This window comes from Vanessa tameamea, chromosome 14 (assembly GCF_037043105.1).
Source record: "Vanessa tameamea isolate UH-Manoa-2023 chromosome 14, ilVanTame1 primary haplotype, whole genome shotgun sequence".
Lineage (NCBI taxonomy): Eukaryota > Metazoa > Arthropoda > Insecta > Lepidoptera > Nymphalidae > Vanessa > Vanessa tameamea.
In genome coordinates, this window is record NC_087322.1 from 10,266,497 (window position 1) to 10,410,675 (window position 144,179).

General features: G+C 31.9%; 9 protein-coding genes across 13 annotated transcripts; 5 read left to right on the top strand and 4 right to left on the bottom strand.

Moving 5' to 3' along the window:
* Positions 1 to 13,449: 13,449 nt before the first annotated feature.
* LOC113398711 (organic cation transporter protein-like) lies at positions 13,450 to 34,384 on the top strand. The gene is made up of 6 exons (XM_064216959.1): positions 13,450 to 13,753; positions 17,208 to 17,427; positions 23,914 to 24,169; positions 31,453 to 32,085; positions 32,661 to 32,839; positions 33,393 to 34,384. The coding sequence occupies exons 1-6, from the start codon at positions 13,581 to 13,583 to the stop codon at positions 33,606 to 33,608; spliced, it is 1,677 nt and encodes a 558-aa protein (XP_064073029.1). The 5' UTR covers positions 13,450 to 13,580; the 3' UTR covers positions 33,609 to 34,384.
* A 6,944-nt stretch (positions 34,385 to 41,328) lies between these two features.
* LOC113398662 (protein starmaker) lies at positions 41,329 to 43,527 on the bottom strand. The gene is made up of 3 exons (XM_064216931.1): positions 43,369 to 43,527; positions 43,102 to 43,263; positions 41,329 to 42,588 (listed from the first exon to the last, which is right to left on the bottom strand). The coding sequence occupies exons 1-3, from the start codon at positions 43,405 to 43,407 to the stop codon at positions 41,353 to 41,355; spliced, it is 1,437 nt and encodes a 478-aa protein (XP_064073001.1). The 5' UTR covers positions 43,408 to 43,527; the 3' UTR covers positions 41,329 to 41,352.
* Positions 43,528 to 44,175: 648 nt separating this feature from the next.
* LOC113398685 (large ribosomal subunit protein eL36) lies at positions 44,176 to 46,942 on the top strand. The gene is made up of 4 exons (XM_026637549.2): positions 44,176 to 44,291; positions 44,439 to 44,562; positions 44,918 to 45,010; positions 46,760 to 46,942. The coding sequence occupies exons 2-4, from the start codon at positions 44,440 to 44,442 to the stop codon at positions 46,910 to 46,912; spliced, it is 369 nt and encodes a 122-aa protein (XP_026493334.1). The 5' UTR covers positions 44,176 to 44,291; position 44,439; the 3' UTR covers positions 46,913 to 46,942.
* A 6,399-nt stretch (positions 46,943 to 53,341) lies between these two features.
* On the bottom strand, positions 53,342 to 55,451 carry LOC113398563 (ribose-phosphate pyrophosphokinase 2). Its single transcript, XM_026637353.2, has one exon. The coding sequence runs from the start codon at positions 55,245 to 55,247 to the stop codon at positions 54,219 to 54,221; it is 1,029 nt and encodes a 342-aa protein (XP_026493138.1). The 5' UTR covers positions 55,248 to 55,451; the 3' UTR covers positions 53,342 to 54,218.
* Positions 55,452 to 56,206: 755 nt separating this feature from the next.
* Positions 56,207 to 60,628, top strand: LOC113398519 (histone H4 transcription factor). The gene is made up of 7 exons (XM_026637287.2): positions 56,207 to 56,558; positions 56,839 to 56,983; positions 57,888 to 58,129; positions 58,523 to 58,726; positions 59,018 to 59,235; positions 59,571 to 59,837; positions 60,162 to 60,628. Exons 1-7 carry the CDS (start codon positions 56,328 to 56,330, stop codon positions 60,505 to 60,507), a joined length of 1,653 nt encoding a protein of 550 aa, XP_026493072.1. The 5' UTR covers positions 56,207 to 56,327; the 3' UTR covers positions 60,508 to 60,628.
* Positions 60,629 to 60,753: 125 nt separating this feature from the next.
* Positions 60,754 to 95,193, bottom strand: LOC113398520 (spermine oxidase-like). Of its 2 annotated transcripts, none has more exons than XM_026637289.2 (7): positions 95,043 to 95,193; positions 64,657 to 64,827; positions 63,969 to 64,181; positions 62,709 to 62,916; positions 62,365 to 62,561; positions 61,644 to 62,018; positions 60,754 to 61,054 (listed from the first exon to the last, which is right to left on the bottom strand). In XM_026637289.2, exons 2-7 carry the CDS (start codon positions 64,818 to 64,820, stop codon positions 60,817 to 60,819), a joined length of 1,395 nt encoding a protein of 464 aa, XP_026493074.2. In that variant the 5' UTR covers positions 64,821 to 64,827; positions 95,043 to 95,193; the 3' UTR covers positions 60,754 to 60,816. The 2 variants fall into 2 exon arrangements, with proteins under 2 accessions (XP_026493074.2, XP_026493073.2); XM_026637288.2 differs by lacking the exon at positions 95,043 to 95,193 and adding an exon at positions 65,206 to 65,476.
* Positions 73,258 to 106,335, top strand: LOC113398523 (uncharacterized). The gene is made up of 4 exons (XM_026637292.2): positions 73,258 to 73,946; positions 102,137 to 102,222; positions 104,023 to 104,341; positions 104,761 to 106,335. Exons 1-4 carry the CDS (start codon positions 73,390 to 73,392, stop codon positions 104,867 to 104,869), a joined length of 1,071 nt encoding a protein of 356 aa, XP_026493077.1. The 5' UTR covers positions 73,258 to 73,389; the 3' UTR covers positions 104,870 to 106,335.
* On the bottom strand, positions 106,189 to 111,562 carry LOC113398521 (survival motor neuron protein). Of its 2 annotated transcripts, none has more exons than XM_026637291.2 (7): positions 111,376 to 111,559; positions 111,045 to 111,192; positions 110,395 to 110,577; positions 109,989 to 110,168; positions 109,449 to 109,558; positions 108,470 to 108,618; positions 106,189 to 106,367 (listed from the first exon to the last, which is right to left on the bottom strand). In XM_026637291.2, the coding sequence occupies exons 1-7, from the start codon at positions 111,415 to 111,417 to the stop codon at positions 106,340 to 106,342; spliced, it is 840 nt and encodes a 279-aa protein (XP_026493076.2). In that variant the 5' UTR covers positions 111,418 to 111,559; the 3' UTR covers positions 106,189 to 106,339. The 2 variants fall into 2 exon arrangements, with proteins under 2 accessions (XP_026493076.2, XP_064072971.1); XM_064216901.1 differs by lacking the exon at positions 106,189 to 106,367 and adding an exon at positions 107,057 to 107,132 and having other exon boundaries at positions 111,376 to 111,562.
* A 2,796-nt stretch (positions 111,563 to 114,358) lies between these two features.
* LOC113398518 (uncharacterized) lies at positions 114,359 to 122,005 on the top strand. Of its 3 annotated transcripts, XM_026637285.2 has the most exons (11): positions 114,359 to 114,505; positions 114,599 to 114,862; positions 114,980 to 115,072; positions 115,904 to 116,063; positions 116,996 to 117,056; positions 117,428 to 117,575; positions 117,777 to 117,905; positions 117,980 to 118,969; positions 120,183 to 120,318; positions 120,670 to 120,722; positions 121,651 to 122,005. In XM_026637285.2, the coding sequence occupies exons 2-10, from the start codon at positions 114,620 to 114,622 to the stop codon at positions 120,693 to 120,695; spliced, it is 1,986 nt and encodes a 661-aa protein (XP_026493070.2). In that variant the 5' UTR covers positions 114,359 to 114,505; positions 114,599 to 114,619; the 3' UTR covers positions 120,696 to 120,722; positions 121,651 to 122,005. The 3 variants fall into 3 exon arrangements, with proteins under 3 accessions (XP_026493070.2, XP_064072969.1, XP_026493071.2); XM_064216899.1 differs by having other exon boundaries at positions 114,599 to 115,072; positions 121,651 to 122,002; XM_026637286.2 differs by lacking the exon at positions 114,359 to 114,505 and having other exon boundaries at positions 114,754 to 114,862; positions 114,973 to 115,072; positions 121,651 to 122,003.
* Positions 122,006 to 144,179: the final 22,174 nt, after the last annotated feature.

Consider the following 144,179-nt stretch of genomic DNA (forward strand, 5'->3'; position numbering starts at 1 on the left):
TTAAGTTTGTAAGAAAAACAATAAATATAACATAAATAAATTACGATATAAATAATGCATTACCCAGATACACATTTGGTTTTGAATTCCAAAAGAACAAAGTTTTTACGTTACTCGATATAAAACAACAAAAAATATCAGCTAGTATTAAACCAAAGAGATCACACTGTAAACGATACCACGTCATAATGAAGAAATATTTTTGATTCAAAGCTAAAATGGAATCCTCATTCATCGTCCCTTACAGGTACACAGCTCAGCGACATTAGGTTAGGAAAGTTTGCCGACTAACCGACGCTGATACTGATCGATTTCTATATTTCGGTTATTTTCGTAGTAACATATCTTTTGTTATATTATTTTAAGGATAACAGGCACCAAAATGATATTCGTACTTCAAAAACAAGTTCTTCCGGCTATTTGTAATTTTAAAACTAGCGACACCCGGAGTGGTTTTTAGTAGAAATACTTACACAATACACAATACTTGTTACAATATATTTACAAAAATATCATGTATATATAACAAAATCTATTATTTTTATAGAAACAGAGACGAACATTACATAAACACGAGAAATAAAGATGAACTTGTAACACGATTTTCAACTTCATAGAGTAGAGAACCTAATACGTAGAGCGTAGAGGGATGATGCGAAAGATGATGAACTAAGAAGACATGGATGTAGTGCGTGAGGAGATTGATGATATGAGAGAGATTGATGTGAACGATCAGATTACGAATAATAGAAGAGAATGTAAGGAAAAGATATGCTGCGGTGACCCTAAGTAGTTTGGGATACAGGCAGGGAATAGAAAGGAGAAGACAACCTAAAACATTCTTCTTGAGTCCCTTACTTTGCCAATGCGCCACCAACCTTGGGAACTAAGATGTTATGTCCCTTGTACCTGTAGTTACACTGGCTGGTGGTACCTACCCAAACGGGTTTGCACAAAGCAATAGTAAATGATTCTGACTAATTGATGAGTTACTTATTAATTTCAATAAATCAGAAATACATTCTTATTGATTGAAATGAGCAACTGATGAGTTTCATTCCTATTCTTCTCCGTGTAATCTAAACAACCCGTTTTTTTTCCAGTCTCGTTTGTGTATCGTTTTAAAATATTTAAGGTATAATAAAGTCATTATTTTAAAATAAATTATCACTATAATATTGTACTTGTAAAGTTGCGGCTTCACCGACGAAAGTTAAAAAAGTATTTGTAATATAATGTTATTATATAATTATATTCTTTGTATGAACGTTTCGTGTTCGTCACACATGACGTAACTACCTCAAAATTTTACATTTCGTTATTTTTTACCTTAGCTTAAAAAGAACGATACTTTTAAAAAGGGAGATTTTATTAATTTTCCTGAAAGAGTGGACCCCTCAAATTTAATTAAAACTCACAGAATAGTTCTTAATACGCCTAGAAATTTCGAAACGCAGATTGCCTTCTTACATCTTTATTTATTATCGTTTTGGCTGAGTGTTAACTATCAGTGACCGCTTCATATATAAAAGCAGCTATACTAACATTTCCACACGGAATTATCCCTAAAAAATAATTTGAATACTATATACATTGATTATATTATATTTAATAAGATTCAAGAAAATCTGTGATTATTATTTATTACTTTTAAAACATTCATTAAGAACAATCAATTATCCGTTGACAGTAATGATAAAAATCTAACTAATGCTGATACTAATATTAATATTTTATTCTCTATCTTAAAGCTAATCTATGGCACGTACAGATTTATTCACCGCCTGGGGGACAGGCATTAAGGGAAATACGCGTTTTCTTATTAATGTACACCACCTTCATTAATATTTCATTAGTTCTAAATTAAAATGAAGAGGAATCGCAAAAATGAATGACGCGAGCAAAAAATTTAACTGTAAAAAATCTTTACAGATTTTCATTAATAAAGACGTGATGGAAAAACAACAGCCTGTATAATTATGGTCGGTTGAATAAAAGCATTCAATTACATTTTATAAAGAAGGATTGAAATTATAATTTTTCAATTTTTAAATCGTATTAACGCAATCGAAATTCAATTCAATTGATTTTAAGTCGTGAGACATAATATCTCGAAAGAACTTAGAACGACGTTTCATTAAAACAAAATGGCTTCGAATGTTTGAAAGAGATAAAAATATTAAATCGTTGTAATTATATGGTTTAAAAAATGATTTTAATTTCTAACAATGTATGTAGGAAACATTGACTGTTTATCATAACAGACCTTCTTATATACTTACCATAACTTGGGAACCTTCAAGAAAATAGCCTCAGATGAGCCTCCTGCTAGTTTGCAACCTATTCCTAAAAAAAAATAAAAAATAATAAGACTATTTGCTCATACGCCTTCGTGCGAAATAAAAAAAAAGTAATTGATATAAAATTTCACGTCATTATAATGTATGTTGTATATTTTACCAGTTAGTATATATAATTGTACTTTGACTTTTCTGACGAACGGTAGCAAAACTATAATTGGCATACCAAAACTTTATTATATGAGAGATTTGAAAATCTCGAAAATGTTTGCAAAGAAGTTCAGGACGGAATATATACACAAAGTATATTTTATAGCGAACCATCGACTCGACCCTTCTACTAATTAATAAATTAACTATTTAAGAAAATATTTAATACTTATATTAATCTTACACCATTATATATTTATAAGTATATATGAGAATGTCATGTCAAATATGAATACTATTTATTTGTGAAACAGAGATCAAAATGTGTCCACAACTTATCCATATAATTCGGATAATGTTTAACTATCATCATAAAGTTGTCTTTTTAACTAATAATTACACTTTAATTAAGAATAAAAATTGGTTTAATTATATATTCTGTTACAGTTTGAGTACATGTAAAAGATTTTTCTTTAATCATTCACATATGTATTAAACGATTGTTTTGTTTTTTTTGCTTTTATTCGTGGCGAGAGGGCACAGATTATTTCGCCAATTTTGCTCGATTATCATATTACAAAATAAAAAACGAATAAATGTATGCGAGAAGTCATAAATAAGGCAATTAAATAAGATAGGGCAGTTTACATATATTAAAGTTAACATTTACGCAACCCTTATCAGTTACGTTCTAAGGCAACTGTCAAAATGTGAATAATTGGGTTGGGCCGTGTATAATTGTTATATTCCTGACTGATAATTTTAACTATCAGGTTGTTTTTTTTATTGTTACAGCCAGTTTCGTAGCGAACGTTTTTTTTTTCGTTGCAGCAGTACTGAACTCTGGCGAAAAGGGATCATGATTACACGAGAGAGTGATTTATGGAATAGGGACAAATAAGCTGGATTCTAACATGATGGAAACTACCATTGGCCGTGAACATCAGCTGTAACATCGGCTGGATTATAGGAGATTGGTATATGTTGTTAACCTTTACGGTTTACGAATACCTATAGGTATTACTACTTTATTATCTTACCAAGAAACCCACCAATTGAAGTTTCACATCTCTAGATTCGTGTTTACGTCTATTTTAACATGTTAGAATATTTGTTATCTAATTTGTATAGGACAGTTATATGTTAGTTTAATCTGGAAAGTTTTCGGGGAGTTTTGATAATTCGTAATTTTTAAAATTTTTACATTGACACTTCGTCGCTCGGACCGCCATATTTGAAAAATGGCGTCTCAAACACCGGTTTTTTGACAAAAACTCATTTCCAACACTTTTTACAATATGACGAAGTAGAGAAAATTTCCTGCAATTTATTCATTCAATTTTCTTGTAGAATCCAATAGTTTAATTGTACAACAAAGTCAACCTCAACTCGCGTTGTATGTGAAGACATTTTTGTAACATTATAACCTTCTTACAAAGCCGTGCAATCGAATATTTATACTACCCAAAAAAAAATCATGACAAACGTTTAATGTGTTATTAAAATAATAATTCCCGTCTGAGTCATTAGAGCGTGCTTGATATAATTTTCAACAATTTACATGATATATATTTACGTAACAAATAAATGGCAGGTAATGCTAATTCCTCGATCCTTAATAGGTACCTAACACGAATTTTAATACGAAACAAATTAAATTGCAAATATTTATTGCAGATAGTAGGCCATGCTAATTATATCCCTGCTTTAAAAAACAGATTCAATAAATCACTTGGAGGTTGAGAGTGACGCTATATCTTACATCATTCGAAGGTCAACAGATAACAGAAGCAATTTTGTAAATTATATTTTCTTAATCCGTAGAGTACGTACTTCTATTTAGCTACTGGCGAGTTTAGTGATTTTATCATAGAAATACTGCTATTATTTGGCAAAGTAAAACCGCGGACTGACCACGTACGCAACTCGTACATCCGAGGTAGTCTCGGGGTCCGTGACGTGACGTGAGGGGACAAGCTCCAAGAGCTCGACTGAGGTGGTATGGAGATATCGCGTATCGACCTAAGGACTATGTCGGGAGAAAGTGCCCGGATATATTTGTACCTCGATCTAGGGGTCACGGACGCCCAAAGAAACAATGGCTGGTTGTCGTGAAGCAGGACATGAGAGCCAATGGACTTACACAGAATGACGCTAAAGACCGTGCAAAGTGGACTAGACGGTAGTCGGAAGGCAGACCCTGGCAATAGCTGGTAGGCTAGGCAGGGGAAGAAGAAGAAGACAGACTCGTACACCGTAACGGCAAACGACATTACGCTCTCTTATGCCTTCGTGTCCCCGTTTCTTCACTTCCTTGTGTACATGAGTGTATTACATACTTTTTCGCTTGTATGTTATATATATGCAAAAAAATGATTACTAAACGACATATCGTTTACAATTCCATTCCATTCCGTTCCATTTTCAAAAAATAAAATATGTTTTATTTTGTATGATGTGGAAGAAAAAAGACGTAAGAGTAAGTCCAAACAAAATGCTACCAAATTGCAAAATTCAATTTCTAATAATTAAAAAGCCCACTTTAAAATAAGGACGGTATACAGGCTCACGTATCTAAAATATTAAGACACTTTTATTCCGGGCCGCACTTTACCTATTTGGGAGTGCATACGTTAGATGTTAGATAGTACTCCCAGATAACAATCCCTCAGAGTCAAAAAGTTTCAATCCCACAAAGAGCTTTACTTGGAAACACTAAAACTAGCGACGATCGTACGTCGATGTTTTTAATGTCGATATTTTTAGAGATAAACTTTAGTGGTCATTCTTGTAACCACTTTCGGCACTACGCTGAAAAATGACTCGTCTTTTTGCTAAGTAATTTACTTGGAATATTTTGACTAGCTGGAAACCAATGTTTCTCAAAATCAAAGTATAATAACATTAAACTGAACTGAGTAAATTAACAGAAAACTGAAAATATATCGACTAAAACTCCATGTTCATCGAAACTGTTTTTTTTATATGAGATTTTATTTTTGATAGATCAAATTTTGACGAAGTTTATAATACAATGTATCTAGCATACTTTGTTTCAATAATTATAATAGCCATTTTAATCGAAAATTATGTCAATGAATTGTAGACTAAGTATTTTCATAATATAATCTGAAAAATGTTATCTTCCAAAGAAAATAAATCGCATATAAGTAAATAGTAATTTGCCATATTTAATTTACATACATTTAAATCAAGAAAAACACAAAAAAAAGTAAACAGTTTCACAAAAAAAAAATTAAAACAACCACTTTAAAAGTACACAAAAACGTGACTAACTTCGATTATTATATTAACACTTTAATCATGAAATTTGAACACGATTAGATTGAGTCAAGGAATACCACTTATTATCCCCATCAAACATACATTACATTCACATACTAGTGCAAATATATTTTTTAAATAAAACCGATAATTCAAGTCACATTGTACGTATCATAAAATTATCGATGAGGTCAATGAATTAAATATAATCAATTATCGATACATTGAATTGAAATCACTATAATCTCAGACGGAAGTGCAATATCGGGTACAGGGTTCACAACAACGGAATAAATACGGAAATCTTAACACAATACTGTCCGGAATGAAAATTGTACCATTTATTCAAGTTTGTTGTCAAAGGACTTGTAATATGATTTAAAATAGTACTCGGTTCCTATACTAAGAAATGTGTTGTATTTTTTTTTAATTCGCTATTTACTAGCATAAGCTCGTCGTATATTCGTCCTTAGAAAGTTACACACTATTTTAATCTAAAGTTATTAAATCCTCTTCGAAAACACAAAGTAGTTTATAACCATCCGTGAAATAGTTTAAGTTAAATACTATAGTTTATTTTTTTATTGATTGGTCAAAATAACTTCATAATAACAACAACATCTCCATTTACATCAATATCAAACATATATTACATCAAAGCATGATGAGGATATATTGGTATGACCAAAATTAAACTTTGTCATTTCAACTCCGAGAACCGAATAATTTGGTTTCAAACATAGGCAAGTGCCAACAGTCACAGGGGTGACTATTTTCACGTGCTTAATTTTTCATTAAAGTCACTTCACAATCTTCAATCTGATACATACAGGTTTTATCACAGGATTGTTTTAGTGCTTGGCTAGGTTTGAGCCCTCAATCATCAGTTAAGCGAGCGCTCTAACCTCGGCTCATTAATCTATATTTAATATACATGATATTCATTTGTCAATAATCAATTAGATTCCCTCTGCGCTCCACAAGTTTTGCTGTGGTCCCGATCGTTAACTAACTGCTAAACAATACTCCTGGTAGAAAACTTTTCCTAATACAATATATTAAATATTTCCGTACGTGACTCGATTAGTTAATGTTCACGCAGTACATATGTGTATAATCTCTACGTAATATACGTCACTGTATCGCAATCGAATCGAAACATAGTCGTATCACAACGATCCAGTTGCGATTCGGTCGAAGTTGGATCGGAGTATAAACGGGATCGTATGATTGCTGATATAAATAAATAAAACTGGCCCTCAGTTAAGATTGTAACCTTTCGCACACAAGCGTTCCTTAACATTTTTTTAAAATTTGGCAACAGAAGCATTTTGAACGCTTTCTGGGATCCTGTTGTAGAAGCGTATACATTGCCCCACAAAAGAGTTACTGACTCTATGCAGTCGAGTAACAGGAGTAACAAGATTGTGTTTGTTCCTTGTACCAATGTTATGAGAATCATATTTTCTCATAAAAACATTATTATTTTCCGTACATACAAAACATTACAGAATATATATTGAGAAGCAACAGTTAATATCTTAATTTCTTTGAATTTATACCTTAATGATTCCTTGGCTCCTAAGTTATAGATTGCGCGAATAGCCCTCCTCTGTAAAGTAACCACCACGCTGCTCCAATGCGGGTTGGTGGATTCACATGTTGCAGAATTTCGATGAAATTAGACACATGCAGGTTTCCTCACGATGTTTTCTTTCACCGCCGAGCACGAGATGAATTATAAACACAAATTAAGCACATGATAATTCAGTGGTGCTTGCCTGGGTTTGAACCCGCAATCATCGGTTCTAACCACTGGGCCATCTCGGCAACACGAGACGTACGTGACGACCACACATATTTATATTTATGTGTGTATGGTGCATTATTGTATTCTAGTTATATGTAATATATTATTTGTTCGCAATTTAAAATAATTGTACCCACATGTATTTTACAATGAATCCTTTGCCCAAAAATCGCTGCTTTAGCGATAAGGCCGCCTTATGTGACTTTGGTTAATCCAAACGTCAAATTTAGTTTAAGTATTGGTGTGCAGGAAAACAAACTCTATACTCACTACAGAACATAATCGTGAAATATCAGATATTAATATTGGACTATAAAATTATAACATTTAAAGGATACGTGTACGTTGTGTGTGTATTCGTCGATGTGAACATTCCACGAATTTGATACTACGAAGTGAACTTTTACAAAATAGCATTGCAATTTTTTTTTTTTACCTTAATTAATGACTTAAAACGTAAACGTACTTAACGACTTATTAATAACTTATTAATAACTATTAATTGGGTTTTTTTAGATTACAACTGTATGTCATTAAAAAAAACATTAAATAATTGAATGGGTTGACTATTGATACATCTTTACATAGTATAAAACAAAGTCGCTTTCTCTGTCCCTATGTCCCTTTGTATGCTTAAATCTTTAAAACTACGCAACAGATTTTGATGCGGTTTTTAATAGATAGAGTGATTCGAGAGGTTTTTGTATATAATACATAGACTATATAGTTAAGTAACACTGATAATTTTAAAAGTTTCTAATGTGATATCGTAAATTTATACATTTTTTGCGCTTACATTGTAAACGCTGGCTGAACCTTACTGGATAGATCAAAATAATGTACTACAGATTTGTACACCTCAAAAATGTCTACAAAAAAGTCCGGGATGGTATATGTCTATCTCTTAATGATAATCCACAATAAACACTTTTTTATCGTTTACTTTGCACGAGAAATAATCGCTTATTTTCGAAGCGATTTTAAGCAATATAGCATTAATCCTTATCCAATGAAATACCTTAAATACATTGTTGATTTAATATTGATCTATATGGCCCTTTACAGCATATGATTTAAATGTATATTTTCGAAGATATTACAGATTTAAAAATTGCGGAACGTAGTGTTTGCGGTTGTACCGGCCGGCCGGGGCGGCGGGAGCGTGCTATAGGCGCGTTGGAGGCCGCGATTCTCCCTGTAGCACTTTGAATTTAGCGGCGATCGCGCGATCGGACGCGGTTATTATCGCAGCTCTCTAGCGAGGGAAATAACAATCCATACTTCCATACTAATATTATAAATGCGAAAGTAACTCTGTCTGTCTGTCTGTCTCGCTTTCACGCCAAAACTACTGGACCGATTTAAATGAAATTTGGTACACGAATAGTCTAGAGTTTTTTTTTTTTTAAGTTACTTTTTATTTGGAAAAAAGTGCTGTAAAGGGTTGAAAAGGGAAAAGAAACATGAAACTTTATTTATGGGCTACTGATTAAAAATGAGTAGATACGTATTTAAGCGTTTCTTGATATTTCACGCCTAAAGGGAAAAAGTAGGGGTTGACATTTCGTATACAGGTTAGTCTGGAAGTCCGTTATTTTTAAGTTAGAAACATGAAATTTTATTTTTGGGCTACCGATTAAAAATGAGTTGAATTGCATTTAAGTGTTTTTGGATATTTTACGCCTAAGGAAAGAAATTGGGTTGACATTTCGTATATAGGATAGCCTGGAAGTCCATCATTTTTGAAGTTAGAAGCATGAAACTTTATTTTTGAGCTACTTATTAAAAATGAGTAGATACGTATTTAAGCGTTTCTTGATATTTTAGACCTAAAGGGAAAAATAGGTGTTAACATTTCGTATTCAGGTTAGTCTGGAAGTCTGTTATTTTGAAGTTAGAAGGTCGAAATTTTATTTTCGGGCTACCGATTAAAAATGAGTTGATTCGCATTTAAGCGTTTCTGGATATTCTACCCTAAGGGCTCAAATACACACCAATGTGGTATACAAAGAGGTATTACATTAACGTAACATTTTAAGTTAATTTTGTAAATATATTCATATTCTACGCGGACAAAGCCGCGGGTAACAGCTAGTTTGATATAAAATAATTGTTATTAGACGAACGATAATAAGATATTCATCTAGTTAATTACCCGTAATTTCGTTTATTAGGTTTTTTCAATACGTACTCAATAATAATTTGTTGGTGTGTATACGAAATTAATATTCTTGACAGAAGACCACCATATCTTTACAACTCCCTGGTTGTATTGCTTTGCTTATTCATGGTTCATCTCGGTTTCATCTTGGGTACTTACCGATAACAAGTTTGGGGCTTGTCTGGCAAGATCTACAGCCAAGAATTACAGCCAAAAACTTTTGACGTAGGCAATTGTCATCTATTTTAACTCTCTCATTTGGTATCGGATAGTCGGAATATCAGTTTATGACATTCAAGGAATATAAAGTACACCTGTGTTTGAGCACACACTCGAGCACTATAAAATCTATTTATATATCACATACCTACATTCCGTACCCTTTGTAAACTCAGTATGTTTTCATCATCATCATAATCACAAACGACTTGTGTTAATTTTACAAAGGGGAGGCAGAATGCCTTAGAAATTATCATACATATATCAATATCATTATTTGACAAAATTATAATGTCTAATATTTCTATGTATGTACACACTACTAAATATACATAACATGTATAATCGTTATCTTTAATTTATTTACAAATAGCCGTAATTAGTTTGTTAACATAATACTAAATATAAATGAGATGATAGAGTATTATGTAATACTAGATGTTCCCTAAAAGTCCATCTGTGTCAATTTTTTTTTTTAGTAATATAAAAAGATCGAAGAAGAAATAATAGATCTCTAGACACGTCCATGTTTAATTTCGATACCATTCATTCTACTAAGTTCTGACGAAGTAAAACACGAATAGACAACTGTTACAAAATGTTTAGTTATAATAGTCTGATTTGTTTTTGAACGAGTAATTGCTTAACGATGTTTACGAAATGAAAATTCGACTCGAGTCAATATTACACTCTGATTATTAAAGATCACTAATCGTCTCGCGTATTTGGGTAAAAGTTAATCGATTTTTCCTCTACTTAACAATGACGCCTAATTCATATATATTTATAGATTTCTCGAAACGTGATTTACATTTAGTTATAATGATTTAGCAGTGCGATTCTGTACGAATTCACTTTGTATCTCACTTACGATATTACTTATCACGGTCATGTTCAGCGGTATGTATAGAGTTTTTTCTTACCGAATACCTCTACTGGTGTGCTCGAACATGGATGTTTTCTTGACCTTGTGCGCTTCGAAGGATGACTGAGCGAGTGTAACTACCACGAGGGACATCTTAGTTCCCAAGTTTGTTGGCGTGTTTATGATGTAGTCTTGCTATGGCAATGTCTATGGACGGTGGTGACCTCTCATTATCAGGTGGTTAATTTGCTAGTCTATCTATCAATTCCTCTCCTCTATGAGATCACTTAGCATACCTACCACCGTCTCTTTATCTCGGCAACTACTCGCAATATGTTCGTCGAGACTTTTAAAAATGAGTAGTTTATCTCAATCTTTTGATTGTACTTGCTTTATTTGAAAAATCGTATTGAGCCTCTTAATTCTGAGTAATATAAAAATGCATAAAGCAAATGTGTCTGGTTATCAACATTTGTTATAAACACAATTCTGGTTCCGAGAAGCTTATTGGGAATACGACAGTGATGTATATGGAAGAATTTTTTAGTCAGTTTTTGGTTCTGTGGTCAAACACCTTTTTATAATTTGATGATGTTACCTGTCAATCAAAAATGTTGAGAGTTTTTTTTTTTCTTTATTTTTGTACGATAAGACTGTTTAACAGTTTCAAAGTATAATGCGTATACATATAAATAGTTTCTATATAAAGCGTCAACAGCGCAATGGTTTACGGGCCGCCTCGCGATGTGAAAATTCGCAGGATCGATCCTGACTTGGGCTATTGTCGTCACCACTCCTAACGCAAGTGATAAGTTTAAAAAGTGGGGTAAATAGGAATCTACTAATTCCTTAAATTATTTGAGACATTGCTAATATTATTTTGAAAAAAAAATAATATTAGCAATATATAACCGTTTGTAGATCTGATAATTTTCCAAAATGAAGTCCAAATAAGTTGATAGAATTTCAACGTATTCCGTGATGACTTACTTTTGACATGAGAAACGCAAATTTCAAATAAAGTGATTACTTGCCGTGATATGTGATCCCGTGAAGTGGACGCCAACTATAAGACTAGACCACAAACACAAGATCTCCTAGCGTGCTATAGAGCGCTGGGCTTAGAGAATAGAAAGATAAAAAATGAAATAAAATTATCCGGAGAAAAACCGACATAGATTACAAAATCAGCTGACTATAATGGTAGCGGGCTGCCTGGCCATGGTTTTGGCTTTTGGCACAAGCAATTCCTAGAATGAAGACTAAGCGGAGCGGGTGACCAGGTGGATCGATGACGGAGGATGATGAAGCACCTAACTAAACGCGGAAGGCAAAGATACAAGAACCGGGATCTTTGTCGAATGTTGGTATTTGCCAACAGATGGTTTCCGGCTGATGATGACAATACATAAACTAGAGGAAATTATTCAATTTAATTTTAAATTGTGAAATTATTTTAAGAAATCAATATGAACTTGTCAATTACGGCAATTATTATTTTAATTTAATGTTACGTACTGTTTTAATATTTATTATGATATATATATGTACACACGTATATATAAGGAAGTACTAAACCTTATTCACAATAATTTACGTCGCTAACCATAAATAAAAACATGATGATGACTTAAATGTACTGCAACTGAACATAGACAATAATTCATAGACAATAAATAAAGCATTGCTAAATCATTTATTATAATAGTGAACATAATAATTATCTAAAAATTTCATAGATAATTCATATAGGTACTAAATATATTAATCATTCACATCAGTCTATTTCCAATTTATAATATTGTTATCAACTAGACTGCATATGGAATACAATAATAATTCATTTATTTTTAATTAAGTCTCGTGAGCAATTTCGTTATATATATCGTTATAATTACTAGTATTTATTAATAAGCTTTCTGCTATTTGACATGTTACTGAGACAAATCTTGCTACTACATTTTGCCCCACCTAATTAAACTGTGCTTTTTTTCGACAATCTGGTTAATTTTATTCTTTTTTTTTTTAATTTTAAAAATAACACTATATCGTTTCTTTATTTTGTTTTTTCACTATAACCAAAAAAAAAACAAACATTTTAATCGACCGTTTTGCTAATGGACCTAAATAAAAAAAATATTTTTAAATTTAGCCATAGTACAGAAAACAAAATATTCTTTGTCACGACTACAACTATTCAACGACTTCAACTTTTACGAAATTTCATTAAAATCCGTCCAGTTTTTATTTTGTGATTTAGTAACGAACATACAAACTATCGCATTATTAGAAAAGATTTATTGTATAAATATAATTATTATTGTTTAAATTATATAATAGGTGTTTAATGCACATATTAGTATTAATGATTGTGATAAGTTTAATGAGAAATTATTAATTTGAATATTTTGTTTTCTTTTTTTAATTTGTGCTAAAGGTTTTAGTGTGGACGTGAATTTTGGCAGAGTAACATTATCCCTTTTTTTTTAATATATTTTTTTTATTTTTAACGTTTAATACATGTCAAAAGTTTTGTGTATGCATTAAATACTCGCTCTACCTTCAATTAATTGCCAAACAAACATTTAATAGTTAAAGAAATTGTTCGTTGCTTCGATAAGCGAATGCAATGAAAAAAACTAACTACAATAAAAGTCATGAATCGATCGAATCTCGCGCACTATAACCCCGACGATTGAAGAACCGCGTCGCGTCAGAAATACGAATAAAATATATTAAATTACATAAATAGTGATGTGCTAAACCAATCATTCGATTAATTCGATTAAAATGGATCCAGAGAAGAGTAAGGATAGCGAAGTGACAGTGGACGACATTTTGCAAATACTAGGACCATTCGGAAAGTTCAATATATACAATTATGTCTTGATTTTGTTCCCTGTATTGTTGGCAGGAATGTACTCGTCTGTGTATAACTTTGAAGCTATGGATCTCAGATACAAGTAAGATTACCAACCCTGTATATTCATTTATATTTAAAATTATTAATGAACGAAAAAGCAGGTTTTATGTACCGAGAAAAACGGTCATTTTAATATTATTGTGTTCAAAAACAGTGTAGGTTTATATGAAATAAAATGTGTTACTTGTGTAATTATGTATCTGTGAAAGGTTCAGTAATTTAAAATATTAGTAATATTTTTATTTAATAATTTCATAAATTTTAAAATTAGAATTGCGTAATTTTCAACTATAGATAATAAATTTTATTTAAAAATATCTTACATTCAAAAATAGAACGTGAAGAAATGTATTAGATAAACTATTGTAGATAATGTGCGTACACTTATGTAAGAGAAAAAGTTACAAAACAAAGTAACTGTTCAAATAAAGTAACTATGGACTAAACTTTATGGCTATTATTAAAAGACATTTTAGATTTTGTGACGTCATATAGTAGTAACAATGATTCTTTATGTCAAACTAACGTTGCTCGCTCCCTCCTACACTTCGCTTTAAACTTTTTTTTTTTATAAAATTAGACACTAACTAAATCTAAGAATGACCTTCAAAATGCTTTAACGTATTAGGTGCTGTATCTGCCAATATAATGTCAACTGTAACACTTGAATTATTACGAGGTCTAATATCGAGAATTACGCTGGACTGCGTACCAATAGAACGTTGCTAGGAAGTCCTACCACGATTTCGCAATGCAAATATTGAGTCGATCACTACTAAACTTGCAACGAACAGTATAATCACATAAAACCAAATACGAAATATTCGGATAGAGTTCTGATCGGATAGATTTGTTTGAAAAGTTGTCCCGTGATTGGATCGTAAGTAACGGTTTTATAATTATGTGTTTAATAATCGTTTTATTTATACTTGATTTGTGGTTTTGATTATTATAACGAAAGTCATTATACAAATTTTATATTACATTAAATACTAAAACAGCGTGTCTTGAAAGATATTTAAGTTTCGGTAAGAAGAAATAGAAAGACCTAGTACACCAAATATTGCGCGCAAATTCCTTTTAAATATTAAGAGATAAATATTCGTTTATAAGGATTAGTTTCCTAATAAATCCAATTGAATAATACTAAAGAAATCAACAACAATCGAATATTTGCTGTAAATATATTTAATCGATTAAATTAAATTTGGAATTGTAAATTAATTGCGAAAAAAAAAAAATATAATAAAATTTTTTAAAATATTTTTATGTATATTTTAATATTCTTTCACATCTTCTTAATTGAAGTGAAGACGTTAAAGCTACAGTCGTATGTTTACCGTCTGGAAACTATTAAAAAATAAATTTAATTCATAAACGAAATGTACATTATACAGTGTTGATGAAAGCATTAAATGCCTGTGTCATAAAATTCTGCTCGTCTAAGTTTATATTTCACTAGCTGTGCCCGCGACTTCGTGCGCGTTGTTTGAATTTTAGTTATTTGGTTATTGTAGCGTGATTTTCTTTTTATTATATATATAATTCTAAAATAAAAGTAGCCTAAGTTACTCCTTATTACATCCGCTAACTGCCGGTGAAAGTCCCGTCGAAATCGGTTCAGCCGTTCCAGAGATTAGCAGCGGAAAAAAGGAACAGACAGACAGACAAAAATTGTAAAAAAAAATATTTTGGTATATGTACCGTGTACACATACATATGCATTTAGTAAAAGTGGGTTATTTTAATATAACAAACAGACACTCCAATTTTATAATATGTATAGATTTAACTTATTATTATGAAATAACAAAAAAGTGTAAAACATAGTAAACGACTAAAACAAATTTTACAGATAAATAGAAAAAAGGAACCATACAGATTTTTAATTTACTAAGTAACGTAGATGCGTTTGTATATTACATACAAGCATGCATACACACAAATGGGAAAATCAGATAGACAGGTATATCTGCCGAGGACAATAACGTTACAAACACCAAAAAACGCAAGATACATTATTATTTAAAAAAAAAAACTAAATCTTTTTATTATTTTAAACTGGGATACGAACCCAGGACTTTGTAATCTACAATCTTAAAAGATAGCCACTAAACAAAATAGTCAAATTTAAATTGTATATCTACACTACTAATTCAATTTGAAGAGTATTAGTTTTACTCAGCTAATCTTAATATTTATCAGTACCTATGTCTAGCGCCTATTCCAAACACTCTTCGTAAAGACAAACATTGTCATCGAACAGACGCGATACATAGATCGAGATAAGCCTGTGATATTCACAATCAGTGGAATTATTTACATAGTAAGTAATTTTGTGGAATATTGTTGTACTATAAATAAAGATAAATGCATCAAGAACTGTTTCTAGTTCATAATATAACCGAGCTATTAGCAAACCACATTGAATATGTAAATCAAATGTTTGTCAAACAAATATTTTAGCCCTTTTACGATTGGCATAAAGTATACTAATAATATCTGACTAACACATGGAGCAACTTTAAATATAAAATCTATACTATAAAACGTAAAGTGAATGTCTCACTGCTCAGTCAAAACCTCCTCTTGGGGTCTTTGAGCTTATGTCACCGCTGTTCCAATATCGGTTGGTGGATAGACATATTTTTATTCGGCATATACAGATTTCCTCAATATGTTTTGATTCAACGTCATTAATATTTTTAACGCATAGATTTATACATAAAATTGAAATAAGTAAATGATATACATACGTATTTTGCAACCATCAAGAGGCGATTCGACGAACTGTTAAATGATTTCGTATTATAAATTCTCTGAATGATCGTATATCCCGTCGCAGGAATGTAATGATTGCGAGAAATTCAGATAAAAGTGTAAAGAATCCCGTCCTCTTCGACGATGATACGCACTATATAATTCAGAAAGACTATAAATGATACGAAAGTATTCCAAATAATCTATTTTTGATTCTATTTAAAAGTCTTATACTTTTCAATGATAGTCAAATCCTATCAATGGTTCTAAAAAATAAATAACGTCATACTTCAGAAGAAACACGACGAGTTTTTTTGTCAAGCTGTCTAGAAATCGTTCTTACAAAAAGCTTAAGGCGATCATTTTATTTTCAAGAACGTTTGAGAGTATTTGAATATGATCTTTGAATAATGAAAACTTTGGAGTGATTTCGGGGAACCTGTTATAAAAAATATCACAAAACAAAGCGATTCGTACAGTTATTTTATGTTTGCTTCTAGTACTATTGAAAGTGTTTCGTATTACGTTTTTCTAACTATCATTGCAAATGGTCTATATATGCAGTGCTTTGTTAATTGTTTTACAGCTTAAACACTTTTTAATATCCTAAAACTAATTATGCAGAAATATAATACAATTAGTGAATACGAAATAATATTACAAAAAATTGGGAGAGTATTTGCCCAAATTTAACAATACTTTTATATTGTTCCTCTAAATATCTCTTATTACAGATGCTCGACGCCAGAATGCGAAGACCCGGAGGTAAATTTCACGATACCGCATCTAGAAGATGGATCTCCGTCAAAATGCCTTCGATACGCATTTTTCAACGTCACCGACACAAACTCCACCCAAGGCAACGATACGTGTTCTCCGCACTATTTCGACACATCCTCGGAGATCGAGTGCGACTCGTACGTGTATTTCGAAGAACATTCTATTGTGAAAGAGGTAAGTTGTGATATTTATAAATTATTGGGTAACTATTTTGATGCTTCTGAGGCTATACCGCCATTTGATTGTGAAAGGATATCTCTTTCTCTACTTACGGCTTTGTCATGAAAATAAAATAAAAGAACAAATATTACTTCGCTTAAGATGTCTTTATCGATTTTAGCACGTTGGAAATAACATTGTTTTTATTTGTTAAATCTCGTATCGCCAGTGTAAGTGCAATAAAGTCTAAAATTTATGTACGAATTAAGTGAAATCGTATTACTGAATGATACGGAAGAATATGAATATTTTAATAAAAAACTTGAAAGAATAATCAGTTTTTATGCTCTCTTGTAAATAACATAATTGAATATAAATACGTCCTTTTTAAATTGCGATATATATTTAAATTAAGTAAAGTATTCCCGCCAACGTTATACATATCTAAATAAATTAAAAATATTATTTATTTATTTATGATTATCAATCATATGTGGTGTGAATATTGTAAAAGTCGTATCTACATTCAACCCGATACAAAAAAAACAATTATATCTATATTAAGAGGTACTAGGTAGAGGTAGAGTTCTATGATCTTATCTTATATACCTTCTGTCGGCTTAGGTCAAGTTATTTTTTCCGAACCCGTGATAGTTTTTACTTTGACAATCAATAATTAAGTGTTTAGTGTGTGAGCCGAGATGGCCCAGTGGTTAGAACGCGTGCATCTTAAGCGATGATTTCGGGTTCAAACCCAGGCAGGCACCACTGAATTTTCATGTGCTTAATTTGTGTTTATAATTCATCTCGTGCTCGGCGGTGAAGGAAAACATCGTGAGAAAACCTGCATGTGTCTAATTTCAACGAAATTCTGCCACATGTGTATTCCACCAACCCGCATTGGAGCAGCGTGGTGGAATATGCTCCATACCTTCTCCTCAAACGGGAGAGGAGGCCTTAGCCCAGCAGTGGGAAATTTATAGGCTGATTACGTTTATGTTATGTAATTAAGTGTTATATAATAAACAATATTGTATCGTGAATTCAAACTAGAATATGATTACGAGAAGCCGGCCAATCGTACCCAGGAGATGTTATGAAGAAAATAAATTCCTCGGTAGACCACAGCCTCACGATTTAAAAGCGATGATTATAAAATCTCTTTACGTGACAAATTTTAATAAAATGCTATAATTGTTCTATGTAACTATAGACAACAAGTTGCTCAATATTTAAAGAAGGCAAGTTGATAAATCTTAGGTCATTATTAATTTTAAAAACTCAATAATTTATACGATGGAAGGGGTTTGTGCCAGGCTGTCAGGGTAAGTAACACCAACTGATCATATAGTCTACCGTCAAACAGGACTTTGTATTGTGTTTGTGAGCCAATGTAGCTACAGGCACAAAGAACATAACATCTTAGTTCCCAACGTTGGCCACGCATTGGGGTTTTAAGGAAGGGTTAAATACATACGAGTATACATATTTGGAACATCACCAATGTCTATGGGCTAAAGAAATTTGTGCAAATTTATATTTATAAATTTTCAATACGACTCGGTAATTATTGCTATCTGCTTTACACGTATTAAAATATATACCATCAATCATACGAAAACATTGCTCTAGAGGAACCTCTTAAACCTCACTCATCGGAGCTTTTAATTCATTTGTAAAAGGGATCATTTATGTGGTCCCTCCAAACATTTCTCTTCATCCTTGCGATACGATATTCTATACATATCTACATCTCAATGAACTTCTGTTTATAATAATATAATTACGATTTCTATATTGTTATCAACAGCCTTAAACCTGTGTTAGTGGTTTTAGAAATTTTGTTACAAGCCAAAATAAATCCAATATTATTATTGATTGTCAAATTAAATACGAACTGTTCTGGCCTGATCATTCAGGTTATCTTGAAAAGACACAGCGGGTTTTTATTTTGTTTTTGTAAATTTTTATTTTTTGAATATATGTTATATTCAATATAACAAAAAATATATATACAAATGGCATCCATAACGTATAAGCCTAACAGCCTTATTCAAATCTCAAGCGACTAATAATGTCAAGTTTTATTATAATTAATTCAATTATTTAGTACCTATACTTATATATATAGCTTTAGTATATATACTTTCCCTTTTTTAATATTAATCAATATAGATTGTACGGTGTTTTACAATATTTTTATGCTCGTGTATCATACGAGAAGGACCTCACTTTGATAGGTAGCAGTAAACAGTTCTTATTATTTTTTGTCCCAAGTTCATATCATTTACCTAGTCAACAAATTTGTTGTTTAAACGAATGAAATATCTTAGTATTTTTGCCTGCCCTAAGCGAGGATTAAAGTATGAAGGGGGATTGGATCATGCTTGTTAATCAAAGGAAGCCTGCTACCCTGTTAACCCGTGGCGGCATTTGGACGTAGGTAAACTACCGCGCGATAACTAAATGTACCTACATACCTCTTTTGTGTCGACAGCGCAACTAGGGTGTCCACACGACGCGTAATCAATTACATAGTTTTTGGTTAACTTTACTTAGAAGTTTATTAATATTTATGTTATATGTATTTTTTTGTCATATATGATCGTCAAATATCACGTCCTTAAATATCGATAGTATTCAAACAATCATGCTGTATAATTGTATTGAAATGTTGGAAAAGAGTAAGAGGTCCTTCTCGGTAGAATCTACATTTCAGATCAATCTGTGAATAATCCACTGCTGGGTTAAGTTTTCCTTTTTCTAAGAAGAAGATTTGAAAATGTAGGTGGATAGATATTTGGCGTATCTTCATCCAACACATGCAAGTTTCCAGTTGATGTTTGCCATCATCGCTGGACATGAAATGAATCTATATAAATAAAAATGAAAGTATTTATATGCCGTAAGATGTAGGCCATTTATCTGATTGTGATGAATCTTCAGTGAATTTTTCTGCTATCGCCCGAACCAAAATGAGTAGCTGAATCTCTTCATACAATTTCACCAAATGAAAATTCAGTGATGCCTACCCGGGTTTGAAACCTTCTTTCTTGCCTTCAACCCACATGACAACGATGTTGTCCCTCGTGCCTGTAATTACACTGGCTCACTGACCCTTCAATCTGGAACACAAAAATACTAGGCATTGCTATTTGGCGGTAAAATATATGAGTCAGTGGTATCTGCCCAGACGGCCCTGCACAAAGTGCTGCAACCAACTAAAGACCCTTAGATTATTCATATATAGCACTACAAAAGAACTAAAACAAACTAGCCGACTTTATCACTTTGACGTACATGGTAGCGGCGCTTGACACGCGTCAAATGTACTAGTTTATTAGTGTGTTATTTATTTCCAAGTTTTCTTAAGTTTGATAGTCCATTTAGACATATTAATAATCAAAGTAAAGATTATTTGTTACGTGTATGTAACAGAGTTTATAATTTTTAACCTTCATTCAATAATGGAACGTATCAACAGGTGTCGGTGACGATTATTTATTTTGAGTATTTATTTATCTTTTTCGATGTCAGTGTTGTGTGAACGCCGTACGTGTTTACATTTTAAATTCGTATTATGATTCACATTCACGTGATGGCAGGACTATGGTTAATATTACTGGGGCAACGTTGGTCGTGATCTCAACACATCAGATAGCCAATTTATCAGTCTACCTACATTTCAAATTAAAAAAAAATACATTTCAATTAACATTGAAAATAGCATTTTTAGTTGACAGAAGGGTATTGAATGACATCACCGTTTATAATCAGTCGTCAAAGTCCTGATGATGCTTACGAAATTGACACAACTCTGACAGGTTCTGTTCCCTGAATCAAAAGGTTTCGCGGTTTTTTTTTACGTTGTCCGTTCACCTGCCTAAAACTGAACTTAGCCTATTTAATTCATATTTGAAAATGAAATTCCAAAAGTTCTGGTATAACTAACTTTTATTTACAAACAAAAGCCGAAACCTCAATTTTCGTATCAACTTCAAAAATTACGAACTTCGATACAAAATTAACCTCCACAGAGGACGAATTTACACACGGAACTCATTTGTGAAATTTAATGATAGTTGTATCTGTCAATCAGTATGTCAGTTCATCGATCGGCCAATCAGTCAGTCAAAATTATATTATTATATCATATAATTTTATTTTATAATATCAGATTTATAGCACATGATAAAAAATAAACTTAACAAATTGACTTTTTATTCAATTATTATTATTAATAAAAGACTCATAAGTCTGTCTAATCGATTTATACGGAATTTATAATTATGCTCTTATCGAACAATGAATTTTCGCGAAAGTAGTGAAAGATTAGCGCTGTATATTCTTGTATAATTACTAATACCTACATCGAAAATTTAGGTACATTGTTTTATTGTTTATACTTGGTAGTACTAGGCTTTGTTAAAGTCTGGGTAGGTACAATTGGTGGTAGATTGACGATGTAAGGGATGACGAATGTTTGCTACCGTGTTTGTGGGTGGGGATGACCACTTATCATCAGGTAGCCTATTAACAAACCTACCTACCAATTTCATTTTTTAAAAAATCATGTCAAGATATACAAATTGTATAAAACTGATCTGGATTTATCCAGACATGCTTTACCCTAATAGATATCTTAGGAGATACAGATTCCTGCTTGAAATATATTTACGTAATAAAATTTAAACTAGACAAATACTAGATTACGAGATGGTTATCGTCATCAAACATGCCTCGAGAAAGCTACAACTGCACGATAGCGAACCCATGCAGTAGTTGCAACATCACGTCATACGAAAAACTTCGTATTCTACACCGACAACAGCGAAAACGCGTTAGGGAGACACGTGAAGAGGGCACAAATTGCAACCACTAAGGAGATTCTAGATTACAATCTCAAAATGGCGATCCTTAATTGATATGACCCGACAAACTGGCCAAATGCCAATCAGACCAGCTGAGGAATTCAGAATCCCACAAAGACGACTCGACTAGTCGCCACAGTACAAAATGCAGATGCAATCTGTCATCAATATGCAATCCAAAAACTTATATTATGATGTTATCTGACAGTCAAACCATGCAAGCGCATTAAAATAACATCAATCGAATCTTATACATACATACATCTATATAATACTACTCGCGAGAAATAACATAAAAAAAACATAGAACCTAGTTTATTACGTACAAGCTGGATTGTGTCTATACCAATACAATTTAAATAAATGCACTTGAAAATCTAACTCGTATTTTTCATATTTATGAAGCATAATTTAGTCATAGTACTAACAACATAGTTATCATTGTCACATCGAAAAACAAAATTGTTTGCGAAATTGCTTCATACTGAACGATTACTGCGTTTAAACTGCCGTTACGACATTATGCTCGAACAAGTAAGTTTATAAATTCCTGCAAATGTTTAAAGTTAATTGAAATTTACTTTTTAAATGACCAATTTAGTTACAATATTCGTTAGTAATTTTAATTGTAATGGAAACATTCCATATCCGAATACTCATAAAAGCACTCATTATGATATTAAAATAAAAAATATTTTGGTAAATCTTCCGTGTTAAGACCGCAACGGTATAATTCTAGAACAGGGATTTTTAATTTGCTTTGCATATTATAGAAATAAATAATTATATCGATAGTCAATTAATTCAGCTTTGACATGGTAGTTAATAGCGTCCGATAAAAATACAGAATTTTAAAGGAGATTTTAAATTAAAAACATGTTCTAACAAAATAACTACAAAACGTAATTGAACGATAATTTCATACAAAATTACAGTGCTTGTTTGATTCGTATAAAACACTTGCTTTGGTGTTAAACAAAATACGATTGTTATTACAGATAAAGATAATTGACTCATTTGTACATCTAATTTAGAATTCCTCGTGTGTTAAAGCTGTTGGAAAAGATTAGTGTTCATTGCTGCATTATTATAATATTTATTTGTTTATTTTACAAATACGTAGAAGATGGATGATAACCATCAATTAATCTTACATATTACTTGGTTGCCTTTGTCTTATGGAAGCCTGAGTATGTAACACTCATCACATAACACGGTAGGATTACCGCTAAATAGCAATACTCATTGTTGAGTTCCAGTTTGAAGGATGAATGAGCCAGTGTAACTACAGGCACAAGCGGCATAAGAGATAGGGTGGTGATTGGACGATGTATGGGTGATTTCTTTGACAATACTAATGTTCATAGGCTTTGGTGACTACTTACCATGAAAATGCCCATTTGTCAGTCTGCTAAACTTACCATCTAAAAAAAAGGATCTTAGCCCATAGACACTATAACTGCAAGAAGAACTAATCAAGACCATGGGGCCAAGGGGGAACAGAAAATGACGTTGGTAACTTAACATCTGACCCCCCACTACCACACGCGGGCAAAGTCGCAGATAGAAAATAGTTTTTTAAGTTGTAAATTTAAAAATCGAAACTGTATAAAATATTTTTCTTTTTCAGTTTAATCTCGGCTGCCAAGATTGGAAGCGATCGCTAGTCGGAACAGTTCATAATGCTGGATTCTTCATATCTATACCTCTGACCGGGTTGATCTCGGACAGGTTCGGACGACGTCTTGCGCTCGTGTTTGCAAGCGTCGCAAACGGAGTCTTCGGGGTCATTCGGGCGTTTTCGTTGAATTACGAAATGTTTATTGTTCTGGAATTCTTGGAACCGGCGCTTGGTGGTGGAGTGTATACAGCGTGTTTCGTTCTTGGTAAGTTTTATTATTCAACTAGGGACCCGCCCCGGCTTCGCACGGGTTCAATGATTATACTAAATATAGTGCAGAATGTCTTACAATGTTCACAGTTTTTCAGTCGTAAGACAATACAAACCGCTTTGTCCCTGCCATTTAAATCTGTAGTATCTTCGAATAAACTTTTTACGAGAAATAAGCCATCATTTCTCGTAAAAAGTAAAGAATAATAAATTGATATTGTGGGTTGTCCCTAAGAGATAAACATATGCCATGATGGACTTTTTTGTAGACCTTTTTAAGGTGTACAATACTGAAGTACATTATATTGATCTACCTCGTAGAGTTCAGCCAACGTTTGCAATGTAAGCGCAAAAAATGTGTTTATTCACGACATCACTTTAGAAACCTTTAGAAATATCACTGTTTCTCTGCAATATTGTGCATGCATTATACATATAAACCATCATCCTGAATCACTATATCTATTAAAAAACACACAGATAGACAGCGGTAAGCGACTTTGTTTTATACTATGTAATGATATCAAAATATTCTTTATTCAAGTAGGCTCATAAAAGCAATTTTGAATCGTCATTTTACAGTGTTGAATTATCACCGGTTCGGAAAACATGTAAAGTTAATTAGGTGCTAGTAAATTCAAAGTGCATACAATATGTAACAACAACTTTTTTTTTAAATATTTATTGAATTATAAATTAATTATAATTCATTTGACTAAGCAAATGACTCCATAAGAAACATTAATATAGGCCCAAAAATATATGCAACCATAGATTAAAGTTTGAAAAAGATTAAAAGCATACTCTACTGAATAGTAGGTAAACATTAATTTTGCATTTCTTTAAGTACATCTAATATTTAGCAATTTTTTTAATTATAAGAATCGAATTCCTGACCAAGTAACACACAGAACATTGTCAGTGCGTCGAATGAAATATTTACAAGTTTTTTTTATGCTATCGACAAATAACAAATGCGGAACCATTACAGTCGTGGTCTAGTATAAATATTTCCTAGATCGAGAATGCGCAACTTAATTAAAAACAAATCAATACTCTTGTGTATTTTTCTCATAAACCATATAGATATAGGAAATAAAACGCCAATAGCTGTTAATGCAAATTAGGTACTTATTTACCTGCTGAAACTGCGTTTGATATATATAATTATTTATACATTTTATACATACTGGATTTTTTTAAACATGGTCCAGCATGTTGGCCGTCTAATGGTAAGTGGTCAACACTTTGACACGACCGCCGTGGTCGAGTAGTGTGTGCACCGGTTTTCATGGGTACGCCACTCCGAGGTCACGGATTCGATTCCCGGCCGAGTCGATGTAGAAAAATTTCATTAGTTTTCTATATTGTCTCGGGTCTGGGTGTTTGTGGTACCGTCGCTACTTCTGATTTTCCATAACACAAGTGCTTAGCTACTTACATTGGGATCAGAGTGACGTATGTGATGTTGTCCAATATTATTTAACACAGCCTATAGACTTTGGCGCCGCAAAAACTTTTAACCAACCTTGGGAACTAAGATGTTATGTCCCTTGTGCCTGTAGTTACATTAATACACTGACCCTTTAAATATACACAACATTACTACAATAATTAGTATTGCTGCGTGGCGGTAGATTATATGATGAGTGGGTGGTATTTATCCAGACGGGCTTGAACAAAGCCCTACCACCTACGACAACTGTATTAACATGGATGAAATTATTTTCATTAAACATTTTATAAATATAATATCGGACATCTGACATAGTGTGGCGACATCTTTATCAAGGTCACAGATTTTCTCTCGTGGTATTTATTTTTGATCTAGAATGTTATTTAAGGGAATCCGTATTAATTTGATGTCGCGTATCCTCTTAATATTTTACTGAGTAAATCACCAGATAAAAACAAAGTATGTGAATCCAATAAGATTTTAGATAGATATTAAGACATAAGACAGAACTGGCAATATCGCTCTATAGGATTAGATGTGATTGTATGCTCTTAATCTAATTCAATGATTCGGCCAGAGATTAGTACGATAACGTTCACGTAACTAAACCCGTATCAGCAACTAATCAGACTTAAAAAAGCAATAATTGCAAGGGTTGAGAAATTCAAGTAAACCATCAAGTAAACAAATATTTGAATATATTCCTGTCCCATATTTAGTGCATTCGTCTAAATATATCTGTGTCCAATGTTCAGTTCAAAATTATTCTGTAAACAGTTTTTCTGTAATAAGTTATAATTCTTGAATATACCCAAAAATAACCTGAAAAATAACGCCTCAACGATATATTCAAAGGATTAAATGAACACATTAAAACTACAAGATAAAGATATAATTGCCATAAAATTCTTAGAGAAAACATTGTTACCGTGGACAATAATTCATGTTCCTGAGGTCATAAAAATATATCACCCGTACTTGTGCTCCCGGGATGCGAGCCATTATTAAGCTATGATAATGTTCCTATTGTTAACACTATTATCATTAATTACATCTTATGAACAATATCCTGTAGATTGGACAAGTTTTATGGATAGACTAAGCAAAAGATCAAGTCTTTTTTTTATAATATACGTAGGCGGACGAGCAAATGAGCGACCTGACGGTAAATAGTCGTTAACGCCCATAGACATTGGAACTGTAAAAAATGTTAACCATTCCTTACATCGCCGAAGCGCCACCTTGGGAGCTAAGATTCAGCTCACTCACACTTCAATCCGTAATACAACAAAACTAAGTATTGCTGTTTAGCGGTAGAATGTCGAATGAATGGGTGGTCTAAATAATATGAATATCTAAAATTTTATATGGTTATCACGCAGCATCACGACTATACACAATATAATACCGCTTTAGGTCGTATCTGTAAGATATTGCCCTCACCAACTATTAAGCTACCTAATTAAAACAAAAACAGTTTTTCAAATCAGACTAGTACTTGTTTAAGTTCAACGCGTTCAAATATTAACTCAACTCGATCAATTGTGCTCTGATATAATTTATACTAAATTTTCTTTCTAAAGTACTATATACATACAAATATAATATACATAATATCATTTGAAACACTTGACCCTTGAAGTAATAGTGTACAAACCTTCTTTTAAAGTATATCACCTCGCCTTATTGCCTCCGCTGGAGACAGGAGGGCGTGTTTTATTTTTTTGCCCAAAGGATCGGAATTGCGATTCAACGGCGAAATGATGCTGGCATTCTTGCCCCCATTTCACGCATGATTTGTACAATTACTTTGTTTAACTTTTATTTGTATATAATTAAAACCTTAATGCCAAAAAATCTCATGTGAACAAATCCGGAATTTCAAAATCAATGTTAATATGTGGGTCCAACAACTGTGACGTAATTCGCCCAAGTACTAGCGGTTGCATATTGCATTCTTTCCCGTCATCAAAACGAGCAGAAACTTCTAGAATATTTCGTATAGTTCCATATATATATTTTTCGTATAGCTTGATCTTCAGAAAAGCGGTTTTGAAAGTAAATGGAAAGAGATAAACGCTTGCAACATGCGGGGCAAATGTAATCACTCTGAGAGCTAGAGAGAGGATCTACTAAGCGTTTCAAAAGATGTGCTGTATAACAGTACTTAATAAGTTAGTAACGGTAGAACGGAAATAACCATAGGAGATGATACAAGTCGATAAAAAAGTACTAGAACTGAAGTTTACATTGAGAGAACAGAATAATATTCATTGTACTGTATTATGTGGACTGTACTTATAATAGTGACATTATTGGTGGGTTCAATGATCGAATATGCAGTAAGAACTCCCAAGGTGGAAGCGGTTATGGATAGAGTGGCGATGCGGAGGATTACGAGATGAGGGATTTTGTTAAAGGCCGACTGAGTAGGTATCATGAATTCTACCGCTAAACTACTACATACAATAGTTTGCAGCATATTAATTATGCTGATGGTGTCAGTATAATTTCTGGTACAAGAGATAAAACTTAACCATCAGTTGGCATATTTACAAAACTACCAACTATTATAAAAAAAGTAATCACTGCAAAAATTTTATATACGAATATTTGGAATTTATTTGAACGAATGTAAAGAAGACTCTACATTTCAATCTAAACTCCGAATTAAATCTACAAATTCCAGACTTTTACCTCACGTACAACCAAAATATTCCTACATTAAAATATTTTTAACGAAACAAAAAGAACACACAAAATCACAAGGACGATTCTATCACAATAACAACTCATAACTGAATACCCTCAAAAACATTTCCTCGTACAATTTCCTATGGTCTCGTTCACGTTTAGACTTGTGAGAGGAAGTCGGTGAGGTCAACGATTTACGACTGGACAGACGACAATAGTGCTTTATATGATGATACCATTCTCTGTCTAGATAATAATTCAAATAAATATGGTTACTGTTTTAGAAATATATATTAAAAACTATTTACAAATAAATTACTAAAATTTCTATAAATTGACAACGAAATAATTACTGTCAATTACATTGATATCGGTTTATTAATAATTCTGTTTTTATTTTTATTTTTTTTTGGGTGATACCTACCCAGACGGACTCGCACAAAGCCCTACCACCTCGTAAGTCATTAAGCAATAGCCACAAATGGCTTACTCATCTCTTCGAGTAGTATTATTATTTGTTTACAGTCTGTTATGATGGGATTAACTAAATTAATTAATAATTAACTAAAAATAAATTGAAAGCTTGTACGGATAAAGCAGGTTGTTAAACTAAATAAAAGGTTTTATTTATAGTCTGTAATTTTGTTTATAAAATTACGGGGCAACGATTGACTTTCTACGGTAAACTCATTTCTGGCAAAAAAGGCAAAAACAAATTAGCTTAAAATGTACCTACGAAATTTTGGATAAAAAATTTACGGTTGAGTGGGCAGTAGTAAATAAAGAAGTTATAAATACTAATACTTCCTTGAATTGTGATTATGGAACGAATATTTTTTATTGCTGTTCGCTGTTTTTTTTTCATAAATTATAAATCGAGGTTACTGTAAATTAATTTTAAATATTACGTTAAATTCGTTTTGAATTGGACGTCATAGTCTCTGATCTAAGAAAAACAGATTTTTCAACTTCAATTAGAATTTCAAATTATTTAATCTTCGGACAACTCGAAATTAAAATTGATATAAAGTAATATTTAATTAATTACGTGTTTTTTATGATACATGTAGGTGGACGGTCACCACCGCCCATAGACAATTGCGCTGTAAGAAATACTAACCATTCCTTATATCTCCAAAGCGCCACTGACCTTGGCAACTAAGTTATATGTCCCTTATGCCTGTAGTTATACTGACTCTCTCATCCTTTAAAGTATTACTACTTGGCGGTAGAATATCTGATGAGTGGGTAGTACCAACCCAGACAAGCCACTGGGTAGCACAAAGCCTTACCACAAAGTAATTATTAAAAACAGGAACGTTACGAAAAAAGTATAAAAATAGCGTATCACCGAAAGTCGATTGTCAACATTTCACGAGTGAGATACGAAGTGGACTCTTATAGAGCTGCACTGCTTAATCGTGCTTTCTAAATGATAGTAGTTTTTTAAATCCTTGATCCTCCTTGTCTAATTCCCATCTTACCGAAGAATTCAAAGGGCACGCGTAAAAGAAATAAAGATTTAACTGCAAACATCACAAATTATGAAAATATATAAGGACAGAAACAAAATCTAAATGTATATAAAAAAAAAACTATTACTTATTATTAATTATTCCAAATCTTTGATACTCGGCAGGAAAATTATTTTGTTATATAATATAATTTTCCTAAAAAGATAACTTAACATATGATCTCCAATCTTCTTATAAAGTTATAAAATCGTTTGTCCTGACTGATTACTGCTCAGCCAAAACTACTGAGTCTAGACTGCTGAAATTTGTACAAATTTTACCCGAACGAATTCGCGATCAGATGATATCATTAAGCAATCTGATTTTACCATTACATTTTTAGTTAACGTTTTTAATTATAATATGTAGAGAAGAATAAAACTAACATTTCTGGTATGTCAATACCAGTACCAATACCAGTATAGTGATCTAACATATCTGACGAGCCTAGATGGCCAAGTATTACCACTTGCATCTTAACCATGATTTCGGATTCAAACCCAGGCAAGCACCACTGAATTTTCATGTGCTTTATTTTTGTTTATAATTCATATCGTGCTCGGCAGTAAATGAAAACATCGTGAGAAAACCTGCATGTGTCTAATTTCAATGAAATTCTGCTACATGTGTATTCCATCAACCCGCATTGGAGCAGCGTGATGGAATATGCTCCAAATCTCCTTCTCAAACGGGAAGTAGCCTTAGCCCAGCAGTGGGAAATTTACAGGCTGTTAATGTATATCTGAAGTAACGGATTCGACCTCAATTTTAGTTTGCTATGGTATGTCAATTACCATAATTCAACACAGTTGTATTTTGGGATGTCAGAGGCGTTCAACCGTCTCCTTAACGGCTCGTCAGTTATGTGACTAATTACAGTTTTTGTTCACCCAATATTTCCGGTGATCTTTGTTCAGCTTTCATACTCGTGTCCCTGACTAACTCGATAACGCATGACTTGCTAATTGATTACCAAAAAAGGGTGCTGTTCATTTACGGATTAAGTTTCTTTTGCTGGTATCTTAAATAATAGTATACCAAACAGTTCCTGAAAATTCTGATGGGCATTTTGTATAATTTTTTTAACCATTGTACCTTCTTTGTGTCTGTTGTGTGTGTAAACTTTGCTTAATTACAAATACAGTCAAAGACAGACGCAAACAAGGTACCATCGAGCGAGGTGAGATTGTGCACCAACGCTGACCCAGAAGAAATTTACAAAACACTCTTCTTGATTATTCGTATAAAAGTGTAATAGCCACTACCTATGTATATTAAGAAAATACACATTTAATATAATTAATAATACACTACTCAACGAAGATCATCTTTAAGTCAATAAAGAAATCATTGAGAGAGTTTGAGACGTAGAATTCAATGCAAACTTTTTAACATCAATTTGCAGTCATAAAATAGATTACGATGCCCCTTGGCAATAAAATGAATTATAAATATGATATAACAACGCCACGGACGGCATGTTTTGCAGAAATTATAATGCATAAATAATAATAATAAATCTTAAATAATAATCTTAGAAAAATTTTAAGATACGGACGGTTCATGATATAAATTTCCCAATTCTTTTTAATAACTTTTCTTATCTCTTTACAGCGTTAGAACTGGTGGGACCAAAAGGAAGAGTGTTCGTCAGCTTATTGTTCAACACGATGTTTATTCTTGGAGGAGTTACTGTTACTCTTCTCTCCTGGTGGCTGCAAAGCTGGCGATACTTGCTCCTGGTTATATACATACCAGCTATTCTTGTTTTCTTCTACTTATGGACTCTAACTGAGAGTTTCCGATGGTTATTCAGCAAAGGACTATACGAAGAAGGTCTAAACGTCCTTAGTAGATGTGAGAAGGTCAACAAAGCTACCGTGCCGAAAGATCATTACGATCAAGTAGAAAAGAACGCGATGAAACAACGCGATGCTAGAAAGTGTGAGGTTCTGGCGACTAATCAGTCCACATTCAAACAACTCCTATTATCTCCAATGATATGGAAACGACTATTTACCTGTTCTTTCCTATGGACGACGTCTACTCTCGTCTACTATGGTCTTTCTATCAACGCAATCGAATTATCGGGAAATAGCTACTTGAATTATATCGTCGTCATAATAATTGAGGCTCCGGCGAATGTCTGCAAATTGATTTGCTTAGACAGATTCGGTAGAAAGCGAGTTATAGCAACTGCTTTTATGATGACTGGTATTATACTTATTGCTTATGGATTTTTACCAGGTAATTTATTTTAGTATCTTTATTCAATATAGATGCATTACACTTAATTACACCTGATAAGTTCTGGGGAAAGAAACTAAGTTGGTCATTTTATATGCCATCTCCCAAAAATATATGTATTTTGAAATCAATACTACGATCTCATAACTTTATATTAGATTTATATCTTTATATCTTAACTAGCTTGAGCGTATCCTTACTATTTGATACGGATTTGATTTCCGCTTGAGGCTGATGACCAAATATTTGTTTTTGCACCCTTGTACTTCTTTTGTCATTATTTGCAACAAGGGCAGATTACAATCGTTCCATTTTATTTGAATTCCCGGATCACAGCAAAATAATCGTTAAATTTAAATAAGAAAATTATTCTAATCTGAAGTGTTACAGATTTGCAAAATTGGGTTTGAGAATATTAGATGACAATCGATATTTTAAAAATGGATAACGTCTGATATAGCTCTTATAATAGTAGAAAACAAATCCGTACAAATATCGATACACAAAACAACTGCCATCACGAACTAAATTCTTAATGTTTCATCTTTTAATTAAGTATTTTCTTTTCTTTCTAGGTGGTAACTGGTCTACAGCCTTTTATTTGGGCGGTAAATTCTTCATTACATTAGCTTACAACTCGTTATACATATTTGCGGCTGAGGTTTTCCCAACCAATTACAGGACCACATTGTTAGCGATTTGTTCCACTATTGGAAGAATTGGTTCTGCAGTCGCCCCTCAAACTCCTTTATTGGTAAGTATTGTTATTAAGTCGTTTTCCTTAAATTATTTGATTTGCCCAATCATGTTCAGGTAGGCGAGTGATTCAGAGAATCCTAATAGGTTAACGACACGGCTATCTTTTTTTTTGTTTTGTTTTTAATTTTTTGAGTGTGTAATGTAATAGAAGAATTCTCAAGCTAAAATATATTATTTGTCTTATTTCTTCTAAAGGAAACTAAATTGTTTAATTTAAATAATAAATTATTGAATTGATTAAATTCTGATCAGGCGGTTATTAAAATATTTTTATTGTGGTTAACTATTTCGGTTTAACTTACGTTATATATAGAGCAATACTCGTAATTACTAACTCTACGACGTAATTGCATATAACTACGAAATCCATCGTGGCGCGACTTGGAGCGTCTAAATTATGTCCACGTCGTGATAATGACGATAATAATTTCAAGCATTTCTTGATAAATAAGAGAAGTTAAACTGGGCGTTGAAATATTACTAACAGTTGCAATTGCAACGGTAGATGTTGTAATTGTTTTTAACAAAAGAATTATTTTTCATTTCAGTCACGATTCTACGAATTCCTTCCGACACTTGTTTTTGGTGTCATGTCTGCATTATCAGGAATACTGGTTCTCACACTGCCAGAGACTAATAATCAAAAGTTACCAGACTCCTTGAAGGAGGCTCAAGAACAGGACAAACATAGAGATAGAGAAGACATCGGAGATAGACAACCAGGAGAAACAGAACGGAGAGTAGATACAAAGACCAAACTATGAGTAGTGAAATTATCTGGTTAATTTGAAAGACTGAATAAATAATAAACAATTGTTCTATGGTGATTAGTGTAAAAGAATCTTTGACTATACTTTTTACATATTTATCATACGTATTATATCTGTACATAATTTATAAGCAACACCAGTAGGCAGGCCTGTCTTAAGAACAAGCGCCCGCGCAATCAGCAGTAGTGTTCTGGCGAATTTCTCTATAGAACGAAAACAGATTTCAATGGTCCAAGACTTAACCATCATCAGAGTTTTTGCACTCCGTGCACCCAGACGGCCAAATCTACTAAGTTATTATATATATGTTACTAATGGTATGTTCCCTATTCTATGCAGATCCTACTTCGACTATTCCTCACAATAATTAACCTCAGCTTATTCTTAACTTGGGACAAATTCTACTAATTTATATCGGCTACGATACGATACAACTTTGACCGAGCTGCAACTGGATCGTTGTGCTTGTAGAATAAGTAGTCAGCTGAACAGCAACGATTACGTATCTTTCGATTGACTGTCTATCAACTGTCAGTTTGTTAGTAGAATTTAGACGTGCCTGCCAGTAAGTATAATATGTAAAAAAAATGTCTCATTTATTTATACTTCTTTAATGTACAAAACTATAGTGTTAACGCGAAACAAAATAATATTTCACATATAATTATGTGCATTTTAGACATTCTGTGATTTAAATGTATAAACTGTATAAAAACCATGAAAATATTAAGTAAAATAAATTATTTCTTTACAAAATTTTTTACGCCAAATTAACTTTTATTTCTTTATTCAAGTACACCTTATATAGGTACATAAGGTATATGTAACTTAAATAATAAATGTGACAATAGGTACATACATGAATATCTATATTTATGGCGTACTAAAAATGTATTGTTTTCATTGTGTGTTCGATATTTTTGCATATTTTGGATGCTTCGAAGCCAGTCGCTGTTCCATTATATTTGGGAGAAGTGGATGATTTAAATAATTAGATGACTTGGTGTACGGTTGTATATATATTATAGATCACTTTAAAATCGATATTTCTATGTATGTGGTAATCTTATTGTTATTTTATACTTGGATGAAGCTGACTATTCACTGTACCATTAACGCACTTGTATATAAGACTTGTATATAATAAATGTTTATAAAAAAAAATAAACAATCATGCATGCCGGGTATTTGCTAGTTAACAATAACAATATAAATTTCTTAACTCTTTTCCAAAACAAGATGTCACACGTAACAAATTACATTTTATAATTAGATTACAACGATATATTTAGTTATTTTTTTTATTAACTGGCGTTTTCGCGATCATAATTATTCGTTTAGCACGTGATCCCATTCCATGCTACGTGACCGAGTGGACTTTGAATTAAAAATAAAAAAGTGCAAACGTAAAGATTAGTGCAGATAGATAAAAGTCAGTTTTATATGAATACTAATTCAACACTAATCTGTGATTCTCATTTCAATTAAAATTATTGTTTAATCCGCTGTCTAGGTACAGTTGCAATTAAAAATATATATTTAATCGCCTGTTATACGTTACGTACTCTTTAATGTAATTTAAGTATCAACCTGTAAAGATCTCACTATTGGGCTAAGGCCTCTTCTTTTTAAAATAAGTTAGGAGCTTATTGCAACCCGCTTTGATAGATATTTATCCAACACAAGAATGTTTTCCTTCAAGATCGAGCATGAGAAACCAAAATCGATAGATGGACCAGGATGAATATTCAGTTAGGATTCAACTGCTCTAGCTACTGAGGCATTTCTACTTGTACCACTGGCTTTCAACTTCGATTTTCGATGGTACCTTTACTAATTTTCAAAATCGGTGGTAGGCAACGAACTGTGAAAATATATCCCTATTACGAAGTGAGATGAATAAACGTAATACAATAATATTAATTTTAAGATCATCTAGAAATTTAAAGACCGAATAAATACAATATTGATAATAATGTTTAGGTACCTGTCTAAAAATATTAATCAAATTGTGATTAATAAAATTAGTTCTAATAATTAATTTTAAAGGAAAACCGCAGAAACAGGCTCTGTCGGGATGATATTGTAGTTTGGGCAAGAGATTCTGTGACAGGGTTCAGTGAAAGAAAGGGAACCACAGGTTTTTGAGGACACACTTAATATTTGTTTATTTTTAAAATCTATTTTCGCCTTTAGCAACGGACACATGACAGAAACACTTCAGTGTCGGCGCGCGGTAGAGCAACGGTCTAGGGTGCCAAATTTGGGAGGATCTGAAGTTCCCCGAGCTGCATACCATAAAAAAATCTTCCACGATTTTTTCAGGCCAAAATTCGTCCTGAAACTGGACCCTTTTGGACCCAGTCCTACCCTGGTCGAATATAACAGGGCAATGTCCAGCTCGGGACGTCTAGATCGTTGACGCCGGCCCTGAGTGTAACTTTTTAAAGATATAATGTCATGTAACGAAATAGAAATGTATAAACGTGTCGCGTTAAAATTTTACATTTAAATCTCGTCCACCTATCAACTATCGAAACGCCGTCTAAGTTCCAAAATATGTAAATCAAAACCCTACAATAGCATATATGACATATATGAGTATTTATAGCAGGATTCGGACGAATTCGTGTCAAAGTATTACCGAGCTACACATATCGAATGTTACGTAAACAACGTGTAATAATTAAGCACAGGTGGAATTCGTAATTTCTCATACGACACGATGCGGCGACCCGCTATTAATTTTCATGGTTGACTACATAACTACATGCCATCCACGCATATGTTACCGACTACAATTGTTGACGTAACATTACTATTAACTTACTTGACTGCCTGGTATAGTGGCTAGTTTATGAAGGTGCAATTCCCGAGATCCTTGTTCAAACCACGATTCTGGCCAATTAAAACTTATTAGGTGTCCCATCGAGAAATTCTCAGAAGCGTCCCGAAATTTTAAACTCGGCAGTGTTTTGGTAAGGAAGTAAAACTGTTGGTCCTGTTTTGAACTCTTTTCGGCCTTGTCAGATGGCAAGAAGAATAATGAAGTGTTTGTGTTATAAGACTAGAATTGTGTTCTGGCACAAAATTTGTGCATTAAATATGTCGTTTGCAGTTGGCTAGACTAGTTTTTGACTAGCCGCCGTGGCCAAAATTGTTCAGGACGACATCATACTTAACTAACAGATGAATTTAACACTATTAATTGAAACAATATACATACAGACCTCCAGCACACCAGCACACCAGCCAGGATGGGTGGACTCTGTAGTGAAATTTGATCGGACTCATACATTCTCTCTACATTTTCTTTCACTGTTGCATGAGATCAATTATAAACATAAGTTAATTAAGTAAAAACCTGTACTTGTTCGGACTTTTTTTACGTGCGGATGTTAACTTTCAGGTATTTTGTCCACCGATTCATGTTAGTTTGGAAATTCAATGTGAATTCAAAATTTAAAGTTTCATCACAGAATCCTAATGTAATTTGGAAGAGCAAAAAAACAGAACAGTGCAGTGAGTGAACTCTGAACACGTAGGTGTGTTCGTTTTAATAGGAATTGCATTTTACAGCATGTTAATTTCAAATTTTCATTATAAGCTACAATTGCTTACACGTTTTATAATTAAAACGCATAACTTTGAAAAAAATATTTATAACAATAAACGGTGCTGAGGACGCACGGTGTAGATTTGCAGATTCCAAATCTTAGCAACCTACTTATCCTTTTTATCATCTTAACTACATGCTTTTACGTTTTATTCTACGTGCAGACTAAATCTCTCAGACATCTCGGATTATGTAGAAAATCGGTCATAATCTTGAAACTATTGGCCGGCTTCGTACTCTCTACCACCTCTAAGGTAGTTCGAAGTACTCCTACTGACCTTCTTAATACAATCAACGACTTTCGACTTGAACAATTTAAAATGCGCGCTAGACACAGCACCAAAAGTGCTTTACTCATTAACGGTAGCTTCGAACAAGAAGGAAAAATAATATCTACACCAATTTTATTATAAACCATAAATTTGTTAGAGTGTGATGGAGTAACAAGACTTTTATGTTTGTTAAATTAATGAGATAAATTTTATTATTCACCTAAAACCATAGAAAACTATCATTATGCATGTCACTATCCAGAACATGCCAGTACATGTATTATTGAACTGTCAGCATTTCGTGACTTCACAGGATCGCTGACACGAACGCTTAACGCCTAATGTAATACCTGCAAGTTATACGCTACGTGAACACGATATGATTTGTACTATGATGCATTCTATGCATCTAGTTAAAGTCAAGCTTATATTGAACCAATTACAGACGTCAGAACATGTTTCGGACTCCATCATACTGTATAAATATATATACATGCATATAGTTAGCCAGTTGTTTCGTTTACAGAGACTAAAATACTTATTGAATTAATTATTTAATAAAATGAGTATGGAAGCCACCTAATGTTAAAAGAATAAATGGATGTCAAAAAAATTGGAGACGACTGAAATTGAAACAGAAATACCATTTTATTGTTAAAATAAGATTTAAAACATATTTTACTGTTTTAAAAATCAAACTAGCCAGCAAGAATAAAATGGCTTCAAAACAAAGAGCGAATAAGACAAATAGAGAGGAGAATACTTAAGTCGGCACTAACGAGACTAATAGTTTAGTAACAATATATACTGACCGGATTTATACAATATAAATGGTCCCCCAAAACTTATCAGCATCAAATCACAATGAATTATTTTGGGTGATCAGTTTTTAAAAAAGCTTTACTAACCTTGCAACCATTTCTATGTATCTAACTTTCGAAAATTACGAACGTCTATACAAATACAAATTTTCATTCTAAATTTCGCCCACTTAGGGGATACATTTTCAAAAAATCTTTAATAGTTGTCTTTATCTCATCAATAGAAGCCTAAATACTAACTTCCATATCTCTAACATCAGAAATGTCAAATTCCATACAAACTTTCATGCCCCATTTATCCCCTCACCACATTAAGAATTTCTACACAAAATTTCATCCTGACAACCAACGATTTAGGCTGTACCTACGATATGTATGTTCTCAATCAGACATTTTTATATTTATGTAGATTGTAGTCGTTAGTTGGTATCATAATAAATGAAACAACTGTGGTAAGAAAGGCAAATATTTGCGCTGTGACTGACAAACCGAATAGTAATAACATTTGAAAAAGAAAAAAAAAGGAGGCAGCTATTCGTACAATTATAGACAATTTACTTTATTTTACTAGTATAACCTAAACACAACGCTAAATAAGTTAACATTATATTTCATTGCTGACCATACATGCATAAGTGCCTTTCGTATAAAACAACATGAATAGCAATATGTATACAACAATGCTATAACCATAATCAACGATGTTTATGTTCAAACAAACCATTGGAATGTACTGATTTACAGAGCAATAACAATTAAGATATTACAAACGTTTGTTAGGTCAAATCTTAGGTATAAAGCAGGTATAACGTCCATGAAATTCACACGTCGGTTATGCAAGTGGCATTCGCAATTTAGCTGTGACGATAAATCGCGCCACACGTGAGGAATGCTACATTACGCCCTGCTATATTGTACCCCGCGCCCAAATGGCGATAACTACGGATTTGGACATAATATATTTCGGTGAGATGACATTCTAGGTGTCACTTTGTCTTGGTGTTAATCTTGTAAAGCCTGACGCCTTACAAGATTAACCTATGTGCCGAAATGTATGGTAAATTTTAATAGAAATCACTTACAATGACTTTGTATAACTATACAGCACGGCGCTTCCTTGCACTTGAGTACCTTAATAAAATAGCGATGGTGACTTCATAGCTTAAGAAAGTAAGTGTGAATGATCGGATTTATATTCAACTTATTTAACACTTCTCATTAAATAATTTTATACCTGAGTTTATTTTTCTTTTCTAATTCAAATTGAGTAATAACCAAATGAACGAAAACTGGGAACGAGAACTGTTTGTGTTACAAATCATACAATCTGGTAACGACGTATCATATTTGAGAATAATACAAAAAGTAACGTAGCTGAAGAGTTTCTGAATGCCTAAAAACATTTTTTCTCCCTATCATACCTAATAGTCTAAGATCCGGCTGCAGAATCAGTATACCCATCGAGTGTTTGCTAAAAACCAATTTTTTACACATATTTATGATCAGGAGAATTTATATCTACCAGGTTGCCTATCAAAATGTGGCCGCTAGTATTTTTAATTATATTATTAATAATTCTTATTCCGTCAAAAATTCCATTGACTTGTTTTTTCAATAAAATGTCGTCCACTTTACGGCAACACCTATAAAGACTCTAAAAGTCATAGTTGCCGTTGCGCATCTGGCCGCACCTCTTCGCAGCCAGGTTTACACAGGTATGATTTAGTTACGTTTATACACTCACAGCGTACATTCAGAATTTATATATCAAATTAAAGCTATTTTTTTTCTGTTTATTATGATATACGGTTGCCTAATTGAATCTGGCCGCAAATAAGGGTTGCTGGCTGGGCTATATGGGATATACATATTTCTTCTATTAAGACGGTACCTACATCTACTGAATTAGTATACTCGCTGAGCTTTTCCATTGCGAATAAAAACATTAATAATCTGACACAATATTCGAGACCCAGGGATGTGCAGCCATGAAAACTGGGTAGGTGATAGCTTAACCAGCTTGGCATTTTATTATCCATACATATATATACTAGCTACCAGATCCGGCTTCGCACCGGCAGAATAAGGTCTAAAACGTTTATATCACAATTTAAATAACTATTGGTTGACATATTTTGTTCCATCGCCTTCAACAATTATATTATTCAGCCAATATACCAATAAAAAACAATTAATTATACACCTATCCCTTACTCATGAATCACTCCGTCCATTAGTAAAAACCGTATAAAAATAAATTTGGTACTGATGAGTTTAGCGTATACATAAGCGGTAAGGCAATTATTATTCATTCAATATTTTTGTTACTAGTTTTATTTTTTTATTGTGTAAATACATTCCTTACTATATCTTTAACGAGTTTGCTTGTCAATATTACGAAACATTATTTGCATGTAAAGTAATCGGGCAAAGTATTAAAGGTTTCCAACAACTTAACAGTTAGATTAATAGATACGAATAATGTCTAAGACATTTTGACATTAAACACTAAAATTAAATTACACATACTTACACACATACATAGGATACACACGTCAAAAAAGCTTATCCCCGATGATCTTGGCGTGAGACGTTGCGAGTATTAAAAGAAAATAATCATTGGCCTCACAGATATAGTTGGAACGAGTGTCTTATGCTTTAGAAACCATATAAATTTAATCCTAAAATGCCGATCGGTGTAATTGTTCGTTTTTTTTTTCAAATCCATATTAAAAAATTATCCAAATATCAGATATATATCAAATAGTTAAGATTTACATTCTATCAATCTGCAATTTTATATACATATAATCCCTTTGTTAGGCCCTCCACATATTTTGTCTTTTGTTTATTATTCTTAAAGTTTCTGGTAGCACCGATTTGGTTTACAGGTTACATCAATATGCAATTATTTATAGTAGAGTTTCACCATTTTTAACATTTTTTTTTGGATATGCCTTTAAATAATAAGCAAAAGTTTAAAATAATTTGTATTAAAGTTTTTTATTTAAGATAATAAATTATTTATTTTAATCAAATACAATTTTTTTACCCGTAAAAGGTAATAGACCTGACTGCTTTTTCTTAGCTTCCCATGAAGGATGTAATTTTTCCGGGACTTCTTCTTTCTTATCGTGTCCTCTATCTTCATGCAGTTTTAAATTATTTTGTCTATTTCCGAATTCTTTGTTTTTGTTGCTAGATTTGTTGTTTTCATAATTGTCATATTTGTTAGAACTATTATTAGATTGATAATTGTTTTTCCTAGGTTTTATTTTTGGTACATGCCCAAACATTACTGCTCTTCTGTATTTCCTGTTACCTTCTTTATGAACTTCTTTAACTTCATCAGGATTCCTTGGTTCTACAAGTGACATATAATTTTCACCAGTGGAAGTTACAAAAAATGGATCTACAATTTTCGTTACTTTTTCAGAGAAATCATCAGATTCTTTATTGAATTTTCTTTTATGTAATTTCTCATTTAAATTCTTATTCTTATTATCCTTGATTCTTTTATCTACCTTTTTATTTTTGTCTTCAGATATCTTTTTACTTCCATTGATTTTTAATTCAAAAGTTTCTTTATTAGGTTTAAATGAGTCTATTTTATTCTTATTATCATTTTTCATAACTTTCTTTGATATTTTCTTATCTTTAGTGTCATCAGAGTCACTATCTTTGTCTTCAACATTAAACTCTTTATTTGAGTCCACTTCCTCATCAGATGGATCACCTGCATCAGAGTGGTCACCTCCTTCAGAGTGGTCACCTGCATCAGAGTGGTCATCCGCATCAGAGTGGTTGCCTGTATCAGATTGATTACTTAATGTACTACTATTTTCACTTGTCCTTCCATCATTTTCAGATTTTTCATCATCCTCAGAAATTGCTTCATCATATTCTGATTTATCACCTTTAAGTGTTCCTTTTTTGAATGCCTCTTTACTTTTGTCTGTGTTTTCTACATCCCATTCACCTTCAATATGAACAGTATTCGATTTATTTTTTCCTTTCTTTTTATTCTTCTGTTTCTCTCTTTCCTCTTTTTTAAGATTTTTTCTTTCTTGCCTCGACATAAATAGGTCCTTTATTGATATATTTATGAACTTTTCCCTGATATGTTTGTATTTCTCTTGCAATGATTTGTGTAGAAGTAACCGAGCACATGCTTTATTTTCATCTACAACTGGTTTGTTTAAATATTCATTTAGATTTCCAGTATGAGTCACAATGAATCTTGCTATATCTCTTGCTTTAATTTTCTGTAAGATTAAATATTTTGATTTTAGATACCATAATATAATGTGTAGTAATTGCCAATAGCCTATTTTAATTGTAATATACAACTTAGACATAGAATTTACATGATATATTTGGTCAAGATCTTGAAAAATCAACAGCTTTTAGAGTACAACATAATAGAGAAATTAGCAATTTACATATATAGATCGGAATATACAATTCTAAGGTTTGTTAATATCTGTTCCTTGGATTGGAATAGAATAGATTATACTAGAATTTATTGCCAGTAGCGCTAAAAGGATGTGCAAAATGTCAGCACAATCAGTCCAATTTAAAATACAGATACAAGCTATCGGATTCGGAATATAGATACTGACAAGAAGAAATGGCAAATATTCCTCAATAGTTACTCACTTCCAACATTTGAAATACAAAGTTACATCAATAAAATTAAATTTATAAAATATATCCTGCCTGAAAATCGATAATTACTAACTCAAAGCTTTTTTATATCTATATAACTAAATTTTTACCTTGATAATGAGCACTTCTCTTACTGCAGACTCCGCTTTTCTTTTCTGTTTATCTTTAAGAGCCTCTGGGCCTTTTTTATCAGTTAAAGTCTTTGCCTTCCTCGTCAGCTTATGTATTGTTTGTATTTTTGCTTGGTTCAAATTCTTTTTGAGCAGAATAATCTGGAAAACCATACAATATCATGAAACTATAAGCATGTATGAGTGTTTTACATTATGTATAAAGTAAATAATTGACATATTTTATAATAAGTATTTCCCACTTACCTCGTTGTTAAAAGCTTGTTTAACAGCCCCAACCTCCATGTTTCAGTATTGTTTTTATATATTACTAAATCAAAATAAATGCAAAATATAACCTCAAACACAGACACAGTAAAACGTCATTATCATATGGATTATGGAATTTTGAAACAAATTATAAATAAAGATGTCAGGGCTGCCAACATCCAAATAGACTTAACCGTAGCGGAGGCAAACAAAAACCCTATTAATATTTAAATTAATAATAATAATATAAAAGTTATGTAGTTACTACATAATAGTAGAACTAACGAGGGTAGTTAGAATTCTATAATAATTAGGTATAAATAATATTTTTTATGTGTTATCGAATGCAGCAGCTATTTATCGCACGACCCTGGACCAATAAATAAAGATATTTTCAAATTATAGTGCGGAAACATTGCAGTGTTAATAATATTGAGCTTCAATCAATTTTGTATAAAATATACAATTTGTAATAATTTAAGTAAAATTAAAATTTATACATATTTTGATACCATTTTCCTTAAAATAAAATAGAAGTGACTTTAAATTCAAATAATTAAATATGCTAATGATTGGTTCTACTAAAATTAAATTATAATACTAAAATAAATATTTTTTTTAAATATAATTTACAGAAGAACTAACAAAAACTTAAAATATAACCAAATTCCAATATTTAGATTAAGAACATAATCGCTATTTATAAAGAAATAAAAATAAATTATTTTTATGATGTATAGATTCTATAGTTAAGGCTTATAGTATATCGATTAATTATTATACAATTATTAATAAATACATGTTTAAGATTTCGCAGTTAAACATTTGGTTTAGCCTGTATATATTTTTTTTATTTATTATCTGTTCAATTCAACTGTCAAATTCCTAATCCTTTTTGGTACAAACTGTCAATCCGGAAAGTACGTGAAATAATTTTTTACCTGATATTATCAATATAATCGTAAAATTTCACTGAGTTATTAAGTGATTTTTTGTGTTTTATTATAATAAGTGATTGTTGTGACAACATATTTTGTTCCTATCCGTTACCTATTTGATTATTTCAGCATGGCACCCCGGTTTGAGATCGCAGTTGGTCTGCGAAAAGGCCACAAAACAACTAAAATATCCGCTGGTAAAAAGGGGATTACAGACAAAGCAATCAAGATCAGACCTGCTAGGCTAAAGGGTGTAAGTTTGTGATTTTTTTACTTCGGTTCTAGATATTAAGATATATTTATTTATCTCGTGTTTTGCGATACTCGTAAACATTAATTAATTACGGTAATAGGTAATCATATTATACTATATCATATCGTAGGTGAATTGTATTTAACAAACTATTGTCTTGCAATTTGAAAACAATGTATACTAAATACTTTTAATAATAACCTCTAAAAGTTTTGTATCCAACTCCATATAGTTACCAAAGCAATCGCTAAATCATGTTAATATTTCGCTATATACATACAAAAATACATACAAAACTTTGTTATTACGATATATACTTCATTCAAATATTAATGTATTGTGTTTATTTTTTCAGTTACAAACTAAGCACTCAAAATTCGTACGTGACTTAGTCCGTGAAGTCGTTGGACATGCTCCTTATGAGAAGAGAGCTATGGAGTTGCTTAAGGTAATTTTTTATTCACTATAAAGTATATGTTAAAAGTGACTAATTAAACTATCTACCTATGTGCATATTAATATTTATTAACTTCTTTTGAAATTAAACACTCATATTTAAATGTATATAATATAGTGGAAAGTTAAAATTTCCAAATATTTATATATTCTATGCATTTTACCAATAGCTGACATCAATTGTAAACTACTTACAGTTCTTTATTAATATATATTTACTTATATCCAAAATGAATATCATAGATAGTTAAAGCCAATGATATTGCATCAATTTAATAACAAATGTTGTGTATTTGGCTCACATCCTCTCGTGGTTGGAAAAGGCTTTATATTTTTGAAATAAAAGAAGCAAGGACAAAATTAATTTTCAATACAAAAGTAATAACTATAAATTTCTCAAAATTTAATGTGAACTCTTACTTAACCAATTAAAAAACTACAACAATTTTATCCCAAAATTAATTTATTGAGTTATAACTCAGTCAATCCTAACATTAGTGGTTTGCATAAGAACAAACAATTCTATTATTTTGTATATATATATATTAAAGCTTCAATTATCATTACATGATAATCAAATAGATTATGAAAGAAATCTATAATATTAAATAAAAATGATTTATAATGAACTGCAAGACAGTAGAATCACCATAGACAGTATGGAATCCATATGTATAGTCTATTCCAATTGAAGAAGATATAAACGAATCTTAGATTTACATATTTCATGCGATGATTTGCTTATAGCTCGGCTATATTTTGCACTACTAACAAACCGTTGATTACTATTTAATTATATTATGTTTATAATACAACATTGTTCCACTTAATTACTTATATCAACTTCAATTTAACTTCCTAAGGTCCCATTACAAGTGGACAACATTCATAACACAATTTTTTCAAAAATTCATACTGAATATCATATATTATTAGAGCTCTTAACCGAATATATAGCATCTTTCAAATTGTTTATTTGGTTTTAGTCCTCTTATGATTGGAATAGACTGTTATATGAAAAATAAATAATTGTTAAAGAACCAGAACAAAACAAAATTATGCATGCACCAAGTACATGTTGTATATAGAACTTTATATAGCTAACATTTAAGCATGGTGATTTTTATTTGAAAACCTAATACTGTAACATTTCCTATTTGGTTGTTTGTTAAAATGAAGAGTTCTGAAATAATAAATTGGTTAATTTGTGTTCTTTTTGTAGTGATGGTGAAAAATTAAGTCGCAATCAAATCTATTTCATGACAATTTAAATATACTAACAAAACAGACAGCTTTCAAAATGTATGAAATACAAGCTAAATACTTATTAAAAAATAACCTTTGTTTTATTTTCGTAAGCTTAATACCAATTAAAATGTATTGATGCCTGTTCTTTTTAAAGTGACATTATTCATGCGAGACTGTGAACAGTAAATTTTTACTTTACTTAAAACTCTTATTACTCGGCATAAGTGGTAAAACTATTTACAAATTCAACCTGAATAATATTATACCAAACTAGTATCCTGTCCTGAGTTTTAATCAGAATCTGTTCAGCATTTCTGTACAATATTAATACACACAGAAACGGCACTATATTTTAGTTGCGTCTACTATGTTTTGCTATTTTTTTTAAATAAAGTTACTTTTATAAGTAAAAGTACACACTCCAATATATCCATACTATATAATATTGGAGTGTATGATAACATATACATAATTTGTAAATTGTTACTTTCAGGTGTCAAAAGACAAGCGTGCTCTGAAGTTCTTGAAGCGTCGTCTTGGCACGCACATCCGTGCTAAGAGGAAGCGTGAAGAGATGAGCAACGTGTTGGTACAGATGAGGAAGGCTGCCGCACAAGCGCACCACGCCACTACACACGCCCATTAATCTGTAATAAATTACGTCTAAGATACTAAATCGTTTTATTGGTTTTATCATTACTCTTAAAATCCAGAATATAATAAGGTCCATAGAATTATAGCTCAATTTAAAATATTAAGCCTCTTCACACTGCATTATCTAAAATTTGTTAGGTAATTTATAACTACATTAAAATACAGAATGTTATTTTAAAAAATATTTTTTTGAAATCTACAACAGTGACCAATAGTTCAGTAAAAATATTAAAATGATAACAATCTGTTATTAGAATGCCTGCTCTGACTTCAAAGTGAACCAAAACCTTTGGTAGGTACCATACCGATTTTAGTTCACTTGTTTTCTTCGCTGAGGCGCTGCTAATAACCGGTTGCCGGAAGTATATTACCTTTAACTTATAAGGGGTACTAAAATGAATAAGACCATGAAATATTTTAATAAGTAGCACATTAGGCGCCCAACTGTTGTGGCGTATAATAACTACTCTCAATTATTTGTGTCTTAGTGATTTATTTACCTATACCTTATTATGTCTATAATTCATTAATCATCATATTTGAAACGAAAGGCAATAACAACTGTTATATATATTTTATATTATAAATCTTTTATATTTTTTCAACTCCGTTATATATTACCCCCTTGTAGCTATATCGACCGTCTTTTCTTTCTCTGTTATATCGGTTACCATGGGCGACAGTCTTTTGCATAACTAATAAGTAACGTTCGAAAAATAATGGGTCTGCTATTCAATTCAAGCTTTGCAGAACTATCGATAGTTGACCTCGAAAACTATTCAGTATATCGATAGTATCGTATTGACCAATACTATCGATAGTATCGATAGCTCTCCGTGAGCAATACTATCGATAGTATCGATGGCTCCGTGAGCAATACTATCGATAGTATCGATAGCTCTCCGTGAGCAATACTATCGATAGTATCGATGGCTCCGTGAGCAATACTATCGATAGTATCGATAGCTCTCCGTGAGCAATACTATCGATAGTATCGCTAGCTCTCTGTAATCAATTCTATTGATAGTAGCGATACTATTGCTAATATCAATAGTATCGATAGCCACCGATTTTTTGATAGTATTGGTTTTTTAATGTAAGTAATGTATTCTAATCGCTACACTCAAGATTACTACAAAAAAGTTTCATTGTAATGCCACCTTCCTCCTAAAAGTTTTTTTAATGTTATGAGTATTTATAATGTTTATTCATAAATCAAACAAAAAACATTGACAACATTTTTCACATTTAAATTTTTCATTATTCCTTATTCTAAAAACAAATATTGTGGTAAATTTAATTTCATTTATTTAAATATACACTATAGTTGGCCTACTAAATTAGTTATCTTGAGAAAGTAATACTATCAGAAATTACTGGCAATCGATAGCACAAAACTATCGATAGTTTAGGTTCAAAGTAATGGTATTTGCAAAACTATCGATAGTATCAATAGTATTGACACGTGACAATACTATCGATAGTATCGCTTACGCCTTAACTATCGATAGTCTATCGAGAGTGGACTATCGATATCCAACACTATTCAATTCCAAAGCTTGGCTTGGTTTAGTCAAGCGTTACATATTATTAAATTACGCTGTATGCAATAATATTAACTTACTAGTTGTAAACTGACTTCCGATTATTTTGTCATTGAAAAGGTGGGATGCGCCAAAGGATCTCATTCGTTTATTTTAATAAATTCTTATTTTAATAAATTCCTAGCACAACGTTAAGCTGTCCGAATATCATAAGTTGAAGTGTACTAATTATTGGAGTGTGTTTTATTTTCATTAAATACACAAGTGTTAACAAATCTTATGTTACTATTAAGAGGGTTTTTCGAAACCAAAATGATAAAGAAAGAACAGTATTCATTGCTTTCGGAAACAATTTCATCAAATAATAGTAACTTTTAATTAGTGAGTAATTAAGTAAGGTTTAATTAGTGACTAAAAAATGTATATATGTGATTTTACCTCCTTATTTTTATTAAAAAGACTGATTGTGGGACATGCTTAATAGAGAATAAATCAATAAGCTACTAAATTAATTGGTCAATCTGTGGACTATACCACTTGTTACTCAGCTGAGTCATATTCATTATTCACTACAATGGACTGTGTCAAAAATTAATGACTTAAATTATTCAATTAATCAGTCTCGGACCGATCCATGTAGCCATGATATTTTTTTTTTTTTTTTTTAATAAACATTATCAGATCAATATATATTATTATAATATATTACCTCTTTCGTTGTAGTTAATAGTGAATTAACATTTTAATAAGATAAACAATATTATGAGTTATTTTTAATAACTATGTAGGGAAAAGAAACAAGTGGCCAATGTTAAAATTATATACTTTTTTCTAACTTAAGATGTTAACGTATTTTAGTATATCTTTTAAGCTTTTTATAAACATTAAATTACAAAGATTATCGATTAGGTATTATTGTTATCGGTCCAATCAAAAAGGCAAAAAAGAGCGAGACATTGAGTTTGGAATCTTTGAAAAGTGACATATTCAAAACTCCGTAAAGGTGAGCCAAGCTATGACAGTTGTAGGATGGTATTGTATTTGCCATTTTTGTTATTACTTGAAACTTGCCCAAATATTTAGAACGACATTACAATTTTTAAATGCGCGTTATTGATGACTACTGCTACAGCTGACCACATAGTATTTTTTGATATGGTACCTTAGCTGGCTTAACTAACAAGTTCTATGGGTTTTATCAACTCAAATTCGTTCTCGTTTGTAATTTGCGTCACATCAATTAATTTACGTAGTGATCTCGGTAATTAAATGTATTTGTCAAATTGCTATTAATTTAGCTACGTAGATTTACTACTGTTTATTTATCAAATCTTATCTGTTTTTATTATGACGATAGGGGGGCCTGAAGAGGTCATTTATTTATCGAAGCTTATGCAGAACGTACGCAAATTGCGTCACAAATTGTTATTTGTATTTAAATAATAATTACAATTATACTATCATTATTGAAATAGATTTTTTTTAATTATTTATTTATATTATTATAATTAAATCAGAAATTATTGAAAACAACGAAAGTGTCAAAGTATTGGTATCCATGTCTTGAAAGTTAGTTATTTATTTAATCTTCAAAACTTTTTGTTTAACCGTCATTCGTATTTCGTCATATTATTACAAATTAAAGTACGCAATCACAAAAAGTACACATAACAACATACTTGTAAATTATTATTTTATATTATTATTATTCTTACTTTTGAATTAATGTTGGAAATTCGTAGTTTATGAATAATTGTCTCTATATCGTCGTATAAATATACTTTCTACATGATACTGAATGAACCAATAAATAACAGAAATTAGATTTATGAATTTTGAAATATTGTCGTATAAAGCAATAAAGCTCTCATTAAAATGTTTTCAAAACATTTGTTTTATCTGGCAGCCAACAAATACTGTCGAAAACAAACACATAATATAAGTTATAACGTCAGCTTGCAATCTTAACGGTTACGGAAAATTTTTGGTTAATATTAACTAAGCTGTTTATCTCACAATCAGACATTTAATATTAAAAATGTTGTCTAATAAACTTATTTATTCTTGATAGCATTTGTCAACTTTTAATCTTGTGCTCTTTTTTAAATCGGTTAGTTAAGGTAATATTAAGAAAAATACGTCTCTTCATAAATCTTATAATATACTCTGAGATACAGAATGACATAGCTTGTAAGCCGGTTTCCTTACAACCTATCTCTTTCGAGGACAAGATGAATTTAATTTAAAAAAACTCGGTGGCGGCTAAGCGCGAGCTTTGTTTACGGTGTGCTAATGCTAAGTGTATATATACGACCTTCAATATGCGGAAGCGGTCTGCGGTATATTAAAATTGATTGACTTGTTAAAATGGCACACTAAAAGTTGTGCTTCACGAGATCTATGAAAAAAAACTATTGCTTATATTTGAGGAATTTGACTGTTTATAATTTAACTTCCAGCAAAAATAATAATATTTTATTGTTTTAAAAATAAATCTAATAATTGAGTTACAAAACAAGGCTTCGAATACGAAAATACTCTGCCCTGATTATATTATTACAATTGGATGATAAACTTATGATAACATATGGCGCGAATAAGATATATTTAAGTATTATAATCGGCACAACTAAGAATGGTTGATAAAAATATCAACGAGGTGTTCGTGGATGATTTTTCGTAAATACTTAAAATGAATACCGGAAAAATGTTTTTTTTTTTTATTGGCAATTACCCTTAATAGGACCTCGACATAAAAGCCTACAAAGCGTTTAATAAAAATAGCAGGATCAATACCATCCCCTTGGGCCTTTGTCTTTGCCTTGCCCACTTCTAACATAAGCTGTAGAAACTTAAATCCAATTTAAGAAAAGGCATATTAGCAATTCTATAAAAATGCAAATAAATAAATAAATTATTTTTAATTAAATCGCCGCTAAGGTCTCCGAATATATATAAGTTTTATTCCCTTTTTTTTTCAGAATAACTCGGATTATTATCAGCGTTATTATTGAAAGCTCTAAAGGTTTTTTTTTATTTTATGTGTCCTCTGCACAAAATTTGCCCGGAAGAGAGAACTCTTTAGCGATAAGCCCTTCAGTTGCACCTTATGCGACTTCTGTAAATCCATTTGTATGTTTTATTCTAAGACTAACGACCTGCCCTGGCTTCGCATGCGTACAATGCTTTATACACAACGTCCACAGCTTTAATGTCATTAGATACAAACCTCTATCCCTGCCCATATATATAGATAGTCCCTGCATTTGCAAATCTGTAATATCTTCGAATGTATAGATTTAAATTAAATGCTGTAAAGGACCACATTGATCTATATGAAATGCACAATGTATTTAAGGTACTTAATTGGATATGGATTAATGCTGTCTTGCTTAGAAATCGCTTCGTAATTAAGCCTTTATTTCTCGTAAAAAGTAAAGGATAAAAAATGGTTGTTGTAGGTTATCCCTAAGAGATAGACAAATAACATCGAAAACTTTTTTGTAGACCTTTTTAAGGTGTACAAAACTGTAGTACATTATTTTGATCTATATCGTAAGATTAAATGTAAGCGCAAAAAAGATGTTTGTTTAACCAATATACAAACAAAACAAACAAAATACAAACCTTTCTATTGAATCAATCTATCTTTCTAAAATAAATTGCATCAAAATCTTTTGTTTAGTCATAAAGATCTAAGCATACATAGGGACAAACAGACAACGGGAAGTGACTTTGTTTTGGTACTATGTAGGATCAAATAGTACCAAAATAATATATAAATAAATAATTCCAAAAATATTTGTTAATTATTTAATATTTTAAATGTACATTGCACAGGTTGGAACTCACGACCCGGTTTTACATAAAATTATTTTATTCACAGGGCTATCACGGCTCTTGGTTACTAGCTAGCTTATGTGTTTTATATCTGTAGAAACGTATTTATAACATGAATGTATATAAGAAAATATTTTCAGTGCGTCTCATTTAACGACTTTATTTATAATCTAGATAGGAAGACAACACATGACATGACGAATGATTGAAATAAGTATTTGTGTCGCTCTCTCCATATATAAATTAGATATTAAAACTTCGCTTGTCATATTTTTATATTGTAAAATATATTTTTAATTATCGTGTATTTTAATTTTGGTGATACGCCGCATTGCATTCAACCTACTTTTGACGCTTACAAAGTGCAAATAAAAGTCTACTTTGAACGAATCTAAATATATAAAAAAATGTTTCATAAAAAACGGCAGACGCAATTATTTATAATTTAACGTCTTTTGGCTGACGAAATACGTGTCTATTAAAAATCTTCCTGATATTTAAAAATAAAGCAATAGACTATCATATGAAATATGAAAACATTAGTGGTTAGGTTAACAACAATATGGAAAGTGATATACACATAATAAATTGATATGACATGAAGTACATATAGAATCAATATTTTGTTTTCTTTATTAATAGATATTAAACAAGGCGCGCCCACAAACGTTTGCAGATCACTGTCAATTGACCCCAGGTCAAGACTTAACACTTAGCAGATATATTTTATGATGTAATGACACAAACAATGTGCTTCATACAAATATTTTTATATTAACTTATTAATTTAATATAAAAGATTTTTAGTCCGTATATACTAATACTTTAATTTTTTAATATCCTTAATTTAAAACGGCTGTTATAACTACAAGTTGCATTGCCCCATCGCTGCACTTAAAAAACGTGTCTATAAACTGCACATTTCCAGTCGAACTTTATTCATAAATTTTCAAGTTTATTATTAGGTGCTTCATAATCTCATGTCAAATTCTAAGTATGGTTTTTAAAATATTATTGACAAAAGAAAAAAACAATCAGCTTTGTATTTTTTTTTATTAATGTCTTAGTTTATGGACCAAATATACATAGGTTATTGTAGATTTATAAATTTAGAAAAAAAAAAATCTTAATATATGCTAATAAAAGGGCAACAAGCAATTGCCAAAAAAAATATTTTTTTCTCTTTAGTTTTTGCATTCATACAATTTTTTACATACAACATAAAAACCAATTACAGATACTCGCTACAACTAATTTCATTTAGAACATATAACATTAAAGGCCACATATTTGCTATGTTTAAGTTGCCATTGTGTATATTTTAGTTAATTTTTACAAACTATACATATATATACCATTCTTTTTAATTCATTATGCAAAAACATGTCTTTTAATATTAAAAAAAAGAAATAACTGAAAATATAAGTGAATACTTGTAAAGGCTGAATGAATTTCAATATTTCTGTATATAAAATATAAAGAAATCTAGAAATTCTTTACAAAAATTGCTCACATTATACTAATATTTATGTAAATGCACAGTTTATCGAAATACCTGTTATACTTATGGCAGGTAAGATTTACATTTACACAATGTGAAAAATACTTATGTCATGAAAATTTTGTAACAATATATATTTTTTATAAAATAAAATGTTCTTTTATAAACATTTTATGCATTGACATTACTATGAAACAATGCTATTCTTATATTAACTTAATGAGATTATATCTAAAACTAAATGATGGTTCCAACATTTTGATTTATTGCTTTGAATAAAGCTATCATCAGAATTAGCATTTGTAGCAAACAGACAATATTTTTATAACAATAAAAAAATTATAGTCAATTGACAAGCAGCTTTTACTGATGTTGGAGACCTTAATCTAATAACATTGAAAATAAAGATTAAACTAATATGGAACATTAGAAAATAGATAGGAAACAGATTCTCCATTATGCGTACGCCGAACAGCTTCTGCTAACATCATCGACACATCAATACATTGTATTTTAGGGCAGTCTTGCATGTGCCTTTCTTGGGGTATAGTGTTAGTCACAACCACAGCTTCTAAGCAGGCATTATTGATACGAGAAATTGCAGGACCAGAGAAAATGCCATGAGTTAGAATTGCATATACCTTAGTGGCTCCAGCTTCTATTAATTTTTCTGCAGCATGACAGATAGTTCCACAGGTATCTGCCATGTCATCAACTAAGATAGCGATTCTGTCCTTTACATCACCTACAAGTACCATCGAAGCAACCTCATTAGCCTTTTTCCGTTCTTTGTGGATAAGGGCAAACTCAACATTCAAGCGATCCGCGATCGATGTTACCCTCTTAGCTCCACCAGCATCGGGCGATACGACGATGCTAGTTTTCCAGTCAGGAATATTTTCTTTAATCCACTTCAATACAGCCGGCTCCGCGAAAAGGTTATCGACGGGGATATCGAAAAAACCTTGAATTTGCGACGCATGAAGATCCATTGTTATTATATGATCTGCCCCGGATACTGATAAGATGTTAGCGACAAGTTTGGCAGTGATAGGAGCCCTGCTTTTGTCTTTTTTATCCTGTCTAGCGTAAGGGAAACACGGGATGACGGCGGTTACACGGGATGCGGATGCTATTTTACAAGCATTTATCATAATAAGTAGCTCCATAAGATTATCGTTAATTTCACCACTTCCACTCTGTACGATGTAAACATCTTCGCCTCGCACAGATTCACCAATCTCCACACACGTTTCCATGTTACTAAATTTCTTGGTTACCACTTTGCCAAGATCAATTCCGAGACGGTCAACGATTTTTTGCGCCAAATCGGGATGGGAGCTACCACTGAAAACTTTGATGTTAGGCATTCTGGTTGATAACGGTGAAGCAAGGTGATCTAATTTATTCACTACTTCTTCTAGAGTTACAGTTGATTTCATCAGCGCCGTAGTGAAGATTTGTTTGTTTCGTCGCCCGCGAACAAAACGCCGGGATTACAGCTAATGCCGACGACAAGGGATACTTAATGCAACGTGGGGACTCTTGTTGAGCCGCAAATACGTCGAACTTTACGCGCTTGCTGCCTTGCACGCACGTTTTTATATTATATTGAATGAATTGTCAAGCAAGACAGCTTAAACGATACGGGTGTGACCAGTTTATGTCACATTCACAAAAACAAATATTTATGTTATATTATAAAAATGTGACATAACTGTATTATATAACTTATTTGCTTTGATCATATAATTATCCATAAATAGTTTTATTGTTAAAGTTAAAATTTAGCACAAATATAATTTCTACATTAAAGTCCCTTTCCTTAAATTATAATATTTTTCTTAACAGCTCTTGCAAGTAACAAATTATTTTAATTCTTTTCAGTAGTATGTTACATAATTATATATTATATATTTTTATGCGATTACATTTTATAGTTTTCTGTTGTAAAATAAATTAAAACCTCGGCTAAAGTTTTTCCACTAAAATAAATGTTTGTTTTTATGTTTATTACAACATACAATTAGTATTAGATTGTAAAATAGAAGAAGTGCGTTTATTTATTTTAATTTTTTTTCTTTGTTATTAATGTTGTATGTTTATTTTTTAGAAAGAAGTAACCGAGAACATCTAAAAACGGAAAGACAGAGTTCTCGACGTAATAAAACGTAATAGATCCACATATTATTTTAGATAATTCTTATCAAGACTTGTAATATTACACTTTATATAAATTGATTATATAAATCATTTTATTGAAATTTGTGTTAACTAAGTTGCAAAATAATATGTTTTTATTTTTAACGATAATAACTTGATCATTATAGTGATCTTACAACACCATATTGTCAAAATGGTATTTATTTTCAAATTTTCATAATGTCAACAATTTGCCAAAACTTGTAAAATATATATTTCTAAACCACTATTTTCATCAAAATGACGATTATATGTTTTTAATGTAAAGCAAAATAAATAAGTTTATATTAGTATTTTTAGTAATATTTGTAGAATACATAATGGAGGAAAATAATGTAAAGTCAGATACAACAAAATTAAAATTGGTCCGTTGTATGGAATGGCTTCAACATCAAAACGATCCAAAAAAGCTCTCCTTACAGAACCAAAATGATATACAGTTTATATGTGAAACAAATGCACATCGTAAGAAATTTTTGCTATCGGTAGCAGACGATCATGCTACTGTGCCAGCTGGAATCGACGAGCCAGCTATAGAACCAAAGGCCGTGGTAAATAGAAAATAATTAATTTACCCAGTCCTATATATAAATTATATTATAGTCAATTGTTATTCATACCAACCTAAGGTTTTTTTCCTCGTAAAATAATCCTGGTTTAATAAAAGTACATATAATTCAGTTATATAAGTTGGTGATTCCATTAAATATAACATTTCACCGGGCTAATTAATTAATATAGGCAGAAACAGATATTTTGATTGTATATATATAAGTTTACAATGACTGGTGATAAGTTGAAGATAATTTTGTAATTTTAAATGATCAACAGCCTTTGCGCCGATTACGGGAGGAGGACCTACAAATGCTGTGTGAATGGCAGACATGCAAGACCTACTACACAAACTATCAACAATTTCAGAAGCATGTTGCTACACATGCTTCTGATCTTCACATTATAGATAAAGAAGGAAATGGTAATATATGAGACTTTAAAAAAGAAAGACCTTATCTATTTTATATTAAAGACTTGTTATATACATGTATTTATTTACTGTGTGTGTATAAACTTTAACTCTAACATGTAATGGATATATACATGTATAAAGGTTTTTTTCTTTGTGTGTCTTGTAAAACTACTGAATGTTTCCATATAAAACTATGACCAATAGATGCAATATTGTATGTATAGCCCATTCTAATGGAAGTAAGAAAAAAGATAAACAAACCTTAGATTTACATATTTCAAGCGACTTGCTAATAACTCAGCTATGTTGTGCACTACTAAGAGTTTATGATTAATATATCTTTATTTATAATACAACACCATTTCACTTAACTACTTATTTCCACTTTAATTTTACTTCTAAAATTCCAACAACAGTTTTGTTGATGTTCAAAATGCCATTTTTCGCAAATCCATAGTGAATATCATAGATTAATCAAGCTCTCGACCAATGATATCCATGTCAAATGTTTATTTAGCTTTTTCCTGTTATGGTTGGAATAGAGTATAGATGGTTATAGGCTATACATTTTATGATATGCTTTGATCCATCCCTCTTTTCTTGTATAATGCTCATCAAAGTGAGCAGGTAACAGCTTGTTATAAATATCAGTAAACAGCTGCTACAATTATTCTTAAGATTAGTCAAGTTAATGATAGTGTTTTGCTATCCATAGTAAATAGCACGTTCAACATTCAATTAATGTGTTTTGTAAATGATTTCAAGCAGTTACAAAATACATGTATTTGACATAGTTAATGAAAAATGTCTTAATAACCAATGCTAGTCATCTGCTGGCAGATAAGAGATTAAATAACTAGCCTTAAATAGAAAATATTCATAAATTTTTATATCAGAATGTTTGTGCTTTCAGTGGACTATGTATGCTTATGGGATGTTTGTGGCCATAGTACCTCAGATTTCAATGAGATGGTACGTCATATTAACTACCATGCGTACCATGCACGATTATTAGCAATTGGCTTTAATGGGAGAGCAACCTTGAAATTGGAGAGATGCAAAAAGGACTCTACTAAAAGAAATCAAATACCTCCATTGAAGAGTAAACATTGTTGTATGTGGGTTGGGTGTTCAGAGAGTTTTAATTCTATACAGGTAATTTAATACTATTATTATAATGTTTTTTCTTCTAACTGTATGTTATTTATCTATCTATTACAAACTTAACCATTTCCATTTTTAAGGGTAAACAAGTTTAGAAAGTGTTATATTACATATTCTGAAGAGTAATATTGTCTAAGTTATTCTTCTAAAACTTTTCTTGTCTAAGGGGTACTGTCAGTATAAAAAATCTTTCAAAAATTATATTTATAAGATTTTTAATAATTATATTTAGTAATTACGGTTAGTTGATCAAAGTGTATGTAGAGCATAGCTTTATCTCTCCATGAGACACCTTGTAATTTAAAACAGCTGTAATTTATGCAGAAACTTGACTGACTTATATAGACTGAATAGATGCAAATAGTTTTTATTGTGTGCTTTTAGGTATTCTTGGACCATGTCAAGCAGCATATAAACAACACTGATGGATTTCTCTGTTCATGGGCTGGCTGCGGAGCGGTGTTCCCTCGGCGTGTGTTGCTCACCATGCATGTCCGCTCCCACACACGCGAGCGACTTATTGCCTGTTTTCACTGCGGCCATCACTTTGCTTGTAATAGAAAATTGAGTGACCATTTGCTTAGACAGGTGAGTCTAACATTTTGACCGTCTAATTTTTTTTTTTGATAAATCATTGAAGACATATTTTATATATTATTAACAGACTGATGAACTCTGCAAGAATCAACAAATGTGGAGCTGGAGCAATTACTCCTTAATATGCGCAAAGCATGTCCAGTGCACATATCAAGTGTCTAAGTTTTTTGTTTACACTATACCACTTTAGATGTCATTCAATATAAAAAAACAAACTATTTGTTACAGAAGAACACCTATATTAATTTATTATTCAGTTGTTTATATAATCTATATGTCCAGAACGTTCACCTGGGCGCCGGCTTCTCGTGCAGCATGTGCGGCATCACGTGCGCCAGCGAGTACCTCATGCGCGAACACGAGAGACAACACGTGTCAGCGTACGCGTGCGCCCTCTGCGACATGTCCGCGCCCACGCCCGCCGCGCTGGCTCACCACGTGCGCTACCGCCACCTCGCCGACCACACGCGCACGCATGCCTGCCCGCACTGCCCCTACAGGTGACCTACAGCAGGGGCGCTACCGACACCTCTGGTCTGGTTCAGATCTGGTTTGCAAAAGTGGTTGCAACATGTTCTTTACATGTGCTTCGGAATGACATCTTTATTTCCCAGGCTTAACTGAGATACAATATTTTGGTGTTCTACCTATTTTGCGAAAATTATACTGGTCGTATACACTACAAGATCACAGGAATGCAAATACTATAAGTAACATATTTGACTCTAGAAAAAGTGATGAGTAGATGTTACTTTTTGAAAGAGTAGCGCAAAGCCGTTCTTGTTAGCGCGCAGTTATATTTTTTTAATTAAAATAATGTAATTTATATTTCTAGAGCTGTAACGAAATGGGATCTTCGAAAACACATTCCAACACACACGAGTAAGAAAAAGCGAAAGAAACGCGAAGAAGACAGCAGTGACGTGGAAGTATCCGAAGGTAATTCAGAAGAAGAAGTTAAGAAGGAGAAAGTCAAGAAGAAGTATGCATGTCACATGTGTCCTGAGAAGGAAGTGAAAATCTTTTCGAGAGGGACGAGGCTGACTACGCATCTTGTTAAAGTTCATGGGGCTCAGTGGCCGTTTGGACATAGTAGATTTAGGTACGTATTTTAATCTTAGAGTGATCCCTCACCGAGACCGTTCACCTGTTTAACAGTTCAGATTCGAGCATTACATAATTGAGTGAGAAGAACTGAGCATTATAGTGCAACTTGTTAAAAAACTGTCTCAACTGCTGGCTCAAAATCCTGTCTTAAATTGTTATATTACAGGCGAATAGTATATATCAATAGTGTACAGGCTTATTAACTTTTAAACTACAAAAAACAGCAATTAAAGAGTTTAAATTTAGCGGTAAAATAACTAATTGCTCAGTCTAGTCTTGAAGAGCATTACCAACTATAATAATCTACGTTCTATTGCAGGTATCAAATAAGTGAAGATGGCATGTACCGTTTAACCACAACCAGATTTGAATTTGAAGATGTCTCCAAGAAAATTGTCGATGGTTACAGTTGGCCGAAGGAGTCGCTAACAAATGAGTTTGAATTTAATCTTAAACAAACAGCAGTTGCCACGGAAACGTCACCGCAAAGATTTGAAATATCACTTAAAAATAATAAAAATAGTGATGTTAACGACGTACAAGATGATTCAGAAGACAAACAGAATAAAAATAATAAAGCAGTTGAAATTATGATGTGCGATGTCGATGAACATGGCAACATTATTAGCACTGAAACTATCCAATCCGATGTTGTTTACACGTAGCAAGCAATGTGATAATAATATTAATAATAATAGAATATTCAATATTATCAATAGTATAATAATATGCACTGTTTCATGTTATATTTTTCATTTTATAATTTCAATAAAATTATGTATATTAGATTTAATTAAATAATTTTTATTTTAATGTATATTTTTTATTTCTGTTACAACACATAAAAACTTGATATAAAATTTAAAAAATATTATTTCATCACAAGTATGTGATTATTGCCACCAGCACCAAATGATATAGAAAAAAAAATTTTTTTTTGTTAAAAGTAGGTTTCGTTTGTATAATACTAAAAATTATTTTGTAAAACTGGCAATCAATCTTTCAGCTTCTCGGAATCCAGCTTCCACGGCACCATGGACGGCTGAATGTCTATGATGTGACGTCGCCTCGCCCGCGAAACAAGCGACGGGGAAATTGTTGCCGTGATATAACGGTTCGGATAAAATTACAGCACTACCGCCATTTTCCTCTGTGGCAACACTGCGGTACGAATACGCGCCTCTAGCTAGAGGATTTGACGCCCATTGCGACCTGAAATACCATGCAACATTATTTGCACACATTTGTCAGTATAAAGCGTTACAGTCAATATTATGTTTAGTATATAATTCACATTCGTAAATTAGGGCTTAAAAGGTTCGGCGTACATAGTTTATTACTTGAAGCCACTAACCTAACTTTCATAGAAATAACCAAAAGATATTTTTATTATATTATATCATTCTATCCAGTTACACAGGAAAAGCAATATAAATTATTCAAGTCATCTTTTAAAATAATTTTTGAATCGTTATTTTGTAAAATTATATAATACTAGTGACCTATCCCGGCCTCGCACGGGTTCATATTATTAATTATGAAAATTATTTGTTATAAATATATTATATATCCTTATATAAAGTAAGTTCATAGGAACATAAAACACTCAATAGTTACTCTTTGCCACCGAGTTACATAGATTACAATCAAACACAATAAAAATATGTGTGAAATAAGTAACTCCACGCTTTTTATCAATTTTAATTCATAAATCACTTGAATATACTGGAATCTTAGTTGCAACCAATCACATGCAATTTCGTAGAAAACAAATTGTCTTGCCACAGCCATTGATACTCACCTTAAAATAGATTTCACCGGTGTTACATTGAATTCCTTGTTGAAAAACACTTCCAACAGCTTAAAAACACCAGCTTTAACTCGTTCTTCGCTGGTATTCTCCATTTTCTTCGCCCCTTCTCCATAAATCCAAGCCAAAAGCAAATTAGGATGATACTCCACAGTATTGAAACCAGGAATTTCAGTTACCCATTGTTCTTCACTTGTAAATTTGGCTTTATCTTCTTTTCTCCACAAAATATTGAAACAAGCTGGTGTTTTTGGCCACCATGGCTTTGTAAACTCAATATAGATTTTGTCGAGCACACAGAGTTGGAGATTATTGATTGCATTGATCTTTTCAGAGGGTAAAGGAGGGTTGAATAATTGGTGGTGTCTGAAATTGATGGTAGTTATATTACGAGAGACAGTACTTAAACTCTTGGATAATAAACAAGTCGAAGACAAATGTTAAATGCTTATATCAATGTTCCTACGATCATCATGACTTTATAATGCTTATTCATAAAACATTCATATAAAATTTCATCATGTGATAGCAATCAGATGACCAAAGAATTCTCACCACTTTTTTATCATATAAATTTAATCCCTTTTAAAAAGAAGAACGTGATTTACTGTGGATATAATTAATAATACTCTACCTTAAAAATTAAATCAATATTAACTTTACGTAAATTCCTATTAATGTTGTAAATATTATAATAATTGGTATTTGTTACCTTTCTTTTAAAACTCCAAGGGATACAGTAACAATGACGCTTTTCGCTGCATACAAACTGCCGTCTTTACATTTGATTTGAACCAGAGGATTTCCGGCATCCAGACCTGGTTTACTTGTTCGCCATTTTATGCTTTCGACCTCTTTCTTAAGATGTATTTCGATTGGTAGTTCTTTTGAGGGATCAGGATATTTGTTCTGGAAAAGTTTTGTTTTATTTAATTTATTTCTGCTGTGGTTTAAAAGGCTTTAAAATATTAAATTACTTATTTGTTTGTTTCGTGTTACTTAAATACACCTACAGCCAAAAATAATGTCTTTAGATTCAAATTACATCAAACTTACCAAGAGAATATCAAGTATAGTCGTATAACCTCTTCCTTTCCAGTTAAGCATAAATTCTCCTTCACAATTTGAAAACACTTCTAAACCTTTTAAAGATTTCCCCTTCTTTGGATCAATTTGTCCACCAACGTGGTTATTTTTTTCGTACCATTCTACAAATGATTGAGCTAATTCAGGATCTTCTTTTAGGGTTGGATTGGTCTTCGCCCTAGAAATTTAAAACTCAGACATTAAATTTAATATGTTTCAAATTTAAAGTTGCGTCATTTGTTATACCGATTTGAAAGATGGTAAAATAATCGAAGTTGATCTTTCAAATTTGTGCGTTTTGTTTAATTTTTTTTCAAAATCATAATATACTTTATTCAAGTAGGCTTTTACAAGCACTTTTGTATCGTCATTTAACAAACTATATTAAGTCAAGCTACCACCGGTTTGGAATGTAGAGTCTAACGAAAAGAACCGGCAACAAACTCAGTAGTTACTCTTTTTCAACATTTAAATATACAGTCATGTTAGTTAAATACAATTATATATTTATTCAATATATCCTGCCTGGAAGTTGACAAGTATTAACTCTACGCTTTTTTCATCTGCAATGTGTCATATTGAATAATATGCCTTCTTTACCAATGTATTTTTTACAAATGATTTGAATTTATGAAACGGCAAAATAAAAATGTCTGCGGAATCTTATTATAGAAACGGATACCTTACCCCAAGAAGGATTCATTGACTTTGCAGAGTCGGAATCTTGGCGTTATAAGTTTATCCTTACTTCTAGTGCACATACAATGATTTTCACTGATTTTATCAGTGATTTAAACGCTTAGATACTATGGGGGAAAGACCAGTTGAGATATTCTGTAAGAAGAAACTCGAACCTCACTTAAGAACACGAGGTTCGAATGTCAGAATGTGATAAACGATATTGACTTTAATAATTACACAATTTATAGGACATACCTATCAAAATGGAGTATCACGGTAAGTCGGTTGTCTACTTTGCAAGCGCAAGAAAAGGAGGTATTTTGTTGCATATTGTGGCATTTGTTTACCTATACAAGGCATAGGAGTGTTAAATTTCCTAACTTTCCTAATTTCCTAGAGCCGCAAATTTATATTATACCAACGCTGCACTAAATTCAAAACAGCATTGGCAATGAGTGGATCATTTACAAGATCACCCACCCGTACTTACCATTTATTCTGATATTTATTCACATATTTTAAGATTGTTTTATAATAATAAATACGTACGCATTTCGTATACATGCAGAAATCGATCCTTTAGTATTCTTATTAGCAGTAGCTAATTCTTCATTTAAAGCTTGAACGATTCCTTCGCCCGCTTCAATAGGCAGCAAAGTTCCGTTTGACAGGACAAAATATTTTTGGTCCGGTTTTGGTCTACCCAAGAGATCTAATGGATTTGCTAGATCAAATACAACATTGCCTTTCTCACCATGGCACCTGAAATGCATTAAATTATGATTTGTACTGTAGTATTTTTTTAATTATTTAGGAAGTTAAAGTTAATGGACTATGTTGTAGTAAGTATATAGAATAGCACGAGTCATAAGTACAGATGGGCAGTAATGGCAGCAAGCTTACACACACACACTTTCGGCCAGATTCTGTAATTTGGCCGAAAGTGTGGTCGCTTGCAACTCCTGCGTTCCTGGCTCCTTAATTTCTTCAAGGAGACCTGAAAAAGTACTACTGCGCAGTTGAAGGTTGTGCTCACGACTTATGCCGCTCACTATACAATTCTTAAGTCATAAGTTCACGTTGAATACGGCATCTTTTACTGAGTATGATATTCGAAATATTCGAGTAATGCAGTTTGTTGAACAAATATAAGTATTGCTAACCACTCAGATTGAGTATTACTCAACCTACCACAGTTTAAAATAACAAAGTTACACTTTTTAATATGATGACTCACCAAGCGGCTCCTAAATCAAGAAAACAGTCACCATATTCTACCGTACGAATTCTACCCCCGATCCTATCAGCAGCTTCTAAACCGAGCACCTTTAAGCCGGCCTCGTGAAGTTTCCGCAGCGCTGCAATCCCGGAGGCGCCGCAACCAACGACTATTATATCCATAACTGATCTGAAAAGAATAAGTATTATTTTATTATCTTATACCAATAATAATAATAAATAAATGAACGAACGAATTTAGTTAATCTTGGACGCTGAACTTGATTTTTATTACACTATTACGGAACTAATGTTATGTTTATATATTTTTATCATAATTTGAAGTACACAACCAAACAGCCAATATAATATTTGCGAATTCTGATAATTTTGTGACGGAATATCATTTAAGCTCGTAAATACGAGTATATTTCTGCACGTATTGCGGAAATGAAGACACTATTCATCGATCGACTATGTTTGCGCGAACATTTGCTCGATTGCCTGCACTAATGTAGCATCAGCCTTAGAAGTGGGGTTATTTTAATAAAAATTAAAAGACACTCACGTGACCATATTATTAACAATTAGCACTCGCGTTGTGAAACCGAGAAAATCTCAAGTTTATCTAGCCGACTGACCTCATCTCGACGAACACGAAACTTTATTACGTAACTGATAATGGAATTATTATATTAAATTTGCTTATATTTATTTATAAAGTTACGAACACCAAGCTTCAGTATTTTTTTTATTCCATTTCGTACTTTGATTACATTGATTTAATGATAAAATCAATCTGGTTTTTACGGTAAAGACGTGAACATGCCGTACGGGATTGTCGTATCCGCTCATAGGTTATTATATCGCTAAATATAATGTTGAGTTGTTGTTGTTTAACGGACGAGGTTTTTATGTAAATTTATATAAAATATTCAAATTCAAACAAAGAACTTTTTACATATAAGAGTTTAGTTTAAATTAATTTCATTTAAATTGTGTGATATTATTGACGTAGTACGATCAGTAGGATCAGTTATTGGATTATGCATAGAACGTAAGAAGAAAAAGTTTATCTGTGATATCAATTACAGACAAACTTATATAGTAAGTATATAAGAAAACAACATTATGTGATTTATACAATATTTACGTAAGTACAAGCTTTAAGCGTAAGCGTATCACAGAATATATATATATATATAAAATGAATCACAAATCAATCATATTTAAGCACTTAATATAAATATAAATTAATTAAACAGACGTAACTAAAAATCTATAATGTGCGTCTAGACCATAGTTAGGACTGCTGCTAAAACTAGACGAGCTGCATTCTTTGACGACCCGCCCGTCCTGTGACGTGAAACGGCGTCAAACAGCTCAGTAGGAAGTCCATACATCGAGTTCTACTTATAAGGACTGAAAAGTTGTCAAGTGAAAGTTGTAATTTACTTTGATCTGTATTTCACATAGTCGATGGTTGTTTTAGGTAATTTTTTTTATAAATTAAACATTTATTGCTCGACGATATTATGGACTGATGCAAGATTTTCACCTAGGCACCCAGAAAGATGAAAGAAAAGAAACAGTGATTGAGGAGTTAACTAAAATGAAGATCCGACACCGAATGATGTCTTTATTCCACGTGAATTCCTTGGCGTATAATCCAATCCTGTCCAAATAGAAGGAAAAGCTATACGTGTACCTTCTCCCCCACCTCAATTGGTGCAGCCGGGACAAAGAATGGCTCTCAGAGAACCCCGGGTATCTTCCCTAGAAATTGGAGGCCCACATAGGCGGTCCGACCGTCAGGGCCCGTAACGAGATACCATAAAAGGTTCCAATGTACATTGACTTTAAATTGATTAGTCGAACAAAGTAAATTTTATGACGAACACTAAACTCAAGATTGAATTAAAAATATCAATAAATACCTACTTCACATGTATCCTGCATAATATAATAATAACTTACTAGTCATATTTATAGGTTATATATATATTTAACGTTCAATGTACACTGAATTATCGAAATTTTTGAAAGCATGCTTTTTAACAAATAATTTGTCAAATGTACAGGAATGTTTATTTAGGTTTTTTTTCTAAAGATTCTATTAAAAAGACACTAAACTTTAGCAAATATTTTTTTGTTTAAGTATATAAGTAGTATATATATTGGCTCATAATCCCTTCCAAAAGTCCCGTGAAAACGACTAATCTGGCATGAGACCTCTTTACCACAAAATAATAATAAATACGGTGAAAATAAATTTTATTTAGCGCTTGAAATCTTTACGTTCAATATTTAGAATATTTACCTGGAAGTTGAGTTTTTTTTTTCTATGATTAAGGAAAAGGTATTACGTTATTAGCTAAAAGCTATTCGTCCTATCTAATTTAATAAAATGGTCATCCTAGTGAAGAAGCAACCTTATACTGATGGTGCGGACATCGTACTTTCAATAATGTCTAGATTTATCGTTTACAGCGGGAATAGGAACGAGTTTAATACTCAATACTCATAAATATTTCATATTCAACCTTGCTTCCTGAAGCGCAATTAAAAAGCCACAAACAAATTTTAATAATTGAAGAAGTGTATAAAGGCATTATCTCACAAATTATTTTATCGTTCATTTTTTAGTCAAATTTATACAAAAAAGCCAGCCCCGCCTTAAGTACAACAACCGTCCGCAAGCAGTGATCCGGTGATCTCCGCTCCATTCAAAAAAGTTTTTTTAAGAAACCTTTTCAGGCACATCACCTATGGTCTCGGACTTGACCGTTATAGGCGAAGCGTGCCCAAAACTCCTGCACCCTGGTTTAAGACGGGCCTGATAAAAGCTATATTTAATTATTATATACAGTATATGTACTTCAAAAATATTTCGGGTTAACATCGCTGAATTCATTCTTAAATAATTCACCATGTTGGCTATCGTTGAAATCACCATGAAGAAACCTATCAGTGAAAATCTGTCACAGGTCTATACACTCACATTGAATCAGTGTGATGGAACAATCTTTTCCTAAAAAGAAGACAAGCCCCCATCCTAGCGTAATATTTTCAGGTTGTTACTGGATGTGGCATTAGAGAATGTCAAGCCGTTTAACGTCACGTCATACAAGGTCTTACTCCGACGCATTCTTAGAAATAGATCAATTCTTGTGCTACTAACAACCAGTGGTAGAATTAATAAAATTTCTAGTAAGAACTCTTTTAAAAAATATATTTCAACCGAACTTCAAACGAAGAAGGATGTTCTTAATTCGTTTGTATTTTTTTCATATTTCTACAGAACTAAGCCATTTAAGGACCGATTTGGGACTATTTGTGAGGATATACTTCCCGTTAGGTACCATTTAAATTTGAAGAAAAAATACGAGGTCAGATTTTATTTATAATTTATTTTGTTAGAGTATAAATTTAAGTCGATTGTTTTGTTAAAATTTTATATAATTGTTTCGCACGCCAGACGCATTTTCGAGTTTAAGCGAGCAGCTACCGTTCTTCACGCACGCGCGTAACTGCGCAAACAGGTTTGTACAAATAAGTGCAAAGCGATACTTGAGCGCATAGCTTAGCTTTTAGTTGATAAATAATTATATTTCTAAATTATACATGCCATGAATAAATCAATGAACTCTTATAACTATTTATACACATTACATATTTTTATCAGCAATCATACGTTTAGATAGACATTGAATTTACAGTTTTATTCAATAATCGAATGTAATTACCTTGTAAGGTCACCGAACCCGTCTTCTGCGTTGGTGGTCTCAGATTCGATTCTCGTTTATGACAAATATACACATAAGTACCTACAGATATTTGGCGTGTTTCCGTTATCCTATCTGTTGAATCAAATTGTCTTATAATCCAATATTTGATTGTTATTTTGTAAAAATATTAAATTAAAATAAGTTATTTACCTAAATTTTAGTGTATATGTCGCAGCCAACTGTTTAAATTAGTCATTCAATGAAACGCCTAACCACTTTACTAAATAGCGCCGTTCAACCAGCGGCTTGAATGACACTTCATCTTTCCTTCATAGAATAGGTTTATTTGCTTTCGACTCTTCTTTGTATTTTTTTAATTGGGTGAAAAAAAATCAACCCTGTTGACTCTCTAAGTCTAGGGTGTTTATAAAAACCGAAGGTGCGAAGTTTCTGCACGTCCCATAGCGTCGAAATTGTTGATAAACAACCTTATTTTCAGGAGTCAGGTTGATGTCAAACAGCCCGCTGATTGAATGGCGCCGTTTAGTAAAGCAAATATTTATTTAATTGTTTTATTTAATAGTTAGCAATTGTGAAAGCCAAACAAACTGCAAATTAATGAAATATTTGTAGTATACATTAAATTTGCTATTAAAATACTGTAAATAATAAAAATTGAAATGATTGTCTGTCTGTACTTGCGCCCCACGCAAATAAACGCATGATTCTTGTCAAAAAATCATTGGTCAATTGATCTTTGTATATATTACGAACAAAAAAAATAAGCGTTCTCAGTAACCGCTTGAAAAGGTGTTTGTCTAAGTCGATTAAAATAAAAATATATTAATTTGAATAAACGTGTCGCAAAGTGGCTTTTCACTCGCTCGCTGCCTTATTAATTTAGTGGTTTCCATGACCGCTGGCAGATTGTGAGGTCCTGGGGTTGAAGTTTAAATAAATTCTTAATAAAAGCAGGAGCTGTAGTCTATTCAACCCGCAAGGGGATAAAAGCCGAATGAACAATAATTGACATCGAATTGACGCAATATCATTCAAAATCAAAATCAAAATATACTTTATTCAAGTAGGCTTTTACAAGCACTTTTGTTACTCTTTTTCAACATCTAAAAATACAGTCATGTTAGTTAAATACAATTATATAATATGTATGTTATGTGTCCTGCCTGGGAGTCAACAAGCATTAACTCCACGCTTTTTTATCATCTATATAATCTTGTATCGAATAATATGCCTTCTTTATTAATTCATTGGTCGAGATCTTGAATAATCTATGATATACATTATTGGTTTGCGAAATAATAGCATTTTGAACGTTGACGAAGATGTTATTGGTACTTTGGAAGTAAAATTAAAGTGGAAATAACTTCAATATATCAATCAAAAACTGTTAGTAGTGCTCAATAATTGAATTGAAATTGAAGATTTGGTAATCTTCATTCTGTTTTTGATTGAAATGACACAACGAAGCCATAAATTGTATATCCGAGTATTTAAAACAAAAACAAAAAAAGGCGACATGAACATGCGGAAAGTAGCGGCATGTTTTAACAAAATGACAATCCTACCCATAAAAAGATTAATTAAAATGCACAAAAACCTAACCTAACTATAACGTCTTCGTCTTTTTGTGGGACATTTTATATCAAAACATCTGCCGTGCAGGTGTTATCCACGTGCCAGCCTTCTGGATGTGCATATGATTAAACTTGATATCATATTTCTATAATCTGAGAACATATGGCCATTTAACAAAATATATTCAGGTTTTGCACGGACAATATGAATTTTTTCGAGGTTATTCATATGACAAATAAAACATAATAGATAAAACGTATCGTGAATGATTTTGTTTACTCATTAATAAGAAAAATTACGCAAACTTTTTCGCTTTTCGACATAAAAAGCCAACAAATGGTACTAGACAAGGTTGTGGCATTAGTAAACAGACATTATTTCAATGTATCATTATCTTATTTAAGATTTTAGCATACCAGGTAGAGCGTAGAAAGAGGACAGCAAGGCGCCTTAGAAAATATAAATCTATCTATATTGACATCGATAATAAATTCTTATATCTACGTACGTGAAAAAAATACACGGAAATAAATAAATATCGTGCAAAACAATTAATTTTTTTTCTAAGGATATTTACAATAAAGTCTTAATCCAAACCTGGAATATGAGCGAGATAGTTTAATTAATGTCCCCAGGAATTTATAGATGTGATCACATGCTTGGTAGAGGTTTGACGACTTGCAATGCTTATGGGCAGATGTGACCACTTACCATCGAGTGGCCAATGACTTATCTTTCACCAAGCTGAATGACATTACAATTATATTAATAGCTTTAAGGTGTAGGGTACTGGGAGCTCATTTATTTTTAAATATTGCCTGGTTTTCATTAAAAAAAGAGCCGAGATGGCCCAGTGGTTAGAACGCGTGTATCTTAACCGATGATTTTGGGTTCAAACCCAGGCAAGCACCACTGATTTTCATGTTCTTAATTTGTGTTTATAATTCATCTCGTGCTCGTGTCTAACTTCAACGAAATTCTGCCACATGTGTATTCCACCAACCCGCATTTGAGCAGCGTGGTGGAATATGCTCCAAAACCTTCTCCTCAAAAGGGAGGGGAGGCCTTAGCCCAGCAGTGGGAAATTTACAGGCTGCCAATGTATATAATTAAAAAATATTGTTTCTTTTATTATTAGCACCTTAATACTATAATGGACAACGTTAGTGTCTAAAATTTTCAAATCAGCAGTGCAATACTGTTAGAATTTCATTCGTAGCTCAATTGGGGATAGTTGACTATCGAAATACAGTGATACGCCATTTTGATACGTGTATCATATAAATTTTATAATTACAATAGTCAATGTTACATATCATTCGGATATTTTCGATATTCTTTTTACAGAATGCCTCTACAGGATAAATATAAATTAAAATATTATTGAAATAATCTCTCTTCCCGGCTATCAGGGACGCATAGGTTAATTGGTGAACGATCTTGGGCTGAACACTTAAATTCAACAGATTCTGTATTTCATTCCATTTTTTTTATTATTAGTACAATCACCAAGTACTCTTATTTCTGCTGCTTTAGAAAGGCGGTTACAATCGTTTCACCTTGCGAAGGTCGTTCCGATGATCTTCACTTCGCAAATATAATAAAAACGCAATCATTTATTTAATTATTTATTTATTTATCGCAAAAGAGCGTACTCATTCCTAAAAGGCCGGCAACGCACCTGCAACCCCCCTGGTGTTGCAGATGTCCATGGGCGGTGGTAATCACTTTCCATCAGGTGAGCCTACTGCTCGTTTGCCCCCTATAACATAAAAAAAAATAACAGTGGAACACTACGTCTGTTTATACCCTTATCTTTTGCTTCGAGAATTCCTACCCATAGCTATTTTAGTAATGGTTACCTACTCAAGGTACGCCTTATTATAATTTTTCTGCGTCCTACAGGTCAATTGGTCATAATTGCCAGAGTAGGTTGACTATTGAAAAAATGTCTTTGTATATAATTTATAAATATCTGTCAATTTCACTTGAATGTAAAGTTAAATTACCTGAAGAAATTTGTAAGAGCACCTTGTGATACAACCATAGTGATATTTTCTAGTAAATTTTTGCCATCGCCTTTTTTATAATTATTATATTGAGGCGGCGAGAAATTGGTCTGTCAGCCTGGACCACCTGAAGGTGGTCACCACAGCCCTAGACATTCGCTGTAAGAAATATTAACCATTCCTTACATTGACAATACGCCACCAACCTTGGGAGTTAGATGTTATGACGTCCCTTGTGTGATGTGTCTGTAGTTAAGCTTGAAACAAAACGAAGTATTACTGTTTGACGGTAGAATATCTGATGATTAGCTGAGTGGGTTACTCAGTCAATCATCAGACGCCCTTTTTTATGGATTTAAAGATAGCTGTCGTCTTACAGGTAATATAATTTTTGCTAAAATTAAAATGTCGCGAGCATCAAAGAAATTCTATTTGTATATACAAGGTTATTGGTAATTCGACGTATTCCCGTTAGGTGATAGGGGTGATTATTTGCGATAATTTAAACCCCCATATACATGATGAAAAAGTGAACCATATTTGAGTTTTCACGTTTTTTAGATTTTTTCAAAATAAGCCAAAAATGCAACTTAAAAAATTTATTTAAAAAAAAAGTATCAATTAAAATCTATTTTTTTCTTCTGATTTATAAAAACGAATAAACACTGGTTATTTGTTAATATTAAAACAATAATTATCGGTCCAAATTAAAAATGCGAGACGGAAAAAGATATTATTTCAATATTAAAAAAAAAAAATCCACAAGTTTGTAACTCTTTTTTTTTTAAATACCTTTAATATATGATAAAAAAACCCACACGCATAGCTTTATCTTCGTATTTGGCCTTTACTAAATCTTAGAATTCGCCAATGAAAAAGGAAACCTTGACCCTGTTTATGGAAAACTGGTTATGTACTTATCCGTCGTATGAGAATTCAGCCTAATGTCAAAAGAATGAGACCTAATTAAGCGATAAAAAACAATATGTTAAGGCTATGGTTTGTAAGTGAGAACTAAGTCTAAAATAGTTAGACTTACGTGAAATATTTATAATATTTATTCGGTTGACAAACATATTATTACTGTCGCGCGTTGTATATTTAAACAAGCCGTATTTACTTTGTACAACAATCGGCTCACGAGTTTGTTTTACATTAGAACAATTGTGTTTTTAAGTATTATTCATTGTAAGGGGAGGTTTAAAGGCAAAGGCGATCGTGGTGGTTGGTTCCACTATGCACCCTGCACCGGTTTGATTGACATAATTACGAGTAGGCAGGTAGAGAGTCGGGGGGAATCAGTCGAGCCGCGTCCGCCGCACGTAGTGGCCGTGTTGTGTGTGAACGTAACGTCGGAACCGGCCCGAATGCCGGGGAACCAGTCGAAGCGATGGCGGTCCGCGGCGTGAGAGCTGCGCTATGTTGAAGCATGCACAGCGGCCGCCTGCGGCGAATGATGCCGACCACCGCTACCAGAACATGCCGCGGCGGCCGCACCACCACCTCCCGCTCAATGTCTCCACTCTGGACTCCTCCAAACACTCTGTTGGAGGCACATCGGCCAGCGTCAGTCCTGGAGCCCAGTCGCCTACTACCGTCGCCCCCATGCCTGTAGTAACACCTGTACCGGTCGCATCTCCCCCGAAACTTGCCAACGGAACGGCTACCGGTGTTCAACCCAGCAGGCCTGCTCTCACGCGGGCGAGGAGCACGCGGGCCGCAACCGAGGAAGCTTTGACATCGTTAGCCTTACTGTGCCTCGTTAGTTTACTCTTGGCTTTACTAGCTTTACTTTTCCTACTGAAGATATCCGCGCCCGCGACAAGTGCTCCCGAGGAATTCGCAGTGGTGTACGAAGTGACGTTAGCTTTGTGCGCGTTGACGCTATCATTGAACCTCTGCTGTCTGCTAGTGTGTGCTATCCAGTTCCTGTTTGCGGTGAAGTTGGTGCACTCCCCCTCGGCACCTAACGGCCGGTGAGTTGGTATTTGCACATCAATCAATCCGTGCTCTCTAGAGCCGGCCTCCAATATTATCCGTTAAAATACCTCAGAACCGGTTTCGCTGATTACGTTCCAGTATGTTAAGATACAATAAAATGACAGTGCTCGAGGAATTCGTACAGAATAATTTAAATATTTAACTTTGTTTCACATTACGCTTCAGTTTTATCTCGACTGATGTTGTAAAAGCTGTGTAATACAGGTTATCACTTACACAACACGTAATTTCACAAAGATTATAACGGCGTTTATTGGATAAGTTTTTTGGCCACGGATTGACGATTGATTATTGACTCTGATATCTTATAAATAATAACAGTTCATAACTGTTTGCGATGTAGCGTCAGCAATCGACGTCGAATCATGTGAATATGAAATTCAAATTTAAAATTACCGGTTTCTTTATAATATTTAATAGGTTTTGTGTTGATTGTATCGAAGTTCTATGAGACATGTTTTTTTTCTGTCGTAGGCAGGTGTTAACGGTCCCTGGCAGTTATTTGTGAATGGTCCGATAAAAAATGTTCCGCGTTCAACCGTTGATGTTGATAATATATAAGCACGCGCTTGATATTATATATTGCTATCAAATCTTCTTTATATATGACTTTTTATTTTTGGTTGATCATTTTCATAAGTCATAAAAAATACAGGAACAGAACATTATAATATGTATATTAAATTACAAAAAAAAAAAAATCATATTTTACAATACAATTAAAAAAGTCTAGAATAATAGTTTATGTACATAATTATAAATTTATTTTCGTCTACAAACCATAGAATGGAACTAAAATCGTCATTTAATGATAAAATGCTCACAGTGATAGAATAAAAGTTATCATAACCGCACGTTTCTATCAACACGAACCTATAAAAACGAAATATCTATACAGAAAGACGTACAAACGGACGGAGTACCGGTGCTCGGCTTCCGTACTGATTATAGCTGTGTCTTGTGACCGCATAGCGAAGGGTGCAAAGGAATAGTGCAGATCAAGTTTAGGGCTTCTAGGTCTATATATAGCAAAATAAGTGTATTACATTAAAAAAGACTTCAATTTTATTTTGTATACTATTTTAAACTATTATAATAATTTTAGAACATTAAAACATTACGTACTTTTTTTTATATTGCTAGTCTAAAAATATTATCGACGATAACATCGAATCGAACTTACAATATAACTAAAGTTCGATTGAAAATCGATTAAAATAATTATAATCGATAATGTTTTTGATTTTCAGCTAATAAATAATTTAAAGAATCAATGAAAATAAATAGGCGGGAGGAATGGAAATTGATAAAATTAAATTTAATAAAATTATTAATTATTAAACGATAACGTTGAGATAGTTAACTCAATCATTATTATAAACTTTATTACCTTTCAATTCAGTTATATAAAAGTAATTGTAACTTAATTAAAATAATTAAGTTACGCTTAATAAATAAAATCTATTCTAGTTTTTTTTTAACTTATCTAATTATTTTACGGTATTTTCACTGCTATAACTTAATTATTGATTTGTACTTAAATTCAATTCTTTATCTGTGCTTGTTACCGTAAATTGTGTTTTGACAGTTAATTGACAAATTTGTTTCTTTGACATTGTAGCATCGTAGTATTGGTAATATTTTTTTCAAAATGTTATTATTAAATATTATCACATACCTATTTGTGATCCTACCTGTGATACCTATATGAGTTAAGAAAATTATCGTAGTGTATTCGTATATTGGCAAAAAATATAGGTACACAATAATAATTACAAAACACGAATGCTCTTATGAAATAACGACTTAAATTTAATTTAATTTTATATAAGCGATAAAATAAGGTCAAATGCAATTTAAATAAAACGAAAACATTAAAAAAAAACTAAAACTAAGTTATACCTCAGAATTCATCTTAAACCTATAAGACACTCTGAACTCTGAAGTTAAAAAAATAAAAAAATATATATGTAAAAGTGTTATTGACAATTTTTATTGATTTCAAATTGTTTTTTTTAATGTATTAACATTAAAAAAAATCCTTATAGGTATTTGTGATTAAACTAAGCCTAGTTATATCATGTTACTTAAGTTAATAAACATATTATGTATAATACTTCGTTGGCAGTCATTTGCGTCTCACAGGAGCTTTATAACCGTGCCTCGGAGTGTATGTTAAGCCACATCTTCCGGTTGCTATCACAAACGCCGTAAACTAAGATAAAATGTTTATATATAACAATGTTCTCCTAACCGAATTTCGGCAACGGCGGACAATCTTAGTACTGAAGTCTGTGCGCAAACATGTGTACCCGCTCTAATTCATAACCCTCATAATCTAATGGGCGTCGATTCGACACGATCGGAGAGCTATCAGTCGCAGAATCATCGACTTTATGTGATTTACGAGTGGAGTATAACATAGACAACGTCTTAATTCGGGATTGTTACTGTATCTATACATATGATTAAATTGGAGTGTCAGTTTGTAATATTAAAATAACAGCTTTATACTAAATGCATATGTATGTATACACGGTAAATATACCAAAATATCATTTTTTACTATTTTTGTTTGTCTGTCTGTCTGTTTATTACGGCTTAGGCTACAACAATAACTTCTTTGTTAAATTCAAACGTGCACGAAGTCGCGGGCACGTCTAGTTACATACTATATATTAAATCCAATCGGTATATCCTCAAACGTTACCTTATTAAAGATCCCGTGACGTCTTGTAATGACGGACTGGGTGCTAGCTTTCAACCAGGAGTCCAGCATAATGGCAATGTGAACCAATGAAACATACAGTCCTATGGCAAATAAATTTGTATCGCAATTTAAGATTACCTTACATAAACTACTAAGAAAAAAAAATTCATATTAAGATTTTTGCAATGACAATATTACTTAATAATATATTGTATAATACATTATATACATTACGTAATATTTGACCTGAATTTAACGACTTGCGTGTCCCTTATGACATGAAATTAAACAAATTAACACATCGTTTTCGTTACCTCGCGAACAAGTGATTGTTGGAATCCAGTTTGCAAGTTATAACAGGTTGAAACCGGTCGTCTTCCGTGAAGCCTTTGTGACCTTATAAACTTGTTGTCATGATTTTATGAGCCTTCGCTATAATAAAAATCACTATACTATGTTTAAATTATTTCATTGAGGACTTTGGGTATATATGTACATGTCAAATCACGATCCGACGAAGATGGTAAGAATGAGCCTAGCCTTATTGCCCCGTTAAGTTGCATTTCTAACTCTTAATCAAAGAGACTCGGAAAGGTGTACTATAATATTTTAACGCAAAGATACGAAATTTTAAACGATACAAATACATAGTTTAGCATAAGTGAAAATCATAACTTTTTATAGAGTTTTAGACGTATGGTTTTAATTGATGTGCTTTTTTTAGTCTTCTATATTAATAACAGGTAAATAGGCAATTATCATGCCCGCCCATAGAAACTAACATTGTACAAAAAATATAAAACATTTATTATGCGTATGCGCTGATAGCGTCAAGATCAAAAAAGAATATTTTAAGAATTCACCGATTCTACCGAGAGAAACCGGCAAGAAACTCTATTGCAGTAGTTAAATTAACTGATGAGTAGGCTGAACATACAGAGACGAGCTTGTATTAAACCTTACCTCAATTTAAAGCGGTTTAAGTAACGACTATCGATGACGTATTTGATTATGCTCAAGATACGCGAGACACACACATTCAAAACGAACCCACACAATAACAGCCATTTAAAATAAAATCGATATCCGCAGACGATATCGAAATAATTTAATATTATGATTGCAAAAACGAAATACATAATAATTATTAATTTCAACTGAGTAATGCAATTTGAATCCTATTCTGAATGACTCATTAACATGTCGAAGTCAATACCTTCCTTAATGGAAGGTCTAACATTTTTAATTAAGACGTTACATTAGTAAGAACATTTTGTTCTTTTATTATAAATTATTTAATAAAGTATATATACGACCCTATTGATTGTTTCAGGTAGTTGACCATAGAGTATAATATAGGTATTATGTATATACCCAAATGCTTTGTGGTTAAAGTAATATAACTAATAACAAATAGATTAAAAATGTGATTTTGTAATTGTCTTGAGATCATAATACAAAAGTCTCGTCAAAATATCAATAAAATAATATAAGCATAGATAATAAAATTGATTTAATTGATAATTTGTAGTAAGTAAGTATTCATTTATTGAAGATAAAATTATATTAGATTACCTATATTCAATCTTGTCAATCAAGTCAATATTCAATTTGTAATAACTTTTTTTTTCTCGACGTAGATAATATTTAAAAAAAAACTACATAACCTATAAAAACTGTCAACGGCTCATTTGTAATCGTGGGAAATCAAATACGTTCTTATTATAGGCTGGAAGCACTATGAACTTGTTTTTAATTGGAAAATATACAAGTTGGAAATAAAAACTTGTTGAACAAGAAATAATAGAATGTTACTTGGCAGATGCAAGTTCCAGAGTAAGAGAAAAAGTGTGACGTAAACCATTATGTCTTACGTAAAGACTGGATAAGGTGACTGCCCTTTATAACATTCAATGTACTTAATCAATGAGATTTATATCAGAATTTAAATAAAACATTGTAGCCTGGCGTTAAGTCTTTTTCACATGAGAAATTTTGCAATTCATTTCGAACCTTTTAAAAGGACTTTATTTGTTTAATTTGAGATTACAATAATCTTTGAAATTCCTTTTTTTTTAATGACGTATTCTTTGACTTAGGCAAAAAAAATCTGCTAATGTCACATATGACACAGCTAAATAAATAAATAAAAAATATAACTCTGTGGTTCCGATAAAGTTGAATAGAGCTAGGTCATCGCAACCCTTAATGTCGTAAGAATCTACTAAGGGAATTTGTAGGCGGCCGGCCGTTTATAAAAAATAGTCCAGATTATTTTGGTCATATTATGAACAGAATAAGGGCAAATCGTAGTACTAAATCAAAACGAAAATAAAATACAGATATTTTTGTCGAAAAATAAAATAAAATTTCGACGTGCTGCTTATTAATATTGATGGAGCTCCTATACACATAGAGTCCGCCTAAACACCTTTAACGTGAATAGAATATTTGTATTAATTAGATATTTTGTATGACAATGACGTTGAATAAATTCGAGCAGTGCATACGAAGTGCATTCGGAATTAATTCAATTGTAAAATTAGACTGCTTAGACATTGTATCAAGCTTCAGTAGAGATATTCTGTAAGAAAAACTCGAAACTCACCGCTTAACATCAGAAAGTATAAAAGGAATGTTTGTCATTAACATAATTATAATAATTTTTTTTAAAGAATCACTTTTTTTAAAAAAATGAAACCTATCGTGATGAAACTAAAATGTCATGGTCGAATGTGTGAAATATCTCCGACGCAAAAAGGTTCGAATTCTGCTACAAACGTTCTGAGATGCAATCGTTTTAATTTTTTTTAAATCAACCTCTTTTTGTGATAAATTCAACAGTCGATATTATCAAAATATATTTCATTAAAATTGAATGAATGACAGATAATTCAATTGAACCAAATAAGATTGATCTCTTATCAAATGCTCAATGTTTTAAAATTTCAATGATATCGTACATTCTTAACGTTAAAGTGGTGCATCACCATTTTAACAAGTAATTTGATATGAACGTGCGCACATTTTAGTAGCACATATCTCAGAAACATCCACATTCAAAACCGGCTTACGTAAACATAATACGTTATAACGTAAACTTGTATACTAAATTAAAACTAGGGCAACGGATGTAGGGTAACGAAATTATGGTTAATACAAATTTATATAAGGAATAGTTATAATTGACATATTTAGTTTTACTTGCACGAAAAAAAAGTAGAAGGAGTATTGAGAAGTGGATTTACTTACTTTAAATGGGTCATTTTTTCCCTGGTGGTAAAGGGTCATCACCGCCATTGCATCAACGCATCAATGGTGGAAAAGAGTAACTACGGAGTTTCCTGCCGGTGCTTCTCGGTAGAATATTCTTTTTTTTTATGATAGCGGTAGGCGGACGAGCAAATAGGTCACCTGATGGTAAGTGATCACTACCGCCCATAAACATTGGCAATGTAAGAAATATTAAACATTCCTTACATCGCCAATGCACCACCAACCTTGGAAGCTAAGATGCTATGTCCCTTGTGCCTATAGTTACACTGTCCCATTCACCCTTCAAACCGAAACAGAACATTACTAAGTATGTTGGGCGATAGAATATCTGATGAGTGGGTGGTACCAACCACAGAGACCTACCACCGAGTAAAACATAGCAACATACAATACGATCTCTTAGCATTAGCATAATTGGTCAGGAGGTGCATATGCTAACTTTACACACGTATGGAAAGAAAAATATTGATATAAACAGTAATAGGTAGTCAATTTATTTCATCAAACAATAAAACAAAATATTCATACAAACAGTTTTATCTAAACATAAAAAGAAGCCAAAAGCATTTATCCCAACAAAGGAACCAGCCGACCTACATGAGAAGAGAGAACATACAAAATTGGAAAATAATTATTCGAATTTTAAAAATAATAAAGTAATTGAAATTTCTCGTTGAAGTATTATCAATTTGTTTACATACGCATATTTATGTTTTAAAGTATGCAGCAAGCATTGCAAATTAAACTTGAACGAGTTATACAATTAAAATTAACTGTGCAAGAACTTTGAAGATTTCTATCTTTTAACTAACATATGTAGTTCCCATATAGCTTCTAATTGTCAGAATTTATTACGAGCGAGGCCTTACTGTAATTAAAATGAAGCAATACAAATTATGGGATATTTTTTACGTTTCTATTGTTTTTTTGTTACCAAATAAAGTAATGACTATGATATATGACACGTCTTTTATAACTGACATTAATAATTAAATTAATTTGAAATTATTTTTAAGTGGATTTGACAAATAATTGAAATATGTCGATCAGATTATTTACTGAACGGTTTTTAATGTAATAAATGTACTCATATGTGCATAACTGTCTGAAGTTATTACCAAGAGTATGAAATGTTTAGTACATTGCCTCCTCCAATCATAAGAGGAGAAGAGACAAGATGAATATATTTGACATTGAATTGACAAGATATGATTGGTCAAAAGGGTTAATATGTGATATTCATTATGAAATAGCCCAAAAAGGGTTTTAATGTCAATGAAGCTGTTATTTTAACTTTGGAAGTAAAATTACAGTGGATATAAGTGAAGAAATATATATTTATCAAGAACTGTTTTTTGTGCGCAGTAAAGCTGAGCTATCATCAAATCGTATGGTATACTTAATCTAAGGTTTATTTATCCGTCTTCGATTGGTATAGGCTATAATATATTTCACTTAGCTGTATAAATAATAACAAAGGATAATTCTGGGTCGTCATAAAAAAAAAAAACCTTTAAACGGTCTATCAGAAAAATTAAATCTGTAGTTGAAGTTAAAGATAACTTAATAATAAAAGTAATTAAAATATCTATTAGCTTTAACCGAATTAAAAATGGATTATTATAAAATAAACATTTTGAGAAAGACAAAAGTGATTATAAAAACACGTAGTATTTTTATGTACATTTATACTTCTTCGTGACCGCTATTATTACGATGGCTCTTGTATTTTTATTGAAAAGACCTATCTTTTTAAAGAGAACCGGTAGATCCAAAGGATATATTCAATATAAACAAAAAATCAATACGACTTGAAATTGAATAAAAGTATAAAGCCCATTACAAATGTGGTACACTTCTCACGAGAAAATATCAACACTCGAATCTTTTGTCACTTAATAAATGCATCCCTTTTCATCCGGACGTGAAAAAACGAGATGTACAATTGATATGGACCCAATAGCACATATTGAGTATTTATTATTTGTCTCGTTTGTTAAGTGTGTGTAAGATTATATTTGTGTGTAACTTCTGTACATGTCGAGTTTATTGTTGAGTACATTAACACACTTTGACATTTTGAATTGTATATGTGTTTAAGATATTAGTGAACGTCGAATTTAAAAAATATTATAAAAACGGTACAGTGCCATAGATCTGTAAAATTGGAACGAATGCGGTAAACAGGGTGAATTTCGACCACAACAATAAATTATCATTTAACATACATTTTTTAAATGTTTATGTTAAATATTTTATTTATACTAAGAGATGATTATTTTATACGGATCTACGAATATAAACGTGAAGTTGTTTTTAATATACGTATAAAAACAATAAAATAAACAAAGATAATTACTTTTTTATGGCATAAAGACCATCAGACCACATCTAATAAGGTACAGCTATTAAATTTGGAAAAGTGATTTGACCCGAATTCACACAATAGAGTTAAGGTTATTTCATGATGTGCATGACGGATTTTACTATTACAGACATTCACTCACATACACACCAAATAATACTTCTTTTATATTTAACTACACCTCCCGGCTTCACACGAGTACAATAAAGGCCTATATACATTTTTAGTTTGAAGAACAAATATAAAACAATTGAATTTCTCCTCTTATCTCTACTAAAATATGCGAGTATTATACATATAAACCTTCCTCTTGAATTACTCTGCTTAGTGAAAACCGCATTAAAATCCGTTGCGTAGTTTAAAAGATATAAGCGTACAGACGCGTGAGGAAAGCGACTTTGTTTTATACTATGTAGAGATAATGTATGACTTTGTTTCAGTGTCTTTTCTTCAAACATGCATGAATCGATGTCGTATATCATTTTATGAAAAAAAAAAATAAAAAAAAATAATGCATCACGATACTTTAATCGATTGGCTGGACTATTATAGTAGTGCTTATACACGTATACGCAGATACACGCACACAAGCTTAAAAATGACAGAAACTGGGAAGCGGCAATTGAAATAAGAGGTGTTAAGATTATGTCACGGAGTACGATAAAGGTTGTATTTTAAAAAAAAACATTTTTTATGACTTCTAGCGACTAGCATTCCAACTGCTATAAAACATCACTTACATATTTTAGGCATGAGGCTGAAGTATTTCTTTGTCATTTTAACGCGCTTATTTTGAATCTACCAGTTCGATTCTTCAAAATATTTATACATAAGACAGACCATTTATTGACAAATATTACAGATTTACATAACTCTACAATCCACGGGGCCGCAAAAGTTACGTTTTACGCGGTAAAAACGCACGGTATGGCTTTATACACAGATTTTGCACAAATTCAAACTAATTTTTAAATCTTAAATATAACTATTTCTTTCTTGCGTATGACGTTAAAAAGGATAGGGAGACTAGTGGTGCTGTTATATTTTATTTTTACATATGAGTACGACACGCGTATCTTTCAAATAATGATCGGTTATGTTAACGCGCTCTTTTATGCCACACTTCCGCTTATGTATCGATAAATTAATTTTCTTACGAGTTATAAAACATGATGAACCCGCTTTTTCTATTACATAATAACATAATAATAACATAATCAGCCTGTAAATTTCCCACTGCTGGGCTAAGGCCTCCTCTCCCGTTGAGGAGAAGGTATGGAGCATATTCCACCACGCTGCTCCAATGCGGGTTGGTGGAATATACATGTGGCAGAATTTCGTTGAAATTAGACACATGCAGGTTTCCTCACGATGTTTTCCTTCACCGCCGAGCACGAGATGAATTATAAACAAATTAAGCACATGTAAATTCAGTGGTGCCTGCCTGGGTTTGAACCCGAAATCATCGGTTAAGATGCACGCGTTCTAACCACTGGGCCATTGTTTTTTATTGTAACTTTCTATGGGCTATTTTATATCAAAAATCTTTTTATTAAGGTACGGTCTACGGTTAATTGTAAATTATTAATTATTGCAATGCTTTGAAATTAAAAGATAATGTTATTATTATATTAATATACTTTTCCTAAATATACAGATGTTTTTTTTTTATATTCGGGGTATATTAAGAAGTAGACAAGTAAAAACTTTTTTGATTTATTTTTTAACGAAATTATCTTTTGTAATTATAATGTTTTTTTAATAGGTAATAGAGGTACTCTTCTTGACACAATATTATGAGTATTACGTAGTAAGTTCATTCTAAATTTGAATTTATTTAATTTTTAATTCAATATTAGAATAATTAAAGAGCACTAAATAAAAAATATATCATAAACAAAAATTAGTTATGGAATATTAAACAAAATGGTGTCCGACTTTCGACAAATGAAATTCTTCTTGAAGCGATTAGGCATGGTGGCCGCCGGAAGTACTTCGAATTTTCGAAGACGGCCTTGTCCAAGGCCTTTGATGTTACATTCTTATAAAACTTGTTTGTTAAAAAAAAGGTAAAGCATGTCATAGATTTAACGATGCGATTCATTCTTAAATTGATTATTAAATTTATTATACCTAATAAGGTACTAAAATATTTTTATATAACTTATTGATGATTTGATAGACATACCTAACAGTTTAATAAATAACGTTTCGAAAAACGCATACAAGGTTCCGTTCATAATATTAGGTTCCGTAATATTGGTTATAATTTCGAAAATACTAACTACTTTAATTTAATTTATGTGCACATACCTAATGTTAATTAGTATGAACCGTATAAATAATTTATTATTACAGAATAAATTTATTAGAAGATTAACGCGCAAATTTGGGTCCAATTCCGTTAATAAACTTAATATTTTGTCGCTTGAGAAACGCAGAGAATGCAAAGATCAGGTTTTTCTTTATAAAATTATAAATAACTACCTCATCGACTCAATGTACTTAGTTAACAACATTAATATCAAGTGTCCACATGCCTCTGCCCGTTCAAAACAAACCTTCTATGTGCCGATATGTAAAACTAACTATTCCAAAAATGGCTTTTTGGTAAGAGCATGTGCTAATTATAATAAATATTATAGTAATGTTGATATATTTAACGTAAATCTGTTTAAGTTCTTACGAGTCTTAAAAAACACTATTTATCATTAATATTATTTGGAGCTTGTTGTTTTGTGTCTTTTGTTTTTTTTTTTTGTTAATATTGGAATAATTCACTTTAGTTCACTCAAAGTTTTAATGCAACAGTGGAAACTTTTTTGGCATATGTTAGAATTATTTTGGTATTAATTGTATGTATTATACTATGCTGTATGTTTCCCTAAAATAAATAAAAAAAAATATTATTATTTATTATTGATTATGGAGCAACAACCTCCTATAGCTATTTTAGTGATGTATTTATTTTTAAGTAGACTGAGACTCCAAAGTTTTCGGACAGCTAACTTTTATCTTTAAAGATTTAGATTTATTAAATGTCCGTTTTAGCGGCCGATTTTTTTTAATCATCCCACGACTAGACCCTTTGAAAAAAACACGTATATATAATCTAATTGATAGCTTCTTTCTTTTTTGAAGTCGGTTAAAAATTCAAATCACTCGTCTTTATATATAAGAAAGTTTTCGATGTATTATTTATTATATTACGCAAATTAACTTAATTTATTATGAGATCTGATTAAGTAAAATACACGTTGGAATCGTTTCGTTACACAACTTCTGAAGTAATGTCAGCAATACTATAAAAACTTTATCTACTTAACCAATAACCAGACGCTAAATAAATGGTCAATTTAAACTCGTATGTTTTGTTTCCCGACAAGGTCATTTTTATTTTATAAATATCGAACAGCACGTCGTTTCTAATTAAAAATAACATGATTATAAGTGTTTCACGTGATTCATAACCAAAGTACATACCTACACGTGTTTTGTGTCGAGTTCGTCGACTTACATTGCTAATCCATTCATTAGATAAAGTAGGCGTTCAATGAATAAAACATAAGCTTAAAGTGTTAATCAATAAAAATTGTAAATATTTTCGATCAAATTCTTAAATTAAATATACATTTGTCGATCACTTCCGTTCTTTAATTGGACCGTATTGTGCAGAAATGTTCCGACCCACACAAACACTAATAAATTATTAAGATATTAATGTTATTTATATACAATATTAATTAATATCTTTAAAATAATATGCATATTATAATATTATATGACGCGGTCCAATTTGAATGTTTAATTTTCGGACACAACACATGGTTAGAAAAAAAGATCGCAGATAAAATCATTACATATTTATAATTCATCTCGTGTTCGTCGGTGACGGAGGACATCGTGAGAAGTGCATCGGACGAATTGTTGCCATATGTAAACGCGTATTTTTATCAAGCAAGTAGAGCAACAAGGTGGAACAAGTTGTAATTATTCTTCTTAACAGGAGCTAGCAGTGGCCAATTTATAAGACGTTATTGATATTTGTCGCTGTAATTGAGAAGATTAAATTTTTTTTTTTTTAAATAAAGAATAGTAGCATAGCCTCATATTAATTAAAGAATTACTAATATTCATATTTACCGTTTACCGCTTATCACTTGAGTTAGGAGTGCGGACGACAATAGCCCAAAAGTTCGGGACCGATCCTGCGACATTTTACATTGTTATTCGACCCGTAAACCATTGCGCTATTGACACTATATCTACCGGAAGTATAACGATTAACATACATACAGCTATTCGTCTTGGTAATTTATTAAAAGTTATATAATTTGATAGATGTATATATACATAATAAGTCTATAGACTATTCCAATAGCAGTAGGAAAAAAGATAAACAAACCTTAGATTTACGTATTTCATGCAATTTGCTAATAACACAGCGACATTGTGAACTACTAAGAGTTTATGATCAATATATCTTTATTTATAATGAAACACTATTGCACTTAACCACTTATTTCTACGTTAATTTTACTCCCAAAATTTCGATAACAGTTTCGTCGACGTTCAAAACGCCATTTTTTCGTAAATCCAAAGTGAATATCATAGATTAATCAAGCTCTCAACCAATAATACCGCGACAATTTGCTGTCAAATGTTGTTTATTTAGCTTTTTTTTCTGTTATGGTTGGAATAGAGTAAATAGAGAGACAGAGACATGAAATAACGAAAGTAAGTTATCGATTTTAAATACTTTCCTTTCCTTGAGAGTTACTCCATGCGATAAGGTAATCCATACCTTGATAACATATTGTTTATTTCACGCTGTGTTTATTTGTATATTGAAATGCAAAATACAAACAACTTCAATCTATAATTATATATTTTAAATTTGGTGAATTCGTACCGTTTGCTCATCTCGAAATCTAGGTTTGAATAATTATTTTTCGGCAACTTACTGAGGAATATTATGTTACATACTTTAAACTAAAACCGTAAGGAGTAAACGAGTAAGTATACATTAATTAATAACACAAATATTTTCTACTGCCAAACAGCAATACTTAGTCTTCTTATATTCCGGTTTGAAGGGTGAGTGAGCCAGTGAGGGTCATGACTTTTTAGTTCCCGAGATTGATGGTTTCCGAGGTTGGTACTGGATATATATTTTTTTAAAATACCAACGTCTATGGCCCGAGGCGACTACTTATTTAAGAACATAACAAAAATCATGAATCGATATGGATAAATGTATGAAACTGGCGTACATAATTTGTATAATGCAAATTTAACACAGATAAAATAGTGTGTCACACCAATTTTTATATTATAAAGCTGAAGTACGTTTACGGTTTTTTTTTATCATTCAATAACTAGGATATAAGATATTACAGTTAGTAATTTTTATATAAAATCCACCTGTATTTTTATATATTGTTGTATTGAGCAGGCCGTGTATACATGTTTAGGGATGTAAACGAAAATAAAATTGTGTGATTGTATTCTATTCTTGTACCTATAAATAAATAAATAAATCCACATGAATCTACAGTCAACTTCACTAAAGTCCACTTTTTCAAGAATCCATAATGACTACTGTCGAATATTTTAGATCTCGACCAATGGCGTCGTGATACTTCAAGGTTAAAGTAGTTTATTTACTCCTTCTGCCATTGAATTGGACTTTACTACGTCAACTAAATGTGCATCGCAGTTGCAAATCATAACACAAATAGAGCAAGATACCTTCTATGGTTAATTGTCTAAAGATTATCCTTACGTTGCGTTTAGAATATCCATTGTTTACAACCAGTACAATGACCCTTTATACAAGTGATTATGAGGTCTAGTAATTCTCCTTAGGTAATCTAATCTCTGGTAGGATGTCCTCGAGCAGCGTGACGGATAAGTATTGTGTAAGACCGTTTCACTCTGATTATTGTAATTGTATTTACATTGTTTTAAAATGACCATAAATATAAATACCTTTTTTAATCTAGGTTGCCTGTTGCTACATCAGTATTCAGTTATTAAAGTCTTTTTTTTTTTAAATATTTGTTGCCAGATATAAAAATGTTTATTCATTATTTAATATAAATTATTTCAATTCAAAATGTATGTAAAAAATCTATATATATTCAATATTAATAATCGAATTTAATGATTTTGTTTTAAGTTGAGAGCTGATCTAGAATTCTACCAAAAGGCTAACTGAAGTAAGAATCTTGACATAGACTGGTATTTGAAGAAGTAAATGCCATTGTAAATTGCCAGCATTATATTTTGGTTTATTTGACCGTTAAATTTTTAACTACATAAATCTGAATAAGACGCGCATTAGGAATTTAATTTAAAAAATAATACATCATTTATTTTTAAATAGGAAATGAAAAGGATGATATAATCAGTACGAAACGGAAAAGCGCGGTGAAGGTGTCTAGTGACGTTATAAGGTTTCACAGCGGAATTCCTGAGTATCAAATACCAAATGTACCTATTTCTTACAATTTACGAACATATCATTTGTAAATAAACATTGGTAATCACTTTTCATGTGAAAGGTATTTTTTTTAAATAAATTGTATTAAGCTTTTTTTGAATACCGCTGCTAGTGGGTGTAGATTAAATATAATATCAACACTTAACGCATGTTGATTTATCAATAAATAATAATATTTATGATAACGTTCAAAAATTAAATGAGATAATTTATGTCTTGAAATAACTATAATAATTATACCTTTACATAATATAATGTGTTTACGTTTTTAATTATAATTATTTTATCATTATGGCACTACTGACATTAACGACGTGTTTAAATTTTATTTGTCTATGGTTCGATATTTAAAAAAAATAAAATATATTCCACACCAGTAAACATTTTCGTTAAATTAAACTTGCTCAGTGTGTTACAGTCATTGTTATATGTATAAATAAACCGTATAACTTTTGTAAGCCTAATCTAATACACCATTACTTAAATATATGAGTTTGTAATGAGCATATAGGTAAAGAGGAAACACGTAATGTTTTTCTGATCATTATTACTTGAACCGTTAAGATAACATTAACGTGTTCAGTGATTTTAATGACACGCCACACATAAATTATTAACAGTGAGTTATTATCTTAGAATTGACATTAAATTAAAAGGTCGTGGGCTTAAATCTGGTAATATTAAAACATTTAAAGCGCATGTTAAAAAAAAAAAGATAAATAAGGCATATTACAGCGTGGAGTTTTTATTGAATTCTAAGAGGGATATAGAATGAAATTAAATTGTACTTTACTGACGTACTATGTAATTAAAATGGTGGAAAAGAGTAACTACGGAGTTTCCTGCCGGTGCTTCTCGGTAGAATATTCTTTTTTTTTATGATAGCGGTAGGCGGACGAGCAAATAGGTCACCTGATGGTAAGTGATCACTACCGCCCATAGACAATGGCGCTGTAAGAAATATTAACCAGTCCTTACATCAACAATGCGCCATCAACCTCGGCAACTAAGATGTTATGTCCCTTGTGCCTGTAGTTACACTGGCTCACTCACCCTTCAAACCGGAACACAACAATACTGAGTACTGCTGTTTGGCTGTAGAATATCTGATGAGTGGGTGGTACCTACACAACCGGGCTTGCTCAAAGCCCTACCACCAAGAAAACCAACCATCCAGGTCCAAACATCCAAGGAACCGGTGGTTGCTTTACATGTAATGTGACACTGTAACATTACCGTTCAGAAGTGCTTTTATTAGGCTACTTATATTTTTATTTTGTTTGATTTAAAAAGTTGACATAAATATAAAATACACCATCCGCAGGAGGAACCAATCAAAACAAACATTTTTGACATTTTGAATTGACGCGGGATCATTGGTCAAGATCTAAAATAATCTATGAAATTCATTACGATTTCGCGAAAAAAATGGCGTTTTGTTTGTCGTTGAAATTGTTATCGGAGCTTTGAAAGTAAATTTACGTGGTTATAAGTAGTGCAGTGGAATACTGTTGCGTTTAAGATATATATATATAGTATAGCAGAGCTATAAGCAAATGGCATGAAATATGTAAATTAAAATTTTTCATTATCGTAATTCCTTCTTCATTGGGAATAGGGTGCACGTAGTTAAGAAGCGTGGCATTGCTTTCAAATTATTCTCCGAGAAAATTAACGATAGGATTTAATTTATGTGAAATAAAATTAATAATCATCATAAATTTCGTTTTAAATGTTCAATACACAAAAGTGAGTTGATTTTATTCTTAATATTCTTATTTAAGCATCGATAATATTTAATTTTTCAACTCACTTATTAGAATTTACGTCTATAGTTTCGTCCCCTGGATAAGCTGTTACACCTGGATGGCGTTACAGAATAAAGCCAAGTATTTTTTTTTATCATATGTGTATTAAAATCGATATTAAAAGAGTAAAAAAAATGATATTACATGCAGATAAATATAAAAGATATATTTTATAGGAATGATATGCAAGTATTCGAACTTTGAACCTCACAAGCCGGTTGTCGTGGGTGGGTCAGAATGTCACGGGGGCCATAAACGTGAAAGAGGTATTCACGTAAACATCGCTCAATATATTGCAATTCAAACGGTATGTTTTAAAATAACATTTCGTATTAAAAAAAGTATATAAATTATATAATAGAAAGAATTATTTTAACGGAACCTGTTACTTTATTATATAGTATATAGTATACTTTATAATATATAGTAATACTGACTACTTCCGTCAAAATTCTAAAGATAAACACAAATCGAATTCCCAGCATGAATTTATACCAATATTATAATGAAATAGAATTTGCTTGTTTGTATGTAAGGGGGTAACATGCGCAACTAGGGATTCAATTTTAAATTTAAAAAAAAAAATACTGGTAACCTTATTCCTGAGTGTTATAAGGTATGAATTATATTTATACATCATCGTCTATATTTAAATAAGCTTCTACGATTATTTTGTTTTTGTAATAAATGCCAATTACATGTGCGTTTTAAGTTTTATGTGGCTCAGTATTCAATAACAGTGTATTTTAATAACTAACGGCTAAAGTTATTACATAACTGTTAGCTGCTTTCATTCAATGTGGGCTAATCGTTACAAATAGGGAAGACCTACTAATATTTTTATACATTGACATACATATTGAAGGTGACTGTAATAATATTCACTTGAGTTGCAACGAATAAAACTTATATTCGAATAAACCCGAATATTTGCCGAGATATTTGACACATCGGGACAATAGAATTAGTTTTTTGAATTTTCCAACTAAATTAAACAAAAGGTCACTATGAAAAAAATTAAAAGAGTAAAAATAATTGTTAATTTTATTCGGCAATAATATATTATTTCAATATTATTATAAGGGTTCATTGACCTTGTCCTTGACAGTTTTTCGTTGTGATGTTGCCAACGTCTTAAAATTAATCAACCAATTATTTCATAGCATTGTAGAATAATTTAATTTATTTAAACTTACTATGTAACTAGAAACAGTATATTTTTCTAAGTAACATCGATCACGATACCTACTGTGAGTTTCTTGTTGTCACTTAAATTTAAAGCATTGATGCATTGTACGTTTTGAACATCGACGAAACTGATATCGGAATTCTGGAAATAAAATTAAAGTGAATCCCAGTGAATCAGTTAGCAAATCCCATGAAATACGTAAATCTAAGGTTTGTTTATCTTTATTCCTAATTCGATTGGAATAGGCTATATAAACATATGTTCACGACATTTGACGAGTTTACCTACATTAATGACAGCTAAACCCTACTATTAGCAAGGGAAGAGTTTGTTTGTTTTCTTACCCACATTATAGAGTTGAAAGTATTCATTAAATGAATTAGTAACTAATTTTTTAGAACCCCTGATTATTTGTTTATCCTGCTCTGTTATCTTTTTTAAAAATATAAGTTTAATAGAAAAGCTTATGATCTAGTATATCTACCTAGATCTAGTGCCAAGCCCTTAACTTAACTGAAGGTGCAGGGAGTGCAAAAACCACAAGCGCCGCGGTGAGGGGCCTCGCGTATGTGGTCAAATTGGACAATGGGTGAACCGCCTCAGAAGGTTTTTTAAAAATATTTTTGAGGTTAGGGAACGTCGCTAGAACAGTGCTTGTACTGGGCGCTTGTTATTCTTGAGCCGGGGCTGTCGGTATACTACCACATATAAAATATCTATAATACATAATCTAGCTTATCTCTCTTATCTAACGGTGATACCGTTCAGTGATAGCCTTGTATAAATCAATATTAACAAATACCATAAGTTTTGCAACGCAAAGTAAAGTGCATTGTTATCACAACAAAAACATTTCAACCTTTTTTTCATCTCGAAGCTGAATACCAGAGCATGGTTTTAAATTGTTTGAAATCGACATGTATTCGTACTTCTATCGAACAGGTAGAAATTGCAAATAATAAAGATGAAGTTATTGAATACTCATAGAGTTTGCAAAGTTGGACGTTTGGTTGTTAATGTCCCACGTTTGGATTGGGTTTCCTTTCCATTTGAAAAGGATTGGAGCTTTTTTCCCCACACTGCCCTCATGCGGATTGATACAAATGTGACAGACTTTCATCAGATATAATATGCAGATTTCTTAAAATGATTTCCGAGGATTCCGACGCCACCAAGCATAAGATGAATCGTTTAACTATTGTTCATTCCCGATGATAATTAACAGTGCAGAAGAACTGTGATATTAAAGTGTTCCTTGTGCACAAATACAAGTGCCTTATATATCTTTTTTTTATGTGAGTACAATAAATTTGTATGCCTAAGTATTATGTACAGAAATATAATGGTTCCGATGTTGAATTATAAAGAGAGAGAAATTATTTAAAGTCATACGTAAATAATTAACTTTTTTTGTTGAAAAATAATGTTCTAATAAATTTATCTCACTAACATTTAAAACTGATATAATATTTATTTAAAGTAAAACAAATTTATTCATTATTTTTCGATGTTTGTTTAAAATGTATCTTTTTATTGTTAAAGGGGCTAGGAATGGAGAATGTGAAATGTCACTGTGTAATAGACCTTATGACAATCACGATAAGAGCCATATATTTAAGAGTAAAAGTTCTTTGTGAACATTTCAACATGCATATAGCCTTGTAGAGTACAGGTAGGATTCCTTTTAAAATAACACTTAAACGCATAATTGGTTTACTCAAAGTTCAATTTTGAGACTTAAATATCAACAATCAAAGTCCATTTTCGAATGATTGACAAATACAGTTTTGATTTATTATTACTTCCGTACTCCGATACTTGAAAAGTAATATCGCAATATCAATGTTATGTATTTTATTTGAGAATTCTTATAAAGGAATATCTTAGAGGCTAGTTAAGAATTATCTTATTGCCAGCCAAAATGCTGCCGTTTAAAAACCAATTTTAAAATATAACTCGGATCTGGGTGCACTTGTACCTGCCTTAACTTTTCCTGATAAGTATGTATGATTGCTGTAGCCTATTCTTACACACACAAACATTGTTTAAACACGAGAAGTTAAAAACTTTACCTATTTATCACATCATCGCAAATTCAATTCATCGTTTAGCAAGATTTTTCTATTGAAACATCCCTCAAATACTTTTATCTTTGTAAATTAAATCTCAGTAATAAATAACGCACATTTACTTAATAAAAGATTATGTAAAAGATAAAAAAGCGTTGAGATTGTATTAGTTGATTTTCATGCGGGAAATTTAATTGTATTTAATTAGTTATGTGAGTTAATTGATGGACAAGAGTAACTGCTTAGTTTATTTTTTCTTCGTCACACTAGAATCTACATTTTTATTATTATTATTAGCACCTTAAACAATAAAATTATAATTAATAATGTTACGTTAAAATATGTTTTGATTTTAAAGTCTCAATAGTTAGTATTGACCTGCTTTGAAAATAAGTTGTAATCTTGCTGAGGTAATTATTTATAATAATTGAACAAGTCAGTTAGTTACAATGATATTCTAGTAAATATCATTTATTAGAACATCATTGGTTAGTTATATATAAATCAGAAAAGTGAATGTACTTCGAAATTTTACAATTGGATCTTATTTCGACGAAAGTAATATTACTGATTTAAATCTTATACAAAGTAAACAGGATTTCCGCTGTTACCTGTATGATAATTTTATGATATAATTAATTAAGTAGTACGTTTAAAAAGACGGTAATACTGAAATGTTTTTGGAACAACGGTTGTAGATTTGACTTTGAATGTATACACTTTATAGTAACGCAAATGGTAAATAAACCATTACGTTAAATGTAAACAGAATGAGGCAATATTAGACAAAGACCAATTTACCTGTTTATTTCTTCTATTTCAGTTTATTATATTTTGTATTCAAATACAAAGTAAACATAACGCCATTGTTTATCAGTAAAGATAACTTTAATCGAACACGTGTATTTTCTTTTTTGACATTTGTAAAAATTGCATAAAGACTTAACAATAATAATAATAAAGTTTTTTCACACGTTCAATTCATTACAATATGAGTAACTATTTCTGAACGCAGCGAGCGCAATGGCGCCAAACCCTTCCCGCCATTTCATCCGCCATAACATTCACAACAGAACCGAAAATAAAATCCCACGACTACAAACGAGAGAGGAATGCTCACGATTACTTTGGCGTGTATAATGTACGTACCTGTTACTTGGAATTCGTTGTAGATACGTAGAGCAAAACCGGTCTCGTCAGCTGACAAAACTGAATTACAAATATGGCGGTAATATAGGCAAGTCTTGTGGCGCGAACAGCACAACAGATACTGATAACATAATCTTATCCCACATATATTATATTATTATATTTTATAATTTATTACCCATAATTAAATAATATTAGATGAATCTATATGGATTATCCTTTATTAAGAAGATATAATTCAACTGTTTGTTTATTTTTATTCGTTTCCATTGTCATTAGTTTTGTTTGTGTATATAATGTTTATGTTTTGTATACGTTTGTATTTCATTCATTCAACAATGTTGTAGATAATATTATCTTATAGATAAATGATATACTTGTTGATTGTATCTTTCTAGGTAGTTATTAAAATTGTAGCGTTTAACTTTCTACTTTTGAATTCATACTGGCTCCATTAGTACATTTCAATTATTTTCATAGTTTTAGGTCTTACGGTATTTTGTTTTGGGATAACGCTACAGATTTTGAAAATGTTTTCATTCTGAAAAGAACTGTTCTGTAATGTATCAACTTCGAGCAATTAAATTATTGTTTATTCAAGAAAATTCAATAGTTACTCTTGTCCACCATTTTAATTACAGAGTTTATATCAATGATTAAATTAAATTAATATAATTCCTGTCTAGAAATTAATAAATACTAACCGCAAGATTAAAAAAATAGACTTTCTCGTTATAGTAATTAATGACCTACATTAATAAAAATAAACTTTTTTGAGCAATTATCATACTTGGTACAAAAACAGGCCTCAATGCCTGAAGGATTTTTCAACCAAGTCAATCTATAGTATATTTTTATAATAATGTATGATCTATTATGACTGATTTGCTTATTATACCTGTCTAGGTAGAGTCAAAACGGAAATCGCTTCGAAAAAAAAAAATCAACTGTTGCCTACTAAATTGGCCATTTTATACGCACACTAGTAAAGTAGATCTAAGTTTCGCGAGTGTCACGCACACCAAGATAATTAAGTTGGCTAATTTTTTTTTTAGTTTATCTAGACATATTAATGATCTAAGATCACTACTATAAGCAGCGCGGTCACCGTGACGTTATTGCACGTGAAAAGGAACTTAAGCATACATTTATGTTTACAATTCCATGACAACTCACAGTTTGGGTCAACTTGTCAAGTCAAGTCAAGTCAAGTTCGGGAATTTCTTTTGAAGATATTAAGCTGATATTGGAGATGAAACCAGTACAATCACCGCAGACACTGAAATTCAAATTACTTTAAACAAAATACAATCAATGATTAAATATGCATTATTTCACAATTAAAGTCGAGACTACCACCAGCTCTCGAAAGAAAACATTTTATACCAGACGTGGTCACGTAAACATAGTTAATAATACTTTTAAATACTTAATCTTTTCTGTGGCAAGGGAACAGAGAGCCTTCTTGATTTTTTGAGTGGAAATAGGTTATGGACCGGATGTTTAAATTATAGTCAGAAAACCCGGTTAGTTAATAATAATCTTTTAAATCTATTAACCTCGACTTTGAACCTCTTTCTGAATATTCTTCGCTTATTTTTTTTTCAATGTTGTCATACCTATTGGGTTCCATTTTGAAACCATATATTTCCAACCAGCGCGTACCAACTTTATTCAAAACAAAAATAATAAACGAAACCGCAACTTGATTTATCAAATTTCATACGTAACATAAGTACATAATATTTAATCAATACTGGCTGTATTAAAACTTGTACCTATTCGAAATACATATCGGCTTGCAGAATCGAAATCGATTAAAAATATAATATATTATTTATATATATAGTCATGACAAATGGTTTTGATTGATTTGTAACTTCCTTACAAATTTGATTTTCAATTATTTGAAAAGGGACGGTCCCTTTTGTCTTGTAATGAACTTATAAGACTTACTACCTCTTTGGTTTAGTGGTTATTTATAGGGGCGCAGATATCTGAGGCTGAAAATATACTAGGCTTTTCTGTCTAAAAAAAAACCAGTAGCAGACCTGAGTCTCGAACTTAGAAATGTTTATACCCCCTTGTTTGCGTGCTTTGAAAAGTGTGTAAAGCTGTTAGTCGTGACGGATTAGACGTACGACGTTTCGATTTGTGTCTAAGTAGGCTTAAGTCCTGGATCGTGCCCGTAAAAACCTATTGAGGTTATCTGTTCAAAATTGGTACTGTTGGCAGTACACTCCATGCCCCGGAATGTACATTAAGCCTGGACTCTTTTAATTTGTGTCTGATTTCATGATTGATGTCACGTCGGAGTATAAGGACTAAAGGGCACCTATACACCTGATTGGCCAGAAGATATTGTACAACTACCTTCTGACTGAAATTATTCAGAAAATTATAATTATATTTAACTTCGGAAATAAAATAGGAATTTTATTTTTACTTCCACGGTTTTATTCAAATCAGAAGCTGTGAAGAACTAAATTGTTAGGCATATTGTATAACAAATTTGGCGACGACCTTGAATCAGATTTTTTCATCTCGTAACATTTTAGTAGCGTAATAAATTATTTTATTTTCTAGTCACATTAACACTTCGTTGGGCGTATATAAGCTTAATGTTAGGATTTATTATTTTTAATCTATACTGTTATTTCATAAATGCGAAAGTAACTCTGTCTGTCTGTCTACCTATTGCTCTATCATGAACTAACACTGAACTGAATTTGATGAAATTTGATATAAAGTAAGCTTGAAATCCAAAGGATATAGGTTTATATACCTAACTAGATATACCTTAATAATTTTATTAAAAGATTTTATGCCAAAATTTATTCGTATCCACATGTAATTATATAATACAATTCGCACTAAGATGTTATTGGTATATGATAATTTTGACATTTAATTTGTATACCTATAATTGACATTCGCTTCGTTCTTTAATAAAAAATAATTAAAACTTAACTTCAATGTCGCAACTGTTTATTTTCTTATAGAAAAAAAAAACAAGCTTTGACGTTGAATGTATTCGGATTAGGTAACTTTAAACGTCAGTAGTTAATAACTCAATCCTATTGAAAGAAGAAGGCGATGGCCTAGAAGTTTCCTTAACATCGTAGCTGATAATTCAGTAATCCTTACCTTATTCGGTAACATAAAATATAAATAATGTATATTCTAAAATTACACTAGGCGTGACAACTTTTGTAGCACTACCAAATTTGTTACAAAAAAAACGTGGTTTAAATTAATACCGCATGCGAAATACACATGACGTAAATGAAACGTCAAAAATTTGCTTGTGAAATGTTGAAATTCAAAAAATGTAGAAAATCTAATTCAAAAACGTTATACTTCGGAAATTGCCCGTTATAAATGTAAATTAAAATGTAGGAAACAGTTTTATCTCAATGCTAATTATTATGTGAGAGGATAATACCTTATTACAGCATATCCATAACAGTTCGAAACCGTTGCAAAAAGGCGGTTATTCGACATGTGTACGTTTCGACAGTTGACTCGGAACACGCTTCGTTGGTTACCGTCGGGAAATAAATAGTTTTTTTTAGCATTGAAGGTTTTTTGTAAATAACATTTAATGCAATATTATAGAATATTATATGTAATAATTTATGAAGCAAAACTTTAGCAGAGAGTGTAATCTTTAATTATTGTTAAAATATATTTTAATTGCGGCAACTAAAATATATTTTGTCATTGTTTAAAAACATGCTAGATATTAATATTTCAATATCATAGTATAATTAGTATTGTTAATATTTTCGTTTAAGCTAACAACGATGATGATGTCCGCAAATAAGCAGTGCGGAGCAATTAGCTCATATTTAGCTTGATATTTACTATCCAATTCTACTGACGTATAAGGATTATTATACATCTCCGATCCTATTCCCATCCAACTACGACCGAACCGCAACTGGATCTGTTAGTAGAATAGGAAAACGGCAACGATAACGTCTCGATTCGATTGCGATAAAGTGATCCACAGGGATCAATTTTGAGTCCTTTTTTATTTTTGTTATATGTAAATGGTCTTCGTTTGTATATTAAGATTAGGTGATTATTGTAAAATTGTATCGTTTGCTGGTGCTACGTTATTACTTTTTAAAGTTGACAGAAAACAAGCTAATTATGACTATTTAAAGAATGTATTATCACTGATACAAATTTGGTTTACAAAAATAATTTAGTTTTAAATGCTAAAAAGACAAAATGCGTATTGTTTGCCTTACCTAATGTAAGACAGCAAAATTTCAAGTTAACTTTAAACAATAGTGATCTAAATGTTGCTGGTACATACAGTATTTCTAGGAATCGCTTTAGACTTGAAACTTCAGTGGAGTCTTCATTTATCGTCCCTGACAGAAAGACTCGGTTCCCCATTATACGCGGTTAAAAAAGGTAGACTACTAACTGCTCGTGTAGCTTTGTGTACGAATATTTAATAGTCTTTCGTGTATACTTTGTTTAACACGCTACAGATATTGAAACTGTTTTCATACTACAAAAGAGTTATATACAATATTAGAGCTCGAGATTCCCTCAGTGTTGTTTTTATTATGTGGGTATACGTAGAGTTGCTTCACAGTATGTTTACAATAATGTTATTTATATTCTCAATAGTATAGATATTTTCGAAATCATTGTATAGATATGAAGAGGAAAGGGAAACAAATAAAATCTAGTGTCTACCTTCACAAAGATTAAATACATCGATCCTGGGGCACACTATTTGTTTCTATAATAAGCGTGAACTTAGTATTTCTTGATTACTAGGTAGGATATATGAAACAAATATTGTATTTGACTGACATACTCTGTAGTTAAAATGGTTGAAAGTAACTACTGAGTTTCTTACTGGTTTTTCTCGGTAGAATCTACTTTCCGAACTGGTGCTAGTTCTACGTTTAATTCAACACCGTAAAATGACGAAACAAAATGCTTTTATGAGTTTACTTGAATAAATTTTGACAATTTTTTAGTAGAACTAGCGCCCTAGTTTAATTACTTGCTTAATTTAGACTGACTTTACGTGATTACGATTTACGTGTCTTAAAAATAATTTGTGCTCTGTTCTCATTGATAATTTATTTTAACAAACTTAGTGGAGATTACATACGTGAGGTACGTTAATCGTATTCATCTTAATGTTAATTATACCAATATAAATTAAATGAAATATTTTAAAAATGTTATGTGAGAAAGTTTAAAAACAATTTTGTTTAAACATGTATAACGAAACAAAATTAAAATGTCATTAAGCTCATTTAAGTTTCTGCAAAACAGTTTACGTCTCATTTTGTTGGCATCGTAATTAGGGTTGTCGGTTGGTTCTTGACGTTTTCAGAGAAAACGTGTTGAATGCATTGACAACAAAAGTAACTTAAGATTTATTTAGTAGAAACAAATGTCTACAAATGGGTGCATAACATTATTACGCAAACACATTTTATTACTATAATTATAAGGCAACAAATATAAAATGATCAAAAGATCAAAATCGTCTATTTATTATTTAATATTTCAACGTATCTGTTTCAAACTACTATAACTACTACAGCAAGCAGAACTTTAATTCTACCCTAGATACTTGGGGCATTCTGGAGATATCTCCGTTCGGTTCGATCACGTGATTTTTTCATTAACTACCTTATTCAAAAATTTCATTGATCCATCGCTTTATTACTCGACTGTAGAAGTACGAACGTTAATACATACTCGCATTTATAATCATAATAAGTATTGTTTGTAGTACACTTAATTTAGTAACTTATCAAAAAGCAACCCTATATTTAAAATGATTTATCTTTAATCACGTTAAATCAATTTAAATTCAATCCAATCTTAATACATCCCTTTTATAAAAAAAAAAAAATATATGTATTTAAATAAACTACATGAAGGTACGTCATAAATGAAATATATAACGTAGTTTATTGGTAATTAAGTCATCATGTGTCATGAAATATTAGCGCTGTAAGAATTAAGTCATTACTAATCAATCTGCTGGCAATCACAGAATCTAAGATTTTATATAGCTACCCTTTAATAAGACGGACTATAAATAGACCTGTTTCTAAAAAACCAGAAAAGCTATATCATTAGTAACCTGACTTTTAGTTCTAAATCAATCAAGCGTTTTTTGTTTTCGACATATGGGTATGGGATGGTAAACATTACTAAAAAATGAACAAAAATAAAATCTGACATTCTTTTGAAAACAATTGCTAAAATTAAGCATATCCTGTTTTGTTTATCAGGAATATAATATTAAGAAACAGGTGTGGATCCGTTAATGCTCAAACGAGTTTTTATATGTGGTCTGAGTCATGCTCAAGCCATGCATTTGTGCTTATCATTATTAATCTGTAAGGCATAAAATAATCTTTATTAATTTTATATGTATATTCCCTTGAGTAAAATCATCTTCATAAAAATGTATTTTTTTTTTTTACTTATCAACAAGAAGGACGGGTGTCTTATGTTAAATGGTCACCATCCTGTAAAAAATTAAAAATAAAAATCCTTCCACCAACAGGACGTATGTCCCATTTGCATTAATATTAAGTCATTTAACTAAACACATTTCAGTTATAACATATTTATAGCCTGTTCCAACCTCAATAGGTGTAAAGATAAATAAACAACTTAGACATAAAATCTATGATATTCTTTATGGAATTGCAAAAAAATCACGTATTGAATTTCGGTGAAGTTGTAATCGGATATTTGGAAGTAAAATTAAAGTAGATATAAGCAGCTAAGTGCAATAATGTTGCATTTTAAGTAGAGATAAATTAATCAAGAACTGTTTGTAGTGCATAGTATCGCAGAGTTATTAGCATATCGTACCGAATGCGAAAATCTAAGGTTTGTTTATCATTAGCCTTTTCTCGATTAGAATAGGCTATACATACTAATCTATCTAAACTACATTATAACAAAATATTATAAACGACGATGAATTTCGAAAATATAAAAATATTTTTCATTAAAATAAACATATTTCTAAAAAATATCTATCATTTTCTGGCAAAGTTTTAATATGTTTTCATTTTAATTTCCAGGTCGAACAAATATTTGCAAAAATCAGCAATTACAAGAGTCTGCGCCGTTGGAGGCTTCTTTATCTCAATTCCGGTGTTTCTGACGGGTAAGCATAATTATTAATTATGTATAATCTTAAGTAATATGTGTTCAGTCTGCAAAAAAATGTATACAACATTATAGGTTGGCAAGGTTGCTAGACACACTGGTACAAAATTATCTAATACACGAAGCCTTTCTAGTGACTTTTCCCTTAAACATACAAATTAAAATCCACTATGGTATAACGGCTTACAGTTGATCTTAATAAACATTAAGTATTCATTAACATACAATTTATATTGCTCTTAACATAAATGTCAGTTTATTTATTCATGCTTTAAATTTTTACATTACTTATAAAGCAGCGGGTCAGCTGTTCATCTGGCGCGGGAGGCTGTCAATTGACAGATAAAGAACTTAGGAAGCGAATTCCAACCGAGATGCTCATTTGCATTCAATTTCGCGTGAGATAAATCGTGTTAAACTGCTTTGATGTTTGATGCAACTAAATACGGTAGCCGAAATTAATATAGTCTTTCTAAAATGTTTCCAAGACAAATATTACTATATGCAATCATTACTTTATTGGATTTAATAAAATTTACATGAAACTAGAAATATACGTTTATCGAACGAAAACCATTTCCGTAGAAATAAGAATACATGACATCCACACACAAGTAACTCTTGTAATAGTAATTATTTTTAAATATAAATTAAGAAATGAAATGAAAAAAAATGTAAAACGGAATTTTAAAAAAACAGAAGAGGCATAATTTTATTTCCGTTTACTCAACACAACAAACGAGAGAAACGGCAAATAAACTCAACTTAATACACAATAATGTAAAAATGGCTCGAACAACATTGAAACGCATATTAAATATAAATAAATTATAAAACCAACAAACAAAAACGACATAAGTAGACTTTTATTTTTTTAAATGTCATATAGACAGACGGACTGGCACTGACTCATTATGGCAGATCATTACTGCCCATTGGTACTGGAAGAAATATGAATTATTCCTTATATTTATGCCTGTAGTTACAATAGCTCACTCACCCTTAAAACCGGAAATAACAACACTAAGTACTGCTGTTTGTCGGTAGAATATTGAATAGGTGATATTTACCTAGACCTACCCTAGACCCTAGGGCATGCACAAAGCTCTACCATCGATAGCATTAAATCAAAATTTGAATCGTCATTTTATTCATTCATATTTTACAAGGTTAATTGTAAATGACAAATACAGAAAAAGTTATTCAGTCTATTTGAGACCCTACCCGAAGTTAATAATTTTGTTAAATAGTATGTAAAAATAACATAAAATCGTATCAATAAATGAAATAAGATAAAATTTTAAATCTGTAATGATAATAAAAATAAGTTTTTAATCCGTTTTAACTGATTAAATGATTACTTTAAAAAAAAATCGAATATTCTTTTAACGCAAATTCAATCTTAAGTATTTGGACAATCATTAAAATTTTAATGAAATCAATTTAATCTGTTTTTTTTGCGGCTAAGTATAATTTAAATAAAATAAAAGAAAGTTTCAATTTACTTTTTTTAAAGTGCGATCAATATAAATGATAACAACTGCATTATTGGAATGATTGGGTATCCATCCAGTATTTACTAAGATTATTCAACAAAAAATTACAAAAACAAGGTCATTAATAATCACAGGTCCGCAAAAGTTCAAATTCAATTGCTTACATGCTTTCTCAGACACGAGAGTTTAAACACTTTCAGGCTTTTAGTTATTACTAATTTCAATTAGCACCAAGATCTGCAGCCCTATAAATAAAGCTATTCACTATCAACCCAAATTCAATTCACAATTTTTTATTCCAGGTATAATACTCTACACCTTCATCCAATTCCACTCGACGCCAGCCATCGTCACGTCCGTATTCATAGGCGTGGGGATCGTATTCTGCGGCTGCGCGATGGTCCACAACGTGTTCGTATGGCAGAAGGAGAAGACCAATTTAGTGAAGGCATTTCGAACACCGGACTTGAATACGACTAATATGAACACATCGAATGGCATGATAATGGGAAACGGGCACCTGAATAATACGGGCGGCAATTTGAGCTTCCATAGCATGTCTGCGGCCCCGTATACGCATCCGATAACGCTCTTGCAGCAAGGCGGACCTTACATTATTAGGTGAGTTTACTTATCAGAATATTTTCATTTTGATTTGCTTTGCAACTCTTTAAAACATGTCACTCTTATGACCGTTAGTATCGTTGTTACCAAAACTAACAATAAACTCAGTGCAATTTTGTATTTAAACTTGAATGAAAAGAAAGTATCTGTCACTGACTATCAATATAATGTATATTAATCTCAATGTTCGTTGGAATCGATAAAACTGTAACTCCATATACTTGGCTATCTGATACAGTGACAATCATCAGTGTCTTTGCCCTACCTTATCATTACATTACATTACATTAGCAGCCTGTAAATTTCCCACTGCTGGGCTAAGGCATCCTCTTCCTTTGGGGAGAAGGTTTGGAGCATATACACTGGGCCATTTCGGCTCATCTTACCTTATCACTAAAAGCAAATTGTAATTCCAGACCACCCACCAGCACTCCTCCAGGGGGAGCTGGCGAGGCCACACCGGGCGTGCCCGCCGCCACCGTCGACCTCAGCCACGACGCGCACGAGCTGAGCACCCTCGTTTGACCAGTCACGAGTATCGAGGGTGATACACTACATTGTCAACTGATACAATTGATACACTGTTTAAATAATTAATATTTTTGAGGAGTCATATAAATTGTATACACGTGTTGGATACAATCGATTGACCCTCCCTACTATTCCATTAGTAGTTATATTCAAACATTCTTTCTACAATTAACACCTATAACTATTCAAGTTGGATATATAAATCATCGAGAGGTCATATACTACAATATTTATGATTTTAATGCTTCATAAATATCGATAATAATAAAAAATAAGTTCGATTCGAATAAGTTCGTCGAACTCTTCAAAATCGATTTTTAAAATAACGGTGATATTGTAAAGAATAAAGGCAATAATGATGGTGCCTTAGAATAAAACATTTTAACTGAAGTGTACAAAAATATTAAATACTTGTAAATTTTGAAATCTACAAAACATGACTTTTAAAGGGGTATTTTTTTAAATAAAAATAATTCTTTTTTACGAAACATTATTATAATGTAATTGATGATAAGTAAACAACGAAATTTGGATATTTAAATAAAAAATAAGTGTTTAAAATAAATAAAGGTCTAAATTTTATATTATAAACTCAATTTCAACTGTATTTGCTATCAATATTAATCTCCTGACTGAGAAATGTTAATATATATACTTTTTTTTGTTATGTAATTTAATATAGCAGAATACACAGATAATAATTGAATTGACTTAAAGAGGATTAGTAATTAAAATCTTACTGTTGAAACAAGTAAGTCAGCTATGTATAATTGTTAAATTATAATAGTTCTTATGACTTATTGAAATAATCCTACACATCTATAGTACATTTCAATGAATTTGTTATCGTTTGATACTTTAAAGAAATAAAAATAACGTTGGAGTAAAACAAATATTTAAACATTTTTAATTTCTTACAAATATGATTGAAGTGAACTATACGATATTTGTAAATTTTGGTTATAAATGTAAATATTGTTTCTTATTTTATTTTAAATAATAAGACTCACATTGCCATGTTTTATTATTATAAGTTTTATTAAGTTTAATCTTCTATATTTTAACGTACCTTGGCATAACAAATAAAAAAAAGATAATATTTTTAATTTTTATATCACCAATTGTTTGGTAAAAGATATTCTGAAATGTAAAAATTTGCAAGAACAATTAATATATTCTAGTGTTTTGTTTTCCTAACTATTGAAACTGGATGGCTTGTGTCATTAAAAGTATATTTATAATCTGTGTTATTTTAATGAGTGACATTTTTAGTCTGTTTTTATTGAACCCACCAATCAGAAATAAAAACACGATTCAGAGTATCAAAATGTATATTTTGTACATAGTTAAACAGAAACTGGAGGCATAATTTAATTTATTTTTAATTGATAACAACATTTTCTATTTTTTTTTCTAGTTTATGTTATGTGACTTAAAAATAAACTTTATTTAAAAACAAATTTGTTAATGATTCCTTCGCCCTTCTCTTGCCCTGAAAATCAAATAAAATATTATTAATACTACCGTATTAATTTATTTTTTAACACCCTGAAATTACGCGTAAAAATGTAGCTACGAAATATTCGCGTTTAATAATACTTACATATAAAAAAATCGGTGGTTTTATACTTATTATATATATTGGTTTTATACGTGGTTTTATCATTATAACTTCGGAAAAATTTAACAATAAATTCTTTGAATTAAACTCTTTGTAAGGAATCTTTTGAGATATTGATAAATCAAAGTAATAAATGAGATTTTTAATTATTTGTTATTAAAAAAGTATTAAAATTGTCGATGCACAATCTCGAATATTATTTATTATATTTGACAGTATGTCAGATGTATGAGTAGGGTCTAGGTCAACCGGAGTACTATGTTATAATACTGACCTATATAGTATTTAATTAGTAATTAATTAAGACAAATGACTTCATAGTGCTAATAATACACTATTTTTTATACTTTTTATATACGTATCAAAACATATATATTTCATTCAATCATTTTATTTATTTCGCTCTTTCTTGGAGTTCAAGCTTCTTTTATACAAAATTTTATCAAATTCGGTTTAGCGGTTTGGTCATAAAAGGGCAACAGATTGACAAATAGACGGACAGACGGACATACAGGGTTACATTCACAATTATAATACTAGTATAGATGATATATTAATACTTCTACCTATACAACTTACATTTTGCTTTGATGATATATAATATTACTTTTGGTGAGAGTGGTGTTCCTTTGTTGGCTAGATTAGAGAATTATTTTATATCACATCAAAAGTTGTATTAAACGCATAGCGATATTAGAATTCGCGTTAATGTACTGAAATGTTTAGTTATAATAAAGCTTATTATAATAAATAACACATTTTCGAAATAGGCCATTTGACTGGTTTTTAAAATGCATTTTATATTATTTAGTAGAGGTTAAGGAACCCAGTAATTGTCTTTTTAATTCTAGTACATATTTGCTGAAAAATATCAAAATAAAAATTCCATATTTAAATAGCGCGCGAAAACGCTACTTTGACAATATGACGCTGCAATGGGGTCGGTGACGTCACTTGCTTGTATTGTAATCTGTGGCATATATAATCCACATACAGTAGGCAAACGAGGTTAATAAGCAAGTGACGTCATCATAAGCCCGACCAATCGGGAGCGTTTTGTGACACGACAAACGTTTAAAAAAATGCATTTTTATTTATGGATTTTTGAATAAATTAATTATTATCTTCAACTTTCGTTAATAAATAACCATTTTTAAATTCATAATTTATACTGATTACAATAATTTACATTTTGTTTTTCGCTTTGTCAAATAGCCCATTATGTGACCATTCTCAGAATAGTAGACACTATTCTGATTTATCAGGGGACTGAGACACAAGTCAAGGAGACAGAGAACACGAATACATTCTGATTACATGACGAAAAAAGTCTGCAAGACATCCTAGTTAAGTTCACCATAGTTTCAGAATAAATGTTAGTTTTAACAAAATGGGAGAGTAAGTCATATGTTTACCCGATTAGACTGAATTACATGCTTTGATGAAGTAGTATTTTTCTCTGTTGCATTCGAATATCACATCTTTATGGGCTCTCTCATTTGTTTGTTCATACCAAGCAATTGTTTGAGCAGTGTCAATGAAGTAGAATAATACTGACTTCAAAACTAATTGATTGGAAATTGTAATACACTAAGTATTACAATATACATTAGAATGTACATTAATTATATATTAAATACAGACAAAATATATAACTTATATATTTTTGTGAAAAACAAAATATTTTAATTTTGTTTAACGTTTTACAAACTTAAGTTATGACATACTGACCAAAAAAATGGGTTTGTTTCTATTAAATTTCAATGCTTTCATCAAATAATTGTAAGTAAAAATATTTTGTATTTCTGTCGCTTCATGGATAGCATATTTTTTTTATTTTAGTAATAAAACATTAGTTTTAACTTTCAATATTTAGTTCATAAATTCATAGATAACTACAATATTTTGTTCTTACATCGACAACAGTATAAATAATATTTCTTCAAAGAATTTGGTCATGTTAGCAGTATTACCGTTTCATTCCTTGATATAATCCAGTGTAGTAACCGCTCATGTACCAACTGAGTAACATTGATGATACCGCTTGCTCTTCTGAATCAACTTCACAGCGGGGTAGACTCATCGGTGGTGGGGGAGGAATCGGCATATCCATTGCCCCAATCTGAAATGAATGTTGCAATATGTTAGAAATAACTATTGAACATAAAAGGGCCAGAGCTAATCATTGTAATCATTGCTCTTAACAATGAGGTCATGGTGATTTTCTTGGAAAGAAGTTCTTTTACTCGGCTTACAGTAAAATGGATTCGCAGAAATCATCACATACGGAAAAAAACGTTTACCAGGCAATCTTTCCCTATCTTTCTCTATGTCTCTTTCTATCACATACGGTTCAATGTTATATTATTTAAACCTATTTTGGTTATTGTTTTAATTCACACTAACAAAACTTCAATTTCTTGTCATTGATTATCTTCAGGCATTTTTAATTAATTTGATTGCATCATCATTATTATTATTTAAAACATAATATATAGTGAAACCAATTTTTTTCTAACCGGGTGTCCCATGACACCTCATTTTTTTATTTAAACATTGGTAGGTGCCCAGGTAAACATGTCAGGCCTCCTGATAGTAACTGTTCATTAGGGCCCAAAGACATTTGCAAGTATATTAACCATAAGTAATATTAACCATCTTTTACATTGTCAATGCATCACCAACAACTACTTTCAGGTGAGGATTTTTAATAAATAAGAGATATCATTCAGTAATCACCAATGGATTTACTGGGTTTATTAGTGAGGAAAGTTTAGGTATATAATTCATTATTTTGTGTGAATGGCTGAAATATGACAATAATTGTTAATGTCGGAAAAAACATACAGACAATAATTATATGTATTATTATATACTCTTATTCTACATGTGCAAAGCTGGGATGGGTAGATGGTTCATAATAATTATTAATTTGACTTTATTTATACATACATTTCTTAGCTGCGCAAAATTTGGCATCGGTATTTCGGGCAGATCAAAGCAGTTCATCTGTTTCTGTCCATGTTTCTTCTTTCCCAACTTCTTTTTTTTCTGAAACGAAACTAAAAGAAAATACAATATTAGATTAGATCAAAGACTAGGAAGAGAAGTTATTAAAACAAGTGAATTATAATGGAAGATTAGGCACCACAACTCAAGTACTGCAGAATTTTTATGTCTTTATTTGTATTTACAATTCATCTTGTGCTGAGGGGTGAACGAAAACTCTGTGAGAATCTATCACATGTGTATCCATTGTAATATAATGCAACAGCACTTCAAATCTTTTCAAACAGAGCTGTCTTTAACCCAGCATTGGGATACATATGTATAGACAGTCTCCATATCCATTATACCTTAAACTACCACATTGTGTAACTTAAATATTTTTTAATAATATTTAAACTATATGAAATTACCAAAGAATAATTTCGTGTAGAACATACCAAACATTATATTGATAGTCTGTTATTATTTGTGTTAATATCATACCTGAACTACCGGGACTAAGAGGTCTGTCACTACATTCCATCTTTTCAACATTGAATGAACAATTTGTTGAGTCGTCTTCTATTTTATCAGCTAATGATTCCTCAATCTGCCGTGTCCTTTCTGTTTTACCCATTGATGCCTTAAGAGTTGATATTAACACTATTTCAGAGTTTTCATAGCCTGAAACAAAATAATGAATAGCATATAAAAATAAATTTTGATTTTCTTCGTAAAATAGCCATCGCAGGTGAAGATATGGTTGATATGGACTACTGAATGGTAGATGTCACCATCATTGCAAAGACTAAGGCAACAATGGTGTTTTATCTTACTTCCCTTATATTCTATTATTCATTATTTAGAAAATAATTTTTTTCATATTCTTTAACTAAAAAAATAATCTTACCAAGAAATCTTACAATACATTCATTGTCATTTATAATCCTCAACAAGAGTGCTTCATACTCAATGCCATCTCCTTCATATACGGCACGGCAGTGCATTCCTGCCTTCCATTGACTTTTTAAATCTTTTTTTTTATTTTTCGTGTGATTTGAATGAGATGTCGTTTTCGCCTTTGTTTTCAAATCTGTAATTTAAAGATCTTCACTTCATATATTTAATAGTACTTGTTTTGTATAAAATATAATAAAAAAGGATGATAATCCAAAATTAAGATTATTAATGCATGAAATTTAAAATAAAATAATTTAGTTTATTATTAACAAGATGTGTAACAAGAGTCTGCTAGTAACGAAATTGTATTGTGGAATACTGAAAACTTAACAATATTAACTAAAGCAAAAAGAAAAAAAAACATTTATACCCTCCAGGGGGAAAAATCTAGTTTTTAATAATTATTACTTAATTAAATATATATATAATATACCTTTATATCCTTTTATAGCCTCTAAGATTTTGAAAAGGTAAAGACAAATAGTACTCTATACAACACTAATAAAAACACCCGTTTATTTATATGAAGAACATAAACAGACAATAGAAAGAGAAAGGGTTGTTTCAGAAACATGCAAATAGTTAATTTTGTGTTCATACCATTTTTGGAGGAAGGAGTGTTAGTAGACATAGCGACCCTTTTTGCTACCTCAGCACTAGCAATTCTCAATGCTTTATCATAAGCATCATTTAGCTTACTATCATCCCATATATCTTCAGCCTCTTCTTCATCTTTCTCAGATTCCGACTGAAAAACGTAATTATCCCACTATTAATATAATTCAGATTTCATTCATATTTTGAGAGAATACAAATAAATTGATAGATGGAGCCATCAATTAAAAGAGAAGTAACTAAAGTTTTTTTCTTTTGTTCTTTTTGTATCATATTAATTATAAATACATTAAATTATTTTCAAAATAATACGTACCATGTTCATTCCTTTTACGTATAAAATGCTAGATTTTTCCATATTTAGCCCCTTTTAAGTAACGTTATGATCCTAATTTTAATTGATAATGTAACGGAAGTTACAGAGTAGTAGTAGTAGTAGTAGTAGTGAACATTGAAAATTTGAAATGGTTTGCACAGAGTTTACTGTATATAGTAGGTAACGCTCTGAAAAATAAAACTTGACAATGACAAGTTATACTGACAGGCGACAGCTTTGTGAAAAGTTCAACCAATAATCTTAAATCCACATAAGTCATATAATGACACATATATTAACTTGTGTTGCTAGTATTTGTTACTACTGACTATGCTTTTTGTATTCTACTTATTTACTTCTTACTGTTAAAAATACTTATTAATGCAGTTACATTTATATTATTATTATATATTGAATAAATTCCTATTTTGTTATTGTATCCGATTTCATAAAAATAAGTATAATCGATTTCAGAACAATCAATACAAAATGTTTTCCCGCGTAAAATTAGGAATAAAAAATGGCGGTCACCGATTTAATGTAAATACTAAATAGGAGTTTTTTGTCAATTTTGATTTTATTTTAACATATAAGATTTATAAAATTAAACAAGTAATAAAAAATATTTTGTGTATGTATTTATTATTACTAAAATTAAAAATGTGTAAGTTAGGATGCATGGATGTTTTTTACTCAATTACTCAATCTATGAATGATTTATTATATTTATTTAAAAAAGTTATATTTCATTTAATTTATGGCGCAAATACGCGAACTTTTTTAGCATATTTTAAACTCAGAAAATCAGAAATACCACTTGAAAAACAAGAAACCGTAAAAAGGCAGACGTTCAGGCGAGCAATATTTATATCGAGTCCGTTAAAGTATGAACCCTTAATGTGTGGGCGTGTGTTGAGGAGAGCCCGTCAGATTAGTAAAAAAAATCAATCCTCTGAAAAACGCGAGCGCGTCAGATTAAGTAATGACTGATTAATTACATTAATTAAATTTGACAATTTGGGCATGACGTTAAGAAATGAGCGAGCTCTGAAGTTGCAAAAAAAAATGTCATCTCGAAATATTCGAGCGCGCTTCTAATTTTTTTTAAATCGAAGCAAACATCGTTGGAAACATAGACATATAATAATCTGACGGTTTCCATGGGGCGTTTTTGTGTTTGGTAGACGCTTGACGCTTTCGCGTGTTTGTGGTGTTTTGTTGATTTTAAGTGATTCATCTTACATCCATTATAATCATGATTGACGTAAGTATAGCGTGTTTTTTGTAAAAAAGAAACTGGTGAAAAAATAAAAAAAAATGTCCAGAAACGTTAAGCCTACTGTAAGAAAATCGAGCAACAAATGGAAAATTGGAGCCAACTTGGTTCCTTGGAAAAAAATCTACCTGAAGCTTACGAAGATATTGTCATAACACCTGACATTTTAGGAGATACTCCTGATTTAGGTCCGTTTTATTTCATATATTATACTATAATAACATAAATATAACATAATTATCATAACCATTCTTGGTTACAGAACCCCGAGATGACGAGGATGTCCAGGAAATTGAAGAAGTGGTATCGAACTTGGAAGATGAATCAGCCAGTGAAGATGAGAATTAACATTTCTATTCGTATATTCCATACGGGTCTTTATTTGATTTTTTTATTAATAAATTATACCTTTTTATATATATATATATACGTATACCTTGTTTCTAGAGTTCCTTTAAATCGATCAGAATAAGAATAATCCTTCATATAATTGTCTAAAATCAAAAATCTGATGCGACGGAGGTTCCCAGGATCACGTTTTTTTTACAGAAAAAAAAGAATGATTCCTATGGGCCGCAACCAAATCGTCAGAAATTTTAATACGACACTTTTGAGGGTTCAATATACATATACTATGAATTTCTGACACGCTCGAGTAACTTTTTTTTTTAATTTTTCAATCGCTTTTTATAAGCAGCCTCCTCGACTTAATCGTCAGATGAATATATAGTGGTTGTTAGAAATATAAAGCGTGTTTATACTATTAATAGCTGACACGCTCGAGCATTTTTATACCAGTTATTTTTTTTTACATTTTTAACAATGATTACCCGCTTTCCTCTCCACTAAAATAAAAAACTTGTAATAAACTTTTTTCTTTTTAAAACATTAACTTTAGAATTCAATAAGTTTCCATGACGCTCGAGAAACTGCAAATTTAGCATCCCCGCCTCCCCTACTATTATACTTATTTGTAAATGTTTCCTAATAATTAATAATCAATAAATTTCCAATAATCTTGTATATTGTCTTGTCGTTGAAGCCTCTTATAGTATTTTCTTAAAAGCATATTGCACATTTTTATAATTAAATTATCACGGAAAAATCGATAAAGAACGTCTACTCGTCTTGTAACTCTTGGCTGTTGGACGAAATGTTACTAATTGGTATTCGTTATAGACTGACTACAAAATACGATCGATTATTTTTGAAGCGATAACACAATAAGATGTGTAGAAGTAGATTGTTCAAATTAGTACAAATAGTATGAGGAGCTGATCGATAAGATTCGTTTCCTGAAAATTACAAAATAAAAATAAGGGTATCTCTATTTTACCATCTACTGGACCTTGAGACTCAAGATGACAATTGTCTTTATAAAGTTCATCACTAGAAAAATATTTATAGGTATAGGTAATCGTTTCTATCTTCAATTTAAAGTTTTAAATTGTCGATTGTTTGTTTGTCCTTAAGAGTCAAATACTAGTGAAGGCATAATATACCATATAAACCTTCTTCTTGAATCATTCTGTTTATTAATGAAATCCACATTGAAATCGGTTGTGTAGCTTAAAAAATCAGACGATGGGAATCATTTTTGTTATAAATTATTTAGAAATTAGATATACATATAAGTATTTTTCCTGCTGGCAATTAATTATGCAGCACAAATTTTCTATTTACTTGACATTGACAGTGCAAAATTAATATTGTGTTTTCAGTTATGTGTGAATTCTGAATTATCGGATCAATAACTACCTACTCTAGTTACCTGTTACCTTGTAAAAATAAGCGATGTCATTCTATCATGGCTTAAAAAAACATTTATTTGGATAAATGTATTAAGTTTTTGAGGTAATATCTGACTTATTGTTTAAATTTCATTAGCTTTTCTATAATACAATAATTTCAGTATTTATTATTGTATTTTCGTTTTTAATCTAACAGCTTCCGAGTTTGTTTATCAAAATGGAGTCGAACGAAAACGGCGATAACGGCAATCGAAATGTGCCGTCGTCGTCCATGGAAATAACAACCGTTAAAAGAGAGCAAATTGAAGAGTTTTTATGTGAAATTAACAATGTTACTACCGAGACATATACGATTATGCATAATCAAAATGACACGCAAAATAGCTCTAACGAAAATCAAAGTAGTGGCGTCAAACGCAAATCTGAAGAAAATACTTTAAATATGCAGGAAGATGATAGGGTGAGTGAAGTCAACACTGACACCAATGTACTAGTAAAAAGACCGAGGTATTCAGAATCACAGTGTGATGAGTCTCTTGAAAATTCAAATGATATTGTTGACGCAAATAGCTTGCAGATTAAAGAAGAAACAGTAAACTACACTTTGTATGTTTCAAACTCACCCGGAGAATGGACGTCTCAGCAAATCATAGATTTTATTAAAGATGAGGTAAGACGAAACACTTAACACACATTTCTTGACTAATTGTTGCCTTCAAACATTAAAAAAAATATTTTATAATTCAAACCTACTTGACTTGGATTTTACTTAGTATTGTATGCATTTGCTTAAGAGATGTATATACCTCACATAAAAAACTAGCATAATTTTAAGTCATACAACTTAGGCTTTGATTTTTGATCATTTTTTTCAGGGTAATAATCATATTTTCTTCTAATTTAATGCTTGCTGCGATTCTGATTGTATTAAAATATTAGCTTGTATCTTTATTTGGCAATATGACTCTGGGAAAAGCTTATTTTTACCTCTGCAATAATTGGGTCCATACATTTGTATTAGGATGAGTTGGTAGGCATTACATGATATTTGTAATATGCCTTTTTTAATTTAGGCCTGCTGTGCTGTGATGTTTAAATGACAGTTCAATAAAGCTATATGAATTTTATTGTGACTTTAGTATGCGAAATCATTTTAAAGCTTATAAGTTTAGTATGCCTGGCTATATACTAATAACCTGCACATCTCAGATAAAATTCTGCCTCATGTGTTTCCACTATATAGGTTGTATTGAAGTTGTATGACCAGGTTAGTTGAATAATCTCGAATTCATCCTCAAGGCGACCTTTGCCATTCAGTGGGTCATTTATATATCTATATATTTATACTTAGAAGAATTTATGTCACGAAATATTTTAATAAGTAAATATTTATAATCAGGCTCAGACAACATTGCATATAATCAGATGGATATAAACTAATTTTATCAATAAAATATTCAGACATCCTTTGCTTTGCCTATAACAAAGCTTTTATTTTTAGTGCGGAATTAATATTTCAAGAATTAATGATAGCAGGGCAGGAAATACAAATTCAGATTTTCAAATAAAACTTAAGTTTCCAAATAAGGAGCAATCGACCAAAGTTTTTGATAAGTTGAAGGAGATGGAGGCAGCAGGCAAACTGAAAGTACATACAGATGGTAATATATAATTAAATTAATTTATATATAGCTAGCTGTTACCCGTGTCTTTGCTCTGCATAATTTGATATATAATATTAAACTGTGTTCTCACAAACATACTCAATATTTCTGCTTAGTTTCTGTAGGTTATCCATATTTATCCACTATTTGGTCTTCATACTTTTGCCTTTATAACATATATGTGATAAACAATAATTTACACTTTGTAAATGTGATGTTTTGAGTCCATTTACATAAATATTGATCTAGCTAGATTATGAGAGGTGAACTTGGTTTTAAGATTTTATATCTCTATCCCCTAACTATATCTGATGACAGGAAAAATTTCAGACACAGGATCAAATTCTGAGGCAGATATACACTTCTAACTGCCACTCTGGGCTGTTACTGAGAAATTTTCGATTGTAATAAATTAATAATCAATAACTTTATCGTCCTGATTAGAGGTTCAAACCCCACGAACCTAGGACTAACGAGGCTGTATAAACTATGTATATAATATTATAGCTTGTTGTTTATATTCTGACTAATTGTTGTGCGCGGCTTCGCTCGTGTTTTAAGGGTCGTCAGGTGTTAGGGTTATAAATCCTGTGTTCTTCCTCAGAGTTCAAGCTTGCTTCATACCAATTTTTTTTTTTAATTCGGTTCGGTGGTTTGACTGTGAAGGAAACATACAGACAGAGATACTTTCGTATTTATAATATTAGTATAGATTACCAAAAGTAAGATTGATATTGATCCCACATGATATTAGCACTGCATCTACATTAGTATTATGAAAACGCTCTGTAGATCTACATGTTATATTCTGATTGCACACATTGTTGAGACATATTATGATTTGTTTATTAAAATTTGTGGCTGATGCGAAAGACTATATGATAGTAAGATTTTTTTTTACGTATTTTATATTAATTTTGCATTTTTAGACGATATGGAGGAAACAGTTTGTGATATACAGTCTACCACAAGTGCACAAATAGATGAAAGGTATGCTTTCAAAACAGTATAATACATAAAGAAAATATATAGGAAAGAATTGCATGAATTTGCACACATCTTAAATGTGTTAAAATATTTATGTATTTATTATTATTTATTAAAGAAACAATCTCATAAACGTATAAATGTGCATACACACGCTCACGCAAACGCACATGCAGAAGCACACATAAACAAAACAACAGACACACGTAGAAGCACTCGCACGCATGCAAACACAAACGCACATGTACATGCATGTATTCACGCTCTTACACATATACGCACAAACTGCGTACGTGTACCCACAATAACACATTCAAACGTTCATACACTCACACATGCGACGGCATATTACTGAAAATAGTTTTTATCAATAGGCAGTCGAACAGAGCAAGATCTGATCCACCGGAGCCGAGAGTTGATTTTGAGTTAGCATCTGGTGAAAATTCTTTTTATATAAGAGAAGAGTACCTGGACTCTCTGGGCATCATATTGCCTCTAACAAACTGGGTGACGGTAACTAATGTAAGTGGAACTAAATTTCAATTGGATAGTATTTATAATTTTATACTGCAAGTGTATTTAATTATGGTATTGTAAAGATTTTTAATGTATCGTTAATTTGTTGTGATAAGTTTTGCAATAGGTAACTTTAAATTAAATATAATTTTGAATAATGATTATTCGTTAAAAGGTCTTTGAATAAAGTATGTTTTTATTCGACAGTTTCGATGTGATAAGACGGAGTTAAAAGAAGTCTTCGAGCTGGCTGGCAGAGTTCTCGTATGCTCTGTGTATTCTATGACCAATAAATACGCTAACATCATGTACAGCCATCCACTTGAAGCTGTTCAGGTACCGTAATTTAAGCAATCTTAGCTGTTTCTTTTCTAAGCACATATAATTAATTGTTATTAATATTATTTCAGGCAATATCAATGCTCAACGGACAGAAGTTATTTGGGCAAACTCTCAAAGTAACGATGAACAATTCCCGAGATACAAACACGCTTTTACCCAAGGGCTTGGCCGACGTCGGACCCGGTCTGGGGAAGTACGGGAAAGGACTTCCGGATCTAGTCGAGCAGTATAAGCGTTTCCTCAAGGGTCAGACATCGTCGATCGACGCTCACTTGTTTCAACCAGAGCTCCTGAGGGATTTTGGGGTTGATGCCTATCGAGAAACTTCAACGCCGTTCGTACGTTCGGCTCCCAGTGATAGTTCAAGCGTACATAACGATAACGTATCTGAACAGGGAAGCGAAGTATCGGCGTGTGAATCCGTTGTGAGAAATAATGGGAACCTGTTTGGAGCGATCGGGCAGAGGGTGTCACATGCGAGCACTCCGGCGCCGGTTAGTGTCCAGATCCACAACAACCGCGTGTCAACCTTCACTTCCATGAGCCAGCCGTTGATAATACGAGGGACGAACAGCAACATGATGCCCATTCCGTCTGGATCCATGCAACGTCCAAGACAAATGGCACCACTTTCCAATCCCTTAACAATTTACGCTAACTGTCCACCGATAGCTGGCATTGATACATCAAACTCAGCCAGAGGTTTCAATATAAGCGTGATCGGTTCAGGTAATATGCCCGTGCTCCCTGGTCCGATAATAACTCGGGGCCCCATGCCTAGCCCCATGGCTCCTATGAGAAGACCAGTACCGGTGACTATTACCCATCTGTCGACTGCAAATCGTTTTGCTGCTCCGGGTCCAAGGAACGTTGGCCCAGTGACTGGTCCTCCAAGGGTTCCTGCGCCGGTTAGACCGAATCCAAGCATTCAAATTTCAAACCCAAGAAGGTCCAATGGACCCATTTTAACGTTGAGGCCATATATGTCACAAGCGACAACCGGATCTAATGTTCAAATGATTAAAGGCGCTGATGCGGTAACAGTCCAGATAAGCGGCGTAAGTTTTTTTCATTTTATTAATATAGTTACTTAGTATTAAGTTCTCATTTTATTATCTGTGCAATTACGTCATCGGAGTTTTATGTCACAATTATTATAACACATTACATACAATATCAATACTCTGGCTCACTCACCTTTCCAACCAGAACACAACAATACCTAGTATTGCTGTTTGGCTGTAGAAAATCGGATGAGTGGGTGGTGCTACCCAGATGGCCTTGCACAAAGCCTTACCACCAAGTAAATTGATGGCATCATCCATTCCTTGGATTGATCCTTATCGCCGTTTAGAGAGGATATTTTAATATAATTTGCCCAAAATAGAGTGTCACAGATTGAAAACAATGTGATTAGATAGGCATGTTTGCTCGTGTAAAATATTGAAAAAATGTGTCCGTCACAGGACCCGGCAGATATGAAACAACGAAACTAATCCTTATTTAAATATTAGGTTTATTGAATTTATAGTTAAAGTAAAATAATATATTTAATTTATTATATTTATGTTTTACCATTGAGGCGTGCCGATTAAATTACATCAACGTGTTTGATTTGAATATCGATATGATATCGATTTATTCAGGGTGAATTATCTCCTAATGCAAAAAGCGGGGTGATATTTATATTTCCGCAAGACTTGTGATATGTCACAAATAGTAATAAAATAAATGTTAGTAAATTTTGACACTCAAAGGTTATTGCACGATAAACAATTTGTATTAAGAAGGGGTTTCTGGTGTCATTGCTTGTTGTCTGATGGTAAGACTGACGGAATGTTTTGGGATATTTTTTTATATAAATACTCCATGCGATTTTCTAAAAGCTCTGATAGATTACACACCAAAATCATTTGGTGTGTAATCTGATGTGTGTGTGATGTGTGGTGTGCTCTGATACACACCAAAATCATTTGGTGTGTATCAGAGCTATTAGAAATCAGTTCTTTATTAATAGTATCATTATAATATAACGCTGTTCTACATAACTGGATCTGTCAATTTCAATTCTAATTTATAATTTTACTTCAAAATTTCCGATAATAATTTCGCCGAATTTCAAAATGATATATTTTCAGGAAACCATAATGAATTCCATGGATTATATAAGATATTGACCACGACCATTCTTTGAGTCATAAGTTATTTTCATATATTGTATTCCGAATGAATTTAATAATTTTTTTCACTAAAGTTGTGTTTTATCCTCAGCTACCGCCGTCGACAAACTTTGTCAATCTCGGACAAAGTTTGTCGGAATTCGGCAACGTCCTGTTTCTGGAGTTCACCACGCCCGGTTGCGCTGTTGTGCGTTTTGCGAGCCCTTCTGATGCTGATAGATGCCTTCGTATCCTTTTATAAATATTTCTAGATGGTTTCGGAAAATTTAGTAAACTAACAGCCTGTAATTGTCCCTGCTGGGCTAAGGTCTCCTCCATTTCGGGTCGGTGGATACACGGATAGTTTTTCATCCGAAACAAATTTTAAATTTTCCGTTTTAAATTAAAATGTTTAACTTAAACATAAACTTAAAAATATGTGCATGTGTATCCACCGACTCGCGCTGCGGCAGCGTGGTGAAATAAGCTCCACGACTTCTCTAAAGAAGAGGAGACCTTTGCCCAGCAATGGGACATTTACGAGCTGTTACCTAATTTATTTTTACTTGAACTAAAATTTTCTTTAACTCGAAATACAGAAAACTTTAGAAATACTATCGGATGAAATTCAATGATATGCGGAGGATTCATTGTAAGTAAAACTATATAATTAGATTGTTTTTTTTTTTTAAACAATTGTCTTAGGCTTGTGCTTAACCCGCTATGAAAGTTTGCTTTATAAAGCTACACTTTATACAGCTGTTCTATTTTTATGTTTTTTCATTCCTCACATAACTAATGCGCCACTTACCTTTAGAACTTAAATATACTATAATAAACAGTGTTGTACATATTATATATTCATTTTTATTAACGGTACGTTGACACTAAACCAATGTTCTATTTCTGAGAGATGATTGTCCACGTTGTCAGATATAGATTAGCTTTTTTTACCTTGAAAATAAAGAATGATCATCAGCTAACTACTATCTTGGATTTGATATCAGACAGGTCATTTTCATGTATGAGGAAGAAAAATGGACTTAGAGAAGATCCTTGTAGGAACCACATAGTTAATGAAGCCCCGGGCGATCTCTTGCCATTTCTATCCACCCTGTGAATTCGATTGCTTAGATACGAATTCAGAAGATTCAGTGCGGCGTTTCTTACACAGTAGGGACGTAGTTACCTGTTAAAAAAAATCCATGTTCCATACAATCGAAGGCTCCTGTGAATTCTTCTTCTCAAAAATATTTTTAAGAGCTCCAACTTAGGTTGTTCAGCCAGCCGCTTGTAGAACCAAACTATTTGTTATGCAGCAATATTTTTGTGTCAAAATGCACTAACATTTTGTTTTAATTATATTTTGAAATATCTCATCTAGGCTGTTTCGTGATATCCATGTATTCAATACTTTGCTTTCGTATGGTTAGCAAACGCCACTGAAAATATTATATTTATGTTATTGGGAGTCGAAAGGGCAATGACATCAATTATTAAATTTCAATTAGCCAAAGTTTTTTTATGTGTCTTCAAAGCTGTGACTGAAATAGACTATATGTAATTTTTTTCTTTTTCAGCCGTCGATCCTGGCATTTCTCATGATTCTATGTAAGGTAACGAGCATCTTCATTATATTCTACTTCATATTGGCATTTACAACATTGATTTGCCATATATTTATATCATATAATCGTTAATATGTAATCCAAAATACATGTCATTTATGATATTTGAAAAAAATAAGAATATTTTTAGATCTGCTTCTATTATGGCTTTACAATGTTTATTTAATTTTTAATTGCGATTAAGATTAAGCGTTTACAATTATTGCTGTATTGATGTGTCGATGTCATTAAAAATACTACTAGTAATATCAATTTAATCAAATTATTATTATATTAACTTAAGAGTATCATATAAAATGTCATAGGCAATTGGGTATTTGAATGAGGAAAATTAAATATTTCATTTACGAATATATCACAAAATGTTTTTTTTTTTTTTTTTTATTATTATAACTAGTAACTTCACGTGACTAGTTGGCGCAACTATGAATATTTGATACGTTATATAGTGCACGGTGACGTTATAAGAGGTTTGTCGAATTATTTAACATTAACATTATGACATCACAACGACTAGGAAAATTTTGGCGCGTCACGGTACTAAATTTAAAAATATCTTTTTAGAATCAAATATTTTTAATTATTATTATTAATAAAAAATATAAACAGTTTTATATGAAATTATTTGTCGCGTGGCTTTGCTCGCTTAGACGTCGTAAGGCATAAAAAGCCTATGTCCTTCCTTGGGTTTCAAGCTACGAAGCATCGTACCAAATTTGATCAAATTCGATTCAGTGATTTAGGCGTGTAAGAGCCACAGACAGACGGAAGGACAGAATTACTTCCGCTTTTATTATATTAGTACAGATTTACATTAATTTATATTTAAAAAAAAACCCATTCAAATATCCAATTTTAGTTCGTTTTAATAATATCTTCTCATACATTAAAATAGATTAAGAAATATTTATGTGTGTGTTTTTACTTGATCATTGTATAAATCATTTGTATTAGACTTCGATGTTGAGATAAGTCTTAGTCAATTAGATTTAATCTATATTTGTCTTGTTATATATGTCACCGTAAGATTACAAACATCGTTAAATTACAATCTATCTCGTCAGATTGTAAACTGTCGAAATATTGTGAACTGTGAAATATGATTGCAATTGAACGCATTATTTTTCGCTATATTGTAATCTATCGAAGTTAAACTGTTAGATTACAATCTGTCCCGCGTCAAATTGTCAACTTTCGAAAGCTCTTCCTGATTGGCCGGTCTTATTGTAAGACAATCTCCGTGGTCGAGTAGTATGTACATCGGTTTTCATGGGTACGCCACTCCGAGGTCCCGGCCGAGTCGATGTAGAAAAAGTTCATTAATTTTCTATGTTGTCTTGGGTCTGGGTGTTTGTGGTACCGTCGTTACTTCTGATTTTCCATAACGCAAGTGCTTTAGCTACTTACATTGGGATCAGAGTAATGTATGTGATGTTGTCCAATATTTATTTATTTAAATTGCAATCATATTTCACGGTTCACAATATTTCGATAGTTTACAATCTGACGAGATAGATTGTAATCTAACGATGTTTGTAATCTTACGGTAACATATATAAGACACTCAATACTTATATTTAAATAAATGTGTTTTATATTATATTGAGATCTTAATGTAGTCATAGAGTTTTAAATGTATTGTAGTTAACAACTCACATAAATCTTAACTACTATTTTATAAACGACTAATCCTCTAAGGGAGCATTATAACTGATATTTGATGTTTAATATTAATATAATGTATTACTAGGGTAGCTATCCGGTTAGGTTAGTCCGGTTTTTTTTTATATTCGTTAAAATTATTTAAAGCATTATTATTCGGCATCTCATAACGCTTGCTTATCGAATGCTTAAACTATTGATAAAGTATTCCGTTGATATGATGGAGTCACTTGTTAGGTATTAATCGCAAATATATTAAACACAAAGGAGGTCGCGGTTTAAAACCATTTATTTATAAATGAATAAGTAAATTTCAATTTTGAACTGTCAAAAAATGTATATTAAAATATACGTATAATGTTTCAATATAAACAAAAATAATTTTGAAACGATATCATAGCTAACGTTGTTGATATTCTAAGTTAAATTTTAACTCATCACACCCGAAAATGTTTCAATGCAAACTGGTCGTATTCTCACAATTTTCAAATATGGAATTCCTACTTATTGCCATAGTTTCAATATTTATAGCTCACGAACTAGTCCCTAAGGGTGGATATATTCGAAAAACATTGTGATAAATTTATACATATTGTATCAGGGTCTAAAATACGACCCTTGTATTGAAGGGGGATTATTTATACGGGATAAGATATAAGGTGCGCTCATAATGTAAAAATATATGTGTATTTTGGACTCTTTTTAAATACGTCCAAAGCGTGTGCCAATATGGTTGTAAAGATATTGATTAATTATATAAAAACATAAACGAGCGCGGTATTATTAAGGGTGATAAGTTTAACGGTCGGCAGGGAATTAGTAAAGACTCGTACTATTATAAATTTATCAGTAAATAATTAAGGATGGCTTGACAGATGATCAATGACATTTATGACGTTTTGTTACAGATTAAAAATCTGTTTTTGCCGCCATTAAAATTTAATTTCGTCTCGCTCATGTATTCATATCATTTGCTATTAAGTTGCACAACTCATCCTATTTTTTATATTAGTTATAATATAACGGTATTTAAAGAATTAAAATAAGACAATTTTCGAATTAATATCTTGTGACTTAGAATTAAGCGTGTTCGTAGTTTTTAATCACTTATTGAAAAAACATTATAAATGTTTCCTAGATATAATGCCAAATATTTTTCTTGAACAATTAATTCAAGATATATTGATGTACTTAAATGTTAGATATAAGATTCGTCTCAGGTATTAAAGATGGATCTCACTTTAGTTTAGAAATAAGAAACTATATTACGTTCTATTTATAAAGATATGTTGCACTATTTGTTTTATAAAAACGTAAAATTATTTATCGTTTCACTCAAGAATTTTCTCGTTATATGAAATTTATTATTTTTATAAAATTGAAAGACTGGTATTTTTATAGTATTCCAAATAGTTGTACACTTAACATATTGCCAGTAAAAATAACTATCTAGTCTATAAAAAAAATATATATATTTTGTCGATGGTTTCGTTAAAATTAAATGCGTTTCGTTACACTTATAAAGTTTAAATTCAATCTAGGTAAATATGTACATGAAATCATGATAAAATATATATATTTTTGCCTTAGTAATTATTCTCGTATAATTGGCAGTTAACACTTATTTAACCAGAAAAATCTTTATGTTAATGCGTGATATTAATCACTTGTGTAATATTAACTTATAAAGTCAAATCATAACACGCCTACTTTTAAAGTATTCTAGCTTTATACACAATTACATTCTTGTTGCGTACTGCAGTCTATTAAAATTTGTTACAAATAAGTTTTATGTTTTTTAAGTTACAATACGTGTAAATTATTTATTTTATTATGTTTAATTTAATTGATAATTAAGATGCATTTGTAATTTGATGTTTATAATATGGGTGTCGTCTATAAGTGTCTACTAAGGTTTCTTCACACCAAAACCGCCTACCCGCCCACTTGGGGTGACATCGGTGGCATGTCTGTGAATTGCGTATGCACTCAGTTGCATGGCTACAAACTAAAGTGTAGTTACAACGGCGACGCTAGGTTAGGTTAGGTTAGACCAAGTTGATTAACTTGGTCTAACCTAACACTTTCGTATCGTTTGGTGGGATCCAGTGATAACAATTCCACTGTTAAGTAAATGGTAAAAGACTTTTGATTGAACTGTTCGGGAGATATGACATGCGATGTCTCCCCACAAGCTGCAATCTTTTACTACATGAAGTGGTATATTTTGTGCCTCCGCCAAGTTTTCCTACTAAAACGATATGTGAAATCGCGTATTAATATACCAACAACATGGCTGTTGACCCGTGTCGGTACGGCGGTTTTTTGTGCGTAGACTCCTTTATTAATAACAATTGCATTTTTAACCAATTTATAATTAATCATGGATGGTCCACGTGTTTAAGTAATATTAGAAAGAATAAATGGTGTCTAAAAGTTACGTGTTTTATTTAAACAAGAAAGGGAACTCCTCATGCTATTCTAATATGGCTTTTCACACAGTCAAGATACCTCATGTTTATTATCTAACTAGTGAGTTCTCTATGGTCAGCTGCACTGCCGAGCGCATGTTAAAACGCTGTAAAAGTTGAGTGGCTTATTTGCATGCATGCCTTTCCTAATCGAAATGACCTATTTTTATAGCTTCTCGAATAATCTCTCGGATTTGTTGATTTTTTTTTTTAACAATGGTAATACTTGTTGATAACTGACATTAGCTGTCACAGATCCATTGCTAAAAAATCACAATCGTAAAAATGTAATAAGCACGATACACAAATAGATTGAGTATAACTCCCTTGTTTCGGAAAGCACGTAAACGAGTTAGGTACTACAAATGAGATTCCCTTGGTTATGTATTCACGACAGAGGCGTGATACTGAATTTGATACTGGCGATATTGCGCGTTCCTGCTATTTCTGTTATATAATGAAATGAAAACAGATACAGATGAATATCGAAATTGAGGATGAAGCTTTGAATATGTTGCCTATAACCTATTCTAAATTAAAGGGAAAATCAAGATAAACCAAGCTTATATTTACGTATTACATGCAATTTGCAAATAGCTCAGCTGTATTATGTAGTACAAACAATTCTTGATTAATATATCTTTATTAATAATATTCCAATTCACTACTTATAATAATAACTCATTTATTTCAGACTATATGTCCATTTTTGTTAGTAACAATTATATTATCCTAGTGTTAGTACAAAAAATAATAGGTACTAAATGGAACGAAAACAAAAATAAAAATTTAAAAGAACTGTTAACAATCACTGCTGCACCATTCCGTTAGAGATTGCACAACAGTGATTGATATACAAGCAATCAAGTCTGCTGGCGATCATCCTTAGTATGCTGTTGGTGCCGCCATTGACTTTACGCACTAGTGTTGCGCATCTTTTACGCATCGTGGCATAAAAACAATCGACCCGATATTCCGCGAACATTTCTGATGCACTACAGAATCGCGGCAGGGCCATCAGCACCCTGAACGCATTATTATATTGTACCCGAAGGGCGCTGTACGATTTTTGAGTATAATGAGCCCACAGACTGCACGAGTAGAAAGAAGTACAGTAAGATCTAAAAAGAGTGGTTTTAACATTTTTAGAGCATCGTGCAAACCTGCGGGCTATCATATTAGCCCTTACTGCCAGCGCCCTTCGTTCCCGTTCTATATCATCATCGTCCCCGAGATCAGAGGTCAATAGATGTCCTAGATAATTAAATTTCTGTACCCTTCGCAGCACAAATTGCGAGTTTCTTCTCGCTGGAGGTTGCTTCCCGGAAGGGCGGCAGAGTCGAAATATTGACGATTCAAAAATGCCTTATCGTAAAGCTTAATTGATTTTTATAAGCTATATATAGCGGGCGTGTAAATAATAATAGCGTTCTTAAGAAAAAACACTACTATTTGTAAACAATCAATAAAATTATTAAACAATTGAGATAATTTAACAAATATCGGCGCGAGAGCGGCCGCCATAGTTGTTTTCGCGCGCGTACCGACTCCCGACTCGACTGTCAATCGTCCCGTTCACGGTAACGGGCCGGCAGTTGACGTACGCGGCGCGGGCGACTTCCTGATTCGTTCAGAAATCCGTCCTCTATATCTATTTATATACTTGTGAAAATAAGGTAAGAATTTATTTGGCCTGTGTGTATGCTTGTGTGTATTAAATGGTTTTCCTTTTAATCGAGTTTCATAACCAAAGGTTTATTTACACTTCTGAAAGTATCTCTTAGTAGTTTAACTATTTACAATTAGAACCGGAAGGCACATTTGCCCGTTTGCCTCAAAGATTTGATTTATATACACAAGTAATATTTATAATAGTAAAACATATTTATGCCTATAGTGTTAACCCCACACAGATTTACTCAATATTTTCTTACATTTGTATAGCCGTATTCGTTTGGATTTACATAAAAGTTTATATTTGAATAAAGCGATTAAATCATTTTAATCTGATAAGTTTTGAATGAAATAATGAAACATGCTGATTAAACGACTTTATATTTGTTGTATTGTATGTTATCTGTGATTTTCGTCTGATAGTTACTTTTGAAAATCAAAAGTGAGTAAGTAATTTTCGTTCGATTTTCAAACCATTTGGCGATTAAAGTAGTTTATAATCGATGATAAATTTCAATTCGGAAATGGATTATTGTTACCATGCAAATAAATGTCTAAACTTATTAATGCTAACTTAATTGGCCTTACCTATTCTGGGCGATCTTTAATTATAGATGATTTATGATAATACTTATAAGGCCGACTCTTGCGTATATTCCTTTGCTATTATAATTTTTTTATTTTCTTTTGTGTACAATGAAGAGTATTGTAATGTTGTATTATGCATATAGATTTGTATAAAATAGATCACGGAAGTTGAAGTGAACTACTGAAATTACATACAAAAATTACTTGCCAGTTGCGTCAGAATTAAATCAAAACTCGACCGCTTTAAAGCAATTAGTCGGTACGTCAAATGTCGAATTGATTTTGACAGTTAAAACCTATAATCGGCTTAAAAATTTCAAACAATTCCAGTCAGAGTAATCAGCAATCAAAATAGCTTTGATTTAAACTGAAATAACTATTATGTAAATAATTTAATTCGTATTGTCAGAAATTAATAAATTAATTTTTAAAGTATGAATTTAAACAAAATTTTTCATAACATAAAACAAAACATCTTTCACCGAATTCGCTAATTATAATTAAATATTAAAGTTTATTTTCAATAACATCAAGAAACGCTACTTAGCAAACACAAACTTCGAAACAATGAAGAAGTTGTCGTCGTCGAGTTCAATGCAAACTTTTCGATATCAATTTGCAATCCAAAAATTCGGATTTTGATGCTGCATGGCAATAAAATGCACACACATTGAAATAAGAAATAATATAATTAAATTATGAATATATAGGTACGGACCACACATCTATAAAGAAATTATCCTTACATAATATAAAACAAAGTCGCTTATCGCTGTCTGTCCCTGAGTAAGCTTAGATCTTTAAAATTACACAACGAATTTTGATGCGTTTTTTTAATAGATAGATTGATTTAAGAGAAAAGTTTATGTGTACAATACATACACAATATAGTAAAGAAATACTGATAATTATAGAGGTTTCTAAAGTGATGTCGTAAATAAACACATTTTTTGAGCTTACATTGCAAACGCTGGCTGATTCCTACAAGATAGATCAAAATAATGTCCTACAGTATTGTACCCCTTAAAAAGGTGTTCATAAAAGTCCGATGGTATGGTCTATCTCTTAGGGATAGCCCACAACAACCACTTTTTATCCTTTACTTTTTACGAGAAATAATAGCTTATTTTCGAAGCGATTTTAAGCAATACAGCATTAATCCAATTAAGTACTTTAAATACGATTGTGTATTAAATATAGATCGATATGGCTCTTTACAGCGTGTAATTTAAATGAATGTTTTCGAAGTTATTACAGATTTAAAACGCAGGCACATTTTGTATTGTCGAATGACAAAAATCCATGAACTTTGTATATAATGACATTCTGTAGTAGGTACATTTAGTATCATTATTCACCCATGCGAAGCCGGGGCGAGTTGCTAGTGCTACATAAAAAAAGGATCGGATAGACAATGTGTGGCGCAACAAAAATACCGAAATGTAGAACATCGAATTGTACACTAAATAACAGTTTATTCAAGCAAAATAAGGGAAGCAGGCAAAGTTTTGGTTCATTAACTCGATTCCCCTCTATTAACTTCGAGTAGCTTTACCGTTAATGTAGTCTATAAACACCTTTGCATCCAACGAAACTTTACATTGTTAGGATTTCTGTTACAATTTTTAATCTGTGCTGCCAATTTTTTTTATGGCGTAGGTAGACGGGCCTGCAAATAGTAAGCCTGATGGTAAGTGGTCACCACTGTCCGTCAACATTGCGCCACCGATTTTGTGAACTGAGATGTTATGTCCCTTGTCCCTGTAGTTAAATTAAGCCAGTTTAACTACAGGGACTGAGCCAGCAGGACTAAACCAGCCACTCACCCTTCAGACCCGACAGCAATACCAAGTCTTGCTGCTTGGCGGTAGAATGATAGATGAGTGGGTGGTACCTATCCAGATGGTCTTGTAACAATGGAGATCTGGAAAATGTTTTTCAATCACAATTTATATAATTTTCAATCTATCCCACTTGTACTATTGCAGTAATTAAAAAAAAAAAATGACCCAACCCAAGTAATTTAAATCAGAATGTGGTACATATTTGACAATGATGAGATTAGATGTGTTTTCGATTTACTATGGAATAGAATGGCTTTCAAATTGTGGCAGTCTTGTTAAGAGATAATGCTAAATCGAACGTATTCCTTTGCATGAAATATAATTTAGCAGACGCGTGTATAAAGTTATGTCGTCAACTGTGTTTGAGTTGTCAATCCATCATGTCGTATTTCGTGTCGTAACTAACATGAAATAATCTGATTGACATTCAAAGGGAGCTATGGAGCTGTTATATATGAAGTCTGGCATTTTATTTTGATTTGCAAATTCAAAAATCTAGAATTCGATCGATTTATATTCGATGAGGATTTTTTAAACTATGTATGTATGTACATATCCTCGTGTAAGTTATTAAAAATAGTAATATTCAATCTAAGTTAGTGATTGTTTTTACAGGTAACAAATCAGCAGTTTTGAATGATCACAAATAAATGTCTCTTGAATAGAAATAGATTACAACAAAGTAAGTATTTCAATTCACTGAAGAAATTAATTGAATGAATTTCAGAAAATCGAATTTCTACATGTAATATTCAATGAAATAAATACATGGTTCAAAGCGGATCCACTTACAATAGCTACTGTTCTGTTATTTGCAATTATCAACATGAAACACGTAATCTACATATTCATGAATACAGTACCGATAAATCATCGGCCGACTAGAGAAATGATACAAACTACTTGGAACTGTAATTGTTATGGCTAATAGATTTTAGCGTCTTAACGGAAGATATTACGTGTTACCTAAAGTTCTGTTCTATTAGAATAAATGTATTTTTGGCTGTATTTCACTCAACGTTGCCGCCAATTGTGATATTATTTATTTATAGCATTTTAAATATTTAAAGTATATGTTATGACAGTCTCACAAAATCAGGTGACTAGTTTGACTTGCAGATAAATAATTAGGTCTCGTATTATAAGCTTACAAGCATCTATAAGTATGTACTAATATTATAAATGCCGAAGTAACTCTTTCGGTCTGTCTGTGTTGCTCTTGCACGGCCAAACCACGAATTCAAATTTAATAAATTTGATATGAACAAGTATGAACTCCAAGGAAAGACAGACTTTTTATACCTAATACTTGACGACTTACCTCTCGAGCGAAGCCACACGCGACAATAAGTTATGAATAAAATTGTCTGAAAATGCTCGTATTCGGAAAGCACCTTCAATAATATATTAGCTAAATTTGAACGACTTATATAGCGTTGTTAGCATTATCATGCATTTAATTTCTTCCGATATTCATCTTTATGCTGAGGATGTTAAATTGTATTACCCCTGCATGTGATATTTCGCTGTCATGGAAAGCGTCTACTAATATCGGTATATAACTGAGAGGGAAATATCGGTTTTGTAATGAATCATTATAATCTCAGGCAATAATTATTGGGAGCCGTTATTGCATAAATGTTTATCTTTGTATGCCTCTCTGTCGTGTTTATTGATGTACCGATTAACTACAAACATAGATACTACACATTTATGATTCATGAAAATTGCTCGTAAGGGCCTACTTAATAAAGTATCTATATTTTAGTTTGCTTCGATTTCGATTTGTAATCGAGAATCAGGGTTTTAGTTTTAGTCGCGACTTATTATGCTCTAAGATTATAACAATGAATTTAGGAAAAAGGGTCACCCCTTCCATAATTCCCGAAAAAACTCTCCATACCTTCTTCCTTTAATATAAAACTTCTAGTCAAAAGCGGTTTTTTTCACATCCTGGTTAATTCTTGTTTTTTTATGGCACTGAAACCGCTTCAGTCTGAAGTCTAATAATACCCGCTTATTCGTTTGTTGTTTAGCGAATATGTATTACTTTTGATTATAGGACATGCCAGGCAGTTGAGCTGATTATCATTTGTTTTTCAGTTACTTAGTGCTTGTGATGTCAAGGGGTATCCGTGCGTAGGACATAAGCATTCGATAAATGAACGAGCTAACTTAATGAAATAAATAAAACGTGTTATTGTGTCTCGTTGTTACTGCAAAGTTTTAACTACTTTTTTCAAATAAATTTATTCACCCTTCACGGGATAATGTTGAAGAAAAATTAAAGCTACCTTTCATAGAGATTGTATCTGCACTTATTTTTAGTTGGAAAACTTTTCGGTCATCTATTTAGGCCCCTTTCACTGTTCATCAGACTGGGCCCGACTTGTAACTTGTTCGAACAAGTTTCCCATGACTTGCCAACTAAGTTTCAGCCTACAGAATATCATATCCATATTGAAGACTACTTTCCGTATACTGGCCATTTAAAAATATTAAAATAAAAGTAGTAAAAGGAAATCTTGTACTGTTTCAAAATTCACAATTTTCGGTTAAGATTCAGGTTATCAAACCATATCTCGGGTTGATATTAAAATATTTCATTAATTGAATATGTATGAAATATAATATGAAAGCCGCAGTCGCAACTATTATAGTACTTAAATAAATTGCAATGATTGTAACGATCACATAATTACGAAATCAAGGAAATAAGCTCAAGGTTATATCACTCTTTAGAAATCGTCCCAAGATCACTATGACGCGTGTGCTGAGCCTAAATTCCACAAATAATCGCTGTACAATATATATAATAATCGCTATCGCTGAATGTATTAATTTATATGACGGCTAGAAAGACCCGACAGACGTTGTCTGTTTATTGTCGTAGCTAAAACGATACAGAAGTTGATGTGCTCCAGAGGCAAGTTAGCGGCAAATTACACCAATGTGGACAGTTTAAAAACATTTTCTATACGGCAAAGGATATACGTGTACTTATGTATGTGCGTGAGATGTTCTACTTCTTCGGCGTTATTAAATTAATCACAATAAAATAGTAATGTTCATTACAATTAATATAATTTCTTATTTTTTGACCCCTACTACACTTATACATTTAAGCATTCAAAATTTAAATTTGTAATAAAATAATATAGGGGATGAAGTTGTCTCGAGTGACTTATCACTTAATTGGCTTAGTGAGCAACTTCACAATGTAGTTCTCATGTCTCACAGTCTGATAGTTTTTTATAATGCGCCATAAGATATAACTTCAAAATTAGTTATTTTGATGGTAGCCAGTCAAACGTTGCCAAAGTATATTAACTCAAACAGATACACCATCTCTTTTTATTTTGGTCGTGGTATTATTCACCACCGTATATCTGATGGTAGTCACCACCGCTCATAGACAATGGCGCTGTAAGAAATATTAACCATTCTTTCCATCGCAATGTGATGGTGGCACTAAGATGGGAACTAAGATGTTATGTCCCTTGTGCCTGTAGTTACACTGGCTCACTCACCCTGCAAACCGGAACACAACAATAATGGGTACTGCTGTTTGGCGGTAGAGTAACTGATGAGTGGGTAGTACCTACCCAGACGGGCTAGCAAAAGCCCTACCACCATTAATTTCTGTCACGAGTATGCACTCGTCAAATTTTTTTTATAATTTAATGTATTATTGTTTAAAGTATATCTGGTTGAATTTGGCAAATACTATAATTGCTTTGAATACTATTTTAATTTTGAATATTAAAGCAACGTGTAGCACAAGAACAGGTCTTGAATTTCAGACACATTGTTAGAATGTAACTATTGCAATCACGAACATTATAATTTCGTAGTGTGAACACGTGCAAGTTTTAATTATTCTATACCAACGCTTAAGGAACGTAAATGACAATTATAAAATATTCAAGCTCTATGGAGCTATTCTGTAAGAACATACTTCAATATCTGCTTATACAATAAATGTAGGATTGTGTGCAACGGCTAGACTTTTGATGTGAAGGATTTATTGGTGCGGCTTGGGGGTAAGTCTGGTTCGTTTGCCGTGACGTCAAACGGCATGACGCTCTCTTATACCGTCTTGCGCCCTCTTCGCGACTGCTCTCTACCCCCTTGGGTGTGCGTCGCACGCGAACAAAATACTTCGTTTATTTCATTAAAGAAATTCTTTCTTTTTATTTACTTTATATCTCTTTTACTCATCTTCGTTAATTTTGTAATTTATTTTAATAACCATAAATTTCGACGTTTGACATTTGCCGGGCGTCCTTTTTTATTTCGTTTCTTGAGCAAAAAACTCTTTAAAATTCGTTTCGATTAAATTTTTCATTTATTTTATACAACTTGCAAGTCATCCATGGTGCGTTATGAAAATTCACAACGAACAAAACAACGAAATTCGTGCCGTGGCTTTTATTATACTTGACCACAATCCATAGTGACAATGAAGAAAAATTAGCTTTTTTGTTTATGGAATTTACGTTCTACTGGCGTTTTCTTGTTCACAGGGCGTGAGGTGAGAATCAGACTTTCATTTTGGATTTCGAACCAGTTCGCAACTCGAATGATGTCACTCTATAAAGTGTCCTAGGGATCGGCTCATGTCGTGCTCTTGTACAGAAGAAAAACCATATATTTACGTTCACCGTATATCTTAATCCAGTAATGTAACATCATAATATCATGGAGTGAATTGTTATCGATCTTTTTTACATGCTTCGAGGATGAGCAAATTGGCCAATTGATGATAACTGGTTACCACCACAGATAGAAATTGGCGCTCTAAGAAATATTAACCGCTTCTTACTTGGCCAATGCGCCACCAACCTTGGGAACTAAGTTGTCATATCCCTAGACCGTGTAGTTAGAGGCCCAATCACTCTTCAAACCGGAACACAACAATACAAAGTATTGCTGCTTAGAATAAATGATGAGTACCTATTCAGATGGGTTTGAACATAATCCTACCAATAAATGAAACCTGAGTATATTAAATACATTTAACAATTTAATGATTCATAAGCATTTTATTTGCAAGCATTTCATATTATCCGTTCAACTTACTTTGTTTGTATTTTATTGACATACCCTTGTTATGTATCTGTTTATAAAGTCACGTTAACTTCACAGCAAATCACGCTCCTGATCACAAATAGAATAGCCAAATTATACCACACATCCTTATTGTATCAAGTGAGTTGTGAAATGTATATAAATGAATGTCGAAGTTAAATTAGTTTGTGATAAAGCAAGTGACAGCAATACTTGAACGATAATATTATTTACTTAGAATTGACTTTAGATTTAATAATGTATAGTAGTCCAGTGAATAAGTACTTCAGAAAAATTAGGGGAAAGCTGGATTTTTGGATGAACCTTCCTTTTGTGGTTCTAAACAACAACCCAAGAGTCCCCATTGATCCACGTGCCGTTGAGAAAGTTATCCAGAGTCAAAGGTCGTGACAAACAGTTTTTTACGATTATCTCGTGAGCGGTCATAAAAATGTAAAAAAATATAGTTATTAAATTTGTAGCTCTTAAAATTTCCAGGAAAAAATACATAACTCTTTTTTTCGGAAAACCACGCGTTTTCGAGAAAAATTGATTTCAAACGTTGTAATATAAGTATCATTATAGTTAGCTAAACGAGCGGTCTACCCACGCGAAATTTCAAACCGTAATTCCCCATTTTACCCTCTTGAGGGGTGAATTAAAAATAGTAAGCTTTATCCTTCCCGGAACTCAAACTATCTCCATAACAAATTTTAACTAAATCGATTCAACGGTTTTAGCGTGAAGAGGTAACAGACAGAGTTTCTTTCGAATTTATAATATTAGTAGGTATACACAAATTTTCTCAACTGTCATGTTATGATCTCCTAGAGAGATGTCCGTCATGATAAATTTGATCTTATTAAGTTTAAAAGCAAATCAACGTTTTTCAATTACGTTTACAACATACATATATGTATCAAAGTTATTTAAATAGGCGTTTAAGCTCTTTTAAAATCGTTGTCAACGATTAGCCTATTTGGAAAAAGTATATATTTATTTCGATTTTTGATTAAATAATTAAATAAGCCGAGATGGCCCAGTGGTTAGAACGCGTGCATCTTAACCGATGATTTCGGGTTCAAACCCAGGCAGGCACCACTGAATTTACATGTGCTTAATTTGTTTATAATTCATCTCGTGCTCGGCGGTGAAGGAAAACATCGTGAGGAAACCTGCATGTGTCTAATTTCAACGAAATTCTGCCACATGTGTATTCCACCAACCCGCATTGGAGCAGCGTGGTGGAATATGCTCCATACCTTCTCCTCAACGGGAGAGGAGGCCTTAGCCCAGCAGTGGGAAATTTACAGGCTGATTATGTTTTTATGTTTAAGATAAACTTTATCAATCATTATAATCCTATATATTTCGAAAATTTATCTAATGTATAGAATGACAGTAACCATACATGCTCGATATTAATTTGACGGATGATCGCAATGTTGCGGCAAATGTAATCTCCATTTGAAATCTGGCATTAGGCGAATGTGAATCGCTACAATTATCCATTTTCTATTTTCAATTGGCGAACTGTAATTAGAGATCGGCGTTACAAACGATATTAGAGGTATTTGTGATATACGTGAGGCTTAGGAGCAATGACTTTACGTGGAACAGGAATTGTAGTCGTTTTTGTTTAACTTTTATTTTATTTAGATTGGGACAATTCCCGTTCAGTCCATTCCCTACTGACCCAATGGTCAGCTGATCATAAACTGTTATAACTGTATTTCACGTTGTCTGTCTAATTGGTCTAGTGGTTAAAGCCTCAGTTCCCAAGGTACTGGTTGTTTACACCTTTAAAGACGTATCACTTTGTATGTTACCCAAGTCAGATATTAATTTTAAGTGCTTAGTGATACGTTGACGGTGTAACTTTTCCAATAAATAAATAAAATAAATAAATAAAGAAGTATTAAACTGGATATGCCCGATCAAAAAAAAATTGTGTATTTTTCAAAAAATTCTCAGTAACATCCCAGAGTTTGTATCCAAGTTGGAAGTGGAAACTTTACCGTGAAAACAGGTTAAGCCGTAAGTCCTGATTTTAAGAGTGACGAAATAGAAAGAGCACCGTTGTTTGCGCACACACTTGTGCAACTAAAATATTATGTCCACTGGCTCACTCATCCGTGTAACTGGAACATAACAATAATAAATTATGCTGCTTAGTGCTAGAATAAGTATGCTATCCAGCGGAGCTTTAAAAAGCAATCTACAAAAAACATCATACCTACTACAAAGTAAATATTAAAGTACAATATACTATATACATATGATATATTAGCTCTATACAAATCGCTAAACCATATTTTTTCTTACTGACGAAAGTCAAATTACTGAAGACTGAGAATTCATCCGCTACACAAATTTAATTGAGACCATTACGATTATACCCAATCGCATTCAGCATCGTTTAAACAAAAAAAGAACTCTCACGTCTTCAGAGTTGCGAGTAAAATAGACTTAAGTATATTGTGGTAAGTATATAATGGAAAATGACGAGGAAATTCAGATTAATATAGCTTAATAGAGGATTATGTAAATAGGTCCGCTCAAGCTGTTGACGTTGAGCTAAATGAATATTTCGTTTTAAAATTTAATTAATCTACACCGCTCTTAGTTATTGACATCTAAATTAATTAAAAACACGTGAAACTTTACTGGGATAATAATTAATTATACATTATTGCGTAACAAAAAGTTTTTATGTAACTGCTGAGATAATGGATGAAAGTTTGATTTAATTTCTTTTAGTTGATCATACTTGGCTGGGTCACACAATTATCAGATATTCTACCGCCAAACAGCAATACAGTATTAATATAATGCTTTTAAAGACAAAACATACTTTTTCGGAAAGACCTAAACGAAATTAGTAATTATAGTTACTTTTGTTAGAACAAAAAAGGGAGACCCATTAAAATAGACTAATTTTCCTCGCGTGAAGACAACGCCTTATAGTTGGGAGTGTTCTGTATTCAAAGATACAATCCAAGTACGTGTTCCTGCATAAGTTCTATTAGTTAATTGTGGTTTCTAACGGATTCCTGATATGTATTGTCAGTCGGTGGATAAGCCGAGATCTTCGTGTCAGATAGTTTAGTTCAAGATGTCTGGCGAGGGACAAAATAAACAAGATAGATAAATTAATAGGGTTCGGTCGTTTGAGACCTTTCATCAAACTTTTTAAGGTAAATATTTTTTTTAAATACAAAAAGGGATACCGCTTGTATTTCTTAATTTTTGTTCTTTGTGGTTAGTTTTTAAGCATCAGAAATAAAAAGTTATGAGTTTTGATGGGAAGAAGTTCTCGATAGCAGTTAGGTCGTAGTTGGGACTTTTAGCGTTGTTTTACTCCTGTATTTCTGAAATTACGTATAATCGTTGGTCGGAATGCCGTTCTACCGTCTTATAAGAGTAAAGGAATAGACAGTGCACCTGTTTTAATGCAAATACTCTACCCTTATAGTGTCATTTCCGCAGTTAAGATTCACCGACGCGACGTCGCAATTGGGTCAAGAGTATTTTACTCACTTTAAATTTGTACATAAAAAGATATTTATATAAATTAAATGTAATAACTTGGAAGCTGTCTACGCTGGACTAAGGTCACTTTTGTTAGGAAGATTTAGTTAGAGACCATTCTGCAACGATGTTCAAACGCTGGTCATGTGATGCTCTCGCTCATGATGTTTCCCTTCACCGCCGAATAAGAGATAAATTCTAAACAATGATTAATCGTATTAATGGTCACTAATGTTATGTACCGTTAGCAGCAACAATTTAATAAAATATATTAACGTAAGAGTTTTAGGATGCGAATGCTAGTGCAAGATAGGTTTTGGCCCAGGAGTGGGCAATTGTATGGCTGTTTCGGTACTTTTATTAAGATTATCTGAGAATGTGCGCCATGCTCCTTTTCATTTTATAATTTGCAGTGTTGATATATTACATACATGGGAGGCGATCATTTATACATTCTCTAAAGATAGCGCGGCGTGAAACCCAAATGTTGACATTGAAATCAACGCTTTGCGCCAGGACAGAGCATAGCTGATAGAAGAACGCCAGGTCGGCCATAATTGTGCCGTTATTGCGGGCACTAGCAAATAATATTTTTTGAAGTAGTATCGTTTGAACATAATGTGTCAGTTTTTTGGTATTAAGATTGTTGAATTTATGTATCAAAAACAAAACTTCTTAAACTACTGGATCGAATTGAATGAAATTTGAAATGTACCGTTTTTATAGAAATGCTTGCTTGGTTACTAGAAATACAGGCTTCTAGTTTAATCCACAGCGAAGTTAAAGGGGGTCGAAAATGGCTTGAGCTGCTTCGAGGAAAGGATGTTACGGCCGAGCGGTTTTTTTTGCTCCACTTGGCGGGGGCACTGCCTTGCTCCCAGATATTTTTTTCTATTCTCTGCTTGATTATGAAGAATGACATGAGAATCACATGTCTATACTAATATTATAAATGCGAAAGTAACTCAGTCTTTTACGCTATCACGACCAAATTACGGAAAATAATTTGAATGAAGCAAGCTTGAACCCCAAGGATTACCATTTGCTTTTTTGTACCTAACACGACCGACCTCTAAAGCACAAGCGAAGCCGCGGGCGACAACTAGTAAATAAATAAAACTGTATTAATACAGCAAATGAAAGACAGGTGAAAATTACAAGTAGGTCGTGTCGTATTACAAAAACAGACTCCAAACCAAAACGCGTTGCTTTTTCTTTCGAAGCCGCGTTACGCTCGTAATGAGTTTGTTAATTGATGAAATGAAAAATGATCTCACTTTTAATACACGAGTGTGTATTGCATTCGTATTCCAAATTTGAATACGAATGTAGTTAAATTTATGGGTCGTCGGTTTTAAATTATTTCTTTTCTTGTTTTTTTTTATATCATTGGTTGGCGGACGAGCATATGGGCCACCTGATGGTAGGTGGTCACCACCGCCCATAGACAAAGGCGCTGTAAGAAATATTAACCATTCCTTACATCACCTATGCGCCACCAACCTTGGGAATATCTGATGAGTGGGTGGTACCTACCCAGACGGGCTTGCACAAAGCCCTACCACCAAGTTTTCGTTAGTCATATTACGCCAAATCACTTCCAGGTTCGACGCTAGAAATGAAAAATTAATCAGATATGTATATGTAGACCATATTCTGACCATATTAACCAAAACCACGTGGCATCGAACTAGCATCATAGAAGCAAGGAGCAGAAAGTATGTAGGTACAAAAGAGCATCCCATGAAGGGCCTTCGGTTGTATAACATTGCCATAAAGTCGTCAAACTTCTATGGACCCGGACCGTCTTTGAGAGGGATATATCGATTTCCCTTGATAGCAGAGTGTCACTGCTTAACAGACGACGATGACACTGGTGGGAAAAGTGACTCGAAGGACGTCGTAAGCGAATCCACAAAGAAACTGGAACCCTCCATTCAGGATGTGCAGATTTAAGACAAGCAATTTTTACTTTAAAGTTACTATAATCATTAGGAATAAATTAAAAAAAAATACATGTCAATAAGAAAATATTATTAATAAAATATCTGTCTAAAAAAATATTACATTTATTCTTTTATTTGTGGAAGAACGTTAGATAATTATAACAGATGAAGTTTAAAATAGATTGTTGAATCAGATTAAATAATTGCATTTCTCTTGAACAATTAAATGTTGAGATGAAATAGTAGCCTTGTCGCACATAACCGTCGTTTTGTTATAATTAAAACAGTATTTTATATCATGCAAAACTTTTAATAACAATTTGATCTAACTGGTGGATCTTTTGTAAAAAAAATATCTGTCAAAATTAGACATCATTTTATTTAAAACGGCTCGGAGTGAAATGTAAAAAGTCCAAAATTAAAAAAAAGGGTACGCATAAAAATTGAGTTAATAATATATAAATATATCATAAGAATGATCTATTGATAATATATCATAAGAATGATCTATTTGTGGTTATCAAAATTTTGATTAATTTATTAAAAGCTATAATTTTTTAGTCTATTCCAATCGAAGCTGGAATGAAGACAAACAAACCTTAGATTTACGTATTTGAAGTTACATAATACAATATTGTGCACTACTAATAGTTTTTCATTAATATATCTTCATTTATACAACACTATTCCACTCAATACTTATATCCAGTTAATTTTACTTTCAAAGTACCGATAACAGCTTCGCCAACGCTCAAAATGTATTTTTTTCGAAAATCCATAGTTAACATCATAGATTATTCAAGCTCTCGACAAATAGTGTCGCGACATTCAATGTCAAATGTCGATTATTTGGTTTTTGTTCTCTTGTGGTTGAAACAAACTATAGATAGACTGTAAGTTAGGGAGACTAAGTTAGTTAGCTCGATATCAATGTTGTTTGGATAGACTATTAATCTAAACCCAATGTGATTCTCTACCGCTATTTCAATACAATAAAACTTTAATTGTGGTAGCGTAACGTCTCCTCTCCGTATTTACTGGCCGTGAATTTATACCATACAGGATGTTGTTAGTGATTATTTCTCGTACGAGCCGTAGCTGCGTTTCGCTTGGATATGGATAATAGACTTTGCGTTATAAAAATGTTACCTATGGAAACGTTATCAATCGTCATCTAGAGTTCTCTTAGATTAGGTTGGCATGCAGTTGACTGCCTCGTATGTGCAGTGGCTCCCGGAGTCTGTAACTTGGAAGATTGTACACTCGTGCCTCGGACAGCACGTAAAGCAGTTGTATCTGCGCCTGACCTCTTTTCGGTCGTGTCGGATCTGCCATCCCATTGGATAATAAGAGTTTGTGCAGTTTCTTTGAGACTGGTTGCCGCGATCGTTCAGGACACAATCAAAAGTATTGTCAAAGAATATTTTTTTGAATATGATGTTGTTAAAGCGCATTTGGTTGGGTGGAAGTTTATAACCATTTGTAATATTTAATCCACGTACATATATAACTCGAGAATAAAATTAAATGTTTGTCAAAAAATAATAATATCATAAGGTATTTTTGCTTTAAAATACCTAAATATTTAAAAGTAATCCTAAAAAGATGGTAAAAGCAAAATGCGAAGAGCTACGGTTAGTCTTTTGACGGATTCAATAAGTATCAATTTAGTTTCTGAACTCGACTCGAGTTCTAGCGAGAATGTTGAATTCGTTAAAAGGTCTATAACAAAGTAACTACGACATGGCGATTTTCGATGTTCAGTAGTTAGTGTTTGGTGACAGATAATCAGGTATATATTGGAATCGTAGTTTGAAGGGGTGAAAATTTATGGGATTTTCACATACGTAAAAGAGTGCAATGTATTCAGGGTTCATGTATATATGTCAGCTTATTTATTCTACCATAACTTTTATACCTATAACCTAAACAGATTTGGATCGTTAGAATTTTTACATCTTGCTTTGTCAGAGTTGGATATTAATTTATCAGAAATTCTTTAACTATCACTAGAAAACTGTAAATTTTGATATACTTTGACAATTCACCTTCCCATTCTTATCGCGCTCGGATGAAACCTGTTTCATTTGTTCTTTAAATATAAAAATTTAATAGAAAAACGCCATCGCTTGCAATGCGCCTCAACCTTAACAGTTGATCTTCCAAGCGTTGGCTAACTTTATAGCAAGTTGGTGTCGACACGAATTCACTGCGGTCTCTCGTCTGTTCTTGTATTGCGGTGAAGGTATATTACCCTCTTAAAAGATATTTTTAAATTTGTATACATTTTATACGAAAGTATTAATATATTTTTTTTACTTGGATTTGGATTACATTCCTTAGCTGTTTATGGTTTCATAGTTATTACAAGAATATGAAATTCGTGTTACGTTAATGCTCTAAATTTCTTATTGACTTTTTTGAATCTTCTTTTTGACAGATTATAATATTTATATATCTTTTATATCATGATTAGTTATATAACTAGATAGACTTGCATACTAGTAAATTAGTATGACGTTTGGTGAGCGTCAAGGGTAACTGTCACGCTAAGATTATAAGGCTGTCCCGTTTGTTTTAGCTCTTGTAGTGACGTCACTCTGTTTGGATATACAGATTATCATTTTTTTATATTTATGTAGACTTGTATGTATCATTATATCTGGTATGTTTGTTGATCTGTCTTTTAAATATTTAGCGTGTGTCTGGAAATAAGAGTGGAATAAATAACCAATATTCAAATACATTAAGTATTTGATTATTGGTTATTTATAGAAAATATTATGAATTTTATCGATAGTTCTATAATATATTAATAAGATTGCAATACTAACCGCAGCCGAGCCAAGCCAAGCCGTTCTTGTCTAATTTAAAACATTAATATTATAATAATGTTAAGATAAAATTAACTTTAATTAAATTTTAATCTTTTGCACAATAATTATAATTTATAAACTTTATGAAAATAGTCATTAAGGGCCGTGAAACATTATCGGCACGCGTTAATTGAGTTTCGTAGGAAACCGCTGAGATAAATATCAATGATTTAATCATCACGTCATCAAAGTTATGATTTATATAATTAAAGTTGTAAGTTTAAAGGATATTATACGGATTTAAAACGATATATTTGTTTACGTTTTGAATTTATGGTTTTAAAAATATTTTTATCGAGTATCAAATATTTTTATCAAGTTATAGAAATATTTTTATCAGTATCAAGTAATTCAGCAACTATAACGTCATAAATAAATAAATAAATAAATATTGGACAACATCACATACATCACTCTGATCCCAATGTAAGTAGCTAAAGCACTTGTGTTATGGAAAATCAGAAGTAACGACGGTACCACATACACCCAGACCCAAGACAACATAGAAAACTAATGAACTTTTTCTACATCGACTCGGCCGGGAATCGAACCCAGGACCTCGGAGTGGCGTACACATGAAAACCGGTGTACACACTACTCGACCACGGAGGTCGTCAACGTCATGAATAGCTTTAAATATATATTGGTAAATTTTCGAACGCATTTTGTGTTATTATTTAGTGTTTGCGCCATAAATCAATATTGTTGTCGTAATCCGGCTTATAGGGTGGTACACTGAACACAGGCTCACTCCGTTGTTATTCCAATCCACCGTATGTCAAATTGCCAGTACAAGAAGGTGGAGTCACAACCGCCAGC

Excerpts from the sequence above, each read along its gene's own strand:
- LOC113398711 (XM_064216959.1), top strand. The coding sequence starts at position 13,581 with ATGGATCCAGAGAAGAGTAAGGATAGCGAAGTGACAGTGGACGACATT. Across the intron at positions 17,428-23,913 it reads AACATTCTATTGTGAAAGAG|TTTAATCTCGGCTGCCAAGA; the intron begins GTAAGTTGTGAT and ends TTTCTTTTTCAG. Across the intron at positions 24,170-31,452 it reads TACAGCGTGTTTCGTTCTTG|CGTTAGAACTGGTGGGACCA; the intron begins GTAAGTTTTATT and ends ATCTCTTTACAG.
- LOC113398662 (XM_064216931.1), bottom strand. The coding sequence starts at position 43,407 with ATGGAGGTTGGGGCTGTTAAACAAGCTTTTAACAACGAG. Across the intron at positions 43,264-43,368 it reads AACAAGCTTTTAACAACGAG|ATTATTCTGCTCAAAAAGAA; the intron begins GTAAGTGGGAAA and ends ATGGTTTTCCAG. Across the intron at positions 42,589-43,101 it reads GAGAAGTGCTCATTATCAAG|AAAATTAAAGCAAGAGATAT; the intron begins GTAAAAATTTAG and ends TTAATCTTACAG.
- LOC113398685 (XM_026637549.2), top strand. The coding sequence starts at position 44,440 with ATGGCACCCCGGTTTGAGATCGCAGTTGGTCTGCGAAAAGGCCACAAA. Across the intron at positions 44,563-44,917 it reads GACCTGCTAGGCTAAAGGGT|TTACAAACTAAGCACTCAAA; the intron begins GTAAGTTTGTGA and ends TTATTTTTTCAG. Across the intron at positions 45,011-46,759 it reads GAGCTATGGAGTTGCTTAAG|GTGTCAAAAGACAAGCGTGC; the intron begins GTAATTTTTTAT and ends TGTTACTTTCAG.
- LOC113398563 (XM_026637353.2), bottom strand. The coding sequence starts at position 55,247 with ATGAAATCAACTGTAACTCTAGAAGAAGTAGTGAATAAATTAGATCAC.
- LOC113398519 (XM_026637287.2), top strand. The coding sequence starts at position 56,328 with ATGGAGGAAAATAATGTAAAGTCAGATACAACAAAATTAAAATTGGTC. Across the intron at positions 56,984-57,887 it reads TATAGATAAAGAAGGAAATG|TGGACTATGTATGCTTATGG; the intron begins GTAATATATGAG and ends TTGTGCTTTCAG. Across the intron at positions 59,838-60,161 it reads TTTGGACATAGTAGATTTAG|GTATCAAATAAGTGAAGATG; the intron begins GTACGTATTTTA and ends GTTCTATTGCAG.
- LOC113398520 (XM_026637288.2), bottom strand. Across the intron at positions 62,019-62,364 it reads CTTGGAGTTTTAAAAGAAAG|ACACCACCAATTATTCAACC; the intron begins GTAACAAATACC and ends CATCAATTTCAG. Across the intron at positions 61,055-61,643 it reads CCGGTGAAATCTATTTTAAG|GTCGCAATGGGCGTCAAATC; the intron begins GTGAGTATCAAT and ends ATGGTATTTCAG.
- LOC113398523 (XM_026637292.2), top strand. The coding sequence starts at position 73,390 with ATGTTGAAGCATGCACAGCGGCCGCCTGCGGCGAATGATGCCGACCAC. Across the intron at positions 73,947-102,136 it reads CCCTCGGCACCTAACGGCCG|GTCGAACAAATATTTGCAAA; the intron begins GTGAGTTGGTAT and ends TTTAATTTCCAG. Across the intron at positions 104,342-104,760 it reads GGCGGACCTTACATTATTAG|ACCACCCACCAGCACTCCTC; the intron begins GTGAGTTTACTT and ends TTGTAATTCCAG.
- LOC113398521 (XM_064216901.1), bottom strand. The coding sequence starts at position 111,417 with ATGGAAAAATCTAGCATTTTATACGTAAAAGGAATGAACATG. Across the intron at positions 108,619-109,448 it reads ATTTTGCGCAGCTAAGAAAT|ATTGGGGCAATGGATATGCC; the intron begins GTATGTATAAAT and ends CATTCATTTCAG. Across the intron at positions 107,133-108,469 it reads TTATATCAAGGAATGAAACG|CCAACAAAGGAACACCACTC; the intron begins GTAATACTGCTA and ends TCTCTAATCTAG.
- LOC113398518 (XM_064216899.1), top strand. The coding sequence starts at position 114,620 with ATGGAGTCGAACGAAAACGGCGATAACGGCAATCGAAATGTGCCGTCG. Across the intron at positions 117,576-117,776 it reads ACTGGGTGACGGTAACTAAT|TTTCGATGTGATAAGACGGA; the intron begins GTAAGTGGAACT and ends TTTATTCGACAG. Across the intron at positions 117,906-117,979 it reads ATCCACTTGAAGCTGTTCAG|GCAATATCAATGCTCAACGG; the intron begins GTACCGTAATTT and ends ATATTATTTCAG.